Below are 140,958 nucleotides of genomic sequence, written 5' to 3'. Positions count from 1 at the left end.
GGGGAGGCCGAGCGGCTGGACGCAGAGCACGACGACGCTACTTCATTCTTCCCTGGGCTCCTCTTGCCCTTGAGATTGCATCATTCATTTTACAGTCGTGTAAATTCCTGCAAGAGTAACCATGCCCATCTTCAAATGCGAGTCCAGTAGAACAGACTTTTGAATTATTCATCGGTTCATTCAACAAACGTTCGTTGAGTGCTTTCTATATGCCAGGCCCTGAACTGAGTACAAACCAGAAATCAACCCAACCCCTGTCCTCAGGGAGCTCCCAGGCCAGCGGTGGTGGTGAGACAAGGAGAGCACTCGTTAAGAGACATACAGGAAAGAGCCGTTAGTAGCTCCTGGGAGAGACAGTCAGGCAGGATTTACATGGGAGAGAAGGACATTCTGGATGAGAGAATGAGGAGGCAGCAGGCTGTGGTGGGAAAAAACACTTGACAAGAATCCAGGAGGCCTGGGTGGTAGTTCTCGTTCTGTCATTAACTCAGAAAAGCCCCTTCCCCTTTCTGGGCCTCAGTTTCCCATCTGTCACCGAGGGAGGCTGACTTAGCAGCTTTGGCATTCAAGAGTCCACGGCAGCAGGTGCTGGGGGCGATGGTTGGGGAGTGGAGCTTTTCCATAGTTTGCTGTCATTCAGTGGCTTCCCAGACAGCTTGCCTGGGCCAGATGGGCAACTGCCCCCGACCAGGCCAGGGGGGCCCCATCTGGTAACACTCAGCCTCACCCTCCTGTGAGCACATTGTTAATCCAACAAGGGGAGGACCCTGGCTTCCAGCCCTGGGATGGGGGTCCAGGGGTGATGCTGCAGCCTGGCCTGTACCTGAGAACCTTAAGTGCCTTGGCAAGGTGCAGGGCACCGTCAGGGAGGACACCCTTTCTCCACCCTGCTCAATGAGCTCACTCACATGGGTTTGAAAGCAAAAAGACAGCAATAGGTCGCTTTACTAGGTTCCAACCTGGTAACCAGCCTCCCAGGATGGTGTCACTGTTCCAAAGTGTACTTCTCAGCAAAGGGCCCAATAAACGTTGTGATTATGTTAATCTGCAATTTCTCTGAAATGGTTTGACTTCAGTCTCCTTAGGGAAACATACTGACCACCTTAGGGAAACAGAGGCAGGATGAACCTGGGACTTATACTAGGAGCAGAGAATAGCCCAGCATGACTGGTACGGAGGGCGCCTTGAATAGAAATAAGACTAGCGCGATTGGCTGAGGTCAGATCAGGGAAGATCTTACATGCTGGGCCAAGGAGTTAGATTTCAGAGTGGAGGAGTGGCTGATGGGAGATGAGCTTAGAAAAATATCCTGATAGCAGTGAACAACATGGGCCCATGTCAGGGGGCAGGAGGGGACTCATAGCAGCTGGGAGAGCACTTGGGCAGGAGCCTGAACCAGGCAGAGAGAGCAGGAATGGAAAGGAGCAGGAGCGGGCAGATGGAAGAGATTATGCAGGAGGGGGAACCCCCGGGACTTGGCCACGCCAGTGGGAAGCCAAGGAGGGGGACGAAAGGGGCAGAAGCCTGGGAAAGTTCCAGCTTTCCTTCCCAGTACAGATCCAGGAAATGACACACCTAGAATCACAAAATACCCTAAGACTCTGTCTACATAGCACCAAATACCCACGACTCAAAACATTCAGAAAGCCCGCAGATACTGTCAGGTCCCCAGTATCTGGAAAGCCATTCTACTCTTTGTCTAGATGCTTGCAAAGGGCATGGGCAGAATGGGGCTCCTCTGCCCTTTGTGGTCCCCCCAAAGCCCTCTGCAGGGAGGCAGCAAAGAGCCAAGGTGCTGGGCGAAGGGGGAGCCAAGCCTCCTGCTCTCATCAGAAGCCACGCCAGTATTTTTAGCGCTGCAATCAACAGCAGGGCCTCTGGATCGGCTCAGGCAGCCCGGGCCGAGCAGGGCTGTTAAAAATGGAACAGCACACGCTGCAATCAGTGGTGGCGGGCGAGGGGCACCCGGCAGGGCAGCAGCTGTGGCATCTGAAGCTATTGGCCCTCGAGCTGGCAGAGGGAAGCCTGGCAGAGGGACGGGTGGAGCAGCCTCCCAGAGTGTGCTGGAGCTCTGAGGTCATGCTGTCCCTTACCCTCATGTCCCATCCCCACGATGCCCCAGAAGCACCCAGCAGTCAGGCCTCTGCCCCAAAGCACTGCACACACGTGCTCTTTACTGTGCCAGACGCCCCACCATCAGCATCCACACCCTGCCGTGTCCCGGGAGGCCTCTCTGTAATGGCTGAGCATGGGTGCCTGGGGAGCCTCAGGGGGACAGGGGAGGAAGATGGACAGTGCTGCCCAGGGCTGGAGGACGGTGAGCACCAAGGAAGCTGGGCAGAGCGGGACACAGAGGGCCTATCCTGCCCGCTGAAATGGGGGAACCAACTGCTGCCTCCTCTGCTGCCCCCCCTTCCCCGGTCTGGTAGGAAGCACAGCTGCCCTGAGATCCCCCCGCCGAGACTGTGTCCCTTCCAGGCTGGGGAGACGCAGCAGGCAGCCTGGGACAGGGCACATTTACCACAGTGAGACCCAGGAGGCCTGGGTTTCCAGCCATTTGTGCCAGTCTCTGACAGCTTTGGGGCCTCCAGCAAGCGACCTCCCTTCGCTGGCCTCCATGGTTTATCTGTAAAATGACAAGGCTGGAGTAGAGCACAGACATCCCAGATTCTTTGCTCTGCCAGCCGGCTGGGTGCAGAGTGATGAGTGCTTCAGAGGCCCTGGTCACACCCCTTCCTCCACCCAGAGCAGAGGACTCCTTGCGGAGCAGAGCTTGGCCCCACGAGAGGGACTGCTCCCGGTGCCCCTGCGCGAGCAGGAGCCCACAGGATGGGTTGACCTGGGATGGTTGGGCATCATTATCCTGCCCAACCAGGAGCTGAGAGGGCTCCACGGGGGTGCAGAGAGGACAAGGAGACGGACAGGGAACCCAGGACACTAGAGTTATCAAAGTAGAAGGGACCTCAGAGGCCGCACTGTCCCATACCCTTATTTTGCAAACACTACAGCTAAAATGAGTGGAAAGAGAGAGGGCACCAGGGACCCAGGCACGGGACATCCGAAGGCAGGAGCCAGGTCAGCTTTCTGAGTCCTTCCCCGGATCCCAGGTCCTTCAAGTGCCCCTTCCATAGGGATCTCCAGAACCCCCGATTCACCCCAGCTGAGCCTGAGCCTCACAGACAGGCTGTGGGGCTTTGCAGCCGTCTGCCAGTCTGCACGCGGGAGGGTGGGGGCTGCACTGTTTATTGAATTCGTGTACGAGCATAAATCTGCGTCAACCTGCCTCAGAACAATGTTCAGCTGGCAGATGTGCTGTCTCAGGAAGACGCTTCGCTGTCTGTCCCAAAACCCTTTACTCCCCAGTGAGACAGAGTCAGGCCTGACCAGCTGGGCACCTCACATGAGGAGGCACCTTGACAGGTCATCCCTTCCATCCCCCTGCCTTGCTCCCCTGGCCGTAACCATGCCAAGTCAGCGTCTCCTTAACGGCATGCCCTGGACAAATGTGCTCTGTAGCTGGCTGGCCCTGCAGATGTTCAGCAGCTGGAGGAGTCCCCACCAGGCATGGGAAGCATCCTGCTGCCTTCCCTGCCAGGACCAAGCTGCGCCGGGGCTCCTGGAGCCAGTGGTGGGAGGAAACACTCCAGTTCTCCCACCTGTCTCTGGCTGCCCTGCAGGCATCACATCCTCCCACCTGGAAGGGGGGTACCCACACCCAGGGTGTGCAGACTAGAGCACCCCAAGGCTGGCATATGGCAGAGCCACGTACGTCACCCTGGTGTGGGTTGGTGGTGCATCTCGTGTTTCCTCAACACCTCGGAAGGCGGGATGAGAATCTGCCGTCTGACAGCCTCAGGCCCCACAGCCTGCGGCAGGCTCAGCCACACACCTAGCGCTGCAGATGGCTGGGCCAAGCCGGGGGAGGGGCGATGTGGTCTCCCTGCTGCTCCTGCTGCTGCTGCTGCTGCTCAGCCTGGGAGATCCTACGATGCCCGCCTCTCACAGCAGCAGGAGAAGAGTGGGGGCCCTCTATGCCAGATCCAGCCTGCTGAGCAGTGGCAGGCTTGACCACTGCCCTCTCTGAGTCTGAGGAGGCTCTCTGTTGAGGGCTCAAAGCCCCCCCAAACCTGCTGGCTCTGGGAGACCAAGAGAGGGGCTGGTTGGGACTCAGCCGAGAGTAGAAGGAAGAAAACTGCATGAAGAAGAGGATCAAGAAGACTGGGGTCTCTCCAGAAACAGCCAAGGGAACAGTGACTTCTCCCAAGAAGTGGGAGGAGCCGCCACACTCCAAGCCAAGGACGTGTTCAGAGCTGGAAGAGGGGGGCCCAGGAGGGGCAGGGCAACACAAAGGAATGGGAGGGAGAGAGACGGCAATAGCGGGTGGAAATGCTGGCCCCCTCTTTTCTGTAGCAACAAATAAACCACAAGCAGTCTCACTTGGTCTCATTATTGCCCCATTCCTAGGAGGGAAGAATTAGTGTCTTTGCTTGATGGATCGGGAAACTGCGGCTCAGAGAAGTTGAGTGACTTGCCACCATCACACTGCTAGCACTCAGACCCAGAAGAGAACGCCATCCCAAATTTGGGCTTGAAACCATCAGTCTCCCATAGACCAGACCTTGAGCTCATGCCATGTGTTCCCCAAGAGCCCCGAACAGCGACTGTCCATGCCCAGGCTCACAGCGAGCAGGGAGGCAGTCTCATACGGTTTCTGTGGGTGACGAATTGCCCCCTCTCTGCTGCCCTTTCTCTGCAGTGAAATGCCCTGGAGAGTGATAGCCCCTGGGCCACTAACCCCCAGTGTGAAGGCATCTTGAAAAGTCTGTAGGTCTAAGACAGCAGGAGGGGATCCTGGGCCACCTCTGGGAGGGGCTCCCAAAATAACTTCATTAATGTATGATCTTGTTCAGAACAGTGCAATGGGAAAATCCAGCTTTGTGGACTGAAGTCCCCTCCTCTGTGAGCCTCAGTGTCTTCACCTGCAAAGTGAGGGCACCAGACTAGGAGACCCTTGAGGTCCCTCCCAGCTCTGACTCTAGGATTCCAGAAAGGAATACTCGTCAGTTAGTCCATCCCCGACCTCTCACCCCGTCCCTCTCTATCTCTTGCTCCATCCTTCCGTCTGAGCGTCTCTCAGTGTCTGCCTGTGAGACCTTGCCTCCCTCTCCATATATTTCTCAGTCTCTCTCACTCTTCCCCTCTGTCTCCTTGTTGCATCTGCCTCTCTCTGGTGGCATCACTCCAACTGAGGGTCCCGTGTACGGTCACCCTCTATGGACTTGAGGAAGGAAGCACCCACAGTTCTGAACCTAGCTAATAACCAACCATCAGCTCAGGAGAGAGGATAAAGCTCGTCACTGATGCTGTGCACCAACAATGGCACAGAGAAGAGAGAAGGGGACCCTCCTGCTGCCCTCAGGGAGCTTCTTTTTCAATGATGGAGACAAGAGCCATCCAGAAAGCGAAGAGGAAGATCAGACTGGCATCAGGCCCAGAGACAAGGCCCAGCAGCCGGGAAGAGGAAGGCCAGACAAGCAGATGGGGGCAGGGGCACCTGCCATAAAGACCTAGAGGGAACCAGGCATGCTCACAGGAACATTCTGAGGGCCAGCCATCCCCTGGGACGAGATCCACAAGTGGTGCACAGCCTTCCGGCAAAGGAAAAATTCAGACCACGAAGGCGGAAGGGAAGGGACAAGAGCTGGGGCTGTTCCTCAGTGTCCCGCCATGGCAGGGGCCTCTCCCTGTCAGAGACCATGGTGAGCACAGTGGGATCAGATGCTGCTGAGCAGAAACACACCATCCATATGGCCAACATGAGGACCCCGACCCTGAAAAGACCTGGAGAGGCTGGGGCAATAGGTTGCACCTCTCATGGTAGCGGATAGAGGGGAAAGGGACAATTCTGTTCTTGGAGTCAAAGTTTGGCTCCACAAATATGGGATGGGGTAGAATCCTTTTCTCAGCAGTGTGGAAAACAGACTCAGAGTTTAGCCAAAAACCAGCTTGGTTGAGGTAAGAACACCACGAAGCCACTGAAATGTCTAAATGTAAGTACCCTGGGCTGGCTGCACGAATAGAACAGTGGCCAGAAGGAGGGCGATCAAGATCTCGTGCTCCTGAGGTTCTGTGCTCAGTCCTGGGTCTCCCAGGGTGAAGGGACAGTGACAACCAAGGCACCTCTAGGAGGACAATCAGAGCGAGGGTGGGGGGGCAGGCTGAAGCCATGTCATGTATTTGATTCTACAAACGCTCATAGAATGCTGTAGCCCAGCACTCTTTCAAGTCCCCAGCACAACTATTAACTCCTTATATCCTCACGACGACCCTGTGAGCGGGGCACTCTGAGTCCACCTGCCTGCGGGGAAGAGAAAACTAAAGCACAGAGAGCTTGATTAACTCGCTCAAGGTCATCCCCCAGGGAGGTTGTGCAGTCAGGACTCACACCCAGGAGATCTGGCTCCAACATCTACGCTCCTAACCCCACCCCCCACTGCCTCCCTCTAGGAAGAGCTGTGAAGGGACGGGGTCGCTAGTCTGGGGCAGGAGGAGACACAAGAGCAGCAGGCAGCATGCAGTCAGTGCTGGGTGACTCAAGACAGCAGCCGGGGGTGGCAGGAGATGTTGATGGGCCAGAACCCAACTCTGTCCAAGGAAGGGTGGGCCCTCACCCGCCTCCGCTCCGTGCTGTCTCCGGGCTCCCAAGGTCTCCTGCTGTCCAAGTCCCCTGGGGCACTTGTGCCAGCTCCTAATTTTTCTAGAGATTTCCTATGTATCTCTTTTGTCTCCTCAACTGAACTGCATATACTCTTTGAGGCCAGAGACTGCATTTGATGTCTCTTCAGACTCCCATTGTCTCCTTCCACTCTAGGTACTTGATGGAATCATGGAATCTCAAAGTGGGAACTGACTCCCTGAAGTTGTCCTGCTCGGCTTCTCACTCATGCAGAAGCCCACTTTGTGTCAGCCCAGCTGCGAGAGTGCATTAGCCTTGGTCACCTCCAGTAATGGGGACCTCAGTACTGCTCAAGGCACCTATTTCAGCAGTGAGTGGGCAATTCCATTAGAATGAGAGCTTCTCAGTATTCTAGGACAGCTTGTAGGGGTCGGGGGGGGGCGGTGTAGAAGGAGGGAAAGGTGACACAAAGCAGAATGTAGGGCCATATAGGCTGAAATTTTTTATGCAAAAAGAAATATAGCACCTTCTATTTGTGGGAAACCTGAGATAGCAAGTTAGAGCCTTCTGGTGCTATAGAGAGGAAGCAGAAATGATCCCCCCCTTTTACAGGAGCAGGTGACAGAAGCACAGAGGACCGGTCCCAGCTGATAGTTACAGAGTGAAGAACAGGAGAGATGAAGCAGGACCCAAGATTCTGGCTCCCGGGGCCTTTCTGACCTGTAGACACCCAGCAAAGAGGCCTGGGGTGGCACTTTATGCCACATGCACTCGGGTGGCCTGTCCTCAGCACCAAAAGCTGTTCGAACACGCTGTCCACCCTCCCTGGGGCTCCTGAGCACTGGAAAGGCAAATGTTGTGAAATGAGATGTGCTCAAAGCATAAAATACACCATAGATTTTGAAAAGAAGAATGTAAAATATCTTAACTTTTAAATATTGAGCCCATGTTGAAATGATACTACTGAGTTACATGAAATATATTATTTAATTCTAAAAAACTGTTTAAACTATGGCATCCCAACATGAAAGTAAGACACACATACATAAAATGTGAACTCCTTGTCAGTGTTAATGGGTCCAGAGAGCCAGAGACCCAGGAGTTAGGAGGAGAAAGCAGTGTGAGAGAAGGGCCTGGAAGGGCTGAGGTAGGGGCCTTGGGAAAAGCCTTGAGGGGTAGGTCAGAGGTGGGCAAATGTCAAGAGGAAGAGGCACGTGTGGGGTGAGGAAGTGGGGTGCATGGTTGGGGAAGGAGGCACCTGGTGAGGGCAGGAGAAAATCAATCAGGGCAGGGAAGATACCTCCCAACAGAGGCCCACCCAATGTCCTGCCTTTGTTCCCATCAAGCTCCCAATCCAGACTTCACTGTGGCCTCTTTCCTCAAAATTCAGTCAGGAACTAGTCACTAAAGATCACCTACTATATGCCAGGCACTCTGTTAGGTGTTGGGAGCACGGCAATGAACGAGATCTCCTGGGTTCCTGTCCTCAAGGAGCTTACAGTTGGGTAGTCAAACAGGAAGAATGTGACAGTGCTTGTTCACTGACCTGCCCAAAGGCAGTCCAGCAACTGCAGTCCTGGCAGCGTGTCCATGAGTCCCCTCCCTCCTTCCTCAAGGGAACAGCCCAGCCCCAGGGCTCCCTTGCATTTGCTGATCAGTCCTAGGCAGTCAAGCCTTCTGAGAGTCCAGTTATGAAAGCCCAGTCAACCCAGTAGCCTGGGGATCCATATCTGGATCTACTGGAAACTCTGAGCATTGGCACGCACCACTACTAGACCCGCAAGTCTAGTGGGGGCACCAAAGGGCGTGAAGGGCCCTCCTGCCTTCCCAGGCCCTCTCATGAGCCCTGTCCAAGGTTCTGAATTCACTGAGGAGCCTGACTTCTCCAAAGGGGGAAAGTACTGCTTGACTCTGCTACCCAACAAAACACTGAAGAAAATGGGGCCTGTGGACTTCAGTTCATATTCTCAGATCTGCCACACCTGAGCTCCTAGTCCTGTCTCTCCATCCCTCAGCCAAGTTCACTGAAGGACCAAACTGCAGAGGGCAGGAAGATGGGGGATGGAGTCAGCCCTCTCCCCGAACCTCCCAGCCTGGCCCAAAGGAAGCCAACGGAGGCAGGAAAAGTGCTCCTTGGCCTTCCTGAGTTGGACTCTGTCACCCATTTACATGACTCCTTGGGTCTCCCAAAAACGTAAAGGGAGGTGAAGACCCACTGTCATATTCCACAAATCAGAAATCGGGCTTAGAGTTCTGTGTGCATGTTAGTACCATAGCTCTACAGGGTCTGCAGCCCTCTCTCACCCCACCCCACACACATACACGTGTGGACACAATCAAAAGGACTAAGGAGACAGTCCATTGTGTGGAGGCTGCCTCAGTGTAAGAGGCTGTGTCACACCCCAGGCCATGTCAGTAGCCAGCAGCCCATTCTAGTCAAGGCCCGTCACTCAAGGAGGGAGCTGGGCGAAGTGGCTCAGAGGTGGGTGTTGGGTGAGGCTGTCCTTGTACTTTAAATCTCTTCACTAAACACCGTTACCCTTCTTTATCCTTTACTCTGCAGCTCTAACCCTCCCAGTGACCACGTCCCTGCTTCCAGAGAAGTCAAAGTGCAGCAGGAGAAGTGGACGCTGGATATGACAACAAACTCGAGAATGGGAGTCAGGAGAGGCCAGTTTTGTGTGCCCTTGAACAAGTCATTTTTCCATCTCACCCTTTCTAGGAAAGTGAATGATTGTGAATGTCCCTGACAGCCTGACATTGAAGGCTCCAGGGTTATGTGGGCTTGTCCTCTGGAGCCTGGCACACTGACAACATGCACATCAGAGCCAACATGAGCAACATATGTGCCAAAGGATGGGGAATGCATCTGCAGGAATCAGCCTGGCACTGCCCTCTATGGGGATATGGAAAAGACACAGCCCCCCTGTGTCCCAGGACACCCTATAGTATATCCCTATGTACATTGTTAAATGAAAACAAATGAAAGAGCCTGGCACAGTGCCTGGCCCATAGCAGCTACCCCAGAAGGACCCAATCCCCCCTCTCTTCCCTTCTCATGCCTTGAATGTTTATCTCTTTTCTTAGAGGATGGTGGAGATGGGGGAACTGGAAAAAGGAGGGGGAAGAACAAGGTCAGAGAGGCTGGGAGAGTAAGAGGGACCACAGCTGCCATCATTAATCACCTTTCTTGGCAACCTGCATCTTGTGAATCAGCATCTGTGATACTGATAAAGGCTGCTAGAGGGATGGAGGTGACATAGTCACAGGCAGGATGTGATTGCATGGGGGAGGAGGCAGGACTGAGTCCTGCTTTCAGGGTTTAATCTCAGTTGGATACACACACACACACACACACACGTGCACACACAAACATTGCCATTCCGCAGGCTCCAGAGCCCCCTCCTCCTGCTGCCACCCCATCTGTGCTCAGGCTGCAGCCCCCTCTGTCTACTCGCCATGGCCAAGCAGGACAAGGAAGGCAGCTGCTATTTAATATTTTACACATTAAGAATTCTGTGAAGCCAGTCCCTTTAGAGAGGCAGGGACTGTGTAATGAGGCAAAGCAGTATAGTGGAAAACGCATGAGATGGCCTAGGACACATCTGTCCTCTCCCAGTGCTCACACAGGACCTGCTTGCTGAATGAGCGGCCATTGGTTTGTTCCCACTAAACCTTGCTACCAACCAGCTCTGTGACTTCGCACAATTCACATCCCCTCTCTGGGTCTTGGTTCCATCATCTGCGCAATGACTGGGTTGGATTACAAGATCCCCGAAGCCCCCACTGACTCCAACAGTCTGTGATTCTCTGATGCTATAAGCTATTTGCACATCCCAGCAGATGGCCAACAGCAACAGTCATTGGTTAAGCTGGTTCCCAGCAATTCCCTGTAAGAAATGAGCACATACAGCAAATGCTCTTTTTGGTTCCTATCCATGCAACAGTTACTGTTTATAATTAAAATCCTGAATTATCAACTGTTGTCATTAAAAGCAAGGAAGGGAGAGCAGATCAGAATAGAATTGCAGGTAGGCTCTTTGCTACTCCTTTGTTCTGGACCCACCACTCCCTCTCAACTCTAAACATCCAAATACCTCTGTCTCCATCTCTCTCTCTCTCTCTCTGTCATCAAGTTAAACATTGTGATAGGCAGCATTCTAAGGCAGCCCCAAGATTCCTTTCCCGCCTCCTTGTGTGTACACCCTGTGTGATTCTCTTCCCTGTAGCATGGGTGGGACTCATGAAGGTGATGGGGTGAAGTAATCAAGGTCTTAAATCAGTTGCTTTGGGGTTAATTACAAGGAATATTATCCTGGTGGGCCTGATTTAATCAGTGAAAGCCCTTAAAAGAGGGACTGGCCCTTCCTGAGGAGACAGCTTCTCCTGGTGACCTTAAAGAAGTAAGCTGCCACATTGTGAGCGAGCCCATGAGAGCGTTACATGTCAAGAAACTGTGAGCAGCTTCTCAGAACCACGAGAGGCCCTTGGGTGGCAGCCAGCAAGAGAATGGGACTTTAATCCTACAACCGCAAGGAACTGAATTCTGCCAACAACCACCCACATGAGTTTGGAAGAAGATCTTACACTCTAGAAAGGTACACAGGCCAGCTGACACCGAGATCACAGCTTTGGGAGACCCTGGGCAAAGAACCCAGCTATGCCGTGCTTGGACTCCTGACCCGCAGAAGCAGTGAGATGATAAGATGTGTGTTGTTTTAAGCTGGTGGGTTTGTGATAATTTGTTACCCAGCAATAGAAAATGAGTACATGCATTTGAAAAGTAAAACACTACACAATAGCACTACCTAATAGGATTTTGCCTGTATGCCTCTCTGATGCCAAGCACAAGTGGCCTGCCTTCTCTGCTGTTTAGAAAGTGACCAAGACCCCTCCTTCCAACCCCAGCCGCTGAGATGAGGCCACAAAGACAAACAGCTACCCAGGGAGGTGCTGCCTTCTCCCCTATGAAAGCAGTGACATCTGCCCAGCCCAGTGCCAACACGGGATGGCAGAGACCACCCCAGGGGGACAAGTGCCCTTCTATTTCTCCCAGCCAATCTGATAATGGCATGCAAATGATGCTATTAGCTTCCAGGCCAATTGACAGCCAAGCCATGCATTATGCAAATTACCTCCAGGAGGTGTCCACTCCCACCCCCCCCACCCCCGTCACGGAGGACCTTGGTACCCACCTAGTGCAGACACCTGCCCTCCGCCCTTCCTCCTTCTATGTTCTCCCTCCTGACCCATCTTTGCCGGCCCCATGGGGCACCAACCCTCACTGCATCTGCCCGCCACTTCTGCCTTACTGCAGCAGGAGCCTCATCCAATGTGACACCAGAGGGCAGGGGGACAGGGAACCCAGCTGGCACTTTGGAATGTACCATACCAAAGCCCAGAGTACGAGGATGGAGCACAAGCCCTATCCCCCTTCTCCAAGCACCCCTCCCAGCCCCCTCTCATCCCCTCTAGATGTACCCCACTCCTTCCCTGATCCGCACAGGTTGAGTGTGAGCCAGGAGAAACTGCAGAGATGAGCAAACCCTATGGTGCAGTCCCAGGGCCTCGAGTCTCTTCACTCACCCCATGCCCCTCCCTGAACATGCCAGAGGGCAGCTCTCCAAGCCCCTGAGCAGAGGCATCTGCTAATCAAGCCTTTTGCTAGTAAGTAGCCCAGGACTTCTCTGTTTCCCTGTCTTCCTTCCCTCGCATCCTGGTCCCCACATCCCCTTGGAGCCAGGCAAGAAGTGAGGAATGGGGCTCGATGGGGCAGTGAGGTTTCTGGGGCCTTATCCAAGGAGAGCTTGAAAGACCTGTGGCTTATCCTTTTATTAAAAGTGGAGAAATGGCACTGGCCCTGTCTCTGGGCACTTGAGAAACACAGGAGTAGAGGGGAAAGGTATTGATTCATAAGCCACTGGCCCTGAAAAAGGACTTGCTTGGGTGGATTTAATGCCTTTGGGGCTTGTAACAAATATCTACAAACGCCCCACCCTCCAAGGCTGGGGTCCTGAACACTCAGAATTCACAACCATCCCCTCTAGTGCTTCTAGGTCCATCCACACCGAGCGTCCCCTCCTCCAAACAGAGGTGAGCTTTCACTTCCCCTGCATCCGCACAGGCTGGGTCAGAGCCTCTCAAAGTGTGGTCCCCCGACGATGTGTGCCAGAATCATCTGGGGAGCTCGCTGAAGATGCACATCCCCAGCCCATTTGATAAGTTCTCCAGGTGAGTCTCGCGCACACTGAAGTTTGGACCCACCGTCTGGTTTCTCTGCAGGCAGGTCTCTTATACTTTGCTACCAAGTAAATACTTACTCAGAGAGGAAAACGTGTAGGAACAAGATCATATGTTTGATCCACTTATTGGTTTATGTGGTACTTACTGGGCAATTTACTTAATCTCTCTAAGCCTCAGTTTTCACAGGTATAAAATAGGAATATCCATGTTGCAGTGTTCTTATAAAGATTAAAATAACATCTAGTCATTCCCCAATTATTAATGGAGCTCACACTCTGTGCCAGATACAAAGACAAAATGACAGCCTCTGTGCTCCTGGAGCTCAGACTTATATGGAAGAAATATAAACAAAATAAACAAAAATTATGGAAATAAACAGGAATTTTTCAGATAATGTAAAGGGCTGTGCAAAGAATTAAAAACAGAGTGATGGAAAACTAGCAGAGCTCATTCAAGAAAAAATAGATAAACTGAATTGCCCTGTACATATTAAAGAAATTGAAATTGTAGTTAAAGATCTTCCCACAAAGAAAACTCCAGGCCCAGATGGCTTCACTGGTGAATTCTACCAAACATTTGCAGAAGAAATAATACCAAATCTACAGAAATTCTTCCAGAAGATTAAAGAAAAGGGAATACTTCAAAACTCAGTTTATGAGGTCAGCGTTACTCTGATACTGAAACCAGACAAAGACATTATAAGAAAACTACAGGCCAGTACCCCTCATGGTGATAGATGCAAAAATTTTTAACCAGATTTTTAGCAAATTCAACCCAACAATATAGCAAAAGGATAATACTTCACAACCAAGTATCTCAGAAATACAGAGTTGGTTTAAAATTCAAAAATCAATCAATGAAGCTCGCCATATTAATAGACTACAAAAGAAGAACCATTTGGTCATCTCAATACATGCAGAAAAAGCATTTGACAAAAACCCAACTTCCATTCTTGATAAAAACTCTCAGCAAACTAAAAATAGAAAGAAACTTCCTCAAACTGATAAAGGGTATCTATTAAAAAAATACAGTTAACATCATATTTAATGGTGAAAGACTGATTGCTTTCCCCCTAAGATCTCTTAGGTGTAAACAAGGCAAGGATGTCTGCTCTCACCACCTCTATTCAACACTGAACTGAAGGTTCTAGCCAGTGTAATAAGGCAAGAAAAGGAAATAAAAGGCCTCAAGATTTGAAAGGAAGAAGTAAAACTATCTTTATTCACAGATGGCATAATCATCTATGCATAAAATCCAATAGAATCTACATAAAATTTGTTAGAACTAATCAATGAGTTTAGCAAGATTGCAGGATACAAACTCAATATACAAAAATCTATTGCATTTCTATATAATATCATCAACCAATTGGAAATTAAACTTTAGAAAAAATAATGCCTTTTACAATAGTGTCATAAAATATGAAATATTTAGGTATAAATCTGAGCAAAGACATATAAGACTGGTACATTGAAAATTACAAAATACTGCTGAGAGAAATTAAAGAAAATCTAAATAAATGCAGAGATATACCCTGTTAATAGATTGAAAGACAATATTGTTAAGATGTTAATCTTATCCAAATTGACTTATAAATTCAATGCAGTCCCAATCAAAAATTGTAGCAGACTTTTTTATAGAAATTGGCATGCTGATTCTAAAATTTATGTGGAAATGCAAAAGACCTAGAAGAGCCAAAACAACTTTAAGAAAGAAGAACAAAGTTGGAAGGGCCCACACTACCTAACTTCAAAGCTTATTGTAAAGCTACAGCAACTAAGATACTGTGGTATTGGCATCAAGACAGGCAAATAGAATCATGGAACAGAACAGAAAGACCAGAAATAGATCCACTCCTGTCTGGTCAATTGATGTTTTGCAGGTGCAAAGGCAATTCAGTGGAGAATGGACAGTCATTCAACAAACGGTGATGAGACCAATGTATAGCATATGAAAAAAAAAAGAACTTCTATCCATACCTCACACCACATACTCAAAACGCAAAATTATTTTGTAAATTAAATGCAAACTACAAAAGTTAACTCAAAATGTATCACAGACCCAAATGTAAAACCTAAGACTATACGACTTCTAAGAGAAAACCTTCATGATGTGAATTAGGCAAAGATGTCTTAGATATAACACTATGATGTATGAGCCACAAAAGAAGAAATTGATAGATTTGACTTCAGCAAAATTAATAACTTCTCTTCTTTGAAAGACACTAAGAGAATGAAAAGACAAACCAGAGACTGGGAGAAAATATTTGCAAATCACAGATCTGATAAAGGACTTGTATCCAGAATATAAAAAGTACAACCCGCAACTTAATAAGAAAACAAACAACCCTATTTTTAAAAGGGGGGTGCAAAACATTTGGACAGAAGTTTTACCAAAGAAGGGCTACAAATGGCAAAGCAGCACATACAAAGATCGTTAACATTATTAATCATCAGGGAAATGCAAATTAAAACCACAATTAGAAACCATGACTTAGCTATTAGAGTCGTTAAAAATCAAGACTGACCATACCAATTTTTATCAAGGCTGTGGAAGAATTGGAACACTCCTCCACTGCTGGTGGGAATGTAAAATGGTGCAGCCACTTTGGAAAACAGCTTGGACAGTTTCTTAAAAAGTTAAATCTGATCCAGCCCTTCAGCTTTGAGTATTTACCAAAGAGAACAACTTGTACACAAATGTCCATGCAGCTTTACTTATAATAGCCAACCCCCGGAAACAACCTGAATGTCCACCAACAGGTGACTGGATAACAAATGTTGGTCCATCTGCACAATGGCTAGTACTCAGCAATATAAAGGAATAAACTATTGACACAGGCTACATGGATAAATCTCTAAAGAATTATGCAGAGTGAAAAAAGCCAGACTCTCCCAAAAAAAAGTACATCCTGTATGATTTCATTTATGTGAAATTCTAGAAGGGAGGGAGGGATTACAAGGGACATGAAGAAGCTTTGGGGGGGCGATGGATGGGTTTATTATCTAGATTGTGGTGATGGTTTCACAGGTGTGTATATATGTCAAAATTTATCCAACTGAGCATTTGGGTTTTTTTTCACTGTTCAAGATTTATTTAGGGTTTTAGTTGGTACGACACCTGGATAGTTGGTTGCATTATTTATATGCAGATTTTTCTTTTTACATTACATGGCAACGTGCACTATTCAGATACACAAAATAAGGTCCTTTAGAACAGTTATGCACAAGACATACAGTACTGGATTTATACACTGCATCCCAGGATGTGATTGATTGAAGAAGAAGAAAAAGCTGGACTAGGCGTATTGGCTGAAGGAACCAGAACTTACATAGCACCCAGTAAGCACGCATCTGGTTTGAGGGGCAACTGCAGCATGAGCAACATTGGCGGTCATGCCTCTGAGGTGGTGGAACTATTTCACGCTAACCAGTTTAGGACCACACAAGACAAGTACCAGCCGGCATCAGGATATAGCTGCAGGGTTTTATGAAGCATTCCCATTTCTAACTTTGGGAAATTGATGTTGTTCCTAGGCTCCCTTAATATTACTGCTTTCGTCACAGATCAGATAAAAAGGACAATACGCACAATCTCCAACTAAAATCCTGTTGCAGCCTAGACAGTGAAGTGTCTAGGCTGCAACATGAGAAGACTTTAAAAGTGCAGCTCTTTTTGGACCCCCAAAGTGTGTCTGCCCTCTTCTTCAAATGGGCCTCCTCCTCAGGAGTCAGAGCTGCCTTCACCAGGCCTGAGATTCCATTCTGTCCCGAGATGCAAGGCACACTAAGGAAGACATCATCTTATATTCCATAGAGACCCTTAATCATAGTGGAAATTGGATGCACCACCTAAGATTCTTCATTATGCTTCCTGCCAAATCTGCCACAGACAGTCCAGTGGCCCAGGATGTGCAGCCCTTCAGGTTGAGCACCTCATGAGCAGTGTCAGCTCCCTGTTTGTGACTCTCTTGCCGACGTTCCTTACCTGTATCAACGCCTAAACCCGGGTGCAGACACTTCAGGGAGACACCAGCCACATTCACCCCACTCCATACACTAGCATCTCCAGGCTCCCCAAGGGTCCGCCCAGAACAGCTTAATGGGTGAACTCCCAGCCTTTCCCTCATTGGGCAATGGACCTGGGCTGAATCCAGGTTGGAATTACTTCCAATAAACAGTTTTTGGGAAAGCCGCTTATCTTCCAAGCCACATAGGTCAAGATATCCACTGGATTGGAAACAAGAAGCAACTTGCAGTTGAGGCTTTATTTTACAATATTAGGAATGATGAATTAAAGGTGTTCACGTTACGCTGGACCAAATTAAGATGGCTTTCTCCCTCCTGCTGACATGCCCCAGCTGTGATAATAACCAGCTCGGAGCGTGCAGTCACATTAAAGTCTTTGCCAGAGACAATTTTTGGTGTTCTAAGGAAAAAGATGCTGGAGATCTGTCATCTCTCCCTTCAATTTGTCTTCAGTGACATGAACAAGAGCAAGTCATCGGCCAAGTTCTGAGGAAGAGACTGGTGGCACAGGCCACGCCAACAGCACCAACCCCAACAACTGTAATCTTATTCTGGGGAGTGTGTTCTTCCTTAACAAGATTCTGAATCAGCTGGTCCTTGAGAGTTGCCATATTGGACTTAGGAGCAGATGGAATCAGGAGCGCATGCCGGGAGGGCAGGTGAGCGACCATGGCGCACAGCGTTGGATCTGGACTTGGCTGCAGCTGCTGGGCTATTCCCAACAAGCATTTTAAACATGTGCAGTTCATTGTGTGTCAATTATATCTCAACAAAGGTACAGGATAGACAGGATAGAGAGCGTCTCGTGGCTACTTTAGGTTAGTAATCAGGGAAAGCCTTTCTGAGGAGGTGACATTAAGCTGAGATCTGATTGATGAGAAGCAGCAGCCAAGCGGAGGTATGGGGAAGAGCATTGAGGCAGAGGGAACAGCATGCGCAAAAGCATTCGGAGGCTAGAAGTGGACTGGTCTGTTTGAGGAGGAGACTGGCTCACTGTCAGGATGAGGAAAGTGGTACGAAGTAGGATCAGAGAGGCAGGCAGACCCTAGATAAGGGGGGCTTTGTAGGCCAGGCAGAGAGTTTGGGTTTTATTCTAAGTAGATGAGAAGTCACGGGATAGGTCCTCAACAAAGGAGCAATGTGATCTGACTCCTGTTTTTTTTCTTTTTAAATCATTCTCTTTTGTACCAAGGGCATGTATTACCTATTAAAAAAATAAACTATATTTAGAACAAGATAATTTTCACTGTTAGGTGGAGAATAGATTATAACAGGCAACTGCAGGGCTGGGTGAGACCAGGGTGGCAGCCGTGCAGGTGGGAAGGATGCCTTTGGGATCTGATGTGGAGGTAGGAGCCGGAGCAGGTGGGCAGGGTGTGGGTGGAGAAAAAGGGGAGTCGAGGCAGGCTCCCGCATAAGTGCAAGCCGCAGGCTCGCAGGATGTGGTGGCTCTCTGACATCCACAGTCCCTCTCAGTCATCCTTTCACCTGGGCAGCCCAGCGCATCCAGTACAAATCTGGGCATCACCTGGCTCATCCCATTGTGGCTGGTTTTGTGTCTGCCTCCCTCTCTGGCCAAAGAGCTCTTCTTCCTGGCCCAGCCCCTGGTACAGTGCCTGGCACCAGGCAAGCATACAATAAATGTTTGTTGACTAAATAAATGAGAGGATGAATGCTAATTGGCTAATGTATTCATGAGAGTGGAGCAGGGTAGGCATTTCCACCTGCCTCGGCCTCACTGTCAGGTCTTCTCCTCCACCTCCACCCCACCCCCAGCTACTCCCGCCTGACTTCAGCAGCTTCCTTGCTCTCACTGCCCGGGAGCTGCACCCACGTGGCCTGGCCACTGGGCAGGCAGTGCTGGCCGACTCCTGCCAGCCGGCAGCAGGGCCTGACCTAGTTTGGAGCTGGCCAAGGTTGATGATGCCACAGCAAATGCAACTCAGACGGGCTTAGCGTACTGGGCTCTGAGGCTGAATTCACCTTTGAAAGCCAGGAATTTGGGTAGAGAGCTCTCCAGGGCGATGTCTGAGAATCATGGGGGGCAGGATGGGGGGCAGAAAAACAGATACTCCTTTTTTCCTGGGAGCCTAGTCTCTGGTTTCCAAGCCCCGTCACGGGCATCTGGATGGGGGCTCTGGGACCTGTCTCACCCGGTCCCATGGGGAGATGTGGGGAACACTGAGAAGGAATGGGGGATGGGGAGGCCTCCTTGAGCACCTCTCCCATGGTCCTAGTCATTGATTAGTTTATTAACTCAAGCATTTTCCAAACATTTATTAAATATCAGCAATGTAGGCCAAGCACAGAGCTATGGCTGAGGCTCCTGAGGGGATGAAGACGTTGTCTTAACCCTCAGGGGCTCACTGGCAAGAGTCAGGAGAAGCAGCAACACCCAACCCAAAGATGAGCACAGAAGAGCCACAGTGGAGGTGTGTGCCCAGCAGGGAGGCACTGCAGTGGCCACAGAGGCCAGGGAGGCCTCACGGTGGAGGTGGAGCTTGAGAGGAGATGCAAAGGATGAGCAGAATCTTTCTAGGTGGTGAAGGGAAACAGTCAATCCTGGCAGGGGGTCAGCACACACCCAGGTCTCAAGATGAGAACGAGCATGGTGTGTCCAGGGGTGCGCTGGGCCCCACGGCTAGAGCAAGCCTTAGCACAGGGCTAGGGAGAAGAGGCTGCCAAGGACAGCAGGGGTGAACCATGGCGGGCCATGGGTGCCAGGCTCAAAGTTAGGTGTGGTCCTGATAGCAACGGGGAGGAGAAGGATCCAGAGCAGGGAGGAGACATGGTCAGCATTTAGGGTGTCAGCAGCCTGGCGGATGCAATGGGGGCAGGAGGTGGTGAGGCTGTAGGCAGGCAGAGCACTGGGAAGACTAGAGCCTGGGTGAGCAGTGATGAGGTCTGGGGTAATGGAGCTGGAAAGGAAGGCTCAGGCCAGACCCTGAGGGGATGGTTAGGAAGGCTTGGGGCGCGGGGGTGGGATACAGCAGCCTCTGTGCTCTGAGGCTCAGCCGGTGCCCAGCTCATGCCCTCTACCCCACCCCTCACTCATCATGTTGGATGCCCCACAGAGCCAGGTGCCCCCCAAAATGGCTTTCTTCCTCAGGGGCCTAGACATGTGCCCTCTCTGCTACCCCTTTGCTGCCCACCCCCACATCCTCAACCATACGCTGTGGACAGAGGAAATGAGGCAGAGTTGTAGAGACAGTGCTGATGATGAGCAAAGCAGAACTGAGACCATGCTGAGGGGCAGGGGGCCTAACGGCGCCTGCTCTTTTTGGGAGGCAAAGTCTGAGGTTCCTCCCCACTGCAGCCTACCCTGCATCCGGGATTCTGTAGGGCATCACTTCCGAGCTGAGGCTGCAGAGAGGGACTGACGGGTCCTGGAAGACTGGACTTTCCCCACTAGGCCAGGAGACAGGAGCCCGGCCCCTGGGGAGGCCAAGTGGAACAGTGGAGGGGTCAAGGCTTCTGCCCCAGTTGAACACTCACCCCTAGGAAGTGGCACGTCCCACAGGCCAGGCACCCAGGAGACGCTAACTGTATCCCCAGGGGTCAGGAATGCCACCGAGCAAGGCATCCAGCAGGAGGAATGGAGAGAGGGCCAAGCAGCCGATCTCTTGGCTAGAGGGAGTAGGCCCTGAGTGCCCGCTTAATGCATTGTGACACCCAGGCCCCCACGGCAGCATAAATGTTCCATATCATGGTAACTGAATCTGACATCTCCTGGGCGCCCCTGGCATGCGCCCTCCCCAGCCACCTCTACCCCCCGACCTAGGGGGTCAGGATCAGGCAGGAGAAGGTCCCAAGCCCCACTGTTGTCACAGCAGGTTTTCACGGCAGGAGCAGGCCTGCGCCTATGCCAGCACAGCCAGTAGGAGAAGGGGATTCTCCCAGGCCTGCGAGCCAGCTGGGACGAAGGGAAGCACAGGCAGCACAGGAATGGGAGTGGGACCAGGAGAAGATGGATTCGCTGGTACAACTGAGGCAGGGGAAGAAAGGCAGTTTGGTGCGATAGAAGGAGCCCTGGCAGTGAGGGACCCAGATCTCATGCCCGACGGGACTCGCACTTGGGCAAGTCACTTAACCTCCCTGAACCTCAGTATCTTCATTAACAAAGGTGGGGGAAATAATATCTCTACCACATGGGGTTCTTGTGGAAAACCATGTCGGTATATACGGGAGAGCTCACTGAAAAGAAAACGCTAAAGAAAGATCAGTAGAGGTCATGGAGCAATAAAGCTGGAACCTGGGGTAGCGTGAGTGGGGGGAGCCAGGCTAGGCAGGAAAGCCAAGTCTTCCCTCCCAGTGATCAGAGGCGACATGGGGGCAGCGCTGAGACTGCTGTGTGGGTCTGGCTCCCTCCCCTGCCCCAGGGAATCATCGGGGATCAAGACTCAGGGGGCTGAGCCTCCCTAAGTCGTAATAAACTATTCCTTCCCAAAGTCTGTCTCAGCCTTCACAACTGAAGGATCAGGCAGAGATTAGGCAGGGGGTACCCCAAGACCACAGATACCCTGGTCTCTCCCCCCATTCACCCTGGGCCTTTCTGATGGGCTGCTTTACAATCCGCCTTGAGCTTCAGGAAAAAACCATCCTTCTGACGGAAACCTCCTATGAGTTAAATTGTAAAGTGAAACTAAGTAACAAAACTGAGTACCCATAATGTGTCCAGTAATAACAGTAACAAGAGATACCAGCGTATGCAGCACTGTAGAATTTACAAAGCACCTCCACCTTTAATTCTCACCGCAACACTAGGAAGCAGGTGCTAAATTATCATCCTCATTTTTCAGGTGAGAAACTGAGGCTCAGAGAATTAAACCACTGCCTGAGCTCATACGGCTGATTGGCGACAGCTCCCTCTGGTCTCACCACAACACCAGCCCAGCCCACATGGCCTGAGGACCTGCCAGGTGCGGGCATTACGGAGGCTGCTGGTGATATGAGAGTGAGCGCAACATGGACCCTTGAGGGCAGAGACAAGAATTCAGGGTGCACAATCACATCATTTCACACCAGGAAGGAACCTCTGTGTCGTCTAACTCAGGCTCCAATTTCATAGATGAGGAGAGCGAGGTGCAGACAAGGGCTTCTAGACCAGCAAACATTTTCTGTTAAACGTCAGAGAGTAAATATTTTAGGCTTTGTGGCCACATATGTCTCTGCAGCATATATATATATATATGCTTCATCCCTCTAAAAATGTAGAAACCATTCTTAGCCTGAGAACTACACAAAATACGCTGGCTGCAGGCAGGACTGGACCTGCGGGCTAGAGTTTGCCAAACCCTGTTCTGGGGGATCATACATCCGGTTGCTTCCTGAGCTGGGGTTCATTCGACCATCAATTAGCCAACCAATTCTTTGAGCATCTGCTCTGTTCTGAGCACTGTGCCAAAAGCTAGAAGTACAGGGGATGATGTCACATGGTCCATGCACTTCAGTGCCTACAGTTGGTGGGCAAGATGGACAGGTAAGGAAGTAAAGTCACCACAATGTATGATGGGAGGCTATACAGGACAGGACACCCAGAGCAGGGGGGAGCCAGCTCTTCCTGGGGTCTTGAGTGCCGTCCCCCCATGGTGGCAGACATCACAGTGTATTTTAATCTCTATTTACTTCTTCATGCCGCCCTCCCAGTCTGTATGTTCCTGTGTCCGTGTTGTTCCCGCACCATCCCCAGCACCTCGGACAATGCCTGGCAGTAATAAGCAAGCTACATTTGCTGAATGAATGAACGAATGAATGAATGAGGACAGCAGCTCCAGAGCTACAGCTTGGGTGCTCAGGCAGACTGGCTGGTGAGAGCTGCTAGAGGAACTGGAGAGACGGAAGGATTGCTCAGCCTGTCCCCTCCATTGTTGAACAAAGTGTCTGATTGAGCCTGGAAATACCGCCCTGGGCACCAGAACCTTCTGCTCCATCCTCTCTCCCTCCCCCTCAGCCCTCTCCCCACCCCGGCCCTCTGCTGACTCACAGCAGCCCTAATCACACCCCAGTCAAGCATGCTTAACTAAGCCCCAGTTACCCACAGCTTCCTAGCAAGAGGAAAGGATGGGACTCCAGTCGCGTGCCAGGCCAGAGGGGGCTGGGCGGGCGTGGAACCTGGTGGGGAGACGCACGCGGATGACAGTGAGGGATTCACTGGGGACCTGCCCTAGAAATGGTAATAATGGTAATAGTGCAGATTTGCCAAGCCCCTACTCTATGCCAGGCCTGGTCTCACACTTTCTGTGCATTCACTTAAGCCTCCTCATAGCAAACTTATGACATAGGTACTATGATTATCTCCATTTTACAGGTGAGGAAATTGTGGCTCAGAGAGGCTACATGACTTGCCTCAGGTCACACAGCTAGTAAGGAACAGAGTTGGAGGGACTCCCCTTTTCCTGTTTTCCATGTTCAGCGAGAGGAAGGGCAACCATGTCCAGAGCCCTGACCCCACTGCCCGGTGGCCTGGGGTCCTCCAGATAGCGAGGCCATCCTAACCCCTCAGAGTCGCACTTCCATTTTTAACTCAACCCCCCTTTATCATACACCTACTATGTGCCAGGCCCTGGAGACATGAGTTGAAGCGACACAGTCCCTCCCACAGGGAGCTCACAAACCAACGAGGGAATAAGGCCCACTGCGGGGAGCAGTGCTATAAATACAGCAATAAATAGCAGTACTGGTGCCAAGGCCCGGGCAGGGGTGGGAAAGTGGCATCAGTTGAGTACCCACTAGTACCAGACACCAAGGATATCTCACCCTTGGCTTTTCCTTCACAACCTCTAATCGTGTCTGGGTTGGCATGATCCTTTAGTGTTGGTGTTACCCGAGTGATTGATTATTCCACACTAGACCACATACTCTGGACATGAACCACATATCCCAGCGTCTGGAAGAGTGCCGGGTATAAAGTCAGTGCTCAATAAGCATTTTTAAATAAGTAAATGGAGAAAGCATCGTTCTTGCCCTCAAGGAACTCGAGGTCCAGGAGCGGAATTGAGGTGCGAACGGATGGTTGCAATACAGTGTGATGATGCAACAGGAACAAGAAGACAAAGGGCACGTGGGAGCAGGGAGAAGAGCTCCGCCTGGAGCTGGGGAGCTGGATGAGGTGTCTGGGAGAGGAGGGTGCCAAAGCCACATCTTGAAGAAAGAGCAGGAGCTTCCCAGGGAAGCAGGTGGGAGGATGGGGTCCAGAGAGCTGAGAGCCCAGCCCTGGAGAATGCACGGAGGTATGACCCACCAGCTGTTAGAGAAACTCTAAGTGGCTCCATGAGGCTGAATTACGGGTGGGGGTGTGAGTGGGGAGGGAGACACAGCTGGGGGTGTGAGGAGGGAGGGAGGGGCTGGGACCAGATCTCAGAGGACCTTGCTGCCATGCCAAGGAGACTGGACCTCATTCCTTAAGCAATAAGGAGTTATGCCAGGGTTTTGAGCAATGGGACACGTAGTTCAATTTATGTTTTAGAAAATAGCCCCGGCAGAGTGTGGAGGAGGCAATGGAAGAAGGTGAGCTCGGGGGCAGGCAGACCAGTCAGGAGACTGGTGACAGACTGTGAGTGTTTAAAGTGAGCAGAAACAGTGAGGATGGGCAGGTAGATGAAAAGGGATATAAAGTGAGATGGAATGGACAGAACTGAGTGACCATTTGGCTGTGAAAGAGGAAAGAGGTCACTGGAGCTCTTAGAGTGTCAGTCCCCTCCTCCACAGAGTGAGGATAAGATGGTCTACCCAGCAGGGTCACTGTGAGCCCTCACAGGGACGAAGACTCCGAAGGCCCACACGGGGTCCAGCGGGCAGCAGATGGCTTTTCCTCTCTGCATCTTCCTGTTCCTCTGTGCCACGTCCTACACTTTTGCATCGTGCAGCAGAGTCAAGCTCAGAGGGAATGAACAATACTAGGATGGGAGGGAGATGTCTCCTGGGCTACAGCAGTACCCACATGCTAGAGGCATGTGCCCTGGCAGTGGGATGGGGTGTCCTGGCCAGAACAAGGCTGCCACATCGGTAGGACTTCAGGTCCCAGACCAATCAAACCCGCTCGGGTCTGCTGCGCACACACAGTCTTCTCTCCACAGGAAACAAGCAGCACAGTCATGTATTCACTCCACTGAGTTCACTGAGAAAGCGGAAACCACTCCAGGCCTTTCAAGCAGAGGGATTTAAATCAGGGGTTTGGCTGTACAGGTGACAGAAGAGGTAGGACAACCCAGAGGTTAACAACAGCAGGAAGCTTCCACCTTCCTGGGGCTGGAGAGAGGAGTCAGTGTCCCAGGAGTCAAGGCCACCAGACAGAAGCAGGGACCACTGCAGGCCATGCAAGAAGGGGCTGCTCAGCAGGAGCCAAAGAAGAGACACGGGTGCTACAGAGACCCTGCTGGAAGCAGAGAAAGGAGAGAAATATCCTGGGTTTTCCCCTCCTCCCCATCTCCACCTTCTTCCAGTGCCTCCCATTGGCTGACCCTATCCAGAAGCCAGTAGGTAAGGGAACCTGGGAAATGTAGTTCCCTGTGCCACCAACGAGGGCAGGAAATGGATCTGGGCACAACAGGCAAATGACCAGCACACTCATTCATTCTTTCGCTCACTCACTCATTCTGTAAACATTTATTGAGCACCTAGGTGCTGTGGAGATTGTGATAAATAAGAATTCTGTATCCTGTCCACATGGAGCTTCAAGTCCAGCATCCCCAGGCTGCAGCCCTCATTGCCCACAGCCCGCCAGCTACGGGCACCTGCTCAGCTGGCCTTGGAGGAGGGGGGTTGGTGCTGAGCCTCTGGGGGCCCCTGGGAAGCGTCCAGTGTGCAGAAAGGATGGAGCCAGGCTCTGCTGAGGCTGCGGATTTGGAGGAGCAAGGAGCTCAGTCGGCTCTGCCTCCTCCTCCGCTGAAAGCGCATGGCTCAGAATGAAATGTCTCCAAAAAGGGAAGAAAACCCTTAAATCCCACTGTTTGTCTTTGGAGCCTGGGAAGCGAGGATCTAATGAACATGAAACATGCGGGCCGCTCAGAAGTTGTCTTTGAAACCTCCCCAGGCCGGCTTTGTCAAGGAGCAGCATTGCCTTTCAAAGCTGCCTGGCTCCTGACTGCCCTCTCCTCCTTTCTGGGTAGCAGGCAGCGAGCAGCTAATTATCCCGAGATGTTAAATGCTCCCTAATTCCTCGGAGAAGTCCCCAGGCTTCTGGGGAACTGGCAGCAGGGCTGGCGAGCTGAGTACTTCCACTCCTCCTAGTCCCCCACCCCACCCCGCCTCCCCCCCTGCCCACCCTGCTCCCCCAGCCTGGGCCCTCTCGGGTCTCCTCCTGCCAGGCTTGCCCTCCCCAGTGCCTCGTACTGACCTGGGAGCCAACACAAGTCTTGTCTTCTGGAACCTGCCTCGTCAAGAAGACTCCCTAGATGTTCCAGTCACACCCTGAGCCTTCGCCCTCAACGGGGGTCTTATACACACCCCTCTGCATGTGCACAGGCCCAGGGGCTGCCCTCCCTGCACACCACGCCGTGCAGCCTCCCTGGAGGAAAAGGGCTCCAACCTAGCCTGTCCTTGAGTATCCATGCCAGCCCAGGGAAAGGAGGGGCAACAAGGCGGGAATAGTCCACGGCTTCCCACATAGACGTTTCCAGACAGGCCATCTGGCCTAGAGTCCTAACCTGACCATAATGCCGCTTTCTGAGACCTTGGGCCTCAGTGCCTCGTCTGTAAAGTAAGGGGGCTGTACCAGCCCAGCATGCATCAGAGTCACCTGGAGGGCTTCTGTGTAGAGCACTGGGCCTACCCGCAGATTTCTAAACCAGCAGAACTGGGGTGGGGCCTGAGAACTTGCATTCCTAATAAGTCTCTGAGTGATATGGCTGCTTCCGGTCCAGGGGCCACGTTGGACGGCCAATGGGCTAGATGGGTGGATTTTCAGCTGTATTTGTCAGAGTCGCAAAGGGTTGCAGGAAGCTCGCTCGCTCAAGGGGCATGTAGGAGTGGGGATGGGTGATGCTGAGTAGGCTGGCCCCCAGCCCAACTCACCTTACCCCAGTAGTTCGACTTCCGTGGTTCTGCTGTTTGCATGTCCAAGCAAGAGTGGGTCAGAACCCAGGTTCCATGCTGTCAGTGAAGTGTTTGGAAACCTGATGACTAGACTAGCCGTCAAGGGGGTCCCTCCCAGCTCTGACATTCCAGGGTTCCCCGCTCATCCCACACCAGCTCCTGGGCTTCTCCTACCTCCCTTCTCTTCTTTATAGTCAAAGGCTGGCTGGGGGCAGCAGGAACAAGGCTGAGGCTTCAGGCCTTTACTCTTAGGGGAGGGGGTGTGGAGGTGGGTGGGGAGGCTGGTGGATTCCCAGGTCATTGCCCTCGGGAGGCACATCCCAACCCAGAGATGTACCTCCAAGTGGTGGGGAGTATGTGTGTGTGTGTGTGTGTGTACGTGCGTATGTGTGCGTGTGTCACACACACGCACACATACGCACATATACACACCCCCTTCTGCTTGCAGCCACCACCCTGAAAAGGGGCCTGGGGCCCAGCTGAGTTGAGGAAGTTTCTGGAAAACATAGAATAGCTAAGCTGCATTTGGATGGGGTGGAGGCAGTGCACATGTGTGTCTGCATGTTTGCATGCATGATGTCTGTGCATACAAATGAGTTACAGAAAGAGAGATTTTAATTGGAACGATCAGGATGTAGAGAGATTCTAAATAAAGTAGAAGACTCCTTGAATCTCCACACTTTAGAACTCAACTAGAGATCATCAGTTCCAAAACCCCGCATCTACCTGGTGAGGAAGCCGAGGTTCCTCTGAGCTAGAACCAGGGTTCCTGACTCCTGGGTCAGTGCTCTGCTCCCTGTGGCTGTCAAAGCCTCTCTCACGCGCCGGAATGACATCAGCTGAAATCCATAAAACATCGCGGCAAATGGACCAAAGTGGTCACGGAAAAGAAGCCAAGGCAGATGAACCTCTTCCCAGCCCCACCTGCCCCACCCACAGCCATTCCCGGATCCCTTCCAGCCCTGCCCGCCCCACCCACAGCCATTCCCCCATTCCCCGGATCCCTTCCCAGCCCAGCCTGCCCCACCCACAGCCATTCCCTGGCCAGCTGCTCCCGGGAATGCCACCTCCAGAAGGGGGCCTGCCCAGCTCTGCAGCCGGGCTGGGAGAGCCTGCAGGAAAAGCAGTGAGGAGACAAACAAGAGAAGACACAGCCCAAACCCTTTAAAGATTAATGGGGTTCTCTGCCACCCAGAGTCGTGCACAGATCGGAGAGAAAGAAAGACCAGCAGACAAGCAGCTGAGAAGCAGGGGGATAGATGGGTGTGTGTGTGTGTGTGTGTGTGTGTGTGTAAAGGAGACACAACAGAGAGATTATCAGACTGCACAGGCAGTCTGTGCAAACCCGAGAGGCGAACAGACAGCATGATGCAGGCTGAGGAGGGACACACACACACAGACAGACTAGAAGCAGGTGGGGCTGCCACCAGGAGGTGAGGCACTGTCAGAGTGAGCCAGGGTGCAGGCCTGTTTGTGTCTGTGATGGGCTGTGTGACAGAGAATGACAGAGCACGTCTGCGCACGTGTGCAGTGTGGGGCATGCCCCAGGGACCTAGAGAGAGAGTGAGGAGGGCAGGCAGGCGGTGGGCTTTCTCGCAGTCAGTGGCCCACAGGACTGGACACCCCTCACAGACGTGCTCTCACACTTCTGGGGGCCAGGCAGCCCCCCAGTGTCCCTTCCCCGGGACCCCTGCTGACAGCTGTCTCCTGCCTTCACCCCCCTCACCCACTTCTGTGTCTGAGCAGAGCACCAAGCATAGACAGTGAGTTCCACGACCCCGACTTCAATTTTGTCTCTACCACCTACACTGTCTGACCTTGGACAAGACACGTAGACCTTTCTAGGCCCTTGTGTCTTCTGTTTAAAAAAAAAAAGAATAAAGTTCTTGTGAGGATTAAATGAGATAACATATGTGAAGCCCCTGGCATTAAGCTAACCACAAAGAAGGTACTTCCCTTTCTGGTCTTTTTAATCCATGTTCCCAAGGGGTAAGTTTTTGTTTCAAAGTCCCAGGGGCTTCCCAAGTAGCACCATGTTCTTGAAATCCTAAAGCTGAAGTCACCTTAAAAGTCATGTGGTTCAGGGCCGGTTATGTGCACACGTTCCACTTCAGTGGCCCAGGGTACGCCGGTTTGGATCCCGTGTGCGGACATGGCACCACTTGTCAAGCCATGCTGTGGTAGGTAGGCATCCCACATATAAAGCAGAGGAAGATGGGCACAGATGTTAGCTCAGGGCCAGTCTTCCTCAGCAAAAAGAGGAGGATTGGCAGCAGTTAGCTCAGGGTTAATCTTCCTCAAAAAAAAAAAAAAAAAAGCCATGTGGTTCAAGCCCCACCTCACTCCTGCGTAATTGTAAGTGAAGACAGAGGCGTCAGTTGTATTAACAATGGAGCCCAGGCCAGACTACAGATCTCCTGCTTCACCCCCATCAGCCTTCGGCCAGAGCCAGAGGATGTTCACAGTGACACTCTCAGGAAGTTTGTGCCCCACTGGTTTGGAGGTGAGACAGAGCCCTGAGGTGTGGGCTGGGGCAGAGGGAAGAGAAGGAGGGCCCTGCAGGACAGAGCCTTGCCCCCTTCCACAGCCCTGAGCAATTCAGCTCTGGCCCCCAACTTGCATTCCCACTTAGCAAAGCCTAAGCTCTTTGGAGAATGGCTCCCCTCCCCACTCCCCCACTGCCACTTAGAAGGCAGTTTAGTGCCCCTCTGTGGTCTCTCTCATATGTCCCTTGGGGGTTTAACCCTCACCAATAGTAAGTGATCAAAGGATTGCTCCCAACTTCACACTGTACTCTCCCTGAAAGAAAGGATCTCAAGTCACTGCTGGCTTCTCCACCTCATGGCATTTCTGTAGCACAGCAGTGCCAGGTAGCCTATAAATTTGGCTCTTTATCTTGGCTGTGTCCTTATCACACCTCAGTCATGGCCACAGGATCAGCAGAGACTGCAGGACTGTGCGAAGCCCGCCCCCTCCCTGGAGGATAGGAATCCCAGGTGGGGAGCTAAGACTGGCTGCCGAGGGGACGATGCTCCCACGTCTGTTCATCACCCACGATGGGAAGGCTCCAGGAGGGGAGGCGAGTGCATGGGCAGGAGATGACTGTGGCAGGGCAAGGTCTGACCGGAAGGGAGAGCAAGGCATGCCAGGAACCCAGCAGTCGTAAAGAGAAATGCTGAAGGGTGCAGGGACATCAGACAGGAAGGGGGCACAGCTGGGGACCGATGTGGCAGGAACTGGGGGCTAGGAGAGCAGAAGCATTTCCAGGCTTGCCTTCCTCACCCCCTCCTGCAGTGACAAAGCAGTCCCCCACTCCCACGCCATCTAGGGACAGAGGAGGCAGAGACCCGGACAGGGAATTCAGGGGCGCAAGCGCCCACCCCTGGTCTCCTTGCACTTCCTTCATCAGTGGGAGCCAGGAACTGCCACAGCAAGTGAGAGACCCTGAGTGCACAGTCACCCCTACCCGTCAGCACCTGATGGGGAGGGGGTGGCCACAGGAAGGAGACTTCCTGCAAGGGACTTCATGGCTTCCCTGTCCCTCTCCAGGTGAGCAGGGCCCGTGGTGTCCCGCTCACTAGTACCAGGCAGCCTAATCTGCAGGAGTCACACCATTCACTTCCTCCCCCAAAACTCCTTTGTCCAAATGCAGTGTACATTATAAACACCTAATGTGGTTCATTCATTCATTCCTTCTGAGAAGCCGTATAGCATTGCAGCTAAAAGCATGGACTCTGAAGCCAAACTGCCTGACTTGAATCCCAACTCCACCAGTCGATGGCTGTGTGCCCTTGGGCAAGTTACTTAACCTCTCTGTACCTCCGTTTCCTCATCTGTAAAATAGCAATAATATTGATAACTACCTCATAGGAGTATTGTGAGGTTTAAAGGGATTAATACATGTCAAGTGCTTAGAACAATGGCTGACATAATAAAAACCAAATAAATATTAGCTGCTAATATTATTGATTCAGTCATCAAAAAGTTCTTGAGCACTGACCACATGCCAGGTGCTATTGCAAGCCCTAGGATCCCACAGTGAGCCCTCCAGACATGGTCTCTGCTCTCGAAGGGCTTACACTTTAGTGGGGGGAACAGACGCTCAATAATCACTAATAAATTTACATCTTTGCAACTTGCGATGAGCCGTAAAGACAGAGAATGGAGCTCTGAGAGTGTGTGACAGGGGACCTAACAGATCTGCGGGTCGCTGTGTGACGTTCAGCTCGCTCTTCCCCAGTCTGTCCCACCCCTTGGGCATGCCATCACCCGCAGCACACGCCCACCAGGGACAAAGCCCATCTGTGCCCTTCACGGGTCTGCCCACGGCCATGTGTCCGCTCACTCTCTGTGTGAGAAGCCAGACAGGGCCAAGGCTCCGTCACCTGGGCTGCCACAACCTCCACCCACTTCCGGTCATGGGGGGCCAGGGAACTGAACCAAGAGTCTTGCCATTGTCTGATCAGGAGCAGACACTCTTCCTATGGAACTTCCTGGCACAATCTGGCCACTCGGAAGGTCACGGCTGTCCGTCAGGAGTCGTACCAGCTCCCTCAGAGACCCCTAAATCTGCTCTCCAGCCAGGAGGATGAAGCAGTGCTGGGCTGGGGACTTTACAGGGCGTCCAGCAGATTTATTCAGTTGTCTCCTTTAATCATCGCAATGGCTCTATGTGGTTGGCATTATGATTATTATACCTACTTCACAGATACGGAAACTGAGGCCCTGAAATGTTAGGCCACTTTGCCAAGGTCACACAGCTTGTTAGTGGAACAGCTAGGATTCCAATTTAGGTCTGCTTGACTCCAGACCCTGCAGTCTTAAGACAACTTAATATGGTCTTTAATAATATTACCTTGAGTAATAATAACTATAATAATAGCCAATACTAGCTTATAGTACTAGCAGTAGGTACCATTTTATACACTTTACATATTTAAATCACTTAATCCCCTAATAATCCTACAAGGTAGATGCTATTACTATTTCCATTTTACAGATGAGGAAACTGAGGCACAGAGAGGTTAAGCCACCTGCCCAAGGCCAGTTAGATGAGTCACAGGATAGAGTCACCATGATGAGAGTCGTAGGACAGCAGAGCTGGGAACGACTTCGAGGCCCTCAGCTGAAGGCCCACCCGGAGGAGGGCCGGCCCTGAGTCTGCGTGGAGCAGCCCGGTCCCCAGGCAGAGGCTATGCCACTGCCCCTGTTGCTACTCTCATCCATCTGTCCCCAAGCATCCAGGGGTCTAGGCTTCCCTGGGGACTTTGCCCCCCTCCCCCAAAGCTCACTCATGCTAGCCGGGGCACAGACATCACCTTGTCCAGCTCTGTCTCCCTTCAATGCTCGACACACCACCTGGCCCTGGTGTCCCCATCACGAGGCCCTGTCTGCAGGTGAGTCAGGCATGGCCAAGAGTCCAGGGCTGCTCCCCCAAGGTGACAGAAGAAGTGAAGGAAGACGGACAATGGCCAGTTCAGAGGCCTCAGGCCAAGACAGCCCCTCCACTCCACTTGGGTCTCTGTCTAGAAGGCAACCTCAATCCAGCACAGGGGCCTATCCTAAAAACCAGACCCGAGGGCAGAGCTAGGGCAAGAAATGTCCCCTGCAATGTCGCAGCTCTCACCCAGAGGAGGCCTCACCCCTGCAATATCGCAGCTCCCACCCAGAGGAGGCCTCACCCCTGCAATGTCGCAGCTCCCACCCAGAGGAGGGTTCAGACAACCAGCTTTCTCCTGTCCCAGATACTTCTGCCCCCCGTATTCCAGAGAAGCCTCTGCCCTTCTCAGGCCCCTTCCGTGCCAGCCTTCTCCATAGTTACAGGCCCATCTCTGTCCTTCTCACCACAGGAAGGGCAGGGGGTGAAGGACAAAGGCAAGGGGCAAGGATTAAAGATAGCAAAGGACCTGGGAAACTGGAGACTTATTCTTGCTTTTGTCCTTACTCCTATGGCACCATCCTGCCACTGCTGCCACCAGAAGCCCACAGTGTACAGCTTCTGACAGCTTAGTCTCCTTTTCCCTGGAAGAAAATAAGGAGAGGTTTGTTCAGGAGTTCCCCTGGCAGGGAAGCGGGCAGCCCTTCCAACGGGCCAGGATGACAGGGGGCACAGAGGGCGAGGAAGCAGAGGCAGGGCAGGCCACGCAACCCGCAGCCCGAAAGTGACCTGTGGTTGTCTCTCTCCCTCCTCCCGCTCCCAGGCTCGATTCTCCAGAGTCTAGCATGGAGGGCAGCGTGGAGCACGAAGAGAAAGGAGCCCGCAGCAAGGCCGAGGAGGCCGGCAGACTGGACGCTGACTTTAGTGGTCCCCATGGACAGGAAGGCTGTGCTGGTGATGGGAGAGGAGGGGGCTGCAGATCTTGAGCGGTACCCTCCCTCCAAGTTGCTCAGAAGCATCTAGACGAGGCCTTGTGCTGAGCTGGCATGTTTCTGCCTCCCAGCTGGATCACAAAATGAAAGGAAACATCCATAAAGTGCCCGAGCCACCTCTGTGGCCGGAAGCCCTGCCAAGGGGCTGCTGTTCCCCTCTAATTGGTCTTAATTCTGATGATTTGCAGCTCCCAGGCTCACAGAGGGCCCATTCCCCAAAGTGATGGATGGGCAGGAGCAGTCGGCCTGATGAGCCAGCCCCCACGGGCTCGGGCTTGTCCAGCAGGGTCCTGCAGGAGGCAGGGCAACCCAGGCCTCCACCCAGGCCCCCCCAGACCCCCGGGTCCTGAGCCCACTGGAGCCTAATCCTTTCCCCGGGTTCCCTCTGCAGAAGAGGGCCCACCCCTTCCTACAGCAACAGGATGTGGAAAGAGAAGGAGCTCAGTCCCGGGGCTCAGACGGGAGCTCGGTCGTATCCTCCTGAGAGCCCTCCCAGGCCATGACACACAGCAGGTGCTCAGTGAACACATGTCGCTCCACCGCGTGGCTGATCTAGGGCACTTGGCCTCAGACCACGTGAAACTTGGCCGTCTTCTACCACATGCTCCGTGGTTCTGCTTTTGTCACAGAGACTCAGGCACAACTCTGGAGTCAGATTGCCTTAATGCGAATTCTGAATACATTACTACTAGCAAGGTGATTTTGGGCGAGTTACTTAGCTTCTCTGCGCCTCCGTTTTCTTATCTTTAAAACGGGGTAATAACAGTACCTCCCTCACTGGTCCCTTAGATGGAAAAGTTTAAGTATGTGGCGAGAGCAGAATAACAGACCCCAAAGAGGTCCATGCCCTAATCCCCGGGACCTCTGAAGGTGCTACCTCACGTGGCAGAGGGACGTTGCCGATGCAGAGATTATCCTGGACCGTCTAGATGGACCCAACCTAACAGTGTGAGTCCTTAAAAGCGGAGAGAGAGACGTGATGACAGAAGGAGCATCAGAGAGAGGCAACGTTGCTGGCTTTGGAGACGTAGGAAGGGGCCACAAGCCGAGGAAGGCAGGCCCCCGGAAGCTGGAGAAGGTGAGAGGATGTAGCACTCCTGGAATCACTAGAAACGCATGCAGCCCGCCCTCCACCTTGATTTTGAGCCCAGCGAGACCCGGTTCAGACTTCTAACCTACAGAGCTGTAAGATGATAAATTTGTGTTACTTTAAACCATCAAGTCGGTGGTCATTTGTTACAGCAGGCACAGGAAACAAATACCTGTGTGTACACACTTAGAACAGAGCGTGGCAAATAATAAGAGTCCAGTAAACGTTAGCTTTCTAATATTCATACTATCATCACTATCATTATCATCCGCATCGCCGCTATAATCCAGGGTGGAGGACACACTGTTGCTTCCGTCTCAGGACAGCTGCCTCTCCCGCATGAGCTGCTCAGGGCCCCTGTCTCACTTTGCTGGGTATTGGAGACTGAATACAAGGCAGCCAGGGGGCAGAGAACATCCTAGAAACAAAATGTCACTCGGCACAGCCACCCTGGGAGCTGAGACAGATGATCAGCTTCCCTGTGGTCCCCTTTCTTTTACAGAACGGGAGTGATGGGCGCGCTGGGAGAGGGGGAGGTCCTGCGCAGCCCAGACACAAGGGCCCGCCTGTGGCTGCCCCTGAAGAGATGACAGCTCTGGGGCTTCACTGCGCTCTGTCGCATCTCCACACAACCGGGATTGCTAAGGAGACAGGCGGCTGGGAAAGGTTGGCCGTTCTAACAGTTTCCATCCAGAGCTTGTCTCTGCTGTGCCGCGTGGGAATGAGCAGGACCCGCTGTGGGAAGGACACCAAGTTAAACAGAAGGGGGGACTTTCTCTTGTGAGAGAACATCAAATAGCAGACAACACGAGATGTTCTGGGAAGACCCCCCAGGATGGGAAGGGCTAGGTCTCCTGTGAACAGCCGTGTGCTGGAGGCGGGGGTCGGGGAGGGAGACGAAACCGTCTCCAGAGGCCCCATCTGTGATCAGCAATGGGCCGTCCTCCCAGAACAAGCCCCCTCCGTGCCCACTCCATTCTCATTCTCAGCCCCTCCTCCTGACCACGTGAAAGCGAGGCTTTGCCCCAAAAGAGCCCCCCAGCCTGCCCACCTCCCCTTCCCCCCTTCCAGAAGCCCTTCACCCCTAGTTTTCCTCCTCAGTGACCCCCACATCTTCCTCGGATACCGGGGGTGGGGGCTCAGAAACCTGTCCCCACAGATCTTCTACTTCTCAGGAGCCAAAGAGCCCAGCTGGTAGCCACTCATAGTCTTCAGTTCCCGGGAAAGATCCTTCACCTCAGACCAGACCGAGGCCGGTGTGGGCGCCAGACTGTCCAACAACGTCCACAGACCTCCCCGTCTCAGGGGACAAGGGCCCTTTCCCTTGAGGCCTGTGGACGAAAACACTACCAGCCACTCAGTTCCCTGAGCACAGGGTTCACGCACGTCTGTTCACCACAGCCTGGCCCTGAGCCGGCCTCTGACACCATTCTCTGGATACAGGAACACCCCTGAAGGTCCCCAGCCCTCTCAGAGGGCACTAGAGACACCCAAGTCCTTCCCACCTCCGTCTAAAAGAGAACTTGGCAGAAAGAACCTCTCCAAAGAGACCAGCTGCTTTGGGGTGACTGGAGATGGGAGTGAGCCAGGCTGGGGGGCAGGAAGAATCGCTGCTCCCAGGGACACCCCGACCTCAGCCCGAGGCTCCATCCCATCAGCTGAGACCTCCCCAGCCCCACCCCCTCCTGCAACTTCCCTTTCTCTCCAGAGTTTAGCTCCCAGCTGATGTTTCCCCACTGCTTCCTGCTCAGCCAGCTTTCTCTGGCAGTTCACGGACCGTGGGACTTGTGCTTGTTCCTACCCACATAGTCTCTATCTCCCAGCCCACAACCTCACTTTCTGACAAAGAAACTCCCCTTCCCACCCCCGCCCCCAACTCCAACTCCACCCACTGGGAGCCGATCAGCATGGGGACCTTGCAGGGTCACTGCTGGTCCATGTGGTGCTTCTGTGCAGACCACAAAAGAGTCTGTCTTTCTCCAGGGGATGCAGCCCCACCAGGGGACATGGCCTGGTGAGAAGAACATAGGCTGGATTTCAGCCCCCATCCACCTCTCCACCAAGTGTCCTTGCACAGTGCACGACCTGCCCACCTGCACGCAACAGCCCTGTTTGACAGACTTCAGGGAGCACATCCATTGAAGGGGCCTGATAGACCACTGAGTCTTAACCTGTCATTTTACAGGTGAGGAAGTGGAGACCTGGAAGGGCAGGGTGATTTATCCAAGGTCACACACCTAGCTGGTGCCAGGCCCAAGGCCAAAGATCCATGTGTCCTGACTCCCAATCTAGTGCTCATTCCCTCACCCTCCTCTCCCCACTCTCACTCTTGGGGACAGATGGCAAATCCCAGACAGCAGGATTGCTCCTGAAAGCAGCGCCCGGGGAAGGCTTCTTGCACTAATTAGAAGAGAAGTGATAACCTCATCCCAAACTCTGTCTAGACATAAAATTGCACATAAAACTCTCTGAACCGTGCGCCACCTAACCCTGGGCTGGTGTGGAACATAAATACCGATCTTCCCCATTTATTTCCCATCTACCAACCACGGTTATCCTGTGCCACGTCACTGTGAGTGTGTCCCCTACTGTCTGTCTGGCCAGTACGTGTGTCCTGGCCTGGAAACTCCCAGACGGAGCTGCTCACTTCAGGAGAAGCCCTGAACGCACCAGTGCTCACAAGATGACTTTTTTTCCTAAAGATTTGCACCTGAGCTAACAACTTGCCAATCTCTCTCTTTTTTTTTTTTTTTTTTTTTTTACTTTTTCTCCTCCCCAAATCCCCCCCAGTAGATAGTTGTATACTTTTAGTCGTGGGTCCTTCTAGCTGTGGCATGTGGGACACCGCCTCAACAGGGCCTGACGAGTGGTGCCATGTCCGTGCCCAGGATCCAAACCAGTGAAACCCTGGGCTGCCAAAGCGGAGCATGCGAACTTAACCACTCGGCCATGGGGCCGCCCCACACGATGACTTTTAACTTAGATGCAGGTGAGGGCAACGGGGATGAGGAGGGAAGCGGGGGTAGGGGAGAGGAAGAAAAGCAGTTCCCGATGTCTTAATTTCCTGTCCAGGGTGTCCAGTTGCCTCTAACACCACTGAGCTCTGCGTCCCAGAAATGGTGGTGAAGATACACACACACACACACACACACTCTCTCTCTCTCTCTCTCTCTCTGTCTCTCTCTCTGGGTAGAGTCTGCAATATAATGTGGTAAGTAAGCTCAGGCAGAGCCAGACATCAAGGTTTTGAATCCTGGCTTTTCCTGTTCTTGGCTGTGAAATTTCAGGCAATGCCTTAACTTCTCTGCGTCTCAGTTTCCTCTTTAAAACAACGGTGTAACAACAAACATGACCTCAGAGATCGCTATGAAGATCTCTAGAGTGAATACATGTGCATCACTTATGTTGGCTATAACCATATTGGGATGCTGTTTCTTGACACCTTGTCTTGACCTTGTTTTCCTGTGGTCAGGGGTAGGGGTGGGGGTGGCAGGTACTGTCCAGGCTGCCTGGCACAGTTTCCAACTCAGTATTCCAACTGTCAGAGCAGAGATGGACTGCCTTGAGAAGTAGTGAGCTCCCTGTCATGGGGAGCAATCAAGCAGAGCAATCCAGATGAGCATTTTGCATAGATACTGCAGAAGAGGGGGAAAGGGATCTTTTCCAAAGAACTTTCCAACCCCAAGAGACTGTGAATATGTGACTAAACCCACATCTCCTGGCAGCCACGTGGGCACAGCCTTGCCCACAAATCGGGACACATGTACAAGGACACACTCTCCACACTGTCTCTGGGAACCAGGAAGGACTGTTTTAAACCAGCCAAGCCAGCATCCTCACCCAGCCCTTCCCCCAGCACCCAGCCAGTTCCTGTGTACACACAGGCACCCAGGTGGCAAGCAGGAGCTTTGCGGGAGGCGCCAAGTGGGGTTTCAAGGAGCCTGCTCCCTACCACACCCAGTTCTCTTTTGATGAGCACCAACTGCCAGCCCCCCCACCCCTAGTGCAGGCTGGCTCTGAGACAGGTGGGGCAGGTGACCAGCAATGGGACAAGGTAGCCAGGGGTTGGTTCTACCTCTGATGTAGGTGGACTGAGAGGGGACCTGGGGCAGTCTTGGCAACCCCCGCCTCTAATGAGTCAGGGTGCCCAGAATTCGGATGCTGTGAGAGGTAAGATATGGAAGGAACGAAGCAGGAATTTGTGGCAGGGTCAGAAGCCTCACCCCCAGCCAAAGTGATTCCTGCCCCTGCCTTCTCCCCTCCTGCACCACGCCTCACACAGTCCTCCCGCACTTCCCCTGGGTGCTGTGTGCCATCTATTAGCCATTCTATGGGGAGGACCGAGTGCTGATGAACCAGAGAGCCGGCACATTCACACCTTCCTATCAGGCCGGGATGCGCTACTGCACATTATTTGTCTTTGCAGCAGCTGCGACAGCAGTTCTCCCTTCCTAACAATATTGGCTTCGCCTGGTATTAAAAAGGGCCCCTAAGTGCCACCGACATCTTTGCTGGGAGAGGAGACCACACCCCGGGGGGATGGGGAGGTCGGACAGCCCGGGATGAACTGTTTGCTGCTGATTCATCCAAAGGTGGATGCAAAAATTAGGCGGGGGAGGAGGAGGAGGAGGGGAAGGAGGAGAGGGCGAGAAGTCAGCATCCTAGAGGCAGAGCTTTCCCCCCAGGACCAGTACACCCAGCCCCAGGCCGTCCCACGCACCCCTCCCCACCCACCCCATCCCCCAGAGAGTGCTGGGCGCTGCAGGAGGCGGGGCCCGCGTGTGTGTGTGTGTGTGTGTGTGTGCGTGTGTGTCCCCTCCAGCTTCCTTACCACAACCCGGCTACTCTTCCCAATCAATGGCCTCTTTGTGGCTGCGGAGGGACGGGAACCAGGACACGAAGTGCAGGGGGAGGGGTGGGAGGCCACCTCATGGGCACCCGGGCGCGCGCAACCCCGACTTGCCGCCGTCGGGGCCAGGGCTCCCCGGAACGCGGGAGGAGTACTCTCCCCGGAGGGTGTCCAAACTCTCTGGACATAGAGGATGGGGCCCTACAGGGGGAGCGGCTGGAGCCTCCCGACGCTGCGCGGTGGGCCACTCGCCTGTCCCATAGCCCAGGGAAGACCCGCGCGCCCCCCGCCCCGCGCCCGCTAGGTGGCGCTGCGCAGTCGTGCGCCTCCCCTCTGCGGGGCGCCCCTGCAGCGTCGGAGGCGCCTGGGCACCGGCGGGAGAGCCAGGGTGGCAGGTGCCTAGCCAAGGACCCACAGCCGTGAGGGAGGGATGAAGGAGCAGCCTCCCCTCCTTCATTTATTCATGTCTTTTGAATGTCTAAGGCCTCAGCTCTCTGTCGCAGGTCCTCTCTTGAAGGTCTAAATGCCCCAGTCCTCTAGAAGCCCACAGCCTCGGAGTGACAAGAGATACCCATAGGAAAATTAATCCAAGGTCATCTATGGCAAAGCCCAAGTGAGAGGTACAGCCAGTGCCCTGAGTTCAGAAACAACCACGGACTAAGAGGCCACAGAACTCTGAGGGGGTTATCTTGACCGTTCTGCCTGGACCAAGCAGATGGGTGCGAGTCATCCATTCCTTCTGGTGCCAGGCACTGGGCTAGGTCCTGAGCGTTCAACTGTCACCAGGTCACACCGTCCCTGTCCTCAGAGAGTTTGTGGACTAGTGAGGGAGAAAGACCTCAGTCAGATAACTGCGCGAATAATTCCCAAACTCCAGCTGTCAGGCGTGCAGAGGTACACAAAGACGTAGGGAGGAAGATGCCACGCTCACCCTGGGCCGCCTGCTCCAGCCCTAAGCAGGGTTGGGAGTGGGGAAGTTTGCATTGTGAAGAACATGAGTCCCCTTCCTCTTAGTCCTGAATAGACATAAGAAACAGTTGCCTAACAGCCAAATCACAGTCAAGGCTGGGGCGACAACTGAGGAAAGAACCCACGTTTACTGAGTGCTGAGTTCCACGTGCATGGTTGTGTCTTCTCGTTCAACTTCCACTTCACTCTGTGGAGTGTAGGTGAAGCCCACTTCACAGAAGAGGAGACTGAGGATCACAGAGATTAAGGGACTGGCCCAAGGTGCCAACAGCCGGTCTGTGGCAGAGCTGGGTTTGGAACCCATAACTGCCTGAGTTTGAATCCTGCACTTCTGCTGTCACTTGCTCTTCTGGGGCCATGTCTGGATGCCCTGCCGGGGGCCAAAGCAGGACACATAGGGAGGAAAGAGACAGAAAGAGAAAGGGGTCTGGCGGGCTAAGAAGCCACCAGATTGGGGCCCTGTCACCACCTCCCGTTGACACAGCCAGCCCTTTCTCAGCATCTCCTGACCAAACCACCACGCGCTTAACATTCTGCTCAGTTTCCACTCCGCTCCAACTCCAAATGTTTATCAACACACGCTGTAATGTAATCAGCTCCTGGGAAAATACACACCAGGTAATGGATGCTGACAAGAGTGTCAAACAGATGTCCCCTCCCTCCCTTCCAACCTCCCAGCCAGAGCTGGCACACCCAGGAGGCTGGGAATCACCTCTCGTCATCCCTCCAGCCATGGCAGTGGAGGGCTCCTCGGGAGGCTGCCACCGTGGAGCCCAACCACGTGCTGGGCCTGTGCGGGGGGCCTCTGCGCCCTCATCTCCTCTGATCCTCATAGCAGCATGTAAGGTTGGTCTAACTATCCCATTTCACAGATGCAGAAACTAAGGCACACAGTGATGATGAAAGCAGAGGGAAACCGCAGGAGCATCAGAAGCACGGTCCTCTCCCCATGAGGCCACCTCCACGACTGAGCTCAGGCCTTTGAAGAGCGCTGTCTCATCACCTCTCAAAGCTGTTGGGTCTGAGGGATCTTCATCCTAAGGGCCTCCCCTCCCTGGACGTGGCAGGCCAGGCATCAGGGGGCTGGCAGCGTGTTCCCATCTGGGCTCCAGCAGGTAGGAGACGGCGCTCAATGTGTCCTGAAGGCTCAAGACTGAGCAACAGAGGGAGGCTTCCACTGTGAGGTGGGAGGAGAGAGGGCTCTGAAGGAGGGGGCGCCCCTTCTTGGTCCTTTTCTCTCCTCTTCTAGAACCAGAGCTTAAGGACCCAGAGGCCAGCCCGGTCAGAGGGGAGAGGACGTGCACAGAGTTGGGGAAAGCCCAGAAGGGACAGAACCCCCCACCCCAGGACCTCCGGGCCCTCCCAGGACCAACTGTCTGAGGCTGGGCAGTCCTAAAGCAAATCGGTATTTGCTTTTCCCTCCAAAGCAGTCAGTTGTTCCTTTCCTCTGACAGGAGTTGTAAATAAGACTTTATGGGATTTCTAATGATGGTGGTTTCCCTTTATCAGCCTCCAATTCCCACTTCTCAGCCCCGATTGACTCTGGGACCTATTTTGACCAGGACTCCAGAATCTAGCAGCAGACTCCTGCCCTGCTTGTGGCTGTCCTCGGGGAGAGCTGGAGGCCGTCAAACCGGCCCCGGGGCCCAGAAGCTCACTACCAAGAAGTCAGATCTGAGTTGCCGCCGCCTCCCAGATGGCATGTTTAACTTCTCTGGCTTCTGCTTCTTCAACTGTAAACCTGGGGCAATAATGCCTGCTCCACCCACCTCCCTCACGGGGCTGCCGTAGGATCAAATGAGATTATAGGCCTGAAAGCCCTTTGAAAAATGCAAAGCAATCACCCAACCTGGTTTTGCTATTATTATTATTGCTGTTGTGATTGTGTGTAGGTGCAACTGGGAGAGCAAATTACTTGTGTGTCTATGAGAATGAGCTTGTTCACGCCCACGGGGGTGTATGTCCCAGCTTCGTGGAAGGATGGGGTTCTTGTGTTTGCACTGGCCTTTAAAGGAGCGTATGGGGCAATATCTGTGCGTGTGTATGAGCACGTTGGTACTTAAACACAGGTTCGAGTGTCTTAATATAATATCACATTAAAATATTATAATATGATAATCCTATGTTCCAGGCATTTTGCTAAACACTTGATATAGGGAGGTGTGGCCGGCGTGGGTGTGCAGGCATCTACTGGAGTCTGTATAGAGAGCATTTGCAGGATATGCGTGTCAGAGTTGGATGGATGTAATGTAATGTGTACCTATTCATCTCCTGTAGGTAGCAGGGAATCTGTCCACGTGCTTGCCTGACTTTCAGTGAAAGTGTGGGTATAGATGTGAGGCATTTGAGTGTGTGCACACACATGTGTGTGCAGGCATATGCACATGGGTGTACACTCGCCTCCCTGTTCTTGGGCCGATTGGTGTAACTGTTTTTTATTTATTGGCTTCCTGAGCTACATGAGCCCCCTGCATGCCCTGAGCTCATTGCCACACCGCCATCAAGCCCACACACACATTGTGGTGACAGCAGCGTGCTTAGGAGGGGGCTGCCACTCTGCTCTCTGGAACCACAGTCAGTGCCCGGCAGTGGGCTCCTGCCAGGGGAAGATGTAGATTGACTACACCAAGCATGGAGTCACAGGAACGCTCAGCAGAAGGACCAGACTCGAGGGCCTTGGGAGCAGGACCAGAGGACCCGACGGTAACAAGCTAAACCCATGCCTGGCCCAGGAGCACCATCCCAGCATAACAGGGGTTGGGGCTGCCGAGTGGCCAGGTGTGAAACGTCCTTCCTCTGCTATGCCCCTGCCACGGTTGCCCTCAGGATTAGGTCCGAACTCCCTAAAGCAGTGGGCAAGGCCCACGCAACCTGGGCACGCATCTCCCAGCCCCCCTCCCTCCCTCTCCTCTTGCACTGCACCAGGCAGACTGAACCACTCGATGCTCCCAGCCCCCTGGGCCTTTCGCTGCCTGTCCCTCTGCCTGATTTCTCCATGTGCCATCCCTGGCTCGCCAGTCCTCACCCCCCGGGGCTCAGCTCACCTCTGAAGGAATGCTTCCCCGACCCTTCCTGACCCCCAGACTAGGGAAGGGTCCCCACACACCTGGCGTTCCTCCAGGCCTACAGCTTCCTGTCCTCCTCCTTCCCCCCACAGCCTTTCTTCCCCATTAGACTTCGGCCCCGGAAGGAAGGGAGCGTGTCTCAGTAGTTCATGGCTTAATTTCAATGCCTGGCATGATACCTGGTCACAGGTGGTCCATAAATATTTGCCAAGTGAATTATTACTAAAAGCCTGTTGTGAGAGAGCAGTTGCCTTAAACTCTCCATATAAAAATCATGGTGTGTGTCTGGACAGGCTCCTGGTCTCTCAGAGCTCAAGGTGGGGAGGACCACCCCTTCCCCCACTCCCTCCCCTCCGCCCCACCCCCCAATCATCATCATCATCCCCAACAGGTGTGAAGATGGTAGAGTTTACACAATGCATTTACAAAGCTGCTGGAAGTCATCAACACCATTTTACAAATGAGGAAACTGAGGCACAGAGAGGCATGGTGGGTCATTAATAGGATGACCAACTCACCCCAGGTTGCCCAGAACTTTCCCAGTTTTAGCACTGAAAGTCCTGTGTCCTGAGAACCCCCTCAACCCCAGGCAAACTGAGACAGTTGGTCTCCCTTCTTGTGCAGTTAGTAAAAGGCGGATCCGGGACATGAACCTTGGACTCCCGACTCTAAAGCACGTGTCCTCTGCCAGCTCAGCTGCCTCCTGAGGTTTCTCGAAATTCAGTGACCCACCCGGGTGTGAGTGTTAGCTACCCTTTGGACGTCACCTCCAGGCCACTTGGCACCCGCCTGCAGCTCATCTCCCCAGAAGCATGTGCTCAAGGAGTACAGAGCATTAATATCAACCTAAATACAATATAACTCAGAAACTCCGTTCTGGAGGAAAAGCACTTTACATAATATAGGAAAAGATTCACTCTATTAGTAAAGTAACTTTATAATGATATTAAAGTAAATTTTAAAATAAAAATCCCACACCCACAAATTGTTTTCATTTCTCCATGTTGCCTTCACAGTTTTCTCTCTCTAGGTGCATATTTTTTTTACAGAATTGCAATGCAGTGTGTGTATCGTGCTTGTTCTTCTCACTTCACATCACAGAAATCTGGTTTAGATTTCCCTCATTCAGGCTCCTCCATGTCAGTAACATCCCTCATTAGCCCAGATCGCAGGGAGTCTGGGCTCGGGGCTGCCTCCCCCCTGAAGGACCCCTTCCACAGCAGGTCTTCCCAACTCAAGGGCCCGGCCAGGCTTCTACAGCCTGCCGGGTATTCACTGTCCTGTGCATGTGTGCCGTCTGCAGGGCAGAGGGACGTAGTTTTCATCAGACCCTGAAAAGGTCTGGGGCCCAAACAGGTTAAGAGCCACGGCCTCCCAGGGAAGGAGGTGTGGCAGCGTCTCCATGCTCCCAGAGCCAGCAGCCACCGGCACTTTCTCTGTAGGGCTTGGGCTGACCCAGGAACTTTGTTCCTCCCTTACAATAAGTTCCATTTCTTGGCTTCCATATGGCTCTCAAAAAAAAAAAATGCCTGGTTCCCCCAGATGAGGAGCCCATCCTGACAATTATCATGACCACCACACCCCCCTCCTGGACCCACAGGACCATCGAAGGGAAGAGAGCATGGGAGGAAGGCCGAGTGTCTTCCTCTCTCTAAGTCCTTTTCCCTCTCACCTCCTCCATCGGGGATGCTCCGGGCTTTCCCACCTCTTGGGCTAAGCCCCCTGGTCCATGCAGATGCTCACTGAAACCCTCTTGTCAGTACCACCGTTGAGTTTTAAGTATTCCCATTGCAACTCAGGAATGCTGCCTCCAATCACGTCCAGAATTCCTTAGGACTTTGGATGTGGCGATTCACAGGAGTGTATGAAGGGCCTTCTGACCAGAGCAGGGCGTGGACCAATTTACCTTCTGGAATCCCTTCTTTCTGGAGAACTAGGTGATTCAAGATGGAACTGGGGCCTTTCTATCATTGCTCAGAGCTCCAGCCCCAAAAGCCATGGAGATCCCTGGGACACGATGGCCCACAAGGGAGAGGCTGGCTGCCTGCTGGCCCTCCTGGTGTCACTTTGACATGGTAGATCATTGGACCTGGGGGGCAGCTGCGTTCAGCTCATCCATTGTCCCCAAGAGCAATGATCGTGGCAATAGGAAGGCTCTGCAGTGATCTCCGTAAGAACAACAATAATTAACAGTTGCTAAGCACTGTGGGATACAGAGGCACCATCATAATCACCACAGCCACCAGGGCGATGATAACAGTAATTAGGTGCTGTGGTTTCTCAACTACCCCCGGGAGCACAGCCCAGGGTGAGGTAGGCCCGTGAGGTTAGGGAAAGGGGCGCCCAGGCCAGTGGGTCCTCTCGGGGGCTGGGAAGGGCTTTGGCCTTACCTCCTCTGTGGGATTCCCCCTCCTCCTCTCCCCTTCCCTTGACCTCAGCCTCAACTGACCCAGATTGGGGCTTGGGGACCCAGGAGAGGGTGACCCCACTCAGCGTACCATTCTAATATATGTTCAAGTTGATCTTCTATCCACAGATTTGAGGCGATTGGGGAACGTTGGGGATTTCTTAATAGGGCTCCCCTCACATCAAAGTGAGCTCTATTAACCAATTACTGAATGACACAGAGGGGCCTGGGATATGGCCAAAGGGGAAGTCCTTATTGTATTGACTTTGGGCCTCTTCCAAGGCCAACAGCTGCCTCTCTGAAAGAGCCTGTGGAAGCGGAGGGACGGCTCGGGGACAGCTTCCTGGGGATGGCACCTTCCTCAGGGCTGGACTCTGTCTGGTCACTGCCGCCAGCTGTGGGGTAGGTGAGAAAGGTGAGGGCAGGTGCCTGTCCTGTGCGGGTGGTCACTCCGCAGTGGCGAAGTCTCAGAGCCAGGCGGGAGTGTGGATTTCATCTGGTCTACTCTCGATGCCAGGGCAGGAATCCCAGCCACAGCATCCCTGATAAACGGGGTCTCAGTCTGAAAGGGACGGGGAGCTCATCCCATTGTCGATTCCCCGACCAGTCTTCCCCAGGCTGAACTGCAGTCTGCTTCCCCAACACTTACGCCCGTTGGTCCTGACTCTTCTCTCTGAAGGTGCACAGACTAGGCTTGTTCCTTTTCCCTTCAGGTTTTGGAAGATTGCTAAGCACGCTGCCCGTCTGTCGCCTTCGGCCTCTCCTTTATGAAATCTGAAGCCACCTTCTATCTTCTCTGCAGGTGACTTCAACTCCTACTTTATTGCCATGACCTTATTATTAATTTCCCTGCTTTCCACCCCACAACTTCCATCTTCACCACTCTCTTCACCTTCCCTCCAGGCTCAGAGAAAGGTGTGTCGTCTCCTTTCCAAGGCTGACCCCTCCTCCACCCTAGTCCCACCACCCATGCCTCCTCCAGGGCCTGGGCCATGAACGGCACCCTGTTTCACTTCTTATACTTGTTTCTCCATCCTCACTGCCCATTAGCTCTGCTCCCTCTGCCTACAAGGTGCTCAGTAGGCCTGGATTGGGCCATGAAAGAAGGGGAAAATAAGTCCCTGTCCCTGTCATGCTAACCCTCTCTGAGCTTCTGATCCCGTTTGCTCATTCTGTCCGCCACCAAACTCCTCAAAAGCAAGGGGACACCTGCTCCTCTGCTTTCTCTCCTTCCATTAGCTTCTCTTCCCCTTTGATCTGGGTTGTGCCCCTGCTCTGCCACCAACACCACTCTCTCAAAGGTCACTGGTGTTTTGGCCATTGTTTCCTAAGATGCTTTCTGATCCCCACCTGCTTTCTGCAGCATCAGTCACTGTAGGCAACCTCCCCCTCCATGAAATTCGCTCCTGGCTTGGCTTCCATGACAACCCCATCTCCTCGCTCCCCTCCTCCCTCACTGACCATCCTCTTCTGTCCATCCTGCCCACGTTATTGCCAGACTCGTCTCCTAAAAGCACAGCTCCGACAGCTCCCAATAACTGCTTCTCTGTGCAGAAACCTTCAATGGCTCACCACTGCCTGCAGAAAAAAAGTCACAGTCATAAAATAATGCAACTATACACAATACACAATATCTAACGCAGTAATATGTCAGAGGGTTCAAACTTTTTTAAGCAGCAGAATCCATTAAGAAGAATCTTTCTCAGAGGGCTGATGTTTAAAAAGCATTAAAACAACATGCCCTTTAAACACAGCTCCTATTGAAGCAGGGAGTGGGGAACCCAGGAAATTCTAGGGCTTTCACAGCACAAGTGGAAAACCATGGAACAAATTAAACTTCTTGGTCTGCAGAGGAGAAAAAAGGCCCAGAGAGGAGAAGCAATTGGTAGAAAGCAGCACAGGATGCAAGTTAGTCAATCAGCACATTTTCATTAAATGCCTACTGAGTGCCAGGCACGTTCCAGGTGGGAGGGATAAAGTGGGGAACAAGACTGACATGGTCCTGCCTTGGGGGCGCTGACAGCCCGGTGGGGAATGAATCAACTATTATAAGCAATTACTGATGTGGTTACAAAGGGAGCTGTGAGAGCATCTAGGAGGGGACTTTCCTGGTCTGAAGGGCAGAGTGGGCCACCCGGGGGAAGTGACACATGCAAACAGCCCTAAATGATAGATAAGTAGCCAGCCAAAAAGAAGGGGAAGAGCATTGGTGCAGATGGAACAGCTTGGGTGAAGGCCGAGGAGGTGAGATCGTGGGTGGAACCTCAGGGAAGCCCAGCGGCTCCCACCAGAAACCCCAGAGCTGCATGGACAAGGCTGCAGACGCAGCAGCCACATAGGCCTTGCTGCAGACCTGGCACCGGCCCCAGAGGCTGGCAGGCCACGGGCGGGATCTCAGGGGCGGGGGCCTGATCACTCGCATTAGAAGACAGTCCATTGCTAAATGCAACATGGAATCGTGGAGTGGATCCTGTGACATAAAATAGACATTAGCGGAAAAATGAGAAATCTGGACAAATTCTGAAGTTCAGTTAACAGTGTTACAGCAATTCTGATTTCTTCATTTTGACAAACGTACCAAGGTTATATGAGACATTAACATTAGGGGAAGGTGCATGAAGGACATATGGAAACTCTGTACCCTCTTTGCAACTCTTCTGTAAATCTGAAACTGTTTCCAAGTAAAAAGTTTTAAAAGTACATATATCCCTCTGGCACAATGGCAGAGCGGAGCAAAACTGGATGTAGGGAGAGAGAGTACAGTAATAACGATGACTAACACTTAAACATGCTTCCTGTACACCAGGCAACTTTCCAAGCACTTAATGTGTTTAATGAATTTAATCCTCAAAACAGCTCCATGAGATAGGTGCTATTATTTCCCCTCCTTTTACAGATGAGGAACCTGAGCACAGAGAAGTTAAGTCACTTGCCCAAGAACACACAGCTACTGAGTGGCAGAGCTGGGGTTTAAGGATCCCAATCCAGGCAGTCTAGCACCAGAATCCCGTGTGCTTGACCATTACGTTTTACTCCCTCCCCTCAGTGTGCGCTGGCCATACTGTCAGAGGATATGGCAAGGATCAGGCAGAAATCATGAGTGCAAGGACAAGGGTGATAACAGTAAAAATGGAGCAAGGTCATTAGACTTAAGACATATATTGGAGGCAGAATCACCAGCGTTTGCTTTTGAATTGGGACATGGTGGTTGGAGAAGAGAGAAGCGGCAGGAATGGCTCCTGGGCTTCCAGCTTAAGAGCAGGGAGCAGAGCCTCGTCTCCCGATGATCCGGCCCTTGCTTCTTTCCGCCATGGAGGGAAACCTTCCAGACCTTTTGCCACCAGGCTGCACTTACCTGTCCCTTTCTTTTACACATCCCCACAATGCAGAACAAACCAGACCGCCTGCTGTTCCCGCACAGGCCCCGACCTCTGCCACCTCCATGTCCTTGTTGTACAAGCTGTTCCCTCCACCGAAAGTCTCTCCTTGGCCTCCCTTCGTCCAAATCTGATCCACCCTTCAGAGCTCGGTCAGATGCCACCTCCTCCAGAAGCCTCTCCTGCTCTCCACAATGAGAAGCACTCACTCAAAAGATGCCAGCATTTTTGGCTCTCTTTGGCAGTGGACAGCTTCCATCCTATAATATAGTTATGTGAGTAGGGTCTTGGCTGTTGCTCACTTTTGTATGCTCAGTAGCTAGCACAGGAGGTACTCAAAAAGACATTTGTTGAGTGACTCGTCTTTCTGAGTAAACAAGTTCTGTCTTATTTTCCTTTGCTCTCTCTCTGGCTCCTTTTTCTGTCTCCTGCAACCCACGACAAACACATACACACAAACACATATACCCCTTGCCTGATACCCATGTTGGTGGTTTGCATGTTTTAGGAGCTTGTTTAAAGATGGTGAGTGAGTGACCATACGTGGCTCTGTCTTCTCCACTAACCCATCCCCAGGCTGCTGTGCCAGCCCAAGACACAACCTTTCTGGAAGCCCATTTCAGAGCAGAAGATCAAAGAAGCCTTATCTAGGGTGGAGAGGTAGGAGGACATGAGCAGGGAACTAGCGGGCATTGGTCTATCTGGAATTGCCCCCTCAGACCCATCCAATCGGCTCCTAAAATATGCCAGGCAGAGTCTGAGACCAGAGCGATGAACCCAACTCAGCCCTGGCCATTGAAGTACTGAGGGCCAGAGAGGAGGTGCCTGGCTGCCAGACGGGGCTATCACAAGGCGTTCCCCAGCGTAAAGCCGTCCTGGTGGCTACCCAACCCGGCATTCACCATCTGCAGGCCTCTCCCTTCCCCAATCTTAGGCTCAGGCCACAACCAGCCGTTTGTGGGCCCTGTTCAGTCGGCTGTTGCTGGTCTTTGTGCCTTTCCTCAGCTGACCCGGGCCACCTGAAATCCAGTCCCCTTAATGCCTCCCCCTCCAGCACAGGCCTTTGTCTGACAGATGACTCAGCCAGTGGCCCCCTCTCTGCTACCCGGAGGCTGAAGTGGGCACTTTCTCCCAGACCCACCAAATCCTGTGTGGGCATCTCTGGGACACACCACATATTAAGCGCTTGTTCCCAACATCCGTTTCTGTGGTTGTCTTCCTCCCTGCCCCCCAACTAGAATGAGTGCCTTTAGGGTAACGATGATGTCTCTGTATCCCCAAGCCTGGCACAGCGTTTGGTACAAAGAAAGCCCGGTTACATTTGTCAAATGTAGAAGATGTATACGTGAGTGTGTGAGTATTCATGTGAATGTCGAATTAGATCACTTCAGAGAAAAACGGAGAGTCTCGCCCCTCTCCCTCCCCAGATCCCAAAGAGTGGGAAAGTGGTGCCCTCCTGCCCATCCTCATGCTCCTCCTGCTCCAACTTACTTTATCAGGAACAGGCCACTTCCCCTCCGCACCTGCCCGCTGGGCAAAGGGCAGCAATGGGCAAAGGGAGCATTGTCTTGTCAGGCGTCTGGGGAGGACTAGGTTCTCTTTATGGGAAACCCCGTCTGTCTGTCTGCCTCATTCTGGAGGAGACATTCTGGAGCGGTAGGAGGTACAGAGGGAAGGAGCAGAGGACAGACTTCGGGCTGCCAAGGACCCAGAGGGCCCAGGCGCCTTGGCAGGAAGCCGACCACACCCGGATGTGGTGGCTGGTGATCAGGACTGAGGGGAGAGTGCCTGCTTGGCCGCCAACACTGGCTGGATGGGTCACTTTCGCGGGAATCCCACAAATCACTCACAACAAAGGTGAGGGCGAAGGGAGCAGAGCTCGGGTTCACGCTCTATTCGGAGAGAAGAGGGGGCTTCAGTTTTCCGAAAAGGAACCCCCGAAGGGAGCGGGGATTAGAAAAGACCAGAAACCTCGGTGGCCCCATCTCACCCGCTAAGGCCCACCGCCCACTTCTCCGGCCGCTTCCGGTCGGTCCCCGCATAGCTGTCTTTCCATTCAGCGTCCGGCCGATGCAGAGGAGAGGGAGCTCCCGCTACTGGGTTCTAGTCCGAGCTCTGCCACTCTCTGCCCTTGTGCTCCTAGGCGAGTCGCCTTCCCCTTCTTTGGGCCTTTGTTTCCTCATCTGTAAAATGGGGCCAGGGTTGGCGTAGAAGGCCTCCAGAAGCCCTTTCAGCTCGGACATGGCTAGATCCAGTATTCTCCATACTGCACGCTCGCTCCTCCACTGCCCTCCCCATCTTAACTCCACCCCCACCCAGAGGCTTCTCCCCCGACGCCGGCCGCTAGGGGTCACTGCCTCCCTTTGTCAGCGACAGAGGAGGGCGGCCGGCCCTCCAGCCCTCTCCCGGCCCGAAAGGCGACCAGAGGAGCATCTCCCGAGCCAGCGGGCCTGAGCCGGACCCCACGGCCCCCGCTCGGGATCCGCCTCTGCCGCGGGCCGGAAGGTGTGAGCGGTCGGGCGGAGGCCGGGGCCGGGCGCGGGCCGCGCGTCGGAGCCACGACGGGGTTAACGCTAACCCCTCCCCCTGGTCTGACATCACGGGGAGAGCGGGTGAGAGGCTGGAGCGGGGCGAGTGAGAGAAAGAGAGGGAGAGGAGCGAGCGCGGCGGACTCGGCGCCCGGGCAGCTCCACATTGTTGCGGATCGCCGGGACCGGGCGGAGTGAGCGGCGGCGGCACGGCGGGGACGCGCGGAGCCCCCGGCTCGACCTCCTCGCGCGGAGCCGCAGCGCCCGAGCCGCCGGGCAGCTGGCCGCCGAGCCCCGCGCCCGCCGCCTGGGCCCCGAGCCCACCGCACCGCCCGCCCGCCGCCTGGGCTCGTCCCGCCACCCTCGGAGGACGGCCGGCCATGGACGCCTGCAAGTTGGAGCCGAGCGGGAGGGTGTGAGCTCGCGGGGGGCCGGGAGCCCGCGCCGCGCAGCCGGGCGGCCAGGCGCGCCGGGGGTGGGTCCCTCTCCTCAGCCCGGCTCTGCGTGGAAGAAGAGGGCGGGGACCGGCGCGGGGAGGAGAGCGGAGGAGGAGAAGGGGGCATGACTCGTGCAACTTGCGGCGGGCATTTGCCGAGCCTCTGAGCCGGCGGCGGCCCGGGGCCCGGATTGCGGCCGCGCCGATCGCACCCAGCCCACCCCGCCCCGGCCGACGGCTGCGGCTGACCTGGATCCTCGGAGCGCCCGCCGGCCGGCAGTGATCTACCTTCGTCTTCCGGGCTGGTTTCTGGAGCGCGAGGAGCGCTCTCCTCGCGACCGCTCTCGCCGGAGCCCCGGCCCCCGATGGCTCGGATGGGGCTTGCGGGCGCCGCTGGACGCTGGTGGGGACTCGCTCTCGGCTTGACCGCATTCTTCCTCCCAGGTAAGCGCGTTGCGCCTATGCCTTTTTTTTTTTTTTTTTTCATCCAGTGCCTCCCTGGGGCTGGGAGCTGGATGGCAGGCACGTCTGGGTTGTAGGGAGTGAAAGGAGCCAGAAAAGTTAGGTCACGGCTTAGGTAAGGGGGCGGGGGTCGGCTGAGAAAGAGAGGTTAGGAAGCCGAAGAGCCTGCCCTGCAGGGAAGCAGTCGGATGCACGTCTCTATGTAGCAAGAAAGCACTTTCCCCGCTCAGTTTTTCACAAAAATAATAATATGTAATAGCGTTCTATTTATTTAATAACCAGCTCTCAGCTCGGGAAGCAGTTTGGAAACACTGCATGTTACATAAATGCAAAATAATCACCATAATCACCATCGCGGGGTAAGAGACATCAGCCCCAGGCGGAGGGCGTCAGTCTCGGAGCTGGTGGGCTGTGGGTTTGGAGGATGGCAGGGGTCTGCGTTGCGTTCGCCGGCCCCTTGGCCAGACGGTCCGGGCGCTCGGGCCGCTCCCGCCCTCGTCGCCCCACGGCGGGAGTGGAGAGCCCGCTCCTGCGGCACAGGCGGCGCTCCGCTCACCTGCGGTTCCTCTCCCGGAGGGTGAGCACGGGGTCGCAGTCTCCCGGCCTGGCGTGAGGCTGGGCTTCGCCTCGGGACTCTACTCCCAGTTCGGAGGGCTGTCCCCGGAGGAGGCTCCGCGGGCTTCGTGCCAGCCAGGTGGCTGCACGACCCACTTTCCTGAGAGTGCCCCGCGTGTCCTCCCTCGAGATCCCGGCCGCCGAGGGGTTAACCCGACGCCGACCCTGGGGTGGCCCGCGGTGGCCCCTCTGACGGGTGGGGTGGGGGCGGAGGCTGGGACCGGCCGGAGTATTGTGCTGGGGAATGAACTGGAAAATGCGTTTAGGAGGCAAATCCGACCGAGTCCCCTCGCCTGGATTTAACCCCTTGTGTCCCTGGGGAAGCTGCCCGCCTTGCACGGTGGCTGGCCACGCCGACACGGGTCCGGGTGGGGGTGAGGGTGCACCCAGCCCTCTGGGAAGAAACCTGAGACGACCTCCGGCCCAGCTGGATTGGGGTTTTGGGGAGAGGGTGGGGGCTAGGTTGGAACACGTGGTCCTGGCCTGAGGGTGGTAGAATAAGGGGTCAGAGTACAGAGACAACAGCTCTGCGTGGGGTGAGAATATTAGATCGCAGGCACCCTGGCAGCGACCGGTCGGCAACACCTTCGATTCCGCAGACTCGAGGGGCAGTTTGTGATCGCGGGGCCAGCCTGGCTGCTGACTTGGGGGGCTGGAGTGCACTCCTGGAAGGACGAAACCTGGCCTCATTCACTTCTCTACCCCTCTGGACCAGCTCACTGCCAGGACTCCGTGCATCTCACTGAGTGGCCCATGGCGTCCAAAGCAGTTTGTAGGAGCCAAGCCGGCCCACGGTGCCCCCAACCCTGCAGCCTGTGGGTGCTGCTCTGCTAGGTGCTGGGGGAGGGGGAATTGCAGGGCACACGGGTGTCACTGCCCATTTTAAGGCGGCTTGACAGAGTCCCTCCCCAGAGGGTGGTCATGGTGAGATGGGGAGGGCTTCCTCTCCCACGGCACCCCCTGGCAAGCAGGCAGGAGATAGCAGAAGCTAGGGATCTAGTACCTGTCTGACCCTCCCCTCCCCCCCCCCCCCAGTTTGGGCTTCTGGGAACCCTTCAGTTACACAGTGTCTAAAGCTGGAACCCAGCAAGAGAAGAGCTTTCTTGGGGGCTCTAGTTGGTCTGGCACACTAGGGGTTAACCTGATCCTGGGTGGACAAAGAGGGGGCAGGTTGGGGGGGAGGATCTACTCACCCCCATTTCCCCCTCTTTTCGTTTTCTCTTCCCCCAGCTTGGTAATGCATAGTGGGTAATTCCTTCTTTGGGGGCTGGAGGCCTGCCCTGCTCCACCCTCCTCAGGAAGTGAGGGCAGGGAAGTGACACTCTCACCTGGCTCAAGTGTGGACACTCCCCCCGCAAAAAGTCCAGATGGAGGGAGTGGGATGCAGAGAAGGGACCACAGCTCGGACGGCACTTAGTAAAGCTCCTGGAGTGATTGGTTGCTGTGGCTTGGTGGCATCAGCGGCAGCCAGAGTTCCTGGACTCGCCAGCTCCTCTACCCAGTGCCTGTGCCCCTGGTGCCTCTGTGAAGGGAGGCAGGTCAATATGGTAGTGCCCATCTGACCCTTGGGCAGAGGCTGGTAGGCCCAGAAGTTGCCTGCCCATGCCCCACTTTCCTCCACCCGCCAGCTCCCTCCTGATTGCCCGCTGCTGCTGCTTCTCTCTGGGGACTTGACAGCCGGATGCTCTTTTCTGGGTTCTCCTGGGCTGTGGCAGGGAGCATGGAGGGATGAGGAGAGGAGCCCGCTGGGCGGAATTGGGGGGCGGGAGCGCCTGGTGTGTGTGATGGCCCCCTGACTTCAGAACCCTCCAAATCTGGCTATTGAAGTGTAAACACAGAAGTGTATTTTCGACAACACAGACTTTACCAGTCAGGGCAGTGAAGGCCCACAAGCCTCTGAATTGACAATCTGTGGTTCCTACCGTTAACTCAGAGGAGAAGGGCAGGGGCGACAGGGGCTGCATCCCAAAGATGGACAGGAGGCGCCTGGGGGAGGAGGCAGAGAACCTGCCTTAGCAATAGGTACACTGGGCTGGTGTCCCACCTACACCACACCCTCCCTAATTGGCTTCCCCAAACCTTTTGTCTGGAAAGAGAACACACACCCCAGGTGTCATGCACACCCGCGGAAGACCTGTTGGGCTACAGCACACCCCTTCTCTGCAGTCTGTGCAGAGCTCGCTGCCATGGTAGTTTCCTTTAAAACTCGGAGTGTCAGGGCTCTTGGCTTATTTTCCTTTCTCCCATTTCTCACAGACAGTGGTGTGCTTGGGCTGGCTGGGCAGGATGTTACAGCAAAACCGATTCTGCTGGCCTGGGTTTGCAGCGTATGTAAAGGGGAATCGCAGGGTCCGTTTTGGAGGCAGCACTGTGGAGCGTGTCTTAGAATCCGATTCAAGGCCTAATAGTCAAGGCTGGAAGGGAGGAGGAGATATTGTAGAGCTTGGGCCCGGCACCCCGGCTGAGTGGACTAGAAGGTATCTCTGAACCTGCACGTCTGCGGCTCAAAGAGCCATGATGCATTGTTCACTCTGATATCAGCTGCCTTCTCAGCTACTCAGCTTTGCGCAGTGAATCCAGTTCCTTGGCCACTGCCTGACCCAGGACACAGCTGTATGCTGCCAGGATGGTTGCCAGCAAGCACCCTAGTGCTGATGGCTAAGCAAGAGGGCCAGGCCCAGGGGACAGAGGCTCGGCCCCAGTTGCTCTGTCTACGATACCGCCATTGTCTAGCAGCTGACTAATGTTCATTGTTCGGCACAAACAAAACACCCAAGGGAGGTGTGAATGTACCTTCGATTTTCCCGATTGTATCTTTCCTGGTTAACCTGGCAAATTAAATGGCTCCTACCTACAGGAGGCACAGACAGAGAGGGTGTCTGTATATTCACCTGTTCTGCTGATTTTTTTTTTTTTTTAACTTTGAATGTTGGTCAGTGTGCCAGGCTAAAATGGACATTAGCCAGCCGTGGGCCTCAGCGTATAACATTCCTGACCATCTGCATGTAGTCTCACCTTCAGTGTAGAGTGGGTGTCTGCACAGCCGTGTGCAGGGCTTTGTGTGTTTGTGTTGGTTATCTACAAATCACTGTGCACGCGCAGACCCATGGGGACTAGGACAGGAGGTGTGTGCACTGGTATCTGTGAGTCACCATAGGACTGAGGCCATAACCATGTACCAAATGTATATTCACGTATAACTGGTTTCTTAGGGCTTTCCCACTAGGACTTTGTGAGTGGCCTTGATAATGCCCATGTTTATGTCAGAGTGCCAGTGAGGGTGACTTTGGAGGGACTTAGGATTTGCCCTTAGCCAGCCCCTTCTGAGATGAGCTGCTGGGTCCTTTGGGGTGGGAAGCTGGGACAGTGCTGTCTCTTTCTGCTCTGACCTTGGCTTTTGACTGGGCCTCTGCATCCTCACGGGGAGATGCTCACCTGGAGAAGCCTTCCACCCTCGTCAGCCTCCTGTCTCCCTGGCCGACAGAGCAGCACTGGAAGCTGGTGTTAACTAGGGCCTGACTTGCCCCACGGCTTCTCATGATCTCTGAACAGCTGGGAGGGGCCATGGGAGATAGGTTTTCAGCTACTAATTAGGAATCTTTGCTTCCTGCATGAGTACTGGGGGAGGATATCATCCGGGGAGAAAGGCGGCATATGCAGGGCATTTAAAAAGGGGTGCACGTGTGGGCTTTGGTCCTCTGTGAATAGCCCTGCAGAACCAGGTGTGTGCCCAGACCGGCAGTGTACGTGTACCTAGAAGCATTCCGGGTTCATACAGCAGAAAGCGGGAGCCTCCTTGTCAGAAAGGAAAGTGGGGATGAGGGGCTGGGGGGGGGAGGAGAGGGCAGTCCTGGGAGCCCAGCACCCTGTGCCCAAGGCCAGCTGGCAAGTGTTTTCTCCCCGGTGATGCCCACCCCTCTCCATAGAGACCAGGTCCGCAGAGCCAGCAGCAGATGTGCTGGCTGGGGTAGGAGGTAACTTAAGATCTGAGCGGGGATCACCTTGCAAAGGGAATGCCCTGAGCTAGAGATAACACCCCTTCGTCCAGTTAACCCTTTAAGCTCTGGATTCTGTTATGCACTTTAGGGCTGGGAGATGAGGAGAGGGAAATGGTGGGAGAAAACCCATCGGACCCATTCCACAAGGAGAGATGAGCTCAGGGCGACAGAAGAAACCCAAGAAGGACACAGAGAAAGACTTCCTGGCAGCTGAATGTAGTCTCTTGAGGGCAGTGGAGAATCCCAAGGTTCATCCTGGGATGGGAGAGTGGGGGGCAATAAATATGAATTCTCAGGGGCTCACAGGATCTGTGTGTTTCAGCCTTCCAAGGCAGAGCAGCAGTGGTCCAAGGCTCCAGTCAAGAGGGAGCCACAGGTATCTTGGTTCCTCTCCCTACAACCTGGAGATGACCCCATCTTGGCAACTCACCATAGTGAGACCACAAAGGAGGGCCCAGTGGACTGGGTTTGAATCCCAGGTCTACCAATTGCTAGCTGAGTGGACTTTCTTAAGTCACTTTGTGAGCTTTGGTTTTCCCATCTGCAAAATAGGTTTCTGTTAACACAGATTTCAAAGGAGCTTTGTGAATTAGATCAAGAATAACGTAAGCAAAGTGCTTTGCACATTGCCAGGCATGTGATAACTGTGCAGTAAAGTGGTAGCTACTCCTATTTCCTATGGCTTTCCTCTAAGTGGTCCTGGCCCCCTCTGCGTCTGCCAGCTGGGCAGTGCCAACTTTGTACTTTGTACTCCCTTGAGAAAGAGCCACTCAGCTGCCTGCCCACTGCTGACCTCACTTCCCTTGTCTCCAACCAGGAGCTGTGCAGGCCGTGAGCCCCTGCCCCCACCTGGAAATGACGGCAGAGGCTGTGGCAGCCCTGGGGGCTCAGGTGGCCTGGTTGGCTGCGGGCACCTGCACGAGCTGGCCCTGGTGGTCATGTACTGCATGAGCAGCAGGTGCTGTGCGGCCTTTGTTCTGCAGCATGTCGCCGAGGGCTCTCCCCGGCACCCGCCTCACTCCCTGGCAGCAGCCCAGCTGGGCGCCATTGCCCATCTGGAACACTCACTGTGGCAGCAGCCTGGGGCCGGCTGGGAGGGCCTGGGACTCAGCCCTGCCTCCCTTCAAACTTCCACGTTTGGGGGAAGGGTGGGCAGCAGGACCCTCTCTCCAGCAGTCCGCTCATCCGGTGAGATGGTGCAGCCAGAGAGGTTGAGATAGTCCTTCTTTCAGTTTCTCCTGTTACAGATTGAATCTTTTTGCCAATAATAATAATAACATTTGTGGCACTCTTTTCAGCTCATAGTTTCAGCTGATCCTCTCAGTAAGCCCCTGTGAGTGGTATTAGCACTTCTTCTATTTTACAGATGAGGAAAGTGAGATTTGGGTCTAGTAACTGGCTGACCATCTCATGCCAGTGCAGCCAAATTAGATGCCGGGGCTTCTGACTCCAGATCCAGTAGATGAGGACAATGCAATGGGCTGGGATGGACAGATATAGAAGAGGCTGAGCCGGGCCACGGTAGAATGTCCCATGAGATGGTCATTCACTTCACCAGCCACCACGAGCTTTTGCTCTCCCACACCAAGCCAGAGCGTGGCAGTTCCCTGGGGAAGTAGGTTGAGGACATAGGTTGGAGAGGGGCCCAGGCAGAGCTGACCACAGAGCCCAGGTTGGCACAGAGTAAAGACATCTAATAACACAGCAGCTGAAGGGTCAGGGGAACAATGTCCTTCTGGATGCTGGGGTTCTGGCCTGAGACATGGGCAGGGCCCCTGAGATGTGAGCACGGAGCCCCAGGGCACAGGCAGGCACAGGGCCAGGACGTGGGCCAAGCCCAGGGGCAGAGTGGTGCTCAGAAAGCATTGTGGACCTGATGGAGCAGCAGAGAGGGGAAAGGGGACGAGATTTGGCAGGCACATTAGACTCCCTCTCCTGGGCTCCCCCCAACCCGCTCTGGTCTGCACAGACCCTAATTTCATTCCCAGTTTATGAGGAGTCTCATTACCAAGCCACAGACAATAAAACCCACCCGGCCACTCCGGCCCGGATCTCATTAGAGGACATTAGTTCCGCTGGCTGGTGGCTCCATTGGGACACAGCTGCAGGCGTGGCCCAGGCAGCAAAACAGGCCAGTGGCCATGGGCACCAGAATGGCCCATTGGGAGTTTGAGTTCGATCTGTGGGCTTAAATGGAGTCCTCCCCCAACCCAAATTCCTGGAATGCTTGTTCCCCAAAGCTGGAAACACGGAGTCCCTCCTGCCCCCTTGGACCCTCTGTTCTGCCCCCTGCCCTAGGGAGAAAGGGACACAGCTCACTCCAGGGCTGTTCATAGGAGTCCACCTTCTCTGGGAGGAGCTGGCTGAGAAGCTCGGCAAATCGTCATTCCATGGAGGAGGGCCTTTGGGTATGGGGGACAGCATGCCCACCCACACCTGAGTTTGGGGGTGTTCTCAGAGACATGTCCCAGCAGTAGAGATGGAGTCTGGAGTCCTCACAGCGGCCTTGGCCTGAATTTTAGCCCATCTTTCTGTCCAAAAGATAGGGGTAGAGACCTGGGGACCCCATGGTAGAAGCATTTTCCCTCCCCTAAAGATGCAGTTTCACCAGCTGGCAGCCTTGGCGGACGCTTCCTGATCCCACCCGCGCCCCAAGGAGGAACAGCTAGCCCACAATCGCTGTGATGGAACCTTGGGTTCCTTCCTGGGGTTCTTCCCACCAAAGACAGGGTTATTTCTCTTAGCAGATTCCAGTGCCTCTTGGCGTTCAGCCTCCTCTCTGTCTGTACCCTCCCCTCTGCTTGATCTTTCTTCCCCTGCAATCCTGCGTACCTGCTGGTCACCAGCATACCACCAGGGCTCAGTGCATGTCACCATGGAAGAAAAGACGTGGGTGAAGGAAGGCATGCCCCTTCTTGTGCCTCCGTCTTATGGAGGAAAGTAAGTGCCAGGCCCCAAAAACTGGTCCTCAGCGTACACGGGCTCGCTTGGTCTGCTCCCATGGATGGGTCACACAGGCCAGCCCACGCTTTTGGCGCATGAGCTGGTGTTCCCGCCAAATGACTCAGCGGAGATGGGAGCACTGATCTGTTGGGGCAGACACAAGTCAGCCCTGCTCTGGAGAAAAGGGTAGCGGAGACCTATACTGCCCCTGGAGCGCCCCTTGTCTGCAGCTTGGCTGGAGTACGAGCCCCAAGTGGGATTGGCGAGGCCACCCCGATGGGCTCCATTCTCTGGCCCCCGAGCAGCACCCTGGCGCCCCCTCCCTCCCTCCTGGTATCTTGTGAGCAAATGTCAGCTGCTAGGACAAAGGAAATAGAGAAGGTGCCACCGAGCCAAGCCAGCCCTGCCACTGCATGTGGGTCCCGCTGTGGGAGGGGCTGGTAGTGACATCCTCATTCATGGGACTGCTGCAGCAGCCTTGGCTTGCTTCTCTCTCTGACTCCTGGCTCTCTAGCTCCAGTCTGCCCACCCTGCTTCTTGGATGAATGTAGCTAAAGCACACCCGAGAGAGACACTCTCTGGCCCCGCAGCATTTGACGGCTGCCCTCTCCCTGGCTCATCTCCCACCAGCCTCCCCTGCATGCCAGGCCCACCCAGCCACATATGCCTCTACACATGCCCCAGGCTTTCTCACCTCAGTGCCTTTGCACATGCCATTCCCCCCACAGTTCTCCCTTATTTCCCATATGTAAATACTGAGGTCGAGAGCCACTTCCATCAGTCTTCATGTACCCCGCAGCTAGAGATGACCTCTCTCATCTCAAAGCCCCCCACCCCCCAGCACCTCAACCATGCCATTCTGTGGCACTAACCACTCTACATCTTGCAAAATAGTTATTTGGGCCTGGGATTTATCTTCTCCCCAAGACAGAGAGCTCCAAAAGGTCAGGGTCCATTGCTGATGGGGTTTGGTATCCCCAGTGTCTGGCACAGTGTCAGCCGCATCGTGGGCTGGTAGTACATGCGAGATGGATACATGGTTGCTTATTCAGACAGTTGATGATGACGATCATAGTAGCAAACTTTTTTCAAGAGTTCTTGGACGCTCAGACACTGTTGTAAACATCTGACATGTAATAACTTATTTAATTTTCATAACAACTCCTGTGGGAGGTACTTCTGTTCTCCCTGTTTTTACATAGGGAACGACCAGGCCCAGGCAGAGGTTAGGTAACTTGCCCGTGGTCACACAGCTAGTAAGTGGCAGAGCCAGGATTCAGATCCAGGAATTCAGGCCCAGTGTGTGTGATCATACCACTTGGCTAAGCTGCCTCTCTTTTGGGTGAGTGGCTGATGGAGGAAGACAGCTTACTAAGCCGGGGAACCCAAGGCCTTGCCTCCAGAATGCCCAGCACCCCTGCATGGCACCTTGTCGCCGCCTCCTCTCCTGCGCACTCTGATGGTGCAGGAAGAACCTGTTGCACCCCTGGAGCCTTTGGGGAGTTATTAGTGCTTATCATCGGAGAGTCTCAGCAGTCATCACTCCTGTATCTTTTGGATACCTTTCAAGTTCTAGAAGTACGATCATTATGCTTCTGGTATATTCCGCCACTGTCACTGTTGTGTCTTAGGAGTATTAATGTGGCTGTGCTGGAGGGAAAAGTCTTGATAGTCATCACTCTTTCATCCCCAGAGCCTTTGGGCATCACTGATGCCATTTGGGGGCCTCCTACCGTGTTTCATTGTGAGTCTAGAGGCAGGTGTAATAGCTTCTCCCAGAGACTCTGCCTGGAACTGCCTGCAGCGGGTGTTCCCAGGCTGGCCCAGATTCTGGGTGGGTCCACCGCTCAGCAGGCTGATCCTATGCCAGGGCCTGTCCTAAGCTTCTGGAAGGTTCTGGTCCCGCGCTCACCCAGAGATCCCAAAAGATGGCGGGGCGGGGGTGGGGGGGGGGGCAGCCCGGGAGGAACCCTCCCTGGGGGGTGGGGGGTGGGAAGAGGATTTAGGGTGTTCACCTGTGCCGGCTGCTTTGATCTCCTGGGTTGAAAGGAATGCTGCTTCCTCACCCCAGGCAGGTTCAGGACAGGGAGCTGGGACAGAGAGGCCCCAGAGGCCCGGCTGGGGATGGAGAGCTATCTCAGGAAAGAGGGTCGTGGGAGCAGGAAAGTCAAAACCCTTTCTCGACATTGCGGCTGAGGAGCAGGTGAACCCCAGAGGGCCAGTGCAGATTGTCTCTCGAGGGTCACCCAGGGCCGACGCTCCACTCTGCATCCCTGACCCTGTAGGTCACCACGTGGGCTCAGGCCTCACAAACTCCATTGCTTAATTAGGAGGGTAACTCGGCTGCAAAACAGTCATCTGATATGTTTCGACGCCAAAGAGAAATTCCTCCTAGACCCTCTGCTGTTCTAGATTATCCATGCTCCGTTAGCTTGAATTACGGTGTGGCCTCTGTGGCCCAGACACAGGCCAGAGCTGTGCAGTCGGTTCCTGGGGCTGGAATCTGCCCTGCACCCAGGAAGAGCTTGGAAGCAATAGGAGGGCGGAGGGCATGAGACCCACCTGACCCCCATCCAAACCTAAGGATCGCTTCGTCAGCACAAAGGGACCAGCTTTGCCCGCAGCCTGCCTGCCCCGGGGCCTGCAGATGCCCCCGCCCCGTGCTCTTGAGCTAGCCACTTTCATGCCCCTTGTCTCTGCCCTCTGGGCCAGGTTTTGAGTCAATGGCAGGGGCTTTCTGCAGGGGCTCCTGGGTAAAAATTGGAATGGAGGCAGGGACAGGCTTCTACCCAAGTGTAAATGAGATCAGAGCACAGCAGCCACACTGCACTAGGTTATTTTATTGTGATTGCCCACCTCCCCCGCCCCCAAACTGTCCTGATCTCATTGGCCTCGATTGCTGCATCTCTCAGAGTGATGGATGGGCCGCCTCTCCCTTCCCAGGCAGGGTGGCCAGCCCTGCTCCTGAAACTCCCTCCCACTCGGCCCCTTCCCAGATTTATTCCCTGTGTTTATGGTGCCCAGAGAGTAATCAGTGTCCCGGGCCGGCTGAGCACTCTGATTATCTCCACTCGGTTGATGGATGGGCCTTTGGGGAACTCAGGCGACAGCCTCCTGCTTCCCTGTTCCTGCCGCTGCCAGGGCCCCAGCACCCTTCCAGCCCTCCTCGCCTCCCAGAACTCAGATAATGGGCCTCAGTACTGAAGGGGGGCGGTGATGGGGGAGGGGATGCTGCAACAACCCTGAGCACCTACCTCTCTGCACTGCCGCATGGGTAGCTGGGAAGGGACTGTGCGGCTCCCCCGTCTCCCCAGGGAACCTGGGGCAGGGGCAGACAGACCACCAGGCAGCTTCTCTGGAGACCAGCCCCCCAGCTCTGCTCAGAGACACCCTTCCTGGGAAATGGCCCGACTATCCTCCCATCTCACATCACTCCATTACTCCTATCCCCTCGGCACTTGTGTACACAGTTTGCGCTGTAATGATAATTTGTGCTGGTTTATGTGTTTCTTTACAAGTGTTTTTATGTCCTCTGTGTGTGTATGAGAGAGGTTTATGGTTTATGTGTTTGTATGTGCACATGAGGTCACGTGCTCTGTGTGTGTGCATGAGGTCATGTGCTGTGTGTGCGTGTGTACCTGCTCCTGATTAGACTCTGAGCGCTATCTTCTCCCCCAGGGAGGTAGGGGGCTCTCAGCCAGCTCCCTAGAGGGGGCAGAGCCTGACACTGGGGGACAGGGCTGGGGTCATGGGGGTGGAGGGGGAGTGGGGAGGGTAGGCAATCAGTGATGACTGTCCAGGACAGGGTCCACACTGCCCGCCAGTTAGACAATGCAGAAGGTCAATCTTAGATAATTGTTTTGTCTATAGGATCACAGACAACTGGTTTGACTATTTTTTTCCCAGCAAATTGACTGAACCCACTGATTGTTTTGGAACCAAGTGGTCTTCGCTGTTTATTCCTTACACGTGCGTGTATGTCTGTGTCTTGTTTTCTCCAAACTTGAGTTGCCTTCACTGTAAAATGAGGAAGCGAGAATGGGAGGTTCAGGAGGTGCGTAATCGTGTGGTGTGGTTAGCGCACTGCCTGGTACAGAGCAAGTCTTCACACCGCTTGCCTGCTAGCTGCTGCTCGCCCAGGGACCCAGCATCCCAAGGATGCTGAAAAGCCGGGCCCAGGAGCCCTCCCAGCAGGTCATGACCTAGCACGCTTGGGGGAGTCACTCAGCTGGGCTCCTGACCTTTCCAGGGTGATCACCCCGGGCAGGGTACATCAGGGGCTCAGGCCCTTGGTCTCCTGGAAAACCATCCCCAACCCTAGATGGTCGCCTGGGAAGCTGCCTGGTGGCTCTTTGGAGCCGTCCTGTGCTTCCTTAAAGATACTTGGAAGCAAGTGTTATACGCCCTCCAACAAGGAACCCCAGGTGCAGCATTCCAGCTGCCCCAGGTGCCCAGTGCTGGCACTTGTGGGAATCCCACTGCCCTGGGTGTGGTGCTGGGAGAGGGATGGCCACTGGTGCCTCCTGTGGGCCAGGCACTGAGCTGGGGGCAGGGGCTGCAGCAGTAACCACAACGTCCCAGCCTTCCCAGAGCTCCCAGTCTAGCATGGGAGGGTGTCCGCCCTCTGACATCACACACAGCAGGTGACACCTGAAAATGCTGTCACTTAATGCCCGCAGGGCAGTGCCTGGCTGGGAGGTGGAGAGAAGGAGCTGGGGCCTTGTGGGATCATGCCCGCATGAGCCCACACTCTCCCTACACCCTCCCTGCTGGACGTGAAGGGGCAGGGGTGGTTAGGCCGGCGGCTGCCTTCTCCTTTGCCCTTGAAGGTGGGGTCAACAGCTGAGCCCACTTGGTCCCCTCCCAGCCCCAGGTCTGGAAGGAGCTTCCTGGCCCTGCAGGGGAAGGCGGGAGAGGATAGAAAGAGTAAGTCTGAGGTTCCTAGATTCTCCGCATTGGAAGGGGAGTCAAATAATGTAGTAGCCACTTACTTCTTAAAACCCCTCAACCACATCCCTTCCAGTTGGCTGATCATCCAGCTTCAGCATGAATACCTCCAGTGATGGGGAACTCACCACCCTACATGGAAGCCTGTACAGCTCTGACTGCCCCAAATTCTTCCTTGCACTGAGCTGAAATCTATATCCCAGAAGCTCCCACCCATTACTTCCGACCCCATTGGAATTGTGTGAGCACATCTGATCTTGCACCTGATCCCTCAGGCATTTAAAGAGGCCCTCCAGCTGGCTCCCAGAGTCTTCTCTCCCATGAGCTCATTCAACAGAAGTCTGACACACCTCGCCATCTCAGATGCTCTCTTTGGGACCAAATTGCCTAGATCCCCAATAACAGGTGTGGTCCTCCAGATGTGGGCTGACCAGCCTGGGGATTTCGGCGTAGATTCCCTGGCCGCCACAACTGTCCAGGATCTGGGCACAGGCAGAGGGGGCTGGCTGCCCTCACCCCTCCCCACCACTGTTTTCCTTTGGATTAACAGTAAATTGCAGTGAAAGATCCGCTTATCTCCAGTGGGAATTAAGGAATTAAGTTGGTAATGGGGAGAGAGGGGCCTGGGAGAGGGAGCATATTGCAGAGATTCAGGGCATAGTGAGGACAGTGGGGAGGGCAGGGGATAGCAAGGGCCCTCTGCCTGCAGAGCCTTCACCCTGGAGGCGGGAGAGGCAGCCCCCTAGTCCTCCCAGCAGCCTCTGCCCTAATGGGGATGGGTGGGGGCCGCTTGGAAGGGTGGGGTCACCCGGTGGGTGGCAGTGCCCCACAGAGATGCGCTCCTGGGGTGATGTCCAGCAGCCTCTCGTGTCGCCCATTGGTGCTCCATGACATGGTGCGGCGGCTCTGTGGCATGTCACGGCACTGGGAGAGTGAGCCACGGCATGTGGCCGGGTCTGTTTGACGCTGTGATACAGCGGCTGTAATGCAGAGTCCACAGCTGGAAGTCCACCGCTGAGATAACTCCTGGGCAGACTCTTGTGGCCCACTGTGCTTCTCTGGTGAGACTGACTTAGCTGTGGATTCCTGTGGCCAATGCTTGGAGAGTCTGGGCTTCCCTATATCCCAAGGGTAACCTGGAAACCTCCTTCCTGAACCCCAAGGGGGTCACTCAGGATCTGCCCCCAAAACATGCCTCCACCCTACTCAGCTCCAGGGCCGCTGCCCCCAAAGCCCAGATGACTCTGCCTGGAGTCCTTCCCCCATGTCCCCAGGCTTGCTGCTCCTTGCCACCCTCCCAGGCATCACCCCTCCCTAGCAGGGGGTTTGGGGCCCCCCTTCGGTGCCTCCCCTTCCCTCCTCCAGGCCCCTCTGGCCTCCTCTTGCCAAACCCTGAGGCTGACCAGGGAGAGACAAGGAGCTGAGTCAGGTGAGAAGTGAAGAGGGGATGGGTCTCACGGGCAGGGCTGCCTCAGGTCACCCAGACCTAGGTGGGGACATGCCCCAAATACTGTTTTACACACTGTCATCCTGCTGTCTCCTAATACCCCCCTCCCCAGGGCTGGGAGCATGAGTGGATATTTATCTTCAATGGCAGCAGCCACTGGGAAGGGCAGGGCAGGATAAAGAGCAAGGCCGGCTGGAGAGAGTCTGCGAGCGGGGGAGGGGCAGAGAGGGGGTGGGGAGCTCCAGAGGCCCTCGGGATTCAGAGCTGGTGAAGGGGTGAAGCCAGAAACTGGGCCCTCAAGTCCAAGCGTCTAGCTGGTTAATAATTAGTAACTCTAGTTAATAAATCAGTGGTGTTTTTTCCCCAATTTCAGATCGCCCACCTCCAACCCTGGAGGTCCTTCTAGGCTCTGCTCAGACCTCTGAAAAGAAGCCCCCACCTCCACTCCTGCCCTGGGCCACCCCCTCCCCCTCTCCTCTTCCCCTAACAGATTTCTGGTCTCTGGAGCCAGCCTGGTGTTTAATCTCTAAGAGAGATTAGCGACCTGCTTTCGCTGGCCTCCCCCCACAGGCTCTTTGGATGCCCCTAGATATCTCCAGCTGGAAGGGCAGGCCCTGTGGCCACCCAGAGAGCGTCTCCAGGTACCTGCTCTCCTTGGCAGTGCCCCCAGCCCCCACTAACTCACTTGGCTGGGCCCTTTCTGCTGGCCAAGTGGGGCCCTGGGGTGACCCTGTGGGTAACTCTTCCCTAATCCTCTCGGTGAGGTCGCTTAGTCAGTCAGCAGATGTTCTTTGAGCCTCTGCTATGTGCCAGATACTGTGTACCAAGAAAAAGTACTTTATGCCACTCAAATTGAGGTTATAGGCTTTAGTCAAAGGCTGATGTGCCTTGGGGAGACCAGGTAACTCCCAAGGTCGAAGCAGGATTGGAGGTTTGGGGTGAGGAGGAAGGGGGGCTACATGTCCTTGAGGCCTGGCCTGTTGGTGGGCATTTTTCATCTTCAGGGGCTGGAACACTTCCCGTTGGGGGCTGCTGAGGTTTCTGTGCCTCTTCCTCGGGACCCTGGGTGCGGTCCCATCCTGATGGCTGTCAGAACAGTTCTTTCTAGAGCTGTTTTGGACCCCTGTGGTCAGGGGAGGGGGAGGTGGCAAAGAAAGGACGCAAAGGGAAAGGAGGCAAGGGTGGAAGCAAGGAAGTGAGGGAAGCGGGGGGAGCCCCCTTGCTGGTTTGAGCACTCTGCCAGAGCCAGGCTCAGCCAAGTAGTGGAGTACTGTCCAGACACAGGGGTCACCCCTCTCTCAGGTGATGCACAGAGCGGTCCAGAGGACTGGCCGAGTTGCCCGAGTGTGCACAGGGCTGTGAGCAGTCACCAGCCTGAACCTGGGGGAGGCTTCCCTGGGAAGTGACCTTGATGCTGACACCTGGAGGCTGAGGAGGAGTGGCTGGAGGGTGAGCAGGGCAGCCTGAGGGAGGCCAGACTGGACACACACGGAAGAAGCTAGCGTTTTCTGGCTGGGGAGTGGGGTGTGGAGGCGTGTGGCTGTGGGAGGTACTGGGAAGGCCATGTGGAGGATTTTGCACTTAAGAGAGCAATCCCCCAGTCTGTTCTGTCCGATTTCAGCCTGACTTGCGCCCCAGGCCAGCTTTTCTGACCGCCAGCTGGACATTCCAGCGTCGTGCCCTGTGTGGGATCCAAAACCGCCCTCATCCTCCTCTTCCCAGGATGCAGCCCTCGCTGGGCTCTTCCCGGTTCTGTACTCAGAACCCCAATTCTGCCCTTCGCTGGGGCTGTGGCTCCTTCTTCTTCATCCTCTGCCTCTGATTTGCTGTCAGTTCCTATTGGTTCCATTTCGGCGGGACCCCTCCCCCGTCCCACTGCCACTGCCCTCTGAGACATCCCAGGGGCCTCTCCCCGTTCCTGTGTAGCCTGCACACCTCAGTCAGAGCCAGAAGAGGTTTGCGTATGTCACCCTCCTGCTCCATCTGAGGCCCTCATGGGCTCCCCAGTGCTGCTGACTTAAGTACAGACTCCGTGATCTAGGCCAGGGGTTCTCAACCCCAGCCAGCACTCCTGACATGTTGGGCCAGATAATTCTTTGTTGTGGGGCTGTCCTGTGCACTGTAGGATATTGAGCAGCATCCCTGGCTTCTACCCAGTAGATGCCAGTACCATCCTCCTGCCACCCCCCACCATGGGACAACAAAAAATGTCTTTAGACATTGCTGAATGTCCCTGGGGTCAAAGTCACCGCCAGTTGAGAGCCACTGGTCGAGGCTCTCGCTGTGGCCAGAACCTTCTTTTCCAAAGATATCTCCCACTACTTGACATGAGCACATTCTAGGTTCCAGCCAAGGCTAACTGCTTCCAGCTCCTCTGCTCTGGGCCCTGGGCCTTGGCTCCTGCTGCCCGCTGAGCCCAGAGCCCCCACCATACCTACCTGTGAAATACCTTGTTGCCAAATGGCCCCCTCCCATGAGACCTTCCCCCGTCTCCTGGCCCTGTGTTGTCTGGTACTTTGTTTCTCTTCTCCTCTTCTAGGCCCTAAGGTCTGTGAAGGAGAGGACTCAGCCTTAAAATCTCTGCAGGCTCTTGTCAGTGCCTTGTACACAGTAGGCGCTCCATAAATGTACAGGAAACTGAGGGGAACTGGCTGGCTTCCCCTCCCTCTCAACCCCAGTAAACTAGAGGTTTCCTTCTTCTGGGCGCCTCTCTGTTTTCTTGGCATTTTGTTTAACCTCCGTAGCCAAGATGTGAGAATTTCTGACGTGTGCCTCTCTCCTGACACCTCCCATCCCCACCTCATGTTGTTCGCAGCAAACAAAAGCATCTTTTTCAGCCAGTCAACATTTACTAAGTACCTCCTATGCGTCGACTCCTGGGGACCAGGGGGCTCTGTGGTTGTGCGTGTGGTTGTGCATGGATGTGTGGTTTCGCAGGCAGGTGTGCTGGCACATTTCTAGGTGTGGGAGTTTGTGTTTGAGTCAGAAATTAGACCATGCGCGCCAGGGTTTGCTCTGGGGTCTTCTCGTCCATGAGCTGCTCTGCACTCCAGACCCCACTCACACTGAGCTTGTCCCCTCTGCCTGGCGGGCCCGATGTCGCTGCCTGGCAAACTCCTACTCATCCTTCCAGGCCCTCCTCCTCTAATCCCCAACTCCCTCCCCGTATTGTCGTGGCACTTGTGAACTTTCCTACCATAGCACAATGATCATGTTATTAGTTAATTTATCCTGTGTCCTTGAGCCTGGGACCCTATCACTCGTGTGTGTGTGTGTGTATGTGTGTGTGTGTAATCCCTACTTTTAGGCACCTGATAGATTCTTGATACGTGTTTATTAAATAAATGGAAATAAATCGCTTATTTTGTTTTCTAAAGCCTTTTCTTTGTGCTGTTCTGAGTGTGTCTCTGATTAATGACTTTGCTTCACCTTCTGCACGTGCACCCCACATGTTTCTGTGCATGTCAACCTGCGCATACGTATACATATATACACGCACAGCAGTATTTAGTTGCACACGTGTGCTTGGGTGTACATGTCTGCAAGCATGTGTCTCTGTTTCAGTGTTTCTGTAGGTTTAAATGTGTGTCCCCCCAATGCTGCCCCTCTCCAAGGTGGCGTTCCCTCACCTCCAGCTCCCCGTCTTTGAGAATTGAAGGGGTGAGGGTGGGGGGGACTGGATGGTGACTCCCCCTGGGCAGCTTTCTCCACCCACCTGAGAGACCCCCTCCCAGGATTTCCTTCTGACCCCAGTCCCTGGTCTGCTGGAAGGGGTAGCCAGGGTGGGCAGGTTGGGTTAGGGGGCAGAGCCCTCAGTGGCCTAGTCACATCACACCCGCTTCCAGATCCATCTCTGCCCTGTTTAATTGGAATTTGGCTAGTGGAGACCATCTGTTCTATTCCGGCCTGTTTCCATGACAACCAAGTGGCTTGAGACTGAGGTTTGTGGTGAGAGAAGTGGCCTGGGGGATGCCGGGAAAAATCAGTGAAGTCTTCCCCCTCAAATCTGCTCTGCCTCACCTTCTCCTCTCCACCCTGCCCTCACCCCCAAGCCCAGAGTAAAAATAAAGCTACTGCTTGCCAGGGAGTCGGAAGGCCCCCAGCATCACTCTCCCGTCGCAGCCCCAGCCTTGCTCTCTCCCAGGCTTCTTTGGGCTTCCCACACACGGCTCCCTCTCTGTTCCATTCATAAGCTCTTGCCACCGAGCAGACTGGGGGGCTGGCCCTGCCTTCCACCCACACCTAGGATCAGCAGGGAAACCTGGGGCCATGAAAGCCAGCAGTTTTTGCCTATATATTTGAGCCTCAGCCACCCCTGCCTCCAAAGTCACCCCATCTGGGCATCTCAAAATCTCCTTCAACCAGGGATCTCACACACACACACTCTCCACTTTGCAAGCATCAGAAATGTCAACCTCTGGTGACAGCTGATGCATTCCCCCCTCCCCCACCCCTGTCCAGGGAGCCTCAGTCCCCACTGACCTTCCAGGTGATAGGCCTTTGAGAGTGGGGTCCTTTGCTTCCCTCCCCTGGGAATGAGTGCCACCTCACAGCCTCATTACAGATACCCAGGGCCCCACACAAAGGACTCTGTGGGAGCCCCTCATCCCCCAACCTGGGGCTCCCCACCCCCCCGACCCTGGTGAACAGCCCCCACAAGTGGCGAGTGCGTAGCAGAGAGAAGAGCTCTGAGCCCAGCAGAGAAAATGTGGCAGCTCCGCAGCTGGCTGGTCCCTGGATCCGCAGGAGCTCAGACAGGCCCTGACACACAGGCACGGGAGCGAGGCTTTTTCTCTCCTATTTCTGGACAGACAGTTCTGTTTTTGTGGTGTTATTTTCTGCCCTAATTTCCCCATCTATGGCAAAGCGTCTTCCGTGCCTGCTCTATTACCAGGGGACCCGCCTGTCTTCAAAAATAAGTGATGTGGCTTGTCAGGTGACCTGTCTGTCGCTCTTGGGTCCCAGGCATTACGCGCCGGCCATACCTCCTTCATGCAGGGATGGAGGGGGCCTGCCCAGAGGTGAGGGTCCCAGGATCTCTCCAGTGCCCCCTACCCCAGCAGAATCACTCCTGGGCGGGGGAGGGAGGAAGAAGACAGTCGCGGACCTCAGAATCGGCACTCAGAGCAGCGGTGCTGAGCGGGGGACCCCCATATTGGGGGGTGCTGCAGCCTTGTAGAGGTCTCCTAGTGGCCAGCATGCCTCCATCGGGGGGGGGTCTAGCTCCCCACCATCCATCCTTCTTCACGTGCCTCTTTTTTTATTGAGATATAACTCACATACTGTAAAATTCACCCTTTTAAAGTGTACAAAGCAGTGGCTTTTAGTATATCCACAAAGTTGTGCAGCCATCACTGCTTCCTAATATAAAACATTTTCTTCACCCCAAAAAGAAACAATGTGCCCATTTGCAGTCACTCCCCATTTTTCCCTCTCCCCAGCCCCAGCAGCCTCTCGTCTACTTCTGTGTCTATGGATTTATCTGTTCTGGACATTTCATATAAATACAGTCATATACTGTGTGGCCTTTTGTGGCTGGCGTTTTTCACTGAGCATTCCCTGTGCCTCCGTCCATGTCGCTGTCCTGCCAAAAGCACACCGGTGGCTCCCAGTCGCTTCAGGTGAAGCACAGACCCTTGTCCGGTACAGAGCCCGTTTACACGGGTGCCTGCCTTCCTTCCATTCACCTCTGCACCAAAGAGCCAACCCTTCAGCCACAGCCGTGCTTTTAGAGACACTCTCTCCCCTTCCTGTCCCCTCTTCTCTCTCTGAGGGACTCCGGCTTATCCTGCAAGACCCAGCTAAAAATCTCGCTCTTGGGTGATCCCTGCATCACCCTCAGAGTCACTCCTCCTTCTAAACTCCCATTGCTTCTGGTTCATACTTTGAAAAAACAAACAACAAAACACAGCACTTACCACTCAGTAATTATTTGTTTTCATGTCTGGGTCCCCTGCTAGACTGAGCTTCTAGAGAAAGAGAAAATGCCTTGTTCTTTCTTGTCCCTCTGCCTTCCTACCTCTTACCACCACCACCATCAACTTCTTCTCCCCAAGTGAAGCTGGCATTGTGCTTGGCACAATAACGCTTCATAGATAAAGGCGGGGGAGTAGAAGAACCAGAGCCAGTGGGTCTCATCTGGGAGAGGTGACCCTGGAGAAGGACCTGCAGGGAGGGGAGGCTTTGGCATCCTGGTACGGCAGAGACTAGGTGGGTATGGCTGGGTCTGGGAGCTGCCTTTACGGATGCTCAGAGGTGAGAAAAGAGGGGAGGGGTGGTTCCCTCAGTTAGATGGCCTTTGTGGAGTGCCTAGGTGGTCACTAGTGTGAGAGACGGGGTGGAAGGTTTGGCACGGGGAGAGGCAGGCATGGAGCAGAATAGGGGAAGGCCAGCAAAAGAGAGAGTGGGGGTGACCTTTTTGATGGGGACAGGAGAGGAGGGTGCTCCCAGCAGACAGAACAGCTTGTGCCCAGGCCCAAAGGCTGGCCGGAGCCAGTGCCTAAAACATCCTGGAGGAGAGAGCCCAGCCTGGGAGAGGGACAGGGCAGCCTGAGGCTTAGGCTGGTGCGGCGAGCAGGAGCCCAGCTGCCCAGGGAGGGGTGGATGGTGGCCTTTACACCTGTGTCTCATGAAAACCTCCCCATCCTTCACATCCTTCAAGGGTCACTGAAGGATGGATGGGCTTTCCCTGACCACCCCAGCTGGCAGGGCTATCAGTGGTCCTCCTGTCCTTGCCTGATGGAAACTACTAGAAGGCAAAGGATGGATTCTAAAACCCTCTCCTTCTTCACCCAGCCCCATGGGGAAAGAATCAAGGGACAGGGATGGACTTGGGCTCCTTGCCACATACTAGCTTTGTGCCCTTGGACCAATGACACCACCTCCCTGACCCTCAGTTTCTCCTCCTGTAAATATTGGCCAGCTGGGTATAAAAGCAGGGTAATGATACCTCCTCTGAGGCTCCATGAGGATGAAAGGAGATGGGGCCCCTGATGCTCTGAAGGGGCTGCGTGAGCATTTCTTCTCAGAGGTACCGTCAGCAGAGTGTGAGTGAAGGAAGTGGAGGCCCAGGGTCTCTCGTTTGAAGAAATTGCCAAGGCCCCTTCTCTTTTCTTGTCTTTTATGTCATTTCCAAGACATTAGAAACCCTGATGGGGGCAATTCCACTCTGTTTATTTGAAATAGGCTTGAAAGCAATAGTACTGTATTTTCTGGGGTGGGGGTGGGGGGCAAATTTAGCTTCCACTCTTACTCTGAGGGTTTGGGTTTGCAGAAGAAAGATATAGTGGTGCCTGGTTGGGGGATCCCTCCCTCTTCCTGGGCACCCAGCTGTCCTGGAGCAGAGGGAAGTCTGTCCTTCCTGCTGCTGGGGCATGGTGAGGGGCTGGGGGCCAAGGTTGGGTGGGACCGAGGCGAGGCCAGCAGCCTTCTCCATGGGAAGTCGCCAGAGCCACTGGCCCTCCCCACAGTGGGATCCAGTTCCCAAGGAGGGGCCCAAGCAGACCTCCTGCCCCTGCGGAAACAAAGCTGCCTAATTGCCTTTTAATCTGGGACATCGGTCCGCTGGTGTTGCTGCTGAATCCTAAGGGGAGATAATATCTTTCCCTTTGAGTGAAAAGTTATTTGATCTCTGTGTGTCAGAGGAAAGCCTGTGCCCAGGGAAGAGGTGGGGACGGAAGGGAAAGGTGGAAGGAGAGAGAGGAGCGAGGGCCTGGCTCCCAGCCGAGTGGAGGCATGCTGCAGAGGCCTTTATTTCTCCCAATAACAATCGTAAATAAAGGGGAACAAGCATCTCTCTTGTCTTGGCTCAAGGCCATTATTTTGCGCAGAGCCTCCTCCCCACCCCAACCCTCCCCGCCTCCCCTTCAGGCCCAGGATGAGGAAGACAGCTTGTCTGCAGGGAGAAGGGGTGGGACACCAGCTATCTCACCTGGAAAGGCAGGCGGAGGTGGGCTCCTGAGACGTGGAGGCACCCCTCCCCACCCCTGGGCCTCTGGCCTTGGCTCTCCCTCCCCACCTTTGCAGAGGCTGCCAAGATGTCTCAGATGATTGCAGTGGCCTCCTAACTAGTGCCCCTGCCTCCACTCCCTACAGTGTATTCTCAGCAGTTGTCAGCAGTCTTGTTCAAACCTTGTTCCTCCTCTGTTCATGGTCTCTAAGGGCTCCCATCTCGCTCAGAGGAGGAGCCTAGGTCCTCCATCATCTGGCCCCTGCATCTCTCCTCTCCAGCCACACCAGCCAAAGCTGCCAGGCACACTCCTACCTCAGGGCCTTTGCACCTTCTACTCCCTCTGCCTGGAATGTTCTTCTCCCAGACAGCCACATGGTTGGCACTTGGTTCTTGGCTCAAATGTCCCCCCTCTCAGTGAGGCCTTCCTGGCCATCCTTGATCTACAATTAAGTAGTCCTGTCTACATACACACACACACATACACACGCACACACACAGTCTCCGTGAAAATCCTGCTTGCCACAGCCTGCTCCAGGAGCTGTCCCGGCAGCACACCCTGATTCCTCTGAGATTTCTCCCCTCCTGCAGGGCCTTACAGCATCTGCAAAGTGCTCTCACCTCCTCCTCCAGCAACCTCTGGAGGTCAGGGTGGTTATCCCTGTTTTACGTCTCAGGAGAGTTCAGAGAGAATCCCACATGTGGGTGGCAGGCTCGTGGCCGGAGCTGTCCACATTTTCCGCAGAAGCTCCCCCTGGGTGTGAGTGGAGGAGTGTCCGGGCCCTCCCCAGCCTCAGGTCTGACACCCTGGCCTGGGCTGCACGCTCTCTTGTCCTGTGAGCAGCTCTCTGCCCACAGTCTTGGTGTTGGTCTGGCTCCTGCTGACCACCTGCTTCCCCGTGTCCCAGCTCATCCAGGTCCCCTCCCACATCTCTCATCCCTCGATGTGCGCACAGGCACAGCTGAACTTTCAGCCCTTTTTCTGCATCTGTCCACCTGGCTGGACAGAACTTCCTGGGGTGTGGCAGGGCATTCTCAGTGCCTCCGGGGCCTGCCCTTACCCCAGGGAGGAGAGTCAGGCCTAGCCCTCACAATGCTTAGTAAACCAAGTTATAGATGGGAAGGTGGACGCTGGGAGGGCCCGAGGGACCTCTTTCTATGCTCGGGGAAGCCCTCTGTTCCCAGAAGTCCTTCTCTCACAGCTCTGGGCTCTCTCCATCTTGAGAAACACTGGGGTAGTCCAGGAAAGATCTAGAGGGACGGGGGAAGCAGCCCTGCCCTCAGCCGGGGAGTACCAGCTGTGTGGCCTCAGGTGAGCTGCCAGAGGCACTCCTTCCGCCCCAGATCCATGTCCCTGGGTGCTGAGGCAGGGTCCCTGAGCCGGGAGCTGGTGGGGCTCACTGGAGCAGGCTTCCTGGAGGAGCCGAGCCCAGGAGGTTTGGGAGGAGCATTGACTGGTTGTTAGAAGAGGCGCGATGCAGTGGAGTGGACAGTCTGCGAGGGCCGAGCGCATGTTTCGTTACCTGGCAGTGAGCTACCTTGCACTGTACATGATTGATCCTTTTGGTCCCTCACTTGGAGCACTGGAGGGGGAGTTCCTTTAACAATAATCCCGGGCGACAGAATCAACTGCGGGAGTGAGGAAGCAGGATTGCTACTGTGGGCCAAATGGCTTTGGGGGAAGAGCATCAGCCTCGGAGTTAAGAGTGGCGCCTCAGCCACTTGCTGGCCAAGTCACCCTCTGGCCTCAGTGTCCCCATTGGTACAGCGAGAAGGTTGGAGTACTCGTTTCTGTGCGGTCTCTTCTAGCCCATCCTTGGTGCCCCGTAGACGTGTGTGGGACCAATGACTGTATTCCACCACTTGGCCCAGTGCAAGGCACTCAGAGGCCCAGAAGGGCACGAGAGAATGGGTGCTGGGACTGCCCAGGGTGCAGCTCTTCTCTGAGCTCTGGAGATGTCCGACTGCCCTTGCCATGAGACATTTCTCTGTCCCTTTGGTACCCAGAAGGAAGGCCCTTCTGACTATCTTTGGGCCTCAGAGTGGAGCCAGATGGGAGAAACTTGTGGTTGGAACTAGCCTCCTCTCTCCTTGCTCAGGAGCATTTCTCAAACCTGCCTGGGTCCCCATACCCTTTCCCCTGGGAGGAGAGGGGAAGCTTTGAGGCACCTTGGACAAGTCGTGCCAGGCATCAGTCAACTCTTGAGTGACTGATCGCCTGCGTGCAGGCCCTGGCAGGGCGCTGGGATCCGGCTTGAGCGGGCAGGTGCCGTCCGTGTTTCCGTGGAGCCGATGGTCTGGCAGGGGACAGACAACAAGTTCTTCTGGGTGTGGCAATGGCCAAAGGGGATGACCTGGTGGGGACACACAGCGAGGGGGTTTAATCCAGTCTAGGGAGACCTAAAGGATGACAGAGCACTGGAGAAAGAGGGCAGAGGAAAGGGAAGAGCATGTGTGGAGGCCCTGCATTGACAGAAGCCATAGTACCTTTCGGGGCCAGGAGGCATGGTGGGCAGCAGCAAAGGCTGACCGTGACTGACCACTTCCGCCCAGGTTCTGCTCTCACTGCTTTGCTTATAGAAATTCATTTCATCTTCCCAGCAACCTATGAGGAAGTTACTACTATTGTCCCATTTTTATAGATGAGGAAACAGGCAGAGAAAGTCTGCAGTCACACAGGTAGCCAGTGGCAGGGCTGGGGTTTGAACCTAGGAACCTGCAGCCAGAGGTCCTTTGCTGTACAGCTGGAGAGAACATGGTTCTCCAGCAAATGCCCCTGATGAGATAGGACCAGGGTGGGGGCAGGTGGCAGGGCCAGGCCAGCGCAGCCAAAATCAAAAGGGGAGATACAGTTTCTGCCAGCGTCAGACTGGCCTGGCAGTACAGCGACAGCCTCTTTCCCCAACCCTGGACTGCCCTGGATGGCGTCTGGCAGTGGTTGACCCTCTCCTGGGTTCTGCATGAAAAGGCATGGGGAAATACACTTGCTTTTCAGCAAGAGGGATCAAGATCAAACAGCAGGAAGAATTTCCCAGCTGTCATGACCATACGCTGTTAAAACAGGCAGCCAGGGGAGGTGGAGGCCCTCGGAGGGAAGGTCAGTACCTCGGTTGCTCAGAGCTGCAGAAGAGGTGACTGGAGGCCGAGAAGGTATAGTATGACCCCTCCCGCTGGGTCTAGGCTCGGCACTGAAGGTGAGGTGATGTCAGACGAGCAGAGACACTGTCCCGCAGAAAGAGGAGACTATCAGCCGTCCCCGTGCTGGGGCCACCCTCTTCCTGGGACCCTGTCTGCCCCAGCCCTGCCATTGGACTTCATTAAATTGCATTTTCCCAGAGCAGGGCAGGCCGGTGACAGCATGAGTCAATGCCAGCTTGCTACAACTGTCGCCCCTGGAGCCGGCGGGCATAGAGAGAGATAATTGGGAGTGGTTTGACAGCTTAATGTCTGGGTCGGCTTCCTGCAGCAGTGGAGGGTGGGATGGGGTGGGCGCGGGGAGCCAGCCAGGAGGAGGCCGGCAGATTTGGGCTGCGCCTGTCTTCAGACTGACCCCAGGACCGCCACCTTTCCCCTCCTTTTCCCTAGCAGCAGCTTGTTGGGCAGGAAAATAAAGCACGGGGAAGGAAATTAGATCTGGAGAATAAATTAGGCTTTCTTTATTAATTTGTCAGAACTAATTAACATCTCCCCCAGATTCATCTCCTTTCCAGACGCCCCCCTGAGCAGGAGAAAGGGATGAGTCTGGAAGAGACCAGACTTTGGGCTTTGGGGTCCTATTCTAGGGACTGCAAGCTGAGAGGGACCCCAGAAAGTCATCTTGTCCACTTAGCTGGGGTGCTGAGTCCCATCATGGATGACACAGCTCGGGGGTGGAACCCCAGAAAACTCCTAACACCAAATCTCAGTTACTTCACCTCTGAGCTTCCACCCCTTCTCCATGGTACTGCATCAGTGCCCACCTCATCCAGGGGCTTTGGGAGAATGTGAAGCAACAAGTCCCTGCCCGGCTCAGAGTCAGCTCTCTGTGTTATGTTGGGAAATGGAACTTCAGTAAAGCACATTTGACCTTGTGTTTGACCCTAACCATAACCTCAGGAAGTGTTAAGAAGCCATCATTTGTATTCCCACTTCAGATGGGAATGAGGAAGATGGCAAATGAGGACAGATGATAAAGAGGAAGTACAGAGTGGTTAAGTATGTCATTGAGACCACACAGCAAATTGCTGCAAAAGCAGGATCAGAACTCAGCTGGGCAAGTGCTCTGCTCCCCGGCCTGTCCCACCCCACCCCATCCCTGGGCTCTGCAGAGACCTGACTCACTGCCGGAGTCTCACTTACTAACAGACACCTCACTTCCTGGCTGTGAGTTCAAGGTCTCCAACCCGGGAGCCTCCTCCAGCTACCAGAGCTTCTGCAGGCTGCCCCTTGGGTTAGGCAAGAACCTGGATTCGTTTTGTAGAGTTGGTGCCTTTCCCCAAGCACCCGCCCCCTCCCAAAACAGGACTCAGCTCTGCCCTTTCTGACAAGAACCAGCTCTGAGAAATGCCTCTGCACCAGGCACATGGGAAGGCCTGGGGAATCGGCCACGCCCTGTTTGCAACACCTCAGAGAGCTGCAAAATCTCGTCTGCTCTCTATCCTGCCATGCTGTGATGGAATCCTCAAGGTTCCATTTCTGCCACCCTGCAGTGTCACCCTGAGCCCAGGAGCTTGTTGCCTTCTGCACCTGGAGCCTGTCTGGGGCTGGCTGCAGAGACTCCCAGACAGGCCAGGCCAGAGGGAACGTGCAGGAAGCGTCAGCTGACCAGCTCCTGTATTTTAAATGAGGGAACTGAGGCCCAGGAGGAGAAAGTCCCGCCCCTCACTGGCTCACGGCTGCAGCAGGATCAGAACCTGGGTCTCCTGACTCCAGCCCAGGCCCCTTTCGTGAGCTAGGTGTTAGTGCTTAGCAAATGACATCATAAAATGTATTTGTCACATCAGGGACCCTCAGAGCCAAGAACAGGCTGAGGGGCGGGTATCAGCCAGACAATGCAATGTCCCTGGGGTGCGGGACATATGCCCAGTGGGGCCAGACTACAAAGCCCAGGTCCAAGACCACTACCCCCACCCTCTCCAGGCCTCCTGGCAAAGCTCTCAGGAGGGGCTTCACCCCTCGGGAGCATGCGGTCCTGTTCCATGACCTCAAATCCCAAAGCGGTAGTAGCTGGGCACCTCCTTGCAGGTAACACAGTTCTCTTTTCAAAGCTTGTCTCATTTGATGTCCCCAACAAACCTGCAAGTGTAGGCGTGGTAGTGGTTGTGATTCCCACTGTACAGAGCAGGGACCAAGACCCAGAGAAGCTCTGGGCTTTCCTGTCGTCGTGGACCTGAGAAGCAGTCTCCTCATTCCAGAGGCCTTGGAGAAGAGGGGAGAGCCAGCGAGCAGACCTGGGTTTTTGTCCTGGCTCGACCGCTAACTGACTTTGGCAGTCCTGAGTGCCTCTGAGCCTTGGTTTCCTCAGCTGGCTCTGGAAGGTCGTGCTGAGGACTTAGGAGCCAGGGCAGCCAGTGCCCAGTGAATGTGGCCAGTGTCTTTCACAAGGCCCTACCCCAGGCTCCGGCCACTCTCCCTCACACATTTGTGGGGGACAAGGGAGCAGAGAGAGATGTCGGGATGGGGCCCTCCCAGCCATCCTGTGACTCCAGCCAGGCCCAGAGGCCTGGCCACGCTTGCTTGTCTGGGGTGCCAGAGTGCAGGGGTGTGGCAGGCGGCTGGGATGGGGGCCTCTGCTCTCCAGGACTCGGGGCTGGGCACTGACAGAGCAGGGCGTGGCTAGCCCCGGATGGTGGGGAGAAGGACGAGGGGAGAGGGAGGAGCTGGCAGTGTTGGCGTCTGCTGGCCTGACGTGGGAAAGACTCCCAGAGTTCCCTCAAGGACGCTCAGAAACTTTCTTAGACTCCTGGAGCTGCGGAAGGAGGTTGGGGGAAGCCCCTCAGCCCATGTCAAGCCTCTGACACCTCTGGTCCTTTTCTCTGCATCCTCGGCCCACAGTGTGAATGCAGGTCTGTGTGGGCACCCACCAGGAGGCCGGCTGGTAGAGAAACAGGCCACTGCCCCTGACCCTCTGCAGGGAGCACACCCAGCACTTTGCCGAGCTCTCCTGGGTCCCTGGGCGGCTTGCCACAGGACTCTAGGACCAGGCCAGGCACCATAGGCCAGAGTGAGGATGCTGATTGTGGGTTGGGGAGGGGGGTGCAATTGAGCATCTGAGACCTGTTGTGGAGCTTCGAGGCTGCCCATTCTTCTGCAGGAGGGCACAGGGAAGCTTCTAGAATCCAGACAAATGAGAGTAGCCTTGACCTTTGGGGAAGGCCTGGAGCCCACTTTGGTCTGAGGCATAGTCTCAGCTAGCTGGCTCTGTTCATGTCCCCAAGGAATCTACATGCCAGCTGCCACCTCGTGAGCAATTACTCTATGTCACACTTACCATGTACATATATTATTGTATTGAATCCTTATAGCCATTTTGTGATTATTAAGCCCATTTTACAGATGGGGAAACTGAGGCTCACTGCCAGTGAGTGGAAGAGCTCAGCCCCGGTCTGTCTGCCACCCAAGCCCCTCCCTACCCTCCTGGTCCCTCCTTCAGAGGAGGCCCTGCCTGATCTCCAGCTCTGGCACCTGAACCCACAGGCCCTGGCACCCCGCAGAACAGAGTGTGCTTCCGTCGCAGCGAGGGGAATGGAGGACAGACCTCAGGAAGAACATCTCCGTCAGTGAAGGGTGTAGAACATTTCGCCATTTCCTAGGGGAGATGGTGGGATCTCCTGCTATGGAGACCTTAAAAGAAGGAGAAGTGATTTATTTAGTCACCCGAGTGGAGTTGTTTGGGGTAAAACCTTGTCAGAGGCAGAGGGTAGTTAGTGTATGACAGCCCCTCGCTTTAACCTCTGGTGTGCAGGTCAGAGCCCAGGCCCCAGCTCTGGCTGGGTCTGACTGACCTCTGCTGCTGCCGCATGGCCGCGGGGTCAGGCAGGGATGTCGCCTTCCCAAGGGCGTGCTTCCTTGCCCAAGTCTACTTGGGAGCCCTTGCCAACTGGCGCCTGGGGTGGCATGTCGGGCAGGGCAGCGCCTGGGCCTGGGCAGGTGTGGCCCCATTTACCTGTCTGAGCACCAGTTGGCTCCACGGTGAGAGCTTAGCCACCCCTAAACCCCAATCTTTGCTCCCTTTCCCTTCCCTGCTCCCAGGACGGGGCCAGGAGGAGACCCGGACGGGTAGGTCACTGAGGGCTTCGGCCTCTGGTGCCCACGCTGTCCTCTGGGGAAATCCATCCTGTTCCCTTCAGCAAATCTGAACCTATGAATGTCCGCCAGAGAGTTAGGCAGCACCCTCCTGGAAAGCTGGAATCTGGCCTTGGGGGAGAGGTTCTAACTGAGCAGATAGAAAAACAGAGGGAGCTCTCATTCTGAAAGCGAGTACAGTGCACAGAAGCCAGGAGACAGCAGCTCAAGTTCTGGACCCGCGGCTTTTTAGCTCTGCACCTTGGTGAATTCCTCAACCACTGGGCCTCAGTTTCCTCCTCTGTAAGTGGGAATATCAATATTTACTCTACAGGATGGAAGTGGAAATGATATGGGATCCTAAACGGGAAAGACTTCCCAGTGCCTGGTACATAGGAGGTGTTCTATCAATATTGGTAGAAATAAAATCACTTGCTGCTAGAATTCTAGGGGACAGGAAGCACGAATGCCATCCACCAGTATTTATTTTTAGGGATGAGGGGCCCACAACGGAGGGAGATGAACTGTGTAAGAATTAGGGACACACTCAATCTGTCTAATCACTTTGAAGATGAAAAGTTGCTGCGAAATGCCCACCATTCTGATGGGACCAGGGCTGGAGCAAAGATAAAGAGACACAGCGGGGCAGATTGTGTAAAATAAAATGCGTGTTTTTAATTGCTTGAGTTCACATCTCATAAAAGAAAAAAAAATAAAGCACAGGCCCTGGCCATCCCCCCTTTCTCTGCCGTGAGTCAAGAACCAGGTCCCACCAGTCTGTCTTGGGTTCAAAGCATCTCTCCACCCTAATCCTCACCCCAGCCTCCCCACCCCAACATCCACTGTGGGCGAAAGGGCCTTCCCCTCCCGGGCGGCCTCTACATGCGGTGGGCAGCACCCAAGTTGTCAGGCCTGACGGGAGGCAGGGAGGGGGCTGTGAGATGGGAGATAAAGGCAGCTCCCCCGCTTCTGCCCCGCCAGACCTCCTGTTGATTGTGGCTCGTTGTCGGGGTGAAGTGGTGCAGCCATCTGACTATTATCGGGCCTCAGCGTGGTTCTTCCCCAGACAAAGGAGGCTGGCTGCCGCTTCCCACCTTGCCCCTATCTGCAGCCAGCAGCCTGCTTCCAGGACCTGTCTGAGCCTGTAACCAAGGAGGCTGGGGCCTTGGGCCAAAGACCCGCTGAGCCAACACTGTTTCCCTCCCACCCTGGGAACCCACCCTTTCCCTGGTTCCTGCCAGCCCTGGTCCCCATGTCCTCTGAGGGGGGAAAGACCTCCTAGCCCCCTGCCCGTCCCTCTCTGTCCTCCTCTGCACTCCCCCACCCCAGCCCTGACTCACCCTCTCACTTCCCACTCAAGCAGATCTCTGGGACGTGTCAGGACAGGGCGCCTGGGTTCTGGTCCTACAGGCTCCAGCTCTGCCCGCTCTCATTGGGGGTGGGGCACATGGGAAGGATTTGCTCTGACCTGCTTCTTCAGGCTTCCCTCCCTCCACCACCCCTACCCCAAGGGGCCAGGTGGGGGTGAACTCCGGAACACCTCCTGATTGCGCCCACAAGGGGCCCAGCCTGGGGCAGCTAAGGCCTAGTGTGCAGGGGGAGTAGGGAAGAAGGGTGCTGCCCGTCTTCACCTTGACTAGGCCAGCCTGGGTCTCTGAGCACTGGGCACAGGATGCCATCCTGCCCTCCAAAGACGCCTACCCAGAAGCCTTCACACACCCAGGGGCTGTTTCTACCGCATCCCTCTTCCTCTTCCCTTTGGACCAGGAATGCAAAAGAAGGTCGAGAGACTTGGATTCTCTCCTTGGCTTTTCAGTTCCTTTCTTCTATCGCCTCAAGTAAGTCACGTCACCCTTCTGGGTCTCAATTTCAACATCTACAAAATGGGCGGCACCTTCCTTTAGATCATTCTAGAATCTAGGATCATCAGGATAAATGGGGCTGCACCTGCAGAGGGATGGGATTAGCGCTGGCAGGCTGGACTGGGTAGTAAAGGAAGGAGGGTATCTCATCTCCCACTGGGGCTAGAATTGGATGCACCTCCCACGTAAGGGGCCTCTCGGCCTCATTCCTATAGAGAATTCGTCCTTTTTACAAATAATCATGACGTTCTCCAGGGAGTCTGGTTGTCCTTTGATCACGAGCTTCCTAAGAAGTCTTGATTAAAAGATCTCGGTGACTGGAGAAGCCGACAGTCCCATGTCCCCGAGTCTGTTCTCTGAGATTTGACTCTCCGGCCTAGCTCGCAGTTCATTGAGCAAAGACGGATCCAGGTCCTACCATTGCCAGGCGCTGGGGCCTCAGAGATAACGAGTCCCCTGGCAGAGCCCAGCACTGTGCTCTGGGGAGAGCTGGTTGCAATGTGGGACCTGAATGTTGGATGTGGGTAGGAGTTTTCCACAGGGGCTGGTGTGGAGGGTGGGGACATGGGAGAGACAGAAGAAGAAGCTGGGAAGACAGGCAGGGACAGATTGTGACGTCTGATAAGCAGCTCAGATTTACCCCAAGACCATCAGAGAGCTGGGACCTGTGTGACAAGATCTGATTTATCTTCACATCTACCTGCTGGCACTGTGGCTTCAACAGACCACTTCACCAGCCTGAGCCTCAGTTTCCCACCATTAACAGTAGGATCTCTCATGGAGGATTTTTGTGGGGATGAAATGAGATCCATTACCTAAAAATACCTCTTAGATAATGAGTGCTCATTAAAGGTTCACTATTTGTTATTAGTGTTATTGGTGCCGGGATTCCAGATAAGAAATGGTGGGGCCCTAAACTCCCAGTGGAGCTGCAGGAAGCCTTGGGAGTTCAAGGGCTGTATTCTGGAAATCAGGGGAAGGAGAGTCAAATGGATATAATGAAGTGACTGATGTGGCGAAACCCTGGGAGGGACGGGGGTGAGGGAGCAGCTGAGAGAGAAGAGTTCAGTGTGGGCACGTGGAGGGCGAGATGCCCTGTTGGCAACTAGACACGTGGATTCGGGGCCCTCAGCATGGAGGCATCATCAAGGCCATGGGGGCATGTGGACCCACCCTAGAGTAGACCAGATATTCACCAGTCCTCTCCCACCCCCTTCTCATCTCATATTCCTTCCCCCTGTCTCCTGCCTCCCCAGAATAGTACAAAACTTAGAGGTCACCATGGAGTTCAAGGGGCGAATGTCTTACCCACCTCGCCCCCTCCCCTCCACATCAGCTGAGGCTGGTGGGTATGAGCTAAGTGGGAAAGATACAGGAGATACCTTAAGAGACACCTGGTCTGCCTTTTCCTTATGGACAAGAGAGGTGAGAGGTCACAGCTAGAGGTGGTGGCCTTCTTTCCATGTCTCACCCACCATGCTCTCTGTGTACACCTGGCTGCCTCCTGGCCTCGTCTGCTTATCAACTGGGCCTGTGTAACCACAGCAAGAGAAATAACCACAGGCCTTTTCTGTGGGCTAGTGTCTGACTGATAACCATTCCCCAGGTGCTCTTGGGTCCATCATCACATGACTGAGCCAGCCAGGCAAAGTCACACCTTCCCACCCCTTTCTTCCACGGCCCAGTGCTGCCAGCTCCTCCTTCCCCATCGCCACCACCTTCTTGGCAACCTTGGGTGAGTTGCTTTTCTCTGCACCTTCGTTTTCTCATGTATAAACGGGGAGCTTAGGCTAGATGGTCCCCATGTAAGGGACCCGCCAGCTGAAGGATTCTCAGCCTAGTCCTTTTTCCCGCCCCAGTGTCTCCCTGGGTCTCATTCTGTCCCTTTGACTTTCCTATCTATTTATACACAGAATTCACCCACAACATTTCAGTTTTCCAATAGAATCATTAATTACCCCAGTAATTAAACCCAATTAGCAGTTGTAGGGGCCTTTCTGAGCGAGGAGCCATTAGCCAGGGTGAAAATGCACAGGAGCCAGAGAGGAAGAAACCCACCCTTTCCCAGCATTAAAAATGAAAGCAGGAGACGGGGCTGCAAAGCGGAGGGCACCAATTAAAGCTGGGGCCTCGCTCATTAAGCTAATTTGGCATGCTATCCCAGCAGCCTCTGATGGGAAGCCCGGCGGTGGAGCTGGCTAGGAGATGTATCTGAGCTCCCTGCTCACCTTGGGGGCTGGGCCGGCCCCAAAGTACCCCCTCCAGGCCCCTAGTCCCCTGCTCAGGGAGGGGGGTGAAGATGAGTACCTGCTGCCCACTTCTTGGGCTTCCAGACAGCTCCTAACCCAGAGTGGGTAGAGCTGGCCTGGGGGTAGGGGAGCAGTACATGCCATGTGGGAGGAGCAGGGGTGAAAAACAAGAAGGAAAAGAGTAATAGAACCTTATATTGCTGGGGCCTTGGGAAAGGACAGGGCCCTGGGCTGAGGGGACTCCCTCCTGGGATGGTGGTGAAGATGAAGTGAGATCGTGTATGTAGATGCCTGGCACATCATAGGCGCTTAATCAACGGTAGCCATCAGTAGCCCTTTGCAGCTTCCCATGCGTTAGCCCTTCAGCTTACCAGGTCCTCCCACCCCCCGGAGGCAATGGGAGAAGATGTGACCACCAGCACTTCACGGGTGGAGCATCCCAGGGGCACAAAGATAAAGATCCACAGCCAGAGATTGGCAGTTTGGACTGGAAGTCAAGTATCTTAACTCCTGGACCAGGAGGAAAAGGGAGCAGGGAAGAATGGAGATTTATGTGTTTGGAATGCCCAATAATATTCTTGGGCCGGGGATGCCCTGGGCTCAGCGAGCCCTGCAGTCCTAATAGGAGTGGATTTGGGGGGCTCAGCCACATCCAGAGCCAGGATGGGAGGTGGAGGGGAAATGATGTCTGCCCTCCCCACAAAGAACCCTTCCCAGCCCTGATACCACGGCTGCCGACAGACAGGGTCCCATGTGTCTTGTGTACCCTCTCCCACAATTCTGGGGCACAGTGGGTGTGTGCAGACCACTTATCTCTCCAGGAAAGGGAGAGAGGGAGGCCATAGGCAGGTGGTGGGTGCCTCTGGAGCCAGACTGCCCTTGTCGAATCAGTTTTGTAGACTCTGTGACCTTGGGGAGGTTACTTGACCTCTCTGTTTCCTCATCTCTAAGATGGAGACAATAATGGTACCAACTCCAAGAGTTGTTGAGAGGACTGCGTGAGTTAATATCTATAAACATTCAGACCTGAGCCTGGCAAAGATAAGTAAGATACATATGTTAACTGTTCTTGCCCATTTGGCGTCAGGGGCCTAGCAGGGAACTTCGTCTTTTTGTACCTTCTCTCCTAGGGTGGGAGGGGAGCACACGAGACCCTGGGTTTCTGCTGCTAAGGGGATGAGCCCAGTCTTGGGGTGGTGGAAGGTGGCAGGTAACACCCTTCCCAGACTCAGCAGAACATGGGGGTTCGCCCCCACACACACTCCTGCCACGGGCCACTGCTGGGCTTTCAGGGGCCGCTCTGGGCAGTGTGGTGGGCAGGGCAAGGAAGGCATGGGAATGGGAAGGAGAGGGAGGGAGGGGAAGGGAAGGGAAGCAGGTGGCCGCAGAGGCTGGGCTGCATCCTGCAGCTGGGCGCCGTGCCCTGCTGCCTACGTGCTAGCTCTCTCTGCAAGGCAGGACGAGCAGCAGGTCCCGGCATGCCGCGCCCCTACCCAGTGACTCCTGAAACCCCAACAAGTCTGAGCTGGAAGCGGGACTGGGTGAGGCTCCTGATAGATTCGTGTTGGGCAGAGCGATGGCGGGGAGGAGGGGCGGGGAGGATGGGAAAGACCCTGCACTCGAAACTCTGACACTGCCAGTGGCAGGTGAAACTGGGAGAGTGGGCAGGACTGGGGGGAAGTGACCAAGGCTTGGGGTTTTTACCTCCTGCCTCTTGGGTCCCCTCACCCCACCCACCCCTGCCTGGCGGGACAGGAAGAGGACAGGCTGTGACAGTGTCATGGACCTGCTCCTCTCAGCGTTTGCCAAGAAGAGGACGATGATTTCAGTGCTGCGGGGAGAGAGAGGAGAAGGGAGGGGGATGACAGCCAGTGCTGGGAGAACAGTGAGGCCCAGAAGGAGGTTGCCCAGGAGACCCTGGGGCCTCACTCCATCCTCACTCCAGCCAAATGAGGTGGCTGTGCATAGGCCCATTTTATAGGTGAAGACCCTGGGTTTTGAGAAGGTTGTGGAACTTGTTCATGGGTCCTGCTGCTCATGACCGCTGAGGCTGAAATTAGCAGCAGAATAAACTGGAAAGTGTGAGCCCTCTCACCACCCCTTCCAGCCTCCTGGGCGCTGGGGCAAGGGACAGCCCAAGGAGGGTTTCTAGGGACCTGGACGTGTCCACAAGCCCGTGCCATGGGGTGGCATGGGGAGAGAGCAAGATAAGCATGGCAGCACGGTGCCCCCAGTCAGGCAGAGCCACCACACAGGGGGAGAGCTCTGGCTCAGCAGGCCTCTCCCTGCAACGCCATGTCAGGGCCCTTTGAAGACCCCCCCTTTCTCTGACCAGCCCAAGGGGGTGCACTACTGGGTAGAAAGAAAACCGTGAGCCATAACTGTCTTCCTACTGGGGCACCCCAAAGCTGAGGCTGCGTTCAGAGCTGGAGTGAGGTGAGGTTAGCGCTGTCCTGACATAGGCCACACATCGGCTTCCGCTTCGTTCTGTGGTTGAGACCAGAAGGAGGTTAGCACCAGGGTTAGGTCATGACTCAGGTCTTGTGGGCTAGGTTGGCATTGACATTGAGACAGGGCTGGGGCTAGGATTGGGGTTTACACTGGGGAGGATGCCATTCGGGGTTAATGTGGAGGTGGGTAGAGTGAGTTGAGGCTGTTACAGCTAGGGCTGCTATTATCAGAGAAGTTAGGGATCCAGCATCTGTTGCTTATATTAGGAGGAGAAATGTTCCCTTTCACTTGAGCCTTGGACTGGGGAGAGAATCGGGGCTGGGGGTGGTCTCTGAGCCAGAGCAGGTTCAGTGTGGGGGTATGAAAGAGAGCTGGGTTCTGAATGTGACTGAAGGACCGTTGAAAGACTCTCACCTCCCTTTTCCCTAAGTTCAGCTCACCTCTGTTGCCTCCTGTGATGCAGTCCACCCCGGCCCCACTCAGATGCTACCCAGATGGGAGCCTGAATTTCTGAGGCACTGGTGGCTCTCCTCCCTGGGGTTTGGGTTCTCCCGTCAGCCAGGCGAGCACAAGGACTAGGGTTTGCCTCTGCTGTCTCCCCGGCAGGCCCGAAGCCCTGGTCTGCTGGAGCTGGGGGCGCCTGCTCTCCTTGCCCACCACCAGCCCCTGTGGGAAACCCTTTAGGGGAGGCTCTGGGGCAACATTAGCTGAGGAAGGTCAGTCAGAGAAAACGTGACCCTGAGCCTGGGCCTGCTCCCTGTTTCCTGCCCATTAAAGAGGTTTAATGCTGTCGCGAATGGGTCAGATAAAGACTGCTACCCTCCCGCCTGCAGTCCCTGGTCCAGGAGCAGAGCGGTGGCAAGGAAGGCATTTTCAGGTGGAGACAGCCCTGAAGTAGAGAGGGAGGCTGACCTGCTGGAGTCTGGGACCAGGTTGTGGCAACTGAGACATTCCGGAACCAGCTTCACCAAGCGGGGGCTGTGCGAGGAGAGGAGGTCCTGCTGCCATCTCCAGCCAGCATCGCTGCTTCCCTGCACTGCAGGAGTCCAGCTCCAGAGAAACGCCTTGTGCAGGCCCCCGGCACCCCATCCCTATGCCCCCTGCAGAGTCTGCAGAGAAAGCCGCAGCCCATCTGGCCCTGCGTCCCAGAAGCTAGTCCCCAAAGCTGGGTTCAGTTTGGCGTCACCCGTGCCGTGAACGGGGTCAGCAGAAGACCTAGGCCTTCCAGCCCTGCCTGGGAATAGCATGTCCAGCATGAACCTCAGGCCGCCATTGGACTACGGGATCTCTCTTTTGGTCCTGGCCAGGGAGTCCTGCCAGGAAACGAAACAGCAGTTTGGTGCCTGTGGCATCCACCGTCTCCCTCTTCAGCTGCTTCGGAAGCAGGTGAAGGGGAAGAGATTGCCTTGGGCCCCGATCACTGTCTCCTCCCTGTCCAAGAGTCCAGGGTCACCACTGTGCTGTGGCTACAAAGCATAGTCACAGAGGTCACTGGTGAGACGAAGACCTTCCTGCAGCAGCAGGGTCAAGAGGCAGCATCCGCCCCATCTCAGTGCCCCTCCCTCCAGGGACCCTCCACACTGCCCCAGCAGTGCATGTCGAGCCTTGGTCCTGCTGCCTCGTTGGCTGTGTGGACATGGCCTCCTGAGCTGTAGGGTTGCTTTCTCATTGGCCAGTCAGCAGCAGTGCCCCAGCCCACACCCTGAAAGCCAGCCAGTCCCTCCCACTCTAGCCCTAGAGCCTTCCTGGCAGGAAGAGTTCTGACCCTAAAGCCTTGCCTAGGAGGAGCCCCCAGAGGCAGGAGGTAATGGGGCAGGAGGCAGAGCTGCCAGCCCACGTGGAGGAGCCTAGGGTGTGGACGGAGGTGCTAGCAGTGACAAATGCCAGCCCAGGGTGGGACTGGCCAAGGGCTGGTGCTGTAGGGTCCGAATGCCACAGGGAGGGGGTGGTGTGTGTGTGTGTGTGTGTGTGTCTGCTGGCCGCGAGGCTGGAACAACCTGCGTGGCTGCAATCAGGCTGCCCGCGCTAAAAGGAAAGACAGAGGAGAGCCAGGCCCGGGGTGAGAAGAGCAAACGGCAAAACTTAATGACTTTAATATGAAAGAATTTGCCACTAATTAAGCACAAACACTCCACTAATGCAGAGAACACATGTTGTGGATTTCACTTAAGCAGGAACCAAATGAGGTGAAAATCCTTCCGAAATGATAGCAGTTTACCAGCCGAAGGAAGACGCTGCCCGACCTGGTTTCTGCTCTTAGAAACACAGCCATCCCCCTCGTCTTGGCCGCCGCCCTGCTCCCTGGCCAAGGGTTCCAGTGTCACTTCCACTGTGTGTCTCCTTGACTGTGTCTCTTCCTCGGGCTCCCCGTTCCCCATGTGCTTCTGTCCTCAGAGGACACGCTCGCTACTCTGTGACCCGTGTTCTGACAGCAAACAACAGTCGGGTCCAAACTCCCGGGGCCTCCTGGTCTCTCCACCTGTCTTCCCCAAACACGCAAGTCACTGCCCTCCTCCTCCAGCGCCGAGAACAAGCTCTGCACACCCACCCTGAGCCACCTCTGGGCCTCTGCCCCAGGACAGATGAGGACAGGTCCCCTCTGAGCGCCCCCAACCCTGTTCCCCACTCCCCTCCTGCACCCAGCTTGCTCCGGTCTTCCTTGTCCATCCATCACACACTCCAGCACCAATGCCTGAGTTTTAAGCCCTTCCCTCTAGGTCAGTGGTCTTAACTGGAGGCTGTGTTACCCCCCAGGGAACATTGGGCAATGTCTAGTGACGTTATTGCTTGTCACAACTGGTGGGGTGCTACTGGCATGGAGCGGGTAGAGGCCAGCGATGCTACTAAACATCCTGCAGTGCACAGGACAGTCCCACAACAGAACTTTCAGGCCCCCAATGTCAACAGTGCCAAGTTGAGGACCCCTTGCTCTGGGAAAATGACCTTCTCCTAGGGACTTGCTGAAGATCACAAGTGGCCTGGTGAGCTGGGATGGAAACCAAGACTGTGCCCAGCACTGTGCTAAGAGCATACCTGAATTACCTCCTTTCATCCTCAGATCAACCCTGGGACATAGTACTATAGTTGTCCCCATTTTACACCTGAGAAAACTGAGGCATAGAGAGGTTGATGCAACTTGCTCAGTCACCCAGCTAGTCAGTAGTAGATACAAACCCAGGTCCATCTGAATGCAGAGTCAGTGCTCATGGGTGAATTACTTTATGTACCCCCACCATATTCCTTTGAACCCCTTCACTATCCTTCTCCCACCCAACCCTTCCGTCTGAGAAGGAGTCTTCTCTGGAGCAGACAGCATACGCCCACCTGACTGCCTTCCCCTCCGCGCACAGGCCGTGCCCCCAGCCATCAGTGCGGGCAGCTGCCAGGAGCTGGACAGGGCATCAGCACAGCTGGGCGCTGGGGTGGTCTGACAGCCCCTCCTGGTAAGAGGCAGATCGAGAGACCTCCACTTCCAAACAGGTGGTGAACGTCGGCTCGGACCCACAGGGCTGAGACAATGCATGTGTCAATTCTGAGCTTTTAGAAGGTTCCCCAGGGGCAGCCTGGGGAATTCTCCCTCTGCTCCCTCAGCAGCCCTCAGCCTCTTCCACCCCCACGCTAGCCTTCCAAGGAGGATGTTGCCTACGCTCCCCAAAATGTGTCATTAAAAATGCACCCTTGCCGAGGGGAATCCAGGCTGCTGCGTGTGGCTGCTGCGTTTGTCTGCTGCGAGACTGTGTCGTCCGCTGCCGCTGCCGTGGAGAGTCAGCGTCTGCTGCAGAGGCGGGACCTGTCTGAATCCTGGCCTTCCAGCCAGGTAGTCCAGGTCTTCGAGGCTTCAAAAGGCCAGGCCAGGAGAAACCTAGACTGTATTGGGAGGGGTGTGGAGCTGGGGGATGAGCAGGCTTTGTAGGGCTGAGACCTTGGCAGCAGGGCCTGAGGGCCGCAGCTTGCTTGGGTGAGAAGATTTTTCACCTTGTGGTCTGGAGTGAGGGAAGAAGCAGGGCTGGGTGCTAGGAACTGGGGCAGAGGGCAGAGGAAAGGAACCCAGTGGGAAGAAAGCGGGAGTTGGTGTCGGGGGTGGGCAAGAGGTCAGGCAGACCCTCACTCTTTTGGGGTGTAGCTTCCTGGTTTCAGTCAAGAAGGGGAAGATTCAGTCCCTGACCTCTGTAGGTATGAGGCCTCTTCTTGCATCTGTCTTCCTGCCCTACATGCTGACACCGTGCTGTGTCCTCCTGCATAGGCCCCGCTCCTTGGCTGATGTGCAATTTCCAGAAAGCTGCAGTCAGACCAGAGAAATGGCTAACCCTGGCCCAGGACCCCAGCTGGCTCACAGCCTTTTCCACCAATCACTTGGGGCCGCCTTATGCTTACTGTGTTCCAGGCACTGGAACAAAGTCCCGGCCTTTCCCCTCAGCAGGGGAAGTGCTAGGACAGATGAATGCTCAGGTCCTGGGGTCCTCAGGGGACAGGAACTCCTCCTCATGGGGTGGGGGGCTCCAGGAAGCCTCCTCCTCAAAAGTCAAGTCTAAGGTCATAGGGGAAGGATGAAGAGGACCAGGGCAGGTAACGCGGTACATGTTTTTAGTGGAGGGAATAACATGGCAGGGAATTGATGGTATTGTTCCATGTGGCAGGAGGGAGAGCAGGAGAGGAGGTGTCAGGGGGCTGGGGATGCCCAAGATGAGGTCCAGAGCCCAAAAGGACTTTGGACTTGTTCCTAAGGGCTCCAGGAAGCCATGGGAGGATGTAAGTAGAGAATGACTTACATTTTAGAGCATGAGGAGTGGGTTGGAGGAGGGAGACTGCTGACTTGGCATTATTCTACAGGAGACGAGCCCTGCCCCAGGGACAAGGCTTGGGCAGCGGGAGGGACAGTGGGAGGGATGAGATGGTGGGTGCTGAGGCTCAAAGGAAAGGGGTTGGATTTACTTAGCTGGGGTAGAGTCCCAGCCCAGGAGTATTAAGAAAATAAGGAAGTGAGACTCTGCTGGAGGTGGGGGCGGGGAAGGGGCTGAACCGACCGTGGGATGGAGAACAAAGAGGAATTCAAAGGCATTTAGGAGCCGTGTCAGCTGCACTCGGGATTGTATGGCTGTTGAAGACCTCTGTGCGCCCAGCTGTGCTGCTGTGCAGCCTGGATTTTCCTGGTATTCCACTTAATCTGGGAGGTCTTCCTGGAAGAGCTGGGCAGTATACAGAGGTAGAGCAGCCACGTGGTAGAGAAGTTCCAGAGGCTGATCCAGGGAAGATGCAGAGCTAAGGCAGAGAGAGAGCTGGACAGGTGACATTCAAAGTACAGTCCTCCAGGGTCCTGGGGTCCAACGTGCTTATTTTATGGAAAAGGAAACTGAGGCCAGAGAGGGGACCTGCTCTACCTAAGGCCATACAGAAAAAAGTGACCAAGTAGTGGGGACCAGAGCCCACCTCTCCCAATTTCCAATAGGTACGCTTCCTCCCCACCGCTTGGCCAGAAGAGAGGTGGCAGGTACAGGATGAGCACCACAGAAAGGACCAAGAGATAGAGCCTGAAGGCTGGCAACGGAGAGGGGCAGACCCGCAAGAGGCTCCTGTTCCTAGGATGCTGAGGTGGTGTCACGGGCTGCTCAGGTCCAGCCCTGCCCTGGGCATTGGGGCTGGGGCAGCCAGCATCAAACAGGCCTGCAGGAGAGCAGTCCAGGTGTCTCTGGCCACTTGCTCCTCGGTGGGAGAAGGCAAAACCCAGCTCCCTGAGTCATCCTGTCTCCCAACCTGTCCTGCTGGGTTTCAGAGACAGACAGGACTTGCCAAAGCAGCCCCCACCGCCACCACCACCCCGGGGCTCCACGCTGCTGGGGAGCAGCGCCGGCCCAGCCCATCTGGAAGATCCTGGGCTCCCATTCCAGCTCCCTCTCGGGGCTTTTCCCAGGCTGCCGCGCCCCCTCCTCTCCCACGCACTGTGCTCACCCGCCCAAGGCGCCAGGCGCCAGCCCCACAGCCCATCATTAACCAGCTCCATGTGGGGAGTTGGGGGGGAGGGCATCAGCCAAGAGGAAAACATCGGCAGTTTCTGTGACCCCAAATGAGGGGTGGAGGCGCCTGGGTTTGGACAGTAGCAATTAGCCCCTGACTGTGGGATCATGGGATGTTATCACCTCTGCTGGCAAGGTGGATGTAGAGGGGACTTAAGGCCCCAGAACACCTGGAGCCGTCCCAGCAGGCACTGCTCCGAGGGAGAACTGCCTAAGGCCCACTCCCCCTAGGTAAAGCCCCTGCAGGCAGGAGGTGGGGGATGCGTTAGGGCTGGGCCAGCAGTGGTGCAGGGCACAGGTGCTCCGCCCAGACTCAGCCCTCACACCTTCTTGCCATACCCAGCCCCAGAGAGGGGTGGCCGGGGGTGTAGGGACAGGAACTGGGTCAGCTGCTGCTTCTCTGTTTCCTCACTGAGCCCTCTGACTTGGGTCACCCTAGACCCCATCCCAGGTGTGGAGGGGAGGCTGGAGGTGCATCCCAGGCACTTGGGGAGCTCCTGGACTAATGGGGAAACGTGCCCAGGGCATAGGTACGAGACAGGACAAGTTCAAAGGACTTCAGTGAGAGCCCTGCTCATGTGAGTTCTTGCTGGCAGAACAACTGGGTCCAGGCGACACTGATTGGCAAAACCTTCCCAGAGGAGGGGACCCTGGAAAGGGGATTCCCTCCAGATCTCACCCTCTTCCTCACCTGGCTCTCCCCAGGTGGATCAGCCTGGGCATCAGGAAATGAGGAGCTGGCCAGCCCTGGCAGTTGGCATTTAGGGAAGTAGCTGCACTGGGAGGAGGGGACCCATCACCTTCAGGTCACTGTGCTGACTCAGCAGGGTTTTTGGCTGGAGGCCCTCCCCCCTCCATGGGTGAGTCATTCCCTCTTACCACTTAGCCGGTTTCTCACCGGATGTCCTGTTCCTTTCTGCCAGTTCCAGGGAGGGTGGGGGAGCATCCCTGGAAAGCCCTAGAGATGGATCCCAATGGATATTGGTTTCAGAGAGGCCCCTGTTGGGCCCAGTGCACACCCCCAGTGTGCTCCCACTTTCCTCCAGGCCAGGCCTGCCACTTCTGCCCACCCAACTGAGGGCACCCAGGCAGAGTCTCAGGAAAGGAGTGGGGGATAGAAAAAGAGGTGGTCCATGCCAGAAATCCCCAAGCCCCCCTCTCCTGGGCCCTCCCCTTCACCCACCCACATGGGCCCTGTCCCAGCCTACTTGGCCAGGGAGAGAGGGGTCTGAGGTTTCAAAAGGCGGGAAGAGAAACTGCTCGAGGTGGGTATGGGGAGCAGAGCACCTCCCCGCTCTGGGCCGCACCCCGCTGCGTGGGAACTCGTGGCCCCAGCTTCGGATTAGCTCCCTGGTGGGCAGGGCAGGTGGGCAGGGCCCGGGGAGCAGGTTTGTCGGCCACAACTGAGGAGCCTTTGTGTTTTGTTGCTGAGCTCGGGCTTTTGCAGGTCAGTGACGTCTCGGGGGGCTGAGCCGACGCCTGCCTTGTTGGCTCAGCACTTCTGGGAAGCCCAGAAGGCAGCCCGAGCTACCTAACCCGAGCTCTAGTGGGGAAACTGAGGCACTTGCATGCACGCCCCAGGGGCCTGGATCTCAGACCCTAGAGCTCCTAGGGTAGTCAGGGAGGCTATAGGTAGTGCTTGAGGTCAGGAAAAGAAAGAGACTCGTTCTTTTGATATCCCTGGGATGCAAGAAGCCCTCTGTGGAGGACACAGGTTCCCACGGATCTCTCCACCCTTTACTCCCCGCCTCTAGCTCCTTCATGCTCTGCACATAGCAGCCTCTTACAGGTGCCCCCAACCTGGGCTCCCAAAAGTCCCTGTTTCTGACCCATCACCTAGCATCCAGCCACTGGACTCCAGCTAGGGCTTCATCCTTGGCCCCCTAGCCCTTGACCTACCCACCTGCCAAGCCCAGTGCAGGGTGGCCTGCCCGTGCCGTGGCTGCAGTGTTGTAACTGGTATTCGCGCTGTTTCTCAAAAGGAGCAGTGGAGGCACTAACATTACATTCCAGGAGGAACGCCACGCGGAAAGGGATCCTGAGGAGTTAGATTGAGAACCTGAGTCTACTTTTATGGCAGAGTGGGAAGAGCACTAGGCAGGGTGCTGCTATTCTGTATCCCTGAGCAAGTGACCCGACCCCGCTGGACCCTGGTCCCCTCCTTTGTAAAATGATGGATTGCATGTCCACTAAGCTCCGATACGCTACCCTCTTAGAGGTCCAGGCTCACACGTCTGGGATAGCCTCTGCTTCTCAGGTAAGAGGGAGCCTGCAGGGAAGGGGAGATGGGGCCTCCTGTGAACCAGCCTGCCTGCTTAGGGAACTGGAGAAAGTCAGCAGAGTACTCCCCAAGCCCTGGACCCTGTGAGCATCAGCCATGTCATGATCAACTCAACCCAAGGCCAGCCTGCTCCTTCCCTCTCTCACAGAGACTGTCTTGGGAAACAGGGGGCAACACACTAGACACACATGCCAAGAAACAGCAAATAAAGGGGCACAGATTCATGTTCTGTGCAGCTGGGGTTTGAATAGAGGTGTCAACTGAGTAGGAAGGGATGAGAGTCAGAAAGGGCTTCCTGGAAGAAGGGGCCTAGGAGCACCCAGTACAGTGCCTAGGACTGAGTAGGTGCTCAATAAATATTTGTCGAATGAAGTTCCAGGAAGGGAGGCCTATTGCTTCATAAATGAGAGATGATGGTGGTGATGATGGTGGTGGTGATGATAATAACGACTAACATTTATTGAGCGTTTCATTTTGTGCTAAGTGCTGCTCTCTAAGTTTCAAATGTACTCATTTAATCCTGACAACAGTTTTATGGGGTAGGTGTTATTATAATCCCCATTTTACAGATGTGCAACCTCAGTGCAAACTGAGGCAGAGAGGTTAAGTCATTTGCTCAAAGTTTCACAGCTCGTAACACACAGAGAATGCAAGCCCACGCTGCCCGGCTCTTCGCAAGGCCGCCACACTGCCCGAAGGGGATGGTGATGGAACAGCCCTTCAGAGGGCGGGCAGAGCATGGGCAGTGTAAGGGAAACACAAGCGTCAGTTTTTGGGTTGTCAGGGCTGGAGTGGTTGGTGGAGAAACTTAGACCACAGAGGAGAGGGGCTGTGTGGTCTTCAAGGGCCTCCCCTCCTGCTGTGCGCCCTTCCCCGGGGGCACCCAGAGGGATTTGCGGCCCACCTCCCTGCACAGAAGGCCTTCTTCCTGGGTTCCTGCCCCCATGCGGCCCTTTCTCTCCCTTTCAGTGGTGAGCCCTGCCTGTCAGAGTCAGCAGGGTCTGCCCCTTTCTGAAAGTCTCCCAACCTGCCATCTAAAGAACAGGGATTCTCTCCCTGACCCTGCATCCTTGGCCCAGCCAGGCAGCCTGAGCCAGAAGCTCAGGTTCTGGGTGCCTAAGCCTGGAGCGGAGGGAAGGGGTATGGGGGTGTCTTCAGAACTTGCCTGTCTTCTAAGCCCCTCCCAGTTCCAGAACTCTGGGATCTGGTGACCCTCAGTGACCGCTGACCCCATACTCTGAGAGCTCCCTTATGCCCATCCCCAGGGCCACTTCCCCTGGGCCTGCTAACAGTGGGCTGTGGGCAGAGGGGCCAACATCAAAATGAGTCTGCCTGCCCCTCAGAGGTCCTCCTGCCCCGCCCACCCATCTCTGGGGCAAAAGGGGCACGGCCGCACAGACTGCTTCGTGCACAGTGAGCGGGCATGCCAGGCACGTTCCTCACTGCCCCACGTGGGGATGCTTCTGGGAGAGCCACACAGGAGAGGAGAGAGCAGCCTCAACCCCAAAACAGATGTGGGCGGGAAGGCCGCCTCTGCCTGCTGAGCTTTGATAGATGAGAGGGGGCCTCCTGGGGTCTGAGCCTCTTGCGGCACCCTCGCCACTGCACACCCAGGCCACTATCAGCGATCTCCCCTCCTGGCACTCACAGCCCTGAAGGGTGAGGTCACTGCTGAAGACACGGCCAATGAGTGTCAGCCTGTCTACCAGACACTGAAGCCTGCCTGTCCCCACACCTTGGGGGGGACAAGAGAAGATAAGGGTGGATTGGTGGGCTGTGTCCTACTATAGACCCCACCATGCCCTGGCACCAATCCCAAGGTGGTCCATGGTGCCCACACCCCTGCCCCCTGTGGCCCAAGCCCTCCCAACTGGCTTTTCCTGTTCCTGGTTTTGGGTGGTGAAAGTTCCCCAATTACCCACATTATCTCAGCTCCTGGGCAGCCTCCAGCAGGCTCGGTGAGTGGAGGCTTGGGGGGAGGGGAGGGAGCACCCATTTATCCTGCTGGGAGGGCCGAGGGTTTAGCTACTTGCCAACTGGCCAGTCAGCAGGACTCCTGGGCTGTCTGGCCCACTGACCTCACCGTGGGACTGTTTCTGGGGTGGGGCCACAGCTGGGCTGGGCTGCAGTTCAGGGAATCAGACAGTTAGGGCCAGAAGGGACCATTGAGACTGGGGAGTCCAGCCTGCTCCCTGAGAGAGGAAGAAAATAGAGCTAAGGACGGGGGAGTGGCTGGCCAAGGTCCCAAGGCAAGCTCAAGGTGGTGCCAGGCTGGATCCCAACCCTCCTGACTCTCTGGGGGGTGCTTCCTCCATTGTGCTCCTGCCAGTCCACAGTGTTCTCTGCCTGGGGCGATGTTGGAACCCCGCAGACCGGCCAAGGGCCCCACTGGAGGGGCGGGACTGGAAATACCCAGACGGGCCTTGAAGGGCTCTGGGTGTGAATAGGCTTAGAGAACCGGGGAGCATCAGGGAAGGGCCTGGCTTGGAGATGCCAAAGATGTATATATTCAGCAAGCTTTCCTTGAGTACCTACTGTGTGCCAGACACCAGGGATACTGCAGTGACTAGAGAGACCTGGCTGGTACCCTCTTGAGGGTAAGAGTGGGAGAGGGCAGCATACTTCACTGACCATGGTCTTTAGAGCCCTCAGGAGTGTGCCCTGCTCTGTGTCTCCATGGTACAGAGGCAGAGGCAAGTGTAAGCCCCGAGTTCCCCCACTTGAATCCCAGACTCCCCTGGGGGACCGCTTAGGCCCTCCCCCTGCCTCTGGGTCAGTACAGGGCCTGGCATTGGTATTACTGATGAGGCTCAGTAACTGAGTGAAGTAAGGATGCAAGGACATGCAGTGCACAGTGTACAGCTCGGCCAGTGACAGAGCTCAGGAATGAGGTCAAGTGGAAAGAGCTGAACATGCCCACTAGACGCAATGGCTGCCCCAAGTTAAGGGGGTGAGCCAAGTTCAGGGTTAAGGGAAGGCCCAAAAATAGCCATTCTACATGGAATAAAACAACCAGTGGGAAGACTAGAGGGAATTTATTCATTCATTCGATGCCACTGATCACTCCCTCCTTCTTACACATCTCCACATCTCCATCGTGGCTTCCATTGCAGTTTATCTGGCAGCAGACATTTATTGAGTGCCTACTGTGTGCCAGATGCTGGGCTGGGCCCTAGGGATACAGTCATGGTAGATACAGGCCCTGCTCTGGAGAAGTTCCCTCTGATGGGAAGTCAGAGGTGTGAACAACCACATGCCAAGGCAGAAAAGAGCTGCCATGGAGCTGGCTGGGAGGACCAGGGAAGCTTCCCGAAAGAGGCGGCCTGAGTAGGATGTCCACAGGTAGAGACGGAGAAGGGCCTTCCAAGGAACTGCATGAGCAAGAATCTAGAAGTGTCACATTGAGAGACTCTGTGCTTCTTGGGGGCTGGGACTGAATCACTCGTTGATATGACTCAAGTGCCGATAATAGACTCAGCAAATGGTGGTTGAATAAATGGGAAGAGAGAGGGAGGAAGGAAACGGAAACATGGTTTATTCTGAGGATGGGCCCAGTCTGACGTGGCTGGAGGGGCTCATGCATGGAGAGATGTGGACAAGAAGGCAGGGCCCAGATGACACGGACATCAAATGCCAAGTTAAGACATTTAGACTTGGGGCCAGCCCCGCAGCCAAGTGGTTGCGCACTCTATTTCGGAGGCCCAGGGTTTCCCCAGTTCAGATCCTGGGCACAGACATGGCACCGCTCATCAAGCCATGCTGAGGTGGCGTCCCATATAGCACAACCAGAAGGACCCACAACTAGAATATACAACTATGTCCCAGGGGGCTTTGAGGAGAGAAGAAGAAAAAAAAGAAGATGGGCGACAGATGTTAGCTCAGGTGCCAGTCTTGAAAAAAAGAAAAGAAGACATTTAGAGTTTACTGTGAGGGTAATGGGAGCTAGAGGAGGCCAAGCCTTGTGCAGCGCCTACTCCTGTCTGCCTGGCTGGGTAAGAGGGACCAAGCCAGCGCCGCAGGGCCTGGGACTCGGCGTGAGGGAGAAGACAGTGGGGGTGGCCATGATGACAGTCACTGTGGGCCCTCGTGGTCACCCAGCACTTCCTGCCTCCCAACACACTTTCCCGTCCATCATACCATTTGGTCCTCCTAGCAACCTGTGAGGGAGAGAGGACCGGATTGTCCACCCCGTTTGTCAGACAGGAGAACCGAGGCCCAGGGAGGGGAAGCAGCTGGTGGCTCCTAGGCTGCGGCTCTACTCGAAAGGCAGAGCATTCGACCCTCATCATCAAAAATGAAGGTGTGGACATATATGTACTGCCATGGAGCAATATTGATAATCTCTCACCAAGTGAAAAGACAGCTTATGGAACAATACGTACAGTATGATTCTGATTTTGTAAAAAAAACCAATGATTACATAGATATACAGAGAAAAAAAGTAAAAGGATATTTTCTACAAGATTGTCAGTGATATTTCTAAGTGGTGGAATCATGCATGGGTTGTTGTCATTTTCTTCTCAGTATTTTTCAGAAGTGCCCAGAGTATTTTTATAACAAGCAATTATTATTTTTATAATCTGAATAAAACGGTAATGACTGCTAGAAAAGAAAAGACCGGCACACAAGGGGTTTGCGTGGGGGTTGCACCCGTCACTGACCACTCCCTGCCATCTCCCTCGACCAGGCGCCCACACCCAGGTGGTCCAGGTGAACGACTCCATGTATGGTTTCATTGGCACGGATGTGGTGCTGCACTGCAGCTTCGCCAACCTGCTGCCCGGCGTGAAGATCACCCAGGTCACATGGCAGAAGGCCACCAATGGCTCCAAGCAGAACGTGGCCCTCTACAACCCAGCCATGGGCGTCTCCGTGCTGGCTCCCTACCGCGAGCGCGTGGAGTTCCTGCGGCCCTCCTTCACGGACGGCACCATCCGCCTCTCCCGCCTAGAGCTAGAGGATGAGGGAGTCTACATCTGCGAGTTCGCCACCTTCCCTGCCGGCAATCGAGAGAGCCAGCTCAACCTCACCGTCATGGGTGAGCTCCCTGGACCCTTCCCTCCCCGCTTGTGCAGAGGCCTGTGGCCTGGAGGGCTTGGTCGTCCTTAGTCTGTGCCTCAGTGGCCCCAGACATTCTCCTTGGGTTGTCGTGCTCCCAAAGCTCCAGGCATGGTGCTCCCAGTTCCTTCTAGCCAGGCTGCCCCACAGTTTGCTAGGGGTTGGGGGCAGGGCCTTAGCTGTGGGCTGAGGATTGGTATTGAGGTTGGAGCTCCACAATGGGGCACTTTGTGGGTGGCCAGGAAGCAGGCAGAATCATTAGACACCGTGGTAAGGAAAAGAGCCGCTTGGCTTGAGCATGCCAAGACTCCAAGAAGGCCTCCACTTGACAAAAGGGGGTACAAATAGAGCAGGAGGACATAGGTTAGGCATGAAGATGTCCCTGTGAGAAGTGCTGGAAGGGGCTTTGGTGAAGCCTAGCTGAGAGGCAGAGACGACCAAGGTGACCTGAAGAAAGGCCTGGAGGGTACATACTTTGAGTATCTTTGATGAGGCAATAGAGCCAGTGCCATGGCTCTTTCTGGTTCCCTGCAGCCAAACCCACCAACTGGATAGAGGGCACCCAAGCAGTGCTTCGAGCCAAGAAGGGGCAGGATGACAAGGTCCTGGTGGCCACCTGCACCTCGGCCAATGGGAAGCCTCCCAGTGTGGTATCCTGGGAAACTCGGCTGAAGGGCGAGGCAGAGTACCAGGAGATCCGGAACCCCAACGGCACGGTGACCGTCATCAGCCGCTACCGCCTGGTGCCCAGCCGGGAAGCCCACCAGCAGTCCCTGGCCTGCATCGTCAACTACCACATGGACCGCTTCCGGGAAAGCCTCACCCTCAACGTGCAGTGTGAGCCAGGCCTCCTGGTGTGGGCGCCACTATCCCCGCCACCCTACCCTTACCAGCCCTCCTTCCTCATCTGCTTCTCCTCTCCTGTCACTCTCCCCGCTCCTTCCTTCTCACACCCCCCTTCTCCTTCTTCCTCCCTTTCTCCTTCTGGGGGTCATTCGTCCTCCCCTCCGCCGTCTCCTCCCTTTGCTCATTCTCTCTCCTCCTTCCTCATTCCCTTTGCTGCTTCTGTTCTGAGAGTCTGTGATCGCCACCCTCCCTCTCATCTTCCCTCTCTTCTGGCTGTTTTTATGTCACTACCCCTTCCATCCCTTCCCTATCTCAGGCTCCCTCACCCCAAGTCTTGCTCTCCTGACCTCACCCTTTTCAAACATCCTCCCTTGCCCCACAGATGAGCCCGAGGTGACCATCAAGGGATTTGATGGGAACTGGTACCTGCAGCGGATGGATGTAAAGCTCACATGCAAAGCTGATGCTAACCCCCCAGCCACCGAGTACCGCTGGACCACGTAAGTCTGATCACCTGGCAAGGTACCTTGCTGGTCACAGGGAGGCCCACCTACCCCCCGTCCAGGAGCCTTAGGCAGGGAGGAAATTAAGGTCTAGGCTCAGGTTTCTCAATGAGAGGGAAAGGGTCCATGAGAGACCCCCGCCCACACACACACACACCCATGTTTGACAGCATCAGGGTCAGTAGGACAAACCATTCTGTAAGAGGAGACTTCCCTTGTGATCTGCCTACCTTCTCCCTAAATAAAGAATTTTGTCGTTTTCCTTTGGTGATTCAGTCTGAGTCACTCCCACCCAGCCCCCAGTATTTATTTTTATCGAGGTGTCCCCAGGGAAGCTGGCTTTCTGGAGCATCCCAGATCTTTCTTTGTTCCTATTCCTTCTCTCTAGCACCCCCAGATTCTCAGGGAGAAGGCAGCAGTCAGCCCAGAATGCCTGTGTTCCTGGAGTGCTCGCCCCACATCCCATCATCCCATTCTTGGCTTCATGGTCTTCAGGCCTGGTCCTCAAAAGGTCCCGTCCCCTTTGTAGCCAGCTCTGATGGCCTGAGCCAAGGTTCCTCCCAGAGAAGAGCTGGACGGAACACACAGAAAGACAGGGGCATGGTGGGAGCCAAGAAGAAGGTTGACACGGGTGGCCCGAAGACAGCTGCCCAGCTTGGGTCCACACTCTTTTTCCAGCAAGTAGAGGCACACCCTAGCTGTTTATTCCCCTCGACTTCTTGGAACCAGAAGTGCTTCTGAAGGTGTGAGTGGGCAGGGCTTGCTTGCGGATTATAGTTCTGTGGACCAAGGAGCTGCTAGATCCAACAGAATAATAGCTTTGTGGCATCAGGGATCAGGAGGAAGGAAGAAGGTCCCCTGTGTTCAGGAAACTTCCAGGATGCTCCCCACGTGAAAAAGGGCTGTAACATCCCCAGCAAGAAAATGAGATAGTGAAATGGAACACAGTCTGAACGTGGGTCACATCTCCTTACCAGAGTAGCTTGTTAAAATACAGATTCCCAGACCATGGCCCCACGGGTTCAGCTTCAGTAGATATGGAGTGAGGACCCCAACATCTGCATTATTAACTGGCTACCCAGGAAATCAAGGACCAATTACCAGGAACCATGAGTACTAGAAAGAGCACTGTGTCCAAAGATCAGGAGTCCAAAGATCTGGCTAGAGCCTCAGTTCTGTAGCTCACTAGGTGTGTTTCCTTGGCCTTGAACCCCAAGTTCCTCATCTGTTAAGTGGGACCAGTCTCTACCTGTCCTTTCTATATTTCAGTGCTGTGATGGCCAATGGGAAACACTGAATCATACAAAACTGCCAAATGCGAGAGATTATTGTTCTGGTTGTTGTTACTCCATCCAAGGCAGACACTGCCTATTAACTCAGCAAAAGGGCTGGTGGTCTTGGAGTCAGATGGGTGACACAGGGGCAGCTTCTTGGGGCTGGAGAGTCATAACCCTCTGCCATGCCTCCCAATCCCTGCAGGCTGAACGGCTCTCTCCCCAAGGGCGTGGAGGCCCACAACAGAACCCTCTTCTTCAAGGGACCTATCAACTATAGCCTGGCAGGGACCTACATCTGTGAGGCCACCAACGCCATCGGCACCCGCTCGGGCCAGGTGGAGGTCAACATCACAGGTAGGAAGCTGCACCCTCCCCTGCCTCTCCCCACCCGCTGCTTCCTCCACTGCTGATGTCCCCCGCCTTTGGGTTGTGTCACTATAGGAAGTTTGTGTCTCCTCTTCCTGCTCCTCTGGTTCTCCCTGAGCGCTGGCCATTGGTCTTACTTTACTTTCCTCTTTCCTCTGTCAAGGCAGCACGTGTGAGACAGGGTGAGCCCCAATCAGAGAGGGGCAAGAGGGAGGCTCCTGGAGGAAGGAAGGAAGTGCTGTTGTAGCAATGCTGTTTAGTGGGGAGGGGGGCATTTAGAGCCTGCCCATGGGTCTGCCAACAGAACGCACCCTGTGACGCCAGCGTGCTGGGGGTGAGTTTGCAGTGAGAGCTCATCTCCCTCAAGCTCTGCTCCTGCAGCTCAGGAAACCCCCATGGGCGGCAAGGTGAGGCTTATCTCAGGCAGGAGTACTGGGGGAAAAGCAAGGATACAGCCCAACGCCATGGCGGTGTGTGTGTCCTGTGACTGCGTTGCTCTTTTCCCTGCATTTTTCTCTCTGTCAGTGCGGACGAGGAGACTCAGCCACCAGACTTCTCAAGGCAAAGGGAGCTCAGGGGCTAGGATGTTCCAGGGGGCACTTCACATGGGACAGGGACAGGAACAGAGCATGGGGTTCAGTGTCAGACGTCTGGGACCCTGAACAAGGCTTCATCTGCCAAGTGGGGCTGGTGTAACGTGCCTTGAAGGCTTCTTATCAGAATTTACACAATGTAGGCCAAGCGCCTGGCACAGACCAGTCTGCCAATAAAAGGCCCGTGCTCTATGGTTATTATCTTGACCTCTCTCATTACCATTATTAATGGAAGTATCAAAAGAAGCCAATAGAGGGATAAGCTGCCATCATAACCTCACAACCGGAAAAGGGAGTGTCCACCATTGCACCTGAGCTAGTTGTGGGGTGAGAAAGTGACAGAAAGAACCTCCTAGGACAGGAAGTGGTGTCATGCGGCTGCTGAGATGGACAGGAAGTGACAGCAGAGGGTGCGTGCTCTGCACAGGGGGCGACCTCAGGGAGATGGTGAGCTGGGCTCAGGGATACAGGCAGTTGGGCAGTGGTCACTGGGCTCCTGGCGCAGGGCCTGGGGAAGGCCTGAGGATTCATTAGCTCTGAGCCCGTGACCCAGAAGTGGGAGACCTCATTTGTGGGTACATTCAAGACACAGCTGCAGGAAGAGCAGCCCAAAGCTGCCCAGGGGCTGCACCTACCTGTCCTTGGAGCCAATTGTCACCTCTCTGGCCAGGGCTGGGGGGAGGGTGGAGTCACTTGTCACCTGCTGTTTCCATCAACTCCCTGCCCTTGGCTCGCAGGCTGGTTAAGGTAATAGAAGTGTCGGAGGTGGAGCCTGGGGAAAGCTGAGGCAGCCCCACCCCCAGGCTGGCGCTTGGGGGTTCCCATAGGTTGGCAAGGATGGGAGGGTCAGAATCACACACTTCTTCCCTCCTGGAGGAAGTCTGAGCAAAGCTCAGTAAGAGTCTCAAGGGGCCTGAGCTCTGGCCCCGGGGCCACGGGGCAGACGAGTGTGAGGAGCGTCATAAGGGAGCATGAGCACTCTGCAGGGAGGCCTGTCAGATGGGGGACAGCACAGACTTGGCCTGAGTGTGTCCACTTACGGCCTCTTCCTGGCTGTGTGGCCTTAAGCAAGTCTTCGCCTCTCCGAGCCTCAGCTTCCTAGTCTTTAATATGGAGATAACCATACTTATCTCGGGCCTCTTATGATCACACCAAATCTATATTCCACTGCCTGGCACATGGTGAGTCCTCCCTGCGTGGTGATACTTTACCCTGATGTTGGACCACCGACGCCACCACTGGTGTCCTCCCCCACCTCTCAGGCTCTCCTGGGAAACTGCTGATTGGGAAATCAGGGGAGGAGGCCAAGAAAGCCAGGAGCAATGACCTCCCGTTGATCCTACTCCACAGCATGAGTGGACCAGCCAGAGGCCTTGCTGGGCTTATGGGGCTAAGTGGTGCTGCCCAGCCCCAGAGGCAGGGCTGGGACGGGAGAATCAGGGCCTCCCTCTCCCAAAGCCCAGGACCACCATGAGCGCAGGACTTCTCTTCAGGGAGTCACACCAGGTCCTGGAGCCGGGAGGAGGGGAAGGAGCACTTCTCAGGCCCCAGCCAAGCAAGGAGAGGAAAGGAAGAGAAAGAAACAGGCTGTGGAGGGGGCCGTCTTCGTGCCGGTGGTTGCTGCAGTGATGGCCTCCATGAGATCTGTGGCCAGGCCCAGGTGGCCTTGTGGGCAGGTGGGCTGGGGCCGCCCAGGGCTCCAGCAGGAAGAGGCACACGGCATGTCCTCCTGTGCTCCCCCGAGGTACAGAGTGGGATGGGGGTGGTAACAAAGACACACACATGGGTGGCAAGGGGGGCCCTCCATAAGGGGCTTTGTTGTTGACAGCCCAGTTAGGCAGGAGCCAGGAAGCGTGACGCTCACTGAATCATTGATGGGCCCAGGAGCTGTTTGGCTGGCCGTCCTGAGGGAACGTCTCCCAGCCCCGCAGGAGGACTCAGCCAGACAGCCTGAGCCTCTTCAGAGCTGTTTGTTTTTGTGCTCACGGGCAATTTCCAAGCAGCAGCCAAGCCCACCAGCCCTTATCCCGCATGGGCTAGTGCCGGTCACGTTCTCCGGGGGCCCACTCTGAGGCGCACAGCCTTGCCCTGTGCTCCGAGCTCCCCTGGTCTGGAAGGAATGCATGAGCGAGACGAATAAGTGGAAATTTAATTTTTCATTCGGGCCATCCGTTCGGGTAATAGCTTTGCCCTGGGCGCATCTGGAGAGGGAGATGAAGAGCAGCTGGGGCAGAGGCAGGAGAAGGCATGCGGCAGGGTGTGTGCCAAAGACATGTGCGTGTGCAGGGCGTGCGTGTGCAGGGCCACCGCACCACCTGCACAGACACACTTGGGCACAGGCTTCTTGAGGTCCTGGATCCCAGAGGAGGTGGCATGTGAGATGTTCCTACAAGGATGAGTGAGTGGGCAGTGATGGAGGGTCAGGGTTCCCAGGCAGGGGAAGCTGTGGGAGGCAGATGGCTGGGCAGGAAGGGAAAGAGTGGGGCCTCCCTCTGTTGGCCTGGGGGAGCTGCTGAGTGGAGAAGCAGCACAGTGAGGCACGTGGTTTAGACTGAGCACTTAGGAGGCTATGTGGATGGCACTGGGGACCAGGTAGGGGCGGACAATGAGGGTCCCCCTAGTGGGAAACAACAGGCTCATACTATGGCTGTGGGGATGCAAAGGAGAGTAAAGGAGCCACACTCACCGGAATTTGTGTGTCCATTTGCCCAGAGCCCAGGGCTCTCAGCAAAGCCCTCATGCTGAGGAGCAGTTTCATAGGCTTGACCTAATTCACAGAACAAACCAGTGAGCTCCTCCCTTCTCCCTCTGGGGGTAATGCTGAGGGTGCAGAGGGGAGCCCAGGGTATGGCCTTGACCAGACTAAAGAAGCCAAAGGAGGCAGCATCTGTCCCTGGGGCTGGAGATGTCAGGAGGATGTCCAGGCCACTCCCAGGAGAAGGGCGGGAGGCCACTGGGTGTAGGAAGTCTGTTTCAGTTCCCATTTCTGGTGAGTCCCAGGCTCATCCCTTGGAGATAATCACTTGCAGGTGAAAGTAATAGGGTCTGCCCATTAGGCCGGGAGTTCTTCAGACCAACCTTGGTGGGGCTACAAGGTCCATCGGGAAGGGAGGGGGTATGTGAGCCTGCAAGTGTGCGTGCCCAGGTGTGAGTGTGAGTGTGTGCCTCTTGAGCATGCAAACGTGCACCAGGAAGCAGGCGAGCAACTGCATGCTGAGTGTGCAAATGGGAGCCCGTGGCTGTGCTCTGGGCCTTTCTTCAGGCTGGCGAATGGCAGTGGGCTGGGGCGTCTGTGAGAAGGCAGCTGCGTCTGCACCCCTGGGAGGATTGGGTTCTCCTCCAGCTTGACGAGGTCTTGCCTGACGGTCTGATGCCGTGCACAGCTGCTGCAGCTGCAGGAGGAAGAGAAGGGCTCTCCCGAGTTTGACCTCAGGCCTCCCACTCTCCCTGCGGCTGGCTGCACTGCACACTGGGAGGTGTAGTTCTCCCAGCTTCACGGCCTCATCTTCTGATATCAGACCATTTCCTGCCTGAGGAAGCACCAGGCGCTGGTTTTAGAAGCAAGTCCAAACACTCTCTTTTACCCCAAACCTCCTCCAGATCCTAGATCCACACTGTGAACCCTAACCATCACTCCACCTCAGATCCAGGCAGAGTGCCCACTGCCCTGGGGTCCTGGCCACCCGGGATCCCAGAGCGGAGGCTGCAACCCTCCAGGAATGGAGGCTGCGCTGCCCCCTTTTGTAAGAGGATGCAAGGGAGGCCGGCTGGGGCCCCTGCAGCAAACGCAAATGACCCCACCAGCCAGCTCTCTTCTCCCCTGCCAGCTGCAGCCCTTGAGGCTCTGCTCCTGGCACAAAGACAAGAGCTGCTGGCTAAATGTGACAGCCAGAGGGACAGAGGGGACGGAGCTGCTCCACTCCACACCAAACAGCCCCCTCTGCCTGCGAATGCGTTAGGACCCTGTGTCTGCTCCTTTCTCCTGCAGCGTCCCTTGGTGTCTTCACTCGGAGGTCTGCAGAGCTGGAAGGGCGTCTGAGCCACTCCTCTGCCTCTGGCCAGGCCTGGCCCTAAAGTAGCCAAAACAACCAGCGTTCCCTTGGGTCCCAAAAGATCCCCAGGGAACTGTACACCTCCTTAGAATTTAGAAAAAAAGAAAGTTAAACAGACAGGCCTAGAGGGGTAAGAGACCCAGTGTCATCTGTCCCCAAGCCACTGCTACACTCTTCCTGTCCCCAGCTCCAGTGAAATGAGGTCCACAGTGCACCCCATCCATGTATTTATCTGAGTGTCTCCTAAATACTTGCACTGCCTAGAGCAAGGCTCCCCTCTCAGACACAGCCTTGCCTTCATAGAATTCATTCAACAAATATTCTTGAACTCCGGCCACATGCCAGGCAGTCCAGGGGCTTGGGGACACACCAATGAGCCAAACAAAGTCCCTGTCCCTGCAGGGCTTACGTCCTAACACAGGAGGACAGACAACAAACAGGAGATAAAATACCTTTGAAAAATCACGAAGTCATTTTGAAGGTGATACGGAGAAAAGAAAAAGAGCAGGGTAAGGGGTCACAATGCTGGGAATGGGGGTTTGTGAGCTGCGATTTTAAACAGGCTTCTCAGAGAAGGCCTCAGTGAGCAGGTGACCTGGATGGGAGTTTGAGCCAAGCCCTGACGGAGGTGAGGGAGTGACCACGGGACAGTGGGGGGATGCCTTCCAGGGTGCAGAGCAGCCAGTGCAAAGGCCCCATGTGTGCTTGTAGTGGAGGGAGCTGGGAGGAGAGCAGGAGGTGAAGTCAGAGGTGGGGGTGGGGCACAGAGCGCGCAGAGCATGTTCAGCCCTCCAGATTTAACAGGACCTCTGTGGCTGCTGTGTTGAACATTGTATATAGAGGAAAAGGGCGGAATGAGGGAAGCCAGGCTGGCGGCTGTGGCAATAATCCAGGTGAGAGAAGACGGTGGCTTGGATGGGGGTGGGAGTGATGGATTGGCGAGAAGTGGTCAGGTTCTAAATTTATTTTATATTCGAATTAGACTAGTTTGGGACACCAGCTACTCTCTGAAATAGGTAATACTCTACCGTACCGTGATTAGTAGGGTCCAAAAAATTGAATCTAGTTGAGTAAAATATAGGAGAGGTTTATTTTTCATTGGGTCTCTGCTGTCACAGAAAGCACAAAGGAAAATAGTGAAACTTACATTGTCCTCAGGGGTAACACACCGAATTGAGTCAATCCCAAATTGTCATGAGACTGCCACTTCCTCCACCCCTCTCCTCATTCCATCAGAAGAAGAGAACTTTAGCCATTTGAAAACTGGCAGGAGGACCAGAGCCAATCATGGTGGATCCTAATTTGCATTTAGTGCAGGGTGCTTTAGCACAGGCTTTACTATAATGCATCAGTGTTTGAGTAATGCAATGGGATTAGCTATTGTTTATACCAGAGGTGCAGAATGAGAGGTGCAGACCATTAGTACGTAAAAATTCTAAAGAGAAAAGGTAAGTGTGAGCTGGAGAAGAGAAGGCTGCTCAAAGACGGGACTGAGGAACTGAAATGGGCAGAAGGGGATGAGGAAGGGCATTCCCGGAAGGGTGAAGAGCGTGAGCAAAGGTTTACAGTAAAGAATCAACTTGGACAGCAAGGATGGTGAGTTGGCCAAACCCAAGATCAAGTTGCATGATGCAAGCTTTGAAAGCCAGCCTGATACGGTCCAACAGGCAGTCGGGAAGTCATTGCTAATCTTTGAGAAAAGGAGTTGTCGTGTCTACACAGTGAAAATTAACCTGGTGACTGAATGGAGTGACTACAGGGAGGCAGAGACCAACTGAAGGTGGGAGATGCAGGAATCTACGACGACAGTAAAACCTGGCATAATGTGATGAGATACTGAAGAGGAAGAGTCAACAAGATTTGGTGGCATTTTTGACTCTAGAGATGAAGAAGGAAGAGTCAAAGATACATGGGATTCTAAGCCGGAAGAGTAGACAAATGGTGGTGGGAGTTGTGGTGTTGGATGGAGAGGGTTTGAACGGAGGGATGATGGTGAACCAGGTTGGGACAGATGGGTTTTGAGGCGCTGAAGAGAATTCCAAATGAGAATGTGCTCGAGAACTTTTCAGAGAGTGTATCCAAATACTAGTCCTGTGAATGTCCTTGAGTCAGGAAGGCAGGTTCATGCTCCAGTAGGTTGAGGAACACTGCATCCTACATGTTCCTCTTATGGTCCACAGTGTGCATGAGAAGATACAGGGCTCTGATGCTTTGTCTAAACCAACATTTCCCGAAGTGTTTGACCCCAGTATTTTTGCTGACCCTCTGAGCCAATGGCTTGAGGTTCCACGGACCACAGTTTGGGAAATGTTGTCCGAGAAGCCTTTGGAGATAAAGTCCCAGAGTTGGGTGAGAGCTAGAAACCCAAGATGGTTTGGAGAGCCAGCAGGACAAAGGTAACTCATGACAGTGAGACCAGGTCTGTCACTAGGAAAGAAAGCAGAGGGGAAGGGCTGAAGGTACAAGAGCAGAGCCCCCAGCCAGGTGGCTGGAGCAGAGGGAAGGCCCAGCCGTGCAGCCAGAGACAGAACCCTCAGGAAAGTCAAGGATCAGGGGACCTTGTATTGGAAGGCAGGGGAAACGGGTCAGAAAGGAAAGGCAGGTCCCTCCACCTGGATGCCTTCCTTACTCTCTTGGCCTCTGCAGGTCCTTGCCATCCTTCAAGCCTTGGCTTAAGTCTTCTCCAAGAAGCCTTTTCTAACTCCAGGCCACAGCACTCTCCTTCCCCTGCACTCCTGAGGCACTTCTCTGCCAGTGCCCTTGATGTCCACATGCTGCTTTGTCTCTAAGAGTGTCATATGGTTTCCCAGCTAGGCTGTGAGTTTCTTGTATCCTGTGACCAGCAAAAGAGATGCTTGGTACATGTTTGCTGAATGGGTGGGTGGGTAGATGGCTGGAGCCGTGAGACAGGTGAAGAGAGGCAAGAGTATTCAGGCACTGAAAGTACAGAAGAGGCCAGGTTCCTGCCAGCTGCCTCTTGGGCACCTTGTGGAGGCAGCTCCCACCTCATCGGGAGCAGATGTGCAGCCCTTTTAAAGGCAGTAAATAGATGGGACCTGGTGAACCAGGAGAAGCTCGAGGTTCCAGGGAGACTGTTCTGGAAGTAGGCAGTGAGGACAAATATTCAATAAATATTTATTGGGCAGCCACTCTGTGACCTGCACTGAGGACACACTGGTGACAAGTGGGAAGCTGAGTCTTCAGTGGTTATGCTTCTCTCTGCCAACTCCTGCATGTGGGGAAGCCAGGAGCAGGAGCATCTGGGTGGTCCCAGCTTAGCCATGTGACCGTGGGCAAATTGCCTCCCCTTCTTTGGCCCCACTGTTTTCATTAGCCCTTCCAGCCTGAACTCCTGGAAGGCCTTTCTTCTCTTCTAGAAGCTTCTAGAATCTCTAGATTCTCTTCTGCCTGCTGCAGACAACACTCTACACATCATACACATGGGCCGGTTCTGCCTTTGGGAGGAGGGAATGTTCTCACAGGAGGAGCAGGATTCCCATGGAGTGAGTGATGCTGAATCAAGGAGTGAGCTGGCAGAAACTGATTCCCAGAGGCCGGAACATATGCCCAAATCAACCCTTTACCTTGGCCTGAAGAGAGGAGGGACAAGAGCATCCAAGGTCACCCTCAGGGCTAGCCCTGGACCTGCCCACCAGCTCCTCCTGACCAAGGCCAGCCATGGTCTCCGGTGCCACCCTGTGGTGGTGCCAGGAACGGCCTCCCTCAGCCTCACCTTGGGACCCCTTTCTGGCATGGCCCTGAAAGGACAGGGAGAGGCAGCATTGCCCAGAGCAGAGCAGCACTCCAGCCTGGCTCCACTGGCACTGGAAGTCACCAGCCAGCCTTCTCTCCCCTCCCACCTGCTTCCTTTCTCTTCTTTTCACCTTTCCTGCCTTCTTGTTTCCACTTTATCCTCAGTACGTGCATATCTCCGCACACACATTCATCACGTCAGCACAGGCAGATGGGCTCACCGTGACGACAAGGGTGTGTGCCCGGGCACACGCTCTCTCGTGCATAATCGTCATCTTTGCTACGTACTTACCTGCTCTCGCCCCCACTTTCTGCATGGCCATGCTGAGTGGTTTATGCTCATAGCCCTTGGCACCCGCCTTGCCCTGCAGGACCATACCGCAGCCAAGAACCACAGCCCTGGTTTCTGGCATTCACGGGGCATCTACAGGGCCAGCATCTGGGAAGCCATCCTCCTCCCTGTACCCTGGGAGCAGATGAGATCAGGCATGGGGCACCCAGCCTGCTCTAGACTCGGAGTCTAGGAAGCCCAGGTGTTGTGCTGGGGCACAGTGACCAGCAGGTGTCCAGCGTAGTAGTGGTGACGTTTGCACAGGCTTTACATGCAAGAGAACCAATGCTGCGTCATTGGCTGGTGGTCTTAGGCAAGTTATTTAACCTCTCTAGGCCTCCTCTGCTCGTGTGTTGAATGGAAACAGAACACCCACATCACAGGGTGTTGTGACGGTGACTGGCGTCTAGTAGACACTGGGTCAAGGGTGGGATGGCACCACATCCATGGAGGAAGTCAGTGTGGAGGCTCTGGGGCTGTGGACTGTCTCTGCCTCTCCTCTCACTCCAGCTGCCAGTGCAGCACCTCGGGCTGGTGGAGGGGTGGATTGCTGAGGGGCCTCTGCAACTGGAGCTGTCCTTGGCCCTTTTCCTGGCCTTTCCCTCCCCTGCCTCCCTCCCTGCCACTCCTGCCAGCTCCCCAGGAGCAGACACTGACACTGTCCCCCTCCATCTCTTTTCCTTACCCAGAATTTCCCTACACCCCGTCTCCTCCCGAACACGGGCGGCGCGCCGGGTCGGTACCCACGGCCATCATTGGGGGCGTGGCGGGGAGCGTCCTGCTGGTGCTGATCGTGGTTGGCGGGATCGTGGTGGCCCTGCGCCGGCGCCGGCACACCTTCAAGGGCGACTACAGCACCAAGAAGCACGTGTATGGCAATGGCTACAGCAAGGCGGGCATCCCGCAGCACCACCCGCCCATGGCCCAGAACCTACAGTACCCGGACGACTCGGACGACGAGAAGAAGGCCGGCCCACTGGGCGGGAGCAGCTACGAGGAGGAAGAGGAGGAGGACGGCGGTGGAGGGGGTGAGCGCAAGGTGGGCGGCCCCCACCCCAAATACGACGAGGACGCCAAGCGGCCCTACTTCACGGTGGATGAGGCAGAGGCCCGTCAGGACGGCTACGGGGACCGGACTCTGGGCTACCAGTACGACCCGGAGCAGCTGGACTTGGCCGAGAACATGGTTTCTCAGAACGACGGGTCTTTCATTTCCAAGAAAGAGTGGTACGTGTAGCCGTCCTCTCCACAGCGTCTGTCTGCGACCCCCTCTCCCCAGCCCCACCCGCACGCCCCCTGCCACTCCCCACCCCACTCCTCCAGGAGCCCCACAGAGACTCACCCAGCTGCCCAAAGCCAGCCCCACACCCCCAGGGAGCCGGGAGCCCAGGGCAGACACACCTGACTTTGATTTGGTTTCCTCCTGTCCCCAGCCTTCCCCGTGGTGTTGTGTTCACTGTGGCTTCGGTGTTGCTGTACCTCTCCTCCCCTGACCCCACCCTCGCCCTGTGTGGGTACCTGGGCACCCCTCTAGGCTTTGGGGAGCCAGCCCTCCCCCACCCCCCAACACTGGAATTTGTTTATGTTCTCTCCATGGGGGTGGAGGGCTGAGGGGCTCCAAGAGGAAAAGCCCTTCCCCCCCCCAGATGCTGCTCCTCCTTTCCCGGGGAGAGGGAACCCCACAGCCCCCACCATGAGCTGCCCCAGCCAGGAGTTCGGACCCCCCATCTAGACAGCTGTTGTGCCCAAGAGGTAGGGGTTGGGGGGGGTGGGATCTCCAAAGCACCCAGGGTTATCTTTTTGTTAAGTGAATCCAGTCGAGGTCCCTGCCTGGGGCCTTGGGCGGTGTATTTTCCTGGTGAGGTTGGTTTTACATTTTTTTTCCTCATTGGCCTACAGAGAGTGAAGTTGGCCCAGCTCTGGTGTGTCCTCTTCTTTACCCCAGTCTGCTCCCCACACAACGGGACTGCAAGGGGACCTGGCCCACAGCTCCCACATGCCTCTGCTGACACATCCACATACGTACATGCACACACACCACTCGTGTCTACCCCTGTGCTGCCCCTGGGGTCAAAGCCTTACCCAGGCTGGACACTGCCCAAGGCCTGCCCCTCTCTGCCCAACCTCTTCCCCCTTCCCAGCTGAGGATGGGGGCAGCCTTCAGAAGCTTCCAGGGACTGCTGAGACTAGGCCCCCCTGGTGCCTCCACTCTGGGATCTCAGGCTGGCCCTAAACTGCTTTTTACAGCATGGAAGCTTCTCGGATTTCTCCCTTATCTATGAAGTGCTAGCAACTCCTGATTCTCCTGGGGAGTCAGGGCTGGGATCCCGAAGGGGAAATTCCTCCAGGAGTTAGCAGTGAAGAAGTATCAAGGTGGAGGGCAAGGCAGAAGGCAGCCCACGAGGCTGAAGCTCTGCACACAGGCTGACAGACCCTAAGGAGTGCAGGGAGCGCCTCCCCCACGAAGGCCAGTGTCGATGTCCCGGGCTTGCCAGAAAGCGCAAGGAGAGCAGGGTAGCCCCGGGGTCCTGAGTCAGAAGCTCCTGCCTGCCCGCTCTCCACTCCCTGCTCAGCTATTCCTGGTCTCCATTCTGGATCGGGGGAGGGGGCCTTGGAGAAGCTCTCCCTTTGAGTTGTAGATTCCCTCCTTGAAGGGGGCTCTGGGTTCCTGCCAGTCACCCAAACCTCGGTCTTCCCATCCCCCAGCTCAAAGTGCCTCAGTTCCTGCGTCTGCCCACTCCAGTCCCCCGGCACTCTAGATGGGAAAGAACCTGGGATGGGAGAGGCAGCGTCATGCTGCCCATCAGGATTCCAGTTAACTCAGCCCAGGTGTCGGGCTCTGTGGCATGGCTAGTGTTGGGGGCAGGGAGGCAGACCACTCTGTGCCCCACGGGCACTGACCTACCCTGCCATAGGCTTCCCAAGGGAGCCCCAGTCCCCCGCCCTACTCCTTCCCTCCCTGGTGCTGCTATTGAACCCCCAGCCAGCTCCGTCTCTGCCCTGACAACCCTGGGCCCACCAGCTGGGCCACCCTCGCCTGGCCCCTACTGCCCTAGCCCCAGCCCAGGCCGCCCAGTAGCCACGTAGCAGAAGTCTGAAGCCATGCCAGCCCTGGGACGGTTCTCTCCTCTTGGCATTGGGGGTACTAGATGAGGTGGAACTGGAGGAGAAAATTCTGGGGTCTTTCTAGCCACAGGGCAGAGGGGGGTGGAGGAGCTGGGCTGCTTCTCCCAGCAGTATTAGTGTCCCCCCCAAGGGCAGAGGACCTTTTCCATGTGACATCACTGCCCCATCCCACCTCATGCCACTCTGGCCCCTCTGCTTGGTCCCCTTGCCCCAGGCAGGAGGCAATCCCAGGGGCCTGCCTGATAGAGGCATTCTGTATCCCCTTGAAACCATGAGACTAAAAGGACTCATCCTCCTGTGTCTCCCTTATCCTGCACTGCCACCCACTATTCCTCACTGTATGATGGACTTAAGAGGCCCCTGGGCCCAGCCAAAGCACTGAAACCCTCTTAAGACACCTCCATGCCCTCATTCCAAGCAAAGCACAAATTGTGGGGTCCGTGCCGCATGCATGGGCCACGTGGGAGGCTCCTGCATTGCTAGATGCCCAGCAGCAGTGTGCCCGGCAGGGCAGCAGCTACCTGGAGCCAAGAGTGGGCATGAGGCAGAGGCCACTTGGGCCTGGGGAGATGGGGTTTTCTGTGCCCTGAGTTTGTGGGGAGGTCGGCACTGCTGCTGGGCCCACAGACACAACCAGCTAGCAAAGGGGAGTTCCAGCCCAGCAGAGAGATGAGGACATTTTGCTTCTCCTCCACGCCCCCAGCACGAGCTGAGTTTCTGCCTTTGCTGGAAGTGAAATAAACTTGGTATTAATTGTGCCAAGGCCTCCCCAGTTGTCATCCTGCCTCTTGTTGCCCTCCCTGTCCTCGCCCGCCCCCCACTCCACTTATCCCCCTATTTCCTTAAGATTTTGATATCGTTCTAATGTGTAACAGAAGCAACCATTCAAGTCCCCTTCTACAGAAGGGTCTGAAAAGCAGCAGCTGGGAATCAGTGAACACAGCATGTGTGCAGCACCTCAGGCCCAGCACATGCACGTACGGGGCACGCACACCTCCGGCAGACCCAAGCACAGGTGCACACGCACAGACACGGCAGCGGCAGGGGGCGGGTCCTGCCAAAAGAACAGTGAGTGTCTGGTGCATGGGCCATAGAGAGACTCCCAGGGGGCCCTCTCTCCCAGGCTCGTGCCCCGTCTGCCAGCCCCCTCCTGTGTGCTGGAGTCACTGGTGCAATAACTTTCCTGCCATCCTCCAAGCTGAGGAATCAGGAATTGTGTTGGTGGGTGTGGGCAGCGCACCTGGGAGGAGGGGCGTGCTCCAGGCCTCTGTGGGGCCAGATGGAGACCTCTGGAGCCCCACTGACCGCCACCAGCAGCCGGCTCCTCGAGAGGAGCAGTAGGTGCCTCCCTGGCCCACACCCCGACGGGAGGCCCGCTCTGGCCTGGGCACCGGGATGCGGCTCCTGAGTGGTGTCCCGGGCGGGGACCGCTGCTGCTGCCACTGCTGCTGCTCTTCCGACTCCTGCTGTGAGGAAGGAGATTCTTGGCTGGAAAGAACAATGGTTTTCTCTTTTTGTACAAATGGACACAAAATCCAGGAGAAGCTGCCACCCTTCACCTCTGATTGTGACCCGCTACTCTTGCTTCAGCTTCTTCGTCACCGTTTTCATCTTTGGTCCCGGGGACGACCCAGCAGATTCTCCTGGTTCTGACCCAGGGGGTGTTTGCATCACCCCCTTTTACTTGTATAAAAAAAAAAAATGTTGGGTTGAAAATGTACTGAGGAAAAAAATGTACTTTTTTATAAATAAAGTGTTTAAAACAACCCTGGTTGCCTCGTGTCCTCCTGTCATCTCCCTGCAGTGGCCGTGCCCTTCCCCACAGCCGTGGGAGTGGGACAGGGTGAATCTGGAACTGCGGCCAGCACCACTGGGAGAGGAAGGGAGCCTCGACCCCGTGTCCGGATTCCATGGGTCTGGGACAGTGACATGGATCCTGCAGGAGCCCCCTGCACAGAACAAAAGGAACCCCAACCCACCAGTTGTAACAGTCCCAAGGGAGAATGTGAGGGTCCTGCCTGAGGCCTCCCCCACAGCCCACAGGCTGCCATGGAACCATTTGCACACAAGCGGCAAGACCATGGACAGCAGCATTGGCAGGGCTTGGCGTCCCAGGCACAGGCAGGGAGGCTGGGGGCCAACAGTGAGGGAGGGCCATGTGCTGGCTGGAGTCTCCTGCCCCACTGCTTGCAGGCCCTCCTGCCCCAGAGAGGCAAGCTCCCACTCACTCAGACCCTCTCTGATTCCTCTTCTCGCCCCACACCCCACTGTCCTGCTCCTTCCTGCCAAGTCCCCTCCTGCGGCTGTTTGGAGAAGAAAACCAGCAGTGTCACACCTGTCGTGTTAGACAGATCCCTGGGGACAGAGAAGAGACCGGGAGCTTTATCCTTTCATCTTCTGTTTGGAGGATCCTGCCAGGCCCCATCCCCTGCAAGCTCTCTCTCAGACCCAGCCCCCACATCTCTGCAGGGGACTAGTGGAAGGCAAGGTCTCCTAGTTCCTTGGTTACCTCCCCCCTCCCTACTCTAGCACCATCTGCTTCCCATCTCCTGGGCTGGAATGCAGGACAAATCGATCCTGGGATGGGAGTGGCAGGGGCTTCAGTAGCCGCCCCCTCCCAACCACCCCCTCCCAACCACCCCCAGTAGCATCTCCTTTCACTGAAATCCACACCATTCACCCCTGAGAAAAGGGGGTAGGGATACTGCAAGGCAAGGTGGCTGCCGAGCAGAAGGCCCTCCTGCCCATCTGGGGCAAGACCAGGTCCTCCACACCTAGGATTGGGGCGTGATGGAGAGGCCTGGGCAGGCGCAATCAGGCGTGGAGAAGGAGACAGCAGCTGTTGGCAGCTGGCTGGGCCCCTCACTGGAAGGCCAGACCCAGCACCCTAGACTGTGTTTAGATGTTGATACTTGAGTGAGATGCAAATTGGTTGTTTAAGCGGTCACTTCCTCAGTTTTCCAGGCTGTCCATTTAAGTTAATTTTTAATTTGCACAGGCAATAAATGCTTAATTACAGTATTAATATATTGAAAGAGAGCAGTGGACAGAACATCCTAATTGGCATTTAACTAGAGCGTTCCGGCAAATTAGCCAAGACTTTCTCCAGCAGCGGAAGGAGGGCAAGCCAATTAGTCCCAGGCACAGCCTCTCCTGGGCTGGAGAAGCCAGACCCAGCCCTTCCCCCAGGATGCCAGGAGTCCAGGGCACACCCACCTGCCTAGTTGAGCTAGGCTTAGGAAGAACTTTTTGCTAGTCAGGGCATGGCTTCTTCCACCCAAACCTCAATCCTTGCCCCTGTCCCCCCATCCCACCCTCAGCAGAGCGGAGGACCAAATGCCGAATGGTCTGGAGAAAGGACCCACCAGAGTGGCCAAGGCTCCCTGGGGTGTGCCCACCTTTGCCCTCCTTCCGCTGTGGACCCAGGACTAAGATGGCTAGGCAGCCAGACCTCCCTCTGGATGCCACTGAGGCCTCTCTCCCACCCTCCTTACCTTACCTCCTCTGGTTGCAGATGGTTAAGAGAATGAACTCGCTGAATCGAGGAATTCAGCCATTTGCTCATGCATTCATTTAGCCACCCTGGTCCAGGCACTGTGTGATGCTGTGATAGTACCACCGAGAGTCCCTGCTCTCAAAAATTCAGAGCCTCCAAGGGTCCCAAATTTCAGTGCCCTGCTGGCCGCAGGCTGAAGCAGAGCTGTGCGTAAAGTGCTGTGGTAGCACAGAAGGGGAATGGCTAGTTTTGTTTGGGAAGGTCTCAAAGGCTTGATGGATGAGGTGACATTCCCCCTGGGCCTTGAAGGATGGATAGGAGTTCTCCAGACCAGAGGTTTGTTAAGAGTATTCCAGGGGCTGGCCCAGTGGCACAGCAGTTAATTTCTGGTGCTCTGTTTCAACGGCCTAAGGTTCTCCAGTTCGGATCTCAGGTGCAGACCTATGTGCTGCTTGTCAAGCCATGCTGTGGCAGGTGTCCCACATATAAAGTATAGGAAGATGGGCACAGATGTTAGCTCAGGGCTAATCTTCCTCCAAAAAGAAAAAAAGAGGGGCCCGCCCCGTGGCCAAGTGGTTAAGTTCACGCACTCCACTTGGCAGCCAGGATTTCGCCCATTCAGATCCTGGGCGTGGATGTGGCACTGCTCATCAGGCCATGCTGAGGCAGCATCCCACACAGCACAACCAGAGGCACTCACAACTAGAATATCCAACCATGTACCAGGGGGCTTTGGGGAGAAGAAGGGAAAAAAAGAAGACGGGCAACAGTTGTTAGCTCAGGTGCCAGTCTTTAAAAAAAAAAAAAGAGTATCCCAGGCCAGCTTGAGAATCTAGCATCTTATGTTAGTTGTTCTAGAAGAGATCATTCTAGTCCAACACATTCATTCAGCCCATGGAGAACTGAAGCCTAGAGAGGAAACTGTAAGGTTGGCAATCAGTTCATCGGAAAGTGTGTGCTAGACATGCTCAAGGGCAGGGCCACGTCCTGTGAACAGAAGGAGGGGGAGGGATCCTGGAGAGGGGGGTCACACCAACCTAACTCTTGGGGGCATGCTAGATGTGACACGAGTTTCAGTTCACCCACAGAGCAGTGCGAAGCCCCGTGGGGTATAAACTGGGCTTGCAGGAGCCACGCTTGGTGTTGAGTGGAGCCATGAAAGGTGGTGTGATTCTGACACCCATCTCGATGTGGGTTTTTTCCACACCACCAAGCAGTGAACTCAATCCTGACCCTACCCACCTGGAGATAGCATCAGATTCCTCAGGTTAAGGGTTCCGTCCCACAAGACTGCCCCCACTTCAGATGCCGATCACAAGTCCAGGCTGTTACCTGGGCTTCTGACCAACTGGCTACAGATCAGAGGTTCCCACAGCCCCCTCCTTGGGTTCGATTAATTGGCTAGAGTGGCTCACAGAACTTAGGAAACCAGTTGCTCACTAGATTGTTATGGAAGGATATAACTCAGGAATAGCAGGTGAAACAGATGCATAGGGAGCATCCGCGCCCTCTCCGGGCACCACTCTCCCAGCACCCGTATGTGTTCTCCAACCCAGAATCTCTCTGAACCCCGTCCTTTAGGGGTTTTATGGAGACTTCATTCTCTAGGCATGACTGATTAAATTATTGGCCATTGGTGATCAAATTCAATCTTCAGTGCCTCTCCCCTCCCCAGAGATCAGGGGTGGGGCTGAAATTTCCACCCCTCTAATCATGTCGTTCGTTCCCCTGGCAACCAGCCCCATCCTAGGGGCTTTCCAAAAATCACCTTATATGTTAAAAGAGACTTCTTTTAACATAACCTCAGGTGAAAAGAGACTTCTGTGAATATCAAGACATCTTTATGGCTCTTATCACTTAGGAATTCCAAGGATTTTAGGAACTCTGCACCAGGAACAAGGACAAAGACCAAATATACACTTATCATAAAGCAGCATATCACAGATGGTATCTGACATGGTTTTGAAGAATGGGAGGCACATGGGTTGGTGGGAAAGGTGGAGGAGAAAGGCCTCTGGGAAGGCTTAGGGAGTGCACCCGCCAGACCCTGCTCCTGGAACCGCCTCGGCCCTGCCCCTACGGCCAAACACTTCTGGGGAGCAGTCCCTGGGCTCCACCTTGGTGCTGGCTTCTGTGGCCCCCAAACCCTGTTTTCTCCCCTGGTTTATAGGCTTGATGGCAGAGCCAGGGCAACTCCCACTCCTCATCCCCACTACCAACTCTGGGATGAGAAGCTGCAGGCGCGGGCCTCTTCCCTCCCTCCCCTCTGCCAGCCTCCTTCCCCAGCACACACAGACACTGCTTGCTGGGGGCCTCATCTAAGCTAGTCCCTCCAGCCCTGCTGTATCCAAGCTCATCTTGAGCTCCTTGCTAGGAAGGGTGCAGGAATAGGCTTGCTTGGCTGGAGAACTGGCCCAAGGGCATCATCAACAGACATCACAGGCTCCACGGAGCCAGAGATCCAAACCCTGGACACACACCAGAACCACCTGGGGATTTTAAAAAGTCAAATGTGCAGTCCCCACCCCGGGCCAATAGGGTCAGAGCATCCGGGGTTGAGGCCCAGACAGGTATGTTTTCAACAAGCTACCCAGGAGATTCTAATGAACAGCCAGATTCAGAGCCCCCACTGTGGAGGCAGAGGCCACCCCAGGTGTCAATCATGAGGAAGAGGCGGGTCCTGAGATAGGAAACTGGGACCGAGGGGTGGGTAGTTGGTTGATTCCCTGAGTTAATGCACCTAAGAGCTTGAGTGCCAAATATGCTGTTTATTGTCATCTTCATCAATCATCTTCATCATCACCATCATCACCTCTGAGATTTGAGATCCCAGATGACAGTGACTGCAATGCAGGCCAGCACCTACAGGCAGGTGGAGGGCCAGGATGAAACCCTACCTATAATCCTCATGAAGCAGGTTTTCTGGGTTTAGACCATTCCTGGGCGCTTGATCTCTGGGTACCTGCTGGAAAAGAAAGCAGGATTCTGAGTTAAAAGGCCAGGCAGGAGGTCCCACAGGCCCTCCCCGAATGGAGATTCTTGCTCCATAATGTTAGAGCCTTGGAAGAAGTGAATGTGACAGTCCCCTTAGAATCCTGTTAGGCAGATGAGGGAGGACCCTCTGAGAGAGGCGGAGGGGAGGGTGGCAGGGCCTGTGCCCTGTAAGCCCTTTGCTCTCCCCAACTGGCCCGAGGGCCTCTAGAGAGCCTTCTCTGAGGAAGGTATTCTCTCCCACAAGGAGCAAAGACCTTTTGGGGGATGACTGGCTCAGAGGCCAGCAGGCCAGGGTCCTCTCAGCCTGAACTCCTCACATCCACTCTCCCCTCCATTAGTGGCCAGCTCCTTTCCATTTTACAACACTCCTGGGACCCTCAGCCCTGAGAGAGCCTCCATGGGTAAGAAGAGTCAGAAAGTGACAGAACCACACAAGCTGCCTTGAGTAGGCTGCTAGACTGTAAGCGCCTTGAGGGCTGGGATCATATCTGATTCATCCCCAGCACTTAGCCCAGGGCGAGCAGAGTGAGTGTTCAATAAAGGTTGAACCAAATTGAATTTAGCAACAGGAGAGTCAAGAGACCTTGCAGGTGACATGGCCCAACTTCCCCCAAGGCAGGGCTTTCCTCCAAGCATTCCAGTTGCTTCCGGTGATGGGCAACTCACTACCTGTCGAGTCAAGCCCTACCACCATAGGGCAACTCTTCTATTCAGACAAAGTTTCCCTCCCCTAAGTTTCGCCCACTGGTCCACGTATTTCCCTCAGAAGCTACGTGGTCTGGCCCCCCTAGGACAGTCCTTCAGATATCTGGAGATAGTTACTCCTCGCCAAACCTCTTTTTCATGTGCTCAACCCTCTGCCCTAGTCGTCAGGCCACTTAGCAACACATCCATTAGAAGCCTGGACTTGGGAGTCAGGCAAGCCTGGGTTCAAGTCTTGGCTCAGTTGGCCAGCAGCTGTGGAAAAGCCTTATCACAATGCCCAGTGCAGAGCAAGCTCTCAAACCCACATCAAGAGTCCCAGTTCCCTACGGGCTCTGGGTGATCACGATGTATCAGTGGCGATTCATCGATGTAACAAATGTACCACTCTGGTGCAGGGTTGTGGTAGTAAGGGAGGCTGTGCGTATATGTGGGAAATCTCTGGACCTTCCACTCGGTTTTGCTGTGACCTAAAACTACTCTAAAAAAGTCTTTTTTTAAAAAAATTCCCAGTTACCCCAGCCGTTCCTGAGAAAAATAAATTATTAGCTTCCTCTCCTTCCGAGGGCCTGGGACAAAATATTGTTCCCTGGAACTGATCTGACCAGCAAGGGATGGGAGTGCAGGGACAGGGGATTATCTCAGTGTCCTCTCTGAACTTGGCCTGCTCCCTCTTACACTGTGGGCACAGCCAACCCAGCTCGCCTCATAGTGGTGGCATGGAACACAGAGGAGCTCAATCCTGGAGGTTAAATTTCTGGGTGTGTGGATGGATCGGTGGATGGATGGATGGATGGGTGGGTGGGTGGATGGGTGCATGGATGGGTGCGTGGATGGATGGATGGATGGGTGGATGTGTGCATGGATGGATGGATGGATGGATGGGTGGATGGGTATATAGATGGATGGATGAGTGGATGGATGGATGAATGAGTAAGCCTTTGAGACTTTTTCATGTGCGCTACCTCTAAGCAGGTCTCTCTCACCCTGTACTGGCCTATTTTTCCCCTAAATGCTGTGATTTCATGTATCACTGCTATGTTTCATCTTAATGATCCAGGTCAGCATTTCAGCCTGTTGTGGTCCTTTTTAGATGCTGATTCTATCATCAGTTCAGTTCACAGCAGACATTTATTGAAAATCTGGTGAAAGCAAAGAGGCAGGGCCTTAGGGTCCAACTGACCTTGATTCTATCCCTGGTTCTACCACTTATCAGCTGTGTGGACCTTAGGCAAGTTGCTTGCCCTCCCTGAGCTATATTTCACAATCTACGTGAATAGACTGCTGGGATGAGTAAAGAGAGGTGTGTATAGAGACAGTTATTTGTAAAGCAGATAATAGTGGCACCTACCACAGAGGGCTGCTGTGGGGATTAAAGGAGAGTCGTCCCTTTGTAAAGTACTTCCCACAATGCCTGACACAGTGCTCAGTGGAGTTAAGCTAGGGTAGTGTTATCTCTTACTGTGGCTTTCACCACTGCCTATCTGCCTCTGCCCCAAACTGCAGCGGGGAAACGAGCCTGTCACAGAAACCATATTGGGTTTAGGACGCTTGCCAAGTCCCAGGTGGGAGCCCAACTCTGCACCTTCCTGGCTCTATGGTGACACAGTTTCCTCCTCTCTGATTTGCATCATCCCACACAATGACCACCAGCTGGAGGAGGGGCGCGGGCATGCAGGAGCTGAGATGCGTCCCTCAAGGGCATGGCCCTGGTTGGGATCCCTGCACTAGGCCATCCCCCCCTACCCCATGCGGTGGGGGCCTGGGGCCAGCCTCAGGAACGTGAGGCTGTGTTTACTCCAGAGCAAAGCCTTCCAGGGTATCCTCCAAGGTTTCATCTGCAGAAATGCCCCAGGAGCCCCCTGAGGTGGGAAGCGAGGGGATGGGTCCCAACTTCCATCTGTTTTATACCAGGATTCCGTGTAAGATTTTAGTACTTGTTATTTTTAACTTAATTTGTTTTTAATTGACGAATGCCGTGCAAACAGTAAAGTGTATAAATCTTAAAGGTACAGCTCCACATGTATACCCCCCGTCACCACCCCCAGATCAAGACAGAGACTCACTCAAGCTCCATCCCAGGCAATATCACTACTCTGGAACTTCACATAAATGGAATCATACAAAGGGTGCACTTACTCGTGGATCTGCTTCTTTCACTCCATGTGATGTCTGTGAGATATAGCCATGTGGTGTGCTTTTCCTTGCTGTGTAATACGCCATTGTGTGATCATGCCACAATGTATTCCTCTGTTCTGCCACCAAAGGATATGTGTCCGGTTTCCAGTTTGGGGCAATTATGAATGAAGTTTCTACAGGCGTTCTTGTATGTAACTTTGGGGCACATAGTCCTCATTTCTGATTGGTATATACCCAGGAATGAGTGGAATGAGGATCAGCAAATACAGCCGAACAGTCTTCCAGAGAGGTTGTGGCAACTTATGCCCCCACCGGCAGTGTATGAGAGTTCTAATTACCCCGCTTCCTCGTCCACACTTGATATCATCTGTCCTTTTTGTTTTAGCCATTCTGGCAAGGGCATAGTGGTATCTCATTGTGATTTTAATTTGCAGCTCCCTGATAACTAAAGATGCCGAACATTTTTTTCACATGACTATCAGAGATTTGGGGTTTTGAAAGAGTCCTAGACTCAAAAAAGAGGAATGTTGAAAACCCATTGTCATGCATTTCCTGGAGCTCAGGAGGAGGGGTTAGTGTCCACCCAGCCATGCTGTGGTCCTCCTCTGAGAGCCTGGGAGGTACTGGGGGAGCTGGGGACAGGATGGGTAGAGCCAGAGGAGAAGGGAGGATGGTGTGTGCTCTGGAGGAGTCCCAGAGTAGCAGGAAGTAAGGGCCAGCAGTCAGGAAACAGGAATCCTGACACCAAACCCAGAGCAGTGCACTGTGGCTAAGATGAGCTGTTGACCACACTGGGTGGAGTCAGCTGGAAGAGCTTCCTCTCCTCCTCAGATCTTTCCTAAGCAGTGCAGATTTTCTGAGGTTTCACAAGGAGGGCAGGGGACGCTGAGCCACACCCAGATGGGGCTTTCACTAACAATTGTAATGGATTGGCAGGGAAGGGCAGGGGCTCAGGGCTGGCCCACAGCAGGTAACATGCTGGAAAGAGGCCAGACTGGAAGCCTGAGGCTGGGCTCCGGCTTCCAGCTCTGCTGCTTCTCACCTGGTGACCTTGAGCAAGGCCCTTGGCCCCTGATTCCATGACTGCGTAGGCGACAAAGAGCCTGGAGAAGGGAGCTTGGCGTCCTTGCCTGGGCTGCTCCAGATACAAAGCGACAAAACGGGGCTGGGGTAGCAGGTCCCCTGAGCTCCTTGCAGCCCTGACAGTGATGAATCACCACGCCCCATTCCATCCCTCTATCTACAGCAATTGATCCGGAGCCCAGGTGCCTGGGGTGATGGTGGCCCGAGGCGGCTTCCGGAGGAGTCCAGCTGGCTGCACAGTGGGAGTGTGGGGGAGGGTGGGCAGCAGCCTGTCAGGCTGTTCTCGCACCCTCACTGGTGAGAACGCCCCACACCCACCTCCTCTGCAGAGAAGTGCCCTGCTAACAGAGCAAGCACCCAAGCCCCGCAAGAGTTGAGCAGAGAGGGGGTTCCCACAGGGAAAACCATGGTGGGCGTGGGCTCCCCACGTCTCCTCCGACAGCCCACTTCAAGAGCGTCGGGTGGCAGAGGGGAGACCAGACCCCCAAGAACAGCTGTGGCTGCTGTCTCTCTCCAGGGTTTCCCTCTGGAGAAGTTCACCCTGGGAAGACTTGGGGGTTTCATCAATGAAAAATGTAGTTCTCCTCTACGCAGCTCTTTCAGGAGACGTCCCCAAGCCCATATGAGAACTGGGCCTGGCTGGCTGGTACTGGCCTTCCTGCGGGCTCTGGATAAAGACGGCACACAGGGCCTCCCTGATTGGGAAGACTTGCCGTCCAGCATCTGTGGCCTCCTCTCGGGGGCTTTGTGCCATCACCTCCAGCGATCAGGTTCTCCCTTTCGAAGCCTGGGCCCTGAGGTGTCCCGCAGCGGGCTATTCTTTTGCCTCTACAGCCGAACCCATGCAGATCCCAAGCAAGACATTTATCCACCTGTTTTAGAATTACAGACCATTAGAACCAGAAGGAACATCAAAGATCATTTGCCCCAACCCTCAAATGGGGAAACTGAGTCCCAGAAGGCTAATGACAGTAAGAATTCCACACATTTACACAATATTTGGAAATTACAAAGCGACTCCAGATCTTTTAATAATAGTTGGGACTCGCAGTCTCCCTCGCTAAGTGCCAGGCACTGTTCAAAGTACTTTACAGCATTAAACCCTCACCTGGGTCATAGGAGGCAGGAATGATTATTACCATCATCCCAAAACACTGGGTAACGAAGAAATGAACAGTCATCCAAAGTCGCACAGTTAGCTGGTGGGGGGCTGGGCTTCAAACCGAGGCAGTCTGGCCTCAGAGGCCATGCCTCTAACCACTGTACTACCCTACCACTGCCTGCAACCATCGAGACCCTAAAGGGCAGAGCCATGTCCTGACAACAGGATGGAAGGCAAGCCAGGAGAGGGGGCCACACCGGGCATGATACAAGTTTCAGAACATCCCCAAAGCAGCAAGCGCCCTGGGGTACAACTGAGATAGTGGGAACCATGTTGGCATCAGAGGGAGGCATCCGTGGCAGGCAGGGCTCCTGGGAATAGGCTTCCTGGAGAAGACGGTATGTGAGGTGATTCTGTAAAACGGAAGTGATCTGGAAAAGCTGGAGAATACCCAGCAGTGAGGAGGGCCTCCTTATAAACGTTTGCGGCAGGAAGTGGGGGGACCTCGCGCCCCAGGATCCTCACAGCCAGCTGGGGAGGGAAGCAGGGGACAGGTCTTCCCAGCCCCATGTAGCTGATGCTTAACCCAAGGCTCAGAGATGTTAAATGTCCTGCCCAAGATCACACAGGTGGCGAGGAGTAGACACACCTTGGATCCAGGCATTGTGACTCCAAGCCAAGGGCTCTTTGCACTTATTGAACCTCCCATTAAAAGGACACAAAATGCCGCCACGGCTCACAGTTTTCCATTGGCTTATAACTTACAGAACGCATTGAACATACACAGTTCCGTTCAAGGTTGTGCCCCAGAATCTCAAAGCACAGCCGAGACTATGCTAACATTGGTGACTGTGCTGACACACACATTGGTGGGTGGGCCCAGTTTTGGAGTCATACAGACCCGGGTTCAGTCCCCAAATCTGTCTATCAGCTTGGTGATTTGGGGCAAGTAGTGTAGAATGGAGACGATAATGCCCGCTTCCAGGGCTGCCCTGAGGGGCAGTGAGATAGGCTGCACACAGCCCGTGCACAGGAAATACCGTCTCCACACGGCCCCCCACCCAAAAGCTCACCCTCAACCCAAATCAGACCTCTTCCAGCGTTTCCCCAAGAAGGACCCAGAGTGCAGGTGTCCCTGTTTCTCTCCTTGAAGTTGTTTTCCCCTCAACTTGAGAGGGGTAAACCAATTGATTAAATCTTCTCTGAGGCTTCCCATGGCGCTGCTCACAGAACTTGCCAGAACTAAATCACCCCACTCCTCTTTACCTCCCTAGACGCATCCAGGTCCTGAAGTTCCCCAGATTTCTTGGGTCTTCGGCCCCCCAGAGTGTTGGAGCTCATCCCCTCCCCACCCAGCACACCCCATCTTGGAACAGAGCTCTTCCTGAGGCGGGTGCATTTGCACCTTCCAGCTTGGCGGGGCCCAGAGAAACGCCATTGCATTTAACTGCATGTTATCTTAAGCATCTCCATATCTAAACCCCTCTCATTTCCATCACTCCAGACCCCGCTGAGGTGACTCTCAATATATACTTGATTTGGGGGATTTTTTGCAAGGAGTGGGGTCCTGCAGAGATCCCTGGCCCAGGAGGGACAGACACGAGATCATTAACAGCCATCACTCTCAGGGAGATGGCCCTTTGGCTTCCAGCTCTTGGCTTCAGGAATTCTAGCCTTTTGGGGTCCCTTCCCCAACCTAATCCCCGCTGGAAACCTCAAGAGCCCCCAGTCTGAGTCTGTCTTGCTCATGTGTCCCCATGGGAGGGTGAGGCTTCCACTCTCCCTGTGTGGGCTCAGTCACTCCAGAATCACCTCTGGCTGCCTCCGAAGCACCCTGCAGATGTGGACCAACCCGCAAGAGGAGGCAAGTTGGTGGGGATGGGCTCCCCGTGAAGGACTGAGTAAGAAAAGAACCACAGACGTCCTGAAGTTGGACCAGCTCTGCCCCAGGTCGGGGCTCAGAATGTGAATCCCAGCAAGTGTCGGCACCACCCCTATGTGACTTCAGAAAGCCACTTCTCTCCTGTGTCTTGATTTTCTTTTGTGTGTGTGTGAGGAAGATTGGCCCTGAGCTAACATCTGTTGCCAATCTTCCTCATTTTGCTTGAGGAAGATTCGCCTTGAGCTGACATCTGTGCCAGACTTCCTCTGTTTTGTATGTGGGATGCTGCCACAGAATGGGCTTGATGAGCCATGTGTAGGTCCATGCCCAGGATCTGAAACTGTGAACCCCAGGCCACAGAAGTGGAACACACGAACTTAACCACTACACCACAGGGCCGGCCCCTCGATTTTCTCGTCTGTAAAACAGTGATATTAACCCATGCTCTGCCTGTTTCCTAGGATTATTCCAGAGACATGAGAATGCAAGGGAAAACCCTTTGTAGACTGTGAAGTTCTGTGTGAATGTAAAGGATCGTCATTATGTAGGGAACTTTCAAGGTCATTCCCCACCAAGGAGACATCAAAGCTGTGCTAGAATACCTCCAATGACAGGGACCTCACTTCTTCCCAGGGCTGCCCAAGCTTTCTGCTGGCAGCATTGACCTTCAGACATTTCCAGTGAGTTTGCGACTGCATGGTAAATGACATCAGGAGAAGAAATAGGTTCTCTATGAACTCAGCCATTCCTGTGTTTTCGTATTTCCTGTTCTTATCTTCCTAGTAACATTCCTTTTGAAAAATGCTCATCTAGTCCCAGATGAAATAAAGTGGGAGAACGACTTGTCCCTGTGGGCAGTGACTGTCATGGCAAGAAGTTCACGCAGGTGTTGAGGGGGTGGAGGGAGTTGAGGACCCCCCCAAAACCAGAGCCTGTTGAGAGGGGAACCAGGGGACAAAGAGCCTGAAGGAGCTGGAGGTGCAGCCTCTCCTCAGGCCACCCCCCAAACCATGCGGGGAAGGCCTGGGGTTTGGGACTGGGTGAGGGGCTGCTTGAGCACCCACCAAGACTGAGAGGGAGTGACAGGGCCCAAAAACAGGCAGCAGGCGGCTCAGAGGACAGGCTGTTTCTGAGACCTGGGGCAGTGTGTATGTCGGGGTTGGGGGAGGAGCAGGGAGGCTGTGTTCCCTCCTCCCACCCCCCACTTACACCCTGGACCATGCCCTGTGGGGTGGAGCCTGCTCTCCACTCCACTGCTGTCGTAGCCTTCAGTCCAGTTCCCAGATGCCTCGGGATTGTCTCGGCTGCCCTTGCCCTCACATCTCTCTGCTCCACACGCACAGCTCATACCAGCAGGCCACAGCGAGGCAGCGTCCGACTTGACAGCTTTAATGCTGCTGTCACTCACGCCTTCCTACCCCCAGCCTGAGACCCAGCCCCACGGAGGCAGGCCACAGTGTAAGAGCCCTGCCAGACCAGAAGAGAGAGGGCCGTCAGGGCCACAAAGACCCACTGGGCTCCCACCCGTGGGGGACAACAGGGGCTCCATCAGTGCAGGGAGTCGCTGCACCATGCCCGGCAGCTGAGAGCGGGATGGTGGCTGGAGGGACCTGGCTGAGGCCTCGGGTGGCACTGATGCCAAGCCAGTGAGTTTTGGCTTCTAGGGGACAGAGCACTGGGCCCCTTGGTTTGCCCAGCTCTCCTGCTGGGTGCTGGATCGGCCCCGGGAGGCAGCAGTGGGGGTGATGAAGGAAGAGCCTCCTGGAGCTGAGAGAATCCTGGAGCCCTTAAACACACAGCCATGGCCCCCCCTCCCCCACCCCCATCCAGGCAAAGGGGAGAACTTCCTCTCCCCACCACACTGTCCTTTAATATGGGAATACTAATAATGCCAGGAAGGTTGGAATCCTACTGCCGCTGCCGCTGTGATTTATGGAGGCCGCTCTGGGCCGGGCACTTCACGTGCATTATCTCACTTATTTCTACTGTTTCTCAGAAGACAAAACTGAGGCTCAGAACAGTGAAGGTCACACTGCCAGAAAGTGGAGAATCCAGGCCATTATTTTTCCCCGCTGTGCTGTGCACCTTCTCAGATTCCGTCCTTCTTTCTCCCTTCAGAGCAGCCATTTGTGAGAAGGAGATGGGGAGGGGAGAGGGCGCCCAGGGGAGGCGGAGGGAGTGCCCCACCCACAGGGTGTGTGACAGACAAATGGTTTCGCTGTGCCCCCCAGCCCGCCCCACCTGGCTAGGCAATACCCTGGCTCATCTCCCTCCCTCAGAGAGGGCTGGGGGTCAGGTTCCTGCCCGGCAGGGTCCCCAACAGGGAGACATCCCTCTCCCCCCAGGAATGTGCATGAAATCCCAGTAACTCTCTCCAGCTGGGCCTGACCTGGAGGGGGCTCCGAGAACAAACCCTGTGGACAGACGCTGCAGCAGGCGAGGGGCAAGCTTCTGGGGAAGTCAGCCTCCTTCAGGTTCCTTTTTCCTCCTAACAACAACTCGGGGTTTGAAGGGCTGGGTGGGAGGGGCTGGGAGGCCTGGTGACATTAGGGAGAGCATTCCAGATGGCGGGACGGCTGCTGTGTGAAAGCGGAAAGTGACTGCCTCAACGCTCCTCAAGGAGTGTCACAGTCTCTCTCACACACACATACGCACACACATGCACGCACACATACACACACGCACTGGGATGCCCTGACCCCTTGTCCTGAGGCCCATGCAGGCCTAGACAAGTTGGGGTTTGTGGATCGAGACTAGCAAGGCACGAGGGAAAGCTGAGGGCAGGGATGAGAGAGGCCAACAGACAGGACTAGGGCAGGGGCTCTGGCCCCGGCTACCTGGGGTTTGCCCAGGAACAGACGTGTCCCCCACCCTACTAGAACCAACGCTTACTGGGCACTGAGCAGGCCCAGGTCCTGTGCTAAGGGCTCTCACATGCATGACCCCATCGACGCCTGACAACAACCCTCCTGTGGTTCCCATTTCACAGATGAGGACACTGAGGCTCAGAAGGTTTGAGTGACTTGCCCAAGATTATACAGCCAAGTAAGTGGCAGACTCAAGAGTGAGTCTTCCTCTGCAGATGAACTGGAACACGGAGGCAGCAGGAGGCATGGAAATGGACCCAGGCAGGATCCTCATGAAGGCCACTCAGAGCTCTGCCCTGAGGATCCGGACGCCTAGGTTCCCATCTCACTTCCATCATCAGTGAGCTGTGTGACCCTGAGCATTTTACTAAACTTCTCTGAGCCTTCCATTACCCATCTGTCAACGGAAGAAAGGGGTGAGGGTGTCAAATGAGATAATTTTAGGAAAAGCACATGTAAGATGTAATTGATACTGTGATAATGTGGTCGCAGATGTAACTTGGCCTGGAATGCTATTGTAGGTGAAGAAGCCAAGCTTCCAGGGAGGGGAGAAGCACTGACACCATCACCAACGGCAGCAGCAGCAGCAGCAACATCATCACCACCATCCACTGGCGCTTATTGAATAGCTAATAACAAAAATAGCTACCATTTACTACATATTGACCATGTGCCAGGCCCCGTGCTAAGCACATTCCATAATTTACATCTGCTCCAGACAAATGAAGTCAATTCAAGGGGGAACCAGGGCAGACCCGCAGAGCCCGGCGCCTCTGACCTCCGCCCAGGAGGTCTGAAGAAGGCGACTGCACAGGGACTACCACCTGAGTTCAGAACCAGAGCAAATTCTGTGGCCAAAGAGAAAAAGCTTTTGCACTAATACCAGTACACCAGGGCAGATACAAGGCCAAAGTGCAAGCCAGCCCGGGGCAGTGGGAGGGACCAGGAGCCCACCCCAGGGAAGCGCAGGCAGGGGCTCCCAGTAGCTTCAGCCTAGGTGGCAGCCAGGGCCGTGTCAGGCTGCAGACTACAGGGTCGCCTCCTCACCCTGCAGCCCAAGGGATGGAGGAGGCAGAGGCTGGCCACATCCAATCCATGCTGGCCCGCAGTCACCGGCTGCCTGCAGTGACCAAGGAAAGAGCTCTGTGACTCCTTCGGTCCCGGGCTGCTAGGTGGGTTTCGTCACCACCCTGGGTCCAAGGAAAGTGCCTGAAGGACCCCCCTCCAGTAGGGGCTAAACTGGAGAAGACAGGGATATGTCCACTGCTGGGCAAGGGGAGAGGTGGGTCCCACAACCCCAAGTGCGAAGGTGCAGCCACCACTCAGCTGGCAATCCTGGGAGGAAAGAAGTGAAGCGAGAGACAGACAGACAGAGAGCTGGAGCCAGAGAACACACAGCCCGACAGGTGTGGGAAGGGAGGTAGGGCCCCTGGGGAGTTCATGCGGGGCCTTGGAAGGCAGGTGGGGAGATTAGTCTTGATGAGGCCACAGGACTGCAGGGATACTGCTGTTGGTCCCCGAGCGTGGAGAGCCGGCCATGCCAGAAGCGTCCTGACACCCACTGTCACCAGCTCCAGGTTGGTGCTGCTCAGGCCTGTGCAGGCAGAAGCCCCTGCCACCTGTGGGTGGGTTCTGCCTTCTCACAGTTGGCCTCCTATATAACAGCAAGATTAAGATGGGTCTTGGGAGCCCTGCCTCCATCTGGCACTTGGAGATATGGGGTACCCAGTGGTGCTGCTGGACTCTGCCTTCCGACCTTGTGGAGAGAGGAGAGTTCGACTCAAGTCCTTGCCGCCTGCCTCTGGCCAGCAGGAAAGAGGCACTCCTGCTGCAGCAATGGTCAGGTGGACTCTGACCTGCCGGGTGGGCCCTGGGCAGAGAAATCAGCGTGAAGTCCAGACATCCAACCCCTTCTGAGCTCTGGTCCCCCAGAAACACCTGTTCCACCTGTGTCACTGGAAGGGGGCAGACTAACCCAGGACGGCCCTGTGGGCAGAAGGGCCAAGCTCTGCCCCAAGGAGCTCTGGAAGAGGCAGCCCGAGGAGAGCCCCGGTCAGCCCAGCTCTTCAGAAAGAAGCATCTCTCTGAGCCAGCCATGATGGTCTAGTGGTTAAAGTTCGGCGCTCTCACCACTTCAGTGGCCTGGGTTCATTTCCCAGTCTTGGAACCACACCACCCATCTGTCGGTAGCCATGCTGTGGTGGCATCCCACATAGAAGAAATAGAAGGACTTACAATTGGGATAGGCAACCACGTGCTGGGTGGCTTTGGGGAGAATAAAAAGAGGAAGATTGGCAGCAGGTGTTAGCTCAGGACAAGTCTTTCCCTACAAAAGAAATAAGAAAAAAAAGCAGTATCTCTGTCCCCAGGCAGGGCGGGCAGGGGAGAGGGTGTCACATTATCTACGGATAAAAGCTAAACCTTTGAGCCAAGTCTGCCCTCAACTTACTCCCCACCCCACATTCCTATCCTGCCTATCTCCCCTTGCACCCCATTTCCCAGCTGCATCCAATACTTGGAATTTCCCCCATACACCCCACATTCCAGCACATGTCCCCGCAGCACTCCTCACCCTGCCTACAATGCTCTTCTCCCTTTATGCTCCTGGTGAACTCCTATTATGCTTTCAAAACTCTGCTCAGAAGGCCCCTCCTTGGAAAAGCCATGAACTCCAGAGCTCACCACTGTCTTCTCTATATCGTGCTGGGCCTCCGACAGACTGCTCTTGAGGCATGAACCACACACTAGGCGGGGCTCGTTTGTGTACATGTCCGACTCCCCATTAGCCAGGGGGTAAGACCCCCGGAACCTGGCATATAGATGCTCGGGACGTGTCCATCAGATTGAAGGAGGGGCAACAGCACAGGACCCCCAATGTCTGGCTGCGAGTGGGGTGGGAGGGGGAAGCAGACTGGGGTCTTTGGATACGTGGCTGGGACCCACAGCTCACCACGGTCCCCACCACGGGGCCTCAATGCAGCGGGCAGGTCTGGTTCCACGAGAAACCAAGAAGCCCCTGACTGTCCCTGGCTCACAGTCCCCCAAGACTGGAGCCCAGCTCTGTGTTTACCTCCTAACTGGGGATTTTGCTTTCTCAGTCTGAGGTGTGCTATGACCATGTGACAGGTGTGACACGTGAGAGCAACGAGCCTTAGGGCATGGCACTGGCGTGGGAGTCAGTCGGAGGCCCTTCTTGGGGCCCGAGCCAGGACAGATGTAGGCTCTGCTTGGAGAGGGGACCTCCTGGGCTGCAGGGACACCAGGTCCTGCTAACACAGTATGAAAAAGAGACTTCAAAGTTGATCTGGATCCAGTTCCAGCTGTGCTGTTTCTGGCTGTGGGACTCTGGACAAGTGACATTAGCCCTCTGAGCCTTCTCAAAGCCAACATGACCATCTCGGTCCAGCACCCAGCCTGGCTCACAAGAGATGCTCTCGGAAGGCCCCTGGCTCCCCTCCCTCACACACTGACTCCCAGCTCTCCCGGGTCCCGCACTCCAGCCCCGGCCAGCCCGGCTGGCTGCAGGTGACAAGTCCTGCCCCAAAGCCTGTGGAGCTGGGGCTAGGGGAACAGATTCGTCCCGGCGTAACCAGAGAGCGTCTGGGGGCTCGATGCCAGGGCTCCAGCTGGGGCCAGCGCCAGGCCCCCTCGTCACAGCTGTCAAGGAGAGGCTCAGAGACAAAGAAACCAAGGGAGAGGGGGTAGGTAGGGATGTGTCGGGTTAGAGTGGGGGGCAGCAGCTCCATACTATGTGAGGGTCCAGGATGATGAGGAAGACCCCACAGCCCGATCAGGGAACGCCACCCAGATGCAGGTTCCGCTGCCTGCTCTGCCACTGACTAGCTGGGTGACCTTGGGCAAATTACTTAACTTCTCTAAGCCTCATTTTGCTCATCAGGAGTAACGTGATCTAACTCTGCAGGCTTGACGTGACCCCCAAATCAGCCGAGGTACCCAGCCAGTGCCTGGTATGCCATAGGCTCAGGCCAAGTTCTCCTCCTCATCTTTCCCTTTTCTTGTCCCCATTTCTCATCTTCCCTCCACTGGTGTTTCTTCCACCAGGATGGGGCCCTCCAGGTGGACCAGGGGCTCCAAGGGAACTTGCGCTTAGACCTTAGGAGGGTGGGACTGGGAGATAGGGCAATTTGGAGGGAACAAAATCAGTTATCCGCTCTGGCCCTGGCACCTTGGAGGCCTGGCCCGCAGCTCCCACCCTTTTTGCCCCTCGATGTCCCTGATGCCCACATGAGTGCACTCACAGTCTCATTTGTCAGATGCTATCGTTTGCACTGGAAGCATGATTGAAGGCCCCTGCTAAGGGCAGCGGCCTCCTTCTCTTGCTGAAATGGCCCCGAGAGAGGTTACCTTGAAGCAGGGAGCCGAGGAAGGGGCTCAAGTGAAACCACCTCTCCCTCCGGCGTGGACCCTGTGTGGGGTGGCCCCCTGAGCTGAGCTGGCCCTGGCAGGAGAGAAACCCGAACCCCGTGAGCCGGCCCGGGTATGTGTGCTTGTGCCTCTTTGTTCTTTCCCTGCTGCTCCCCCCGCGCCAGCCCTTCGGAAACGCCAGCCTGCCTCAGCTGTGCCGAGAGGAAGCAGGGATATCGGTTTGGGTTGGGTCCAGGAAACAGAATTCCCAGGTCCCGCACAGAGGTGCTGGGACTCAGCACCCCCTGGTGGAAGGTGAGATTCCGGGGCAGAGGTGGGCCTCCAGAGCTGCCCTTCGCACACTCACTGAGCCAAGCACTCCTTGATTCATCAACACGGACTGAGCACTTCCTGCAAACAAGGTGCCGTGCCAGAGACGAGGGAGACAGACAAACGGGCATGCGCTCATCGTCACATTAAAAGAGGAGGATGCCCATTCCAGTGTAGGAGGCAAGGAGGGCTCCCTAGAAGCCTGTCCAGCTTAAACCTGGAGGATGCGTTGGCCTGGCAAAGAGGGTGTAGGAAAGAAAGCCCCTGGTAGTGGGAGCAGCTCTACTGAGAGCCGAGGATGAGAGCAAGCAGGGACTCACCGTCGGGAACTGCAAGTAGTCCACGTTGGCTGCACAGGGAGGGCAGTGGAACGCACAGTCATTTCCTCCAGAATGCATAGGGCCCAGGTCGACAAGACCTCAAAGTGTCAGAGCCCACACACTTCGCTGAGGGCCACGAGGCTCTCTTGGAAGATTTTAAGCAGGGATGTGGCCTGATTGGATTTGTTTTTAGAAAGATCACTGGGGCTCAAGGGTGGAGAATGCCTTAGACAGGAAAAGACAGGGGACAGGGAGGCTAGTTAGGCTGTTGCAGAGCTAAGGGGATGCTGGTGGCTTGGACCAGGGGGGTGGCGGTGGAGACAGGGAGGAGAGCTGTCCAGAAGGCAGAAGTGAGCCGGATGGGAAACAGTGGCGTTCAGAGGCAGGGCCTGTGCCGTACGCACCTCCGTTGCCCAGTGCCGCAACAGGGCCTGGAGCACAGTAGATGCTCTGTCAATGCCTGCTAAACAAAAGGAGACGCCAAGCTGGAAGGTGGCAGAAGCAGGAGCAGAAAGGTTTGAGGATAAAGAAGAGACGAGAAGGAGGTTATGGTGGGTGCTAAGATGCTAAGGTTTAGAGAAAAGGGGACAAGGTTTGTTTAACTGACTGCAGTATCCCAGGCCACGAGGTCTGGAAAGGAGAGGAGAGACAGTGCTGGGCAAGGGGCAAGCGTCCACAGAGGAGTCTGGGGTTCCTGAGTCCCTATGATACACACACACAGATGCTGCCTTCCCAACGGGATCACAGCCCACTGGCTGTGGATGGATGGATGTGGGGGCCAGAGCCTCTGCAGAGACCTTAGGGGTTGCAGATTCACTGGGAGCCAGGCTGGTGCTGAGGTCTCTGCCAGACACACTCCCCATCAGGGCACTGGGATGGAGCAGAGAGAGAGGCAGGTGCTTGTCAATCCTGCTTTAGGAAAATTGGCTCCATGATGTTTATTGCAAACTGCAATTTAGCATCTCTATTCAGGTGCTCTCCATGTTTAATTATATATAATATGGTGTGGGGAGGAAGGAGGGAAGGGAGCATATATGATTTTCTCCCCAGTCCCTTCCTCCCTGGGTGTTGTAAAGGTCAGAGGTGGGTAATGGAGCCCAGTCCAGGGAGGGAAGGAAAAGACCTGGCCAGAAGGGCCGGCCAGAAAGCAGCGTGTGTCCCTGGCTACGGGCTCAGTTCCAGCCGCCTCGTGGTGTTCTGGTCTTCAGGCTCCTGCTCAGACTGAGAAATCGTTCAACAAACTCTCACAAACCGCCCAGCCTTTTTCTTTCCGAGGCCCGGAGAGATTAAGTGACTTGCCCTTCCCACCACAAAGCAAGTCGAGGAGGGCTGCCCGAGGCCCAGACCCAGGGCCCCCATGAGGCTAACACTCCTGGGGCAATGGTTCACATGGAGGGTGGGTTATTCAGCTTCTCTGGGTTTTTCAGCTTCTCAGTCCTGGACAGCCTTGGTTTCCCCGAGGATCCCCTTCCAGCCTCCCGGTCCCGGTCCCCATCTTCCCCTCTCCAGATCCTCACTCTCTCCAGAGCTGGGAGGGCAAAGCACCAATTAGTTCATTTGCTTGTTTAATTGGCTAGGGAGGGGAAGGAAATTAAACTCTTCAACAGGAATCTCCCCTGCAGGGCCAGAGATGCAATGAGGGGGTAGGGACCCCCATCTCTGAGCACCCCTCTGCCTGCCCTGCCTTCCCCATCCCCCACCCCCACCTGCATGTCCCAGATCCTGAGATCAGAGCAAGGTCTGGGATTATAGGGCCCCAGGGAGCCAGAGTAGACATCTATCGCCCCCTAACTGGGACAGCCCATCCCAGAACTGGAGCAGGATAGGGGAGGGGAGCAGCAGGGGTGGGGATGGGGTTAAGGCAGGGCACTGCCTCAGGGCGGATTCTGTTACTTTCTGCCCATCTCTGACTCCCTGAGTTCCCTCTCTCTCCCTCTCTCTCATTCTCTGCCTTGGTCTCTTGGTTCCAGAAAAACCCCTTCCCCAATGGGGCCTAGGAAGTGCAGCCAGGTTCCTGGGAGGTGTGGTGGCCCTGGTCCTCATCCTTGGTGTGGCTCTTGCTGTCTTCTTTCTGTATCACCGGCAGCGGAAGAGCTGGCTGGAGATGGACAGTGGCAGGTGAGTGTTGGCAAGCCCCTTCGTCTGCCTCCCCAAACTCCCACCCCCACAGGCTCCCTGCTGAAATACCTGGACTTTCCCCACCCCCAGGCCTCACTCCCTCCCCCTGCCACCTGTGAGGTGGGAGGGGCATTAACCCTTTTGCAGGAAGAGCTTACCCTTCAGAGTACTTGGTTGTGCCAGGCACCACCCAAGTGTTTACACTGCGTTATAAAGACACACTTTATCCTCTCAGCTACTCAGAGAAGTAGGTGTGCATTATAATCCCCAGTTTACAGATGAGGAAACTGAGGCACAGAGCCATTAAATACCTTACATAAGTTTACCTTCTCCCAGCCACCACCAAGCAGTGAGGGCAGGACTCAGACCAGGGTGACATGAGTGGGGCACTCGCCTCTGGCACAAAGTTTAATTGAATGCCAAAAACCTCATCACCTTGATAAATAATATTTTAAAGCAATATTTTTTAAAAATCAAAATTAATGCAAAAAATCCATGATGAACAAAATATCAACATTCTAAATAAAGGCAGGATCGGTATTACTGATTTTTCCTTTTGCCTCAGGCTGCAACATGGTGCGGCATGGTGCTATTACTGATCCTGTCTTTATTTAAAATGTTGGTATTTTGTTCATCATGGATTTTTGCATTAATTTTAATTTTTAAAATATCACATTAAAATATTATTTATCATGATGGCTGAGACTTTTGGTGACCCCATTAGCCTTGCACCTGAGGCCTTCCTCCCCTCACCCTGGTCCTGGCCCCATGTGAGGGCCCCTGTGTATCCATTGTCCTCAAACCTAGGACCCGTGAGACTCACACAGTTGCCATAGTACCCAGGCTGGGGGGAGGGACCGGCTGGGTTGGGCTGGGCTGGGAGCAGAGACACTGGGAAGATGGGAGGGCCCCCTCAGCCCCTCCCCACCGTGAGAGTAACCCCCCCCCAAGACTGGGAGCAGAGCGCTGGGGGGGGCGGGGGGGCGGGGGGTGCTCAGGGACCAGTAACTGTCAGGTGGCCTGACTGGGGCAGACCCCCATGTGAGCCTCATTCTGTTCCCCCAGGACTGCCCCGTCCCCCTCCCAGAAGCTGGAACCTCTTCCCAACA

General features: G+C 54.9%; 1 protein-coding gene, 1 long non-coding RNA gene and 1 pseudogene across 3 annotated transcripts in view; 1 reads left to right on the top strand and 2 right to left on the bottom strand.

The window, feature by feature from the left end:
* The window catches only part of LOC138924984 (uncharacterized), a 4,989-nt gene extending 4,882 nt beyond the window's left edge, over positions 1-107 (bottom strand). The window contains exon 1 of the long non-coding RNA XR_011440495.1: positions 1-107. This exon is cut by the window's left edge and continues 2,048 nt beyond it. This is a non-coding gene — a long non-coding RNA (uncharacterized lncRNA).
* A 13,478-nt stretch (positions 108-13,585) lies between these two features.
* LOC100071454 (L-lactate dehydrogenase A chain-like) lies at positions 13,586-17,558 on the bottom strand (annotated as a pseudogene).
* A 34,367-nt stretch (positions 17,559-51,925) lies between these two features.
* Positions 51,926-118,217, top strand: NECTIN1 (nectin cell adhesion molecule 1). 2 transcript variants are annotated; one of them, XM_001503231.6, is made up of 6 exons: positions 51,926-52,513; positions 101,234-101,584; positions 102,139-102,441; positions 102,833-102,950; positions 104,433-104,584; positions 114,015-118,217. In XM_001503231.6, the coding sequence occupies exons 1-6, from the start codon at positions 52,435-52,437 to the stop codon at positions 114,560-114,562; spliced, it is 1,551 nt and encodes a 516-aa protein (XP_001503281.1). In that variant the 5' UTR covers positions 51,926-52,434; the 3' UTR covers positions 114,563-118,217. The 2 variants fall into 2 exon arrangements, with proteins under 2 accessions (XP_001503281.1, XP_070128987.1); XM_070272886.1 differs by lacking the exon at positions 51,926-52,513 and adding an exon at positions 83,190-83,530.
* Positions 118,218-140,958: the final 22,741 nt, after the last annotated feature.

Source organism: Equus caballus, chromosome 7 (genome assembly GCF_041296265.1).
Source record: "Equus caballus isolate H_3958 breed thoroughbred chromosome 7, TB-T2T, whole genome shotgun sequence".
Taxonomy (NCBI): Eukaryota; Metazoa; Chordata; class Mammalia; order Perissodactyla; family Equidae; genus Equus; species Equus caballus.
This window is presented reverse-complemented; position numbering and strand designations above follow the sequence as displayed.

Coding starts and splice junctions, on each gene's coding strand:
- NECTIN1 (XM_070272886.1), top strand. CDS start 83,365: ATGCCATCCTGCCCTCCAAAGACGCCTACCCAGAAGCCTTCACACACC. Junction 102,951..104,432: donor ACCGAGTACCGCTGGACCAC/GTAAGTCTGATC, acceptor CAATCCCTGCAG/GCTGAACGGCTCTCTCCCCA. Junction 104,585..114,014: donor GGTGGAGGTCAACATCACAG/GTAGGAAGCTGC, acceptor TTCCTTACCCAG/AATTTCCCTACACCCCGTCT.